General features: G+C 42.5%; 3 protein-coding genes across 6 annotated transcripts in view; all 3 read right to left on the minus strand.

Moving 5' to 3' along the window:
* raver2 (ribonucleoprotein, PTB-binding 2) overlaps nucleotides 1-43,573 on the minus strand; it is a 62,838-nt gene extending 19,265 nt beyond the window's left edge. For all 3 annotated transcript variants that reach the window (XM_056415309.1, XM_056415311.1, XM_056415308.1), the window contains exons 1-5: nucleotides 43,497-43,573; nucleotides 42,802-43,110; nucleotides 30,711-30,777; nucleotides 8,997-9,304; nucleotides 6,171-6,335 (exon numbers count right to left, since the gene is read on the minus strand). In XM_056415309.1, the coding sequence (XP_056271284.1) occupies nucleotides 6,171-6,335; nucleotides 8,997-9,304; nucleotides 30,711-30,777; nucleotides 42,802-43,101 (840 nt within the window). In that variant the 5' untranslated portion in view covers nucleotides 43,102-43,110; nucleotides 43,497-43,573. The remainder of the gene's footprint in view (nucleotides 1-6,170; nucleotides 6,336-8,996; nucleotides 9,305-30,710; nucleotides 30,778-42,801; nucleotides 43,111-43,496) is intronic.
* A 5,361-nt stretch (nucleotides 43,574-48,934) lies between these two features.
* cachd1 (cache domain containing 1) lies at nucleotides 48,935-112,736 on the minus strand. The gene is made up of 27 exons (XM_056414874.1): nucleotides 112,067-112,736; nucleotides 81,200-81,262; nucleotides 79,348-79,496; nucleotides 73,945-74,051; nucleotides 72,463-72,589; nucleotides 71,750-71,894; nucleotides 71,430-71,646; nucleotides 70,458-70,607; nucleotides 68,150-68,440; nucleotides 66,616-66,765; nucleotides 65,555-65,678; nucleotides 64,759-64,876; nucleotides 63,874-64,042; nucleotides 63,036-63,178; nucleotides 62,559-62,740; nucleotides 61,159-61,269; nucleotides 60,379-60,501; nucleotides 59,748-59,847; nucleotides 59,537-59,653; nucleotides 58,610-58,770; nucleotides 58,373-58,459; nucleotides 57,173-57,289; nucleotides 56,337-56,488; nucleotides 55,147-55,311; nucleotides 54,205-54,282; nucleotides 54,005-54,106; nucleotides 48,935-51,640 (listed from the first exon to the last, which is right to left on the minus strand). Exons 1-27 carry the CDS (start codon nucleotides 112,319-112,321, stop codon nucleotides 51,396-51,398), a joined length of 3,948 nt encoding a protein of 1,315 aa, XP_056270849.1. The 5' UTR covers nucleotides 112,322-112,736; the 3' UTR covers nucleotides 48,935-51,395.
* A 21,336-nt stretch (nucleotides 112,737-134,072) lies between these two features.
* ror1 (receptor tyrosine kinase-like orphan receptor 1) overlaps nucleotides 134,073-144,179 on the minus strand; it is a 144,168-nt gene continuing 134,061 nt past the window's right edge. For both annotated transcript variants that reach the window (XM_056415186.1, XM_056415185.1), the window contains 6 exons: nucleotides 143,423-143,668; nucleotides 142,218-142,432; nucleotides 138,821-139,000; nucleotides 137,941-138,168; nucleotides 136,554-136,918; nucleotides 134,073-136,115 (listed from right to left, as the gene is read on the minus strand). In XM_056415186.1, the coding sequence (XP_056271161.1) occupies nucleotides 135,392-136,115; nucleotides 136,554-136,918; nucleotides 137,941-138,168; nucleotides 138,821-139,000; nucleotides 142,218-142,432; nucleotides 143,423-143,668 (1,958 nt within the window). In that variant the 3' untranslated portion in view covers nucleotides 134,073-135,391. The remainder of the gene's footprint in view (nucleotides 136,116-136,553; nucleotides 136,919-137,940; nucleotides 138,169-138,820; nucleotides 139,001-142,217; nucleotides 142,433-143,422; nucleotides 143,669-144,179) is intronic.

The raw sequence follows: 144,179 nt of genomic DNA on the forward strand, positions 1-144,179 counted from the left end.
TTAATTAAACCTCCAGTTTCTCTCAATTTTTGCTTTATTTGGAGTATTATCCACTCATATTATTATTATTATCAACGTCTCCTCGCAGCAAAAACAAGAGGGACGAATGAAATCTCATAAAAGCTTCATGCTTCACTTTCTCAAAGTCAAACTTTGCAGAGATACTGTTCAGATATCGTGTTCCGACGCTGAGAAAGTTTAAACCATTCTGCTGCATCAATCCAGAGATATAAACATAATAAAAAGTGTTTTTTACAAGGCGAAGCTGTAGATGCTTTAAATATGTGCTGTGTGCCGTCTTCATTTAATCTGAACCAATAAACATATAAATTGGAGTATTCTCACAAGTGTTTACTTTTATTACTATAACACTAAAAGTATTCAAATAGCCCTTGTGGGAGAGGAGATACACCTTTTTGTTTGTTAGGTATGTTTTTTTCTTCGAGTAGAGGCATAAAGAAAAGGCTTTAAAAGGTTCATATATTGAGTTTTTCGCCTGTAAACCACTTTAATTTATTCCATCTTTTAAAAAAATCAGGGAACAGAAGAGGTTCCTGCCAACAGCCATTTTTATTTTTATTTCTGCATTGAGTTCATGGCCCCATGTAGGAATACCAGCGCCTTGCATCTGGAAAGTTAATCTTCCATCCGATGGCAAAAAAAACCCACAATCTCCACCATCGATGCGGCCAAAGGTTACCATGGTGACGTGACGTGAGATCAGCTACGGGTCCGAAAGTCGCCCGCTCGCTGCTGCTCGGTCGGTCAGACTGTCGTCGGATGGACGAATGTACCCGTCGAGATTCACGCAAATACACGACGACGAGAACGACGACAGAAATGAACACGCTTCCAGTTTTCGGTGTGAGCGAGTGAGTCACACAGAAAGAGCTCAGCCCAAAACAAAAGCACACGACGGAAGAGACGCACCCTCTCCCGGCTCTTTCTGCGGAGCTCCAGGAGGAACCAGAAGCGGCCCCCATGTGGACCGGGTCAATCCAAGTTCTAATAAATGGGCTCATCCAGTGTATCGTGGGAAGCCGATTGAACCGTGACAATCACATTTTCTTCTTCCGAGGTTAAAAGGTCAAGGAAAGTTGTCAGCTGACCGCTAAGTCCTGAGGATGAGACGTTTCTGTGAAGGATGTTCGGTCATTTCCAGCGTGAGGAGCAGATAAATAATGCAGGCCGGATAATAGCTTCAAGCTAATGGATGATATCAGATGATGACAATGGTTAAAAGCTAATGGCTTATGGGTAAAAAAAAGAAGAAAATAAAGTCCCTTTCCCCACTGTATAAGTATACCAGGAATAAAACTAATTCATATTGTTGTTATATATTAATCTACAAATTATTTTGTTGATTAATTTTCAAAATAGTAGAAAAAGGGGCGAGCTAATCCGCTAAAATTGCATGTTTTGTTCAATCAACCGCCTAAAAATCAGTTTATTATCCTAGAGGAGCACGTAGCAGGGTATAAAATGTATATTTTTTGTTATATTTACAGCGTTTACAAGAAAGCACATTCAAGTACGACCTCTCAGCGTCGAAGTGATTGCACGAAACACGATAAAACTATCATGATAATCACATTTTGAAGTGGTAAAAAAAAAAAAAGAAGATCATTAGACATTTGTGATTGTAGATGAATTGTCGGATTAGCAATCAGGGGGAGATAAATGTCTTTGTGCTTTCTCAGCCTCCGTCTGCTGTTCACCCCCGGTCGGAACAGAGGATGGACGGATGGATGGACGGATGGATGGATGGAACGAGGGATGAAAATGGAGGAGTAGGTCGATTACGGCTATTATCGTCAGCATGCATTAAGCAAATTGTATGGAAATGACCTGAACCACTTTACCACTCCAGAGACGGACGGATGGATGGAGGGAGGGAGAGAGAACGAGAGAGAACGAGAGAGTAGAAGGAGGGAAATAAAGGGAGAGAGAGAACAAGGGAGAGAGAGAGAGGACGAGAGAGATGGAGAGGATGAGAGAGGGAGCGGAGAGAGAGGGAGAACAAGATAGAGGGAGAGAAAGGGAGAGAAAACGAGAGAGAGGGAACGAAAGGGAGAGAAAAAACAAGGGTGAGAGAGAGAGAACGAGAGAGATGGAGAGGATGAGAGAGGGAGAGAGAACGAGGTAGAGAAAGGGAGAGAAAACGAGAGAGAGAGGGAGAGAAAGGGAGGATGAGAGAGAGGGAGAGCGAGAGAGGGAGAGAGAACGAGGTAGAGAAAGGGAGAGAAAACGAGAGAGGGAGAGAAAGGGAGGATGAGAGAGAGGGAGAGAGAACAATAGGTTGAAAGTGTATCTATAATTTAAAAATAGAACATTTAGAAGTGGAAGTTCAAAACTATAAAACAATCCAGAAAACCAAAAACAATTCTACTAAATCAAAGTGAGCAGAGGTCACGTGTCTTCATCATATATATAATATATAATACGTAATAAACACGACGGTGAGAGTTATTCTGTCTTCTTCACGGTTCCCCAAAGACCTTAATGAGCGGCATTCAATTAGCTTTCTTTAATTGGCTTTCTTTAATTGGCTTTCTTTAATTGGCTGTGAGACGGTGAGCAGCATGTTTTGTTCTTGGATTTGAATTAAACTTTTACAACCGCATTGTGAGTCATTTAAAAACAACATTTATATAAATCCATCCCAATTTATAATCTGTTGTTGTCATAATCCTCCTGTAGTATTTAATTTGAATATCTTTGACTCCTCCCACATTCTCGTACACAGGAAGTGGAGGTTACTGCCACGGAGGCCGTTCTGCTTCTTTTTGCACCATCTTAAAAAATAAAAATCCGTCTCTTAGTTTTGTGAAATGACTTCTTCATAATATCAAATGTATAAATATATAAATATATATATATATACGAAGGTCGTCAACTGCAGTGGTTCTCAACCTTTATTCAGTGATGTAACCACTGCAAAGCATTATGGGTTGAAAGAAAGATTTAATATGCAGCATTTTGCATGTTAAATATAATATATACAATTCAGTTTGTGAACTTACTTATTTTTTATTGAATATTTATGAAATAACTATGTTCAAAGGCTTTTTTTTTAATGGATGCTCATCTACTTAAAACAAATCTCACTCCTAGAGCGGCGCCTCTCAACCTTTCCTTGAGTTATGTAACCCCTGTGAAATATTATTTTGAGCCCGAGTCCCCTCTGACCACTGCAAAGCATTCTGGGTTGAAAAAAGATTTAATACGCAGCATTTTGCATTTAATATATAATATATACACAATTCAGTTTATGATCAACTACTTTCAAAGGCTTTTTTAATGGATGCTCATTTAAAATATGTTTAAAACAAACCTCACCTACCCCCTAGAGGGCCTTCACGTACCCCTAGAGGGCCTTTATGTACCCCTAGAGGGCCTTCACGTACCCCTAGAGGGCCTTCACATACCCCTAGAGGGCCTTCACGTACCCCTAGAGGGCCTTCACGTACCCCTAGAGGGCCTTCATGTACCACTAGAGGGCCTTCACGTACCCCTAGAGGGCCTTCACGTACCCCTAGAGGGCCTTCACGTACCCCTAGAGGGCCTTCAAGTACCCCTAGAGGGCCTTCATGTAGCCCTAGAGGGCCTTCAAGTACCCCTAGAGGGCCTTCACGTACCCCTAGAGGGCCTTCATGTACCACTAGAGGGCCTTCACGTACCCCTAGAGGGCCTTCATGTACCACTAGAGGGCCTTCATGTACCCCTAGAGGGCCTTCATGTACCACTAGAGGGCCTTCAAGTACCCGTAGAGGGCCTTCAAGTACCCCTAGAGGGCCTTCATGTACCCCTAGAGGGCCTTCAAGTACCCCTAGAGGGCCTTCATGTACCACTAGAGGGCCTTCACGTACCCCTAGAGGGCCTTCATGTACCCCTAGAGGGCCTTCAAGTACCCCTAGAGGGCCTTCATGTACCCCTAGAGGGCCTTCATGTACCCCTAGAGGGCCTTCATGTACCCCTAGAGGGCCTTCATGTACCCCCTAGAGGGCCTTCACCTACCCCCTAGAGGGCCTTCACGTACCCCTAGAGGGCCTTCACGTACCCCTAGAGGGCCTTCATGTACCCCCTAGAGGGCCTTCACGTACCCCTAGAGGGCCTTCACGTACCCCTAGAGGGCCTTCACGTACCCCTAGAGGGCTTTCACCTACCCCTAGAGGGCCTTCATGTACCCCTAGAGAGCCTTCACGTACCCCTAGAGGGCCTTCACCTACCCACTAGAGGGCCTTCACGTACCCCTAGAGGGCCTTCACCTACCCCTAGAGGGCCTTCATGTACCCCCATTTGAGAGCCACTGGTCTGTGGTGTGAGTGCCATGCTCCGATCACATGACTTGGACAACCCGTACAGCTGGACACCAGTAACGTCTCCATTCATCCTCCGGACCTCTAACAGCCAAGAGACGAGTCTAGCCGTCTCCATCTTTTTAAAGATATCAGTACATCACATTTGTTCCTAGTCAGTCGTCATTATTACATCTACAAAGACGCAAATGACCTCTCCACCTCAGCTCTCCACCTCCCTCCGTCCCCCTTTTAGTCGGCCTTCTCCTCCCTCGCTCCGTCTCCTCTCAGCACTGTCCTCTCTCTCTCTTTCCTTCCCGTCGCTGCGTACCGTCTCCATCCTGTTTGTCCCTCTAATATGGGTGACATTCTCCCCCCACCCTCGCCTCCCCCCATCTCTCTCCTGGATGACTTAAAAGCTTAAAGTGCAACCTTGGAGGAGCCTTTACGTGGGTAGCAGAGTTATAAGCCCTCGGGGCCCGAGGCCTACGGGGTTCAATGCAACATGGCTGAGCTCCGTGTGCACGGAGGAGGAAGAAAAACTGCAGCTGGCGACAGTGAGATGTGATAATAATAGAAGAAACAATTACACGCAGCGAACAAAAGGCGCAAATGTCATTTCATGAAGAAGAAAAAAGTCTCTCTGGGATGCCAAAATATATCAATAAAACAATCTTCATGGTGAAAAATGGTAACGCAGACAGATTTAACCAACAACAGATGGCAAAATATGTTTTACCTGCATCGAAATTCAAAAGTTTCCCTGATGGTGTCAAACCAGACCAACGTGGACATTGAATGCATCACGTGAAAATAGAAAAACAGCAATTATGGTTAAAATGGCGTTGCGTCACTCTATAATACTGCGGCTGCTTTTCATATCATGTATTTGTTGTTTTACCATCTTGCTCATCGGTGTGCCGTTAGAGCCCCTCGACTTTGGAACGACCTACTGGAGGGGAATGCAGAAGTTTGGTTCCCCTAATTTAGTTTGTCTGTTTTTAATTAATTTGTAATTAATTTGTAATTAATGTTGTTTTTAATTAATTTTTCGTTTTTTATTACAATTTTATTTCAATTTAATTATATATTTGTAAAAATTAATTTTTATTTAATTTTAATTTTAATATATATTTTTTATGTAATATTGGTTTCTTGCTATTCCATTTGTTTTGCTATGACTCTCTGTGGAGCACTTTGTAAACATTGTTTTTAAAGGTGCTATATAAATAAAGTTATTATTATATTATTATTATCATTACTATCTTTGTGTTTTTCAGTATTTCTAGTGCGTACACGCTGGAGTGCAGAACATACTGTATTGTACCTTTTTATTTAAAAACACGCTGAACCATGAGGTCAACGCCTGCTGGCTCTGCAACAGTTGAAACAACATCAGCTTAAACACCCACAAAGCGCCATGGGACCGGGATGATGCGGGCGTATTGATTTCTGTGTGGGAGACGGGGGCAAAAGGGGGTGGAGCTAAAACTGGAGAGAAAAAAAATGCAGCGGATGACAGATAACCCGTTGGGACGGATAACTCAGTAAACTGACAGGAAGGGTGGGGCTGGGTGTCACAACTCACCATGGAAACCGTTGCCGTGGCGATACTGCGAGATTGGCCAATGGGTAAACCCCGACCCCTGAATTTGGATATAGGACATACCGACTGATGTGATGTGTGGAAGGAGGGAAGCCTTTTTTTTTTTAAGTGACATGAATAGGATGAAGACTTTTAGTAGAATGTGTGACACATTATAAATAAATATGTTTCTGCAACACTACGAGGCTCGAAAAAAATGGAAAACGGAACATTTATCTTATCCGCCCTACACACACGCTCGTACACACACACGCTCCGACACACACCTGGCAGAAGACGGGCTTGTAGGTTTCCGAGAAGAGCCGCGTGAGTTCCTCGGAGTCACAGAGGTCGAGCGGCAGCCGGCTGATACACAGACACCGGGAGTGCAGCTTCTCCTCGTGGCTCAGCTGGTTGACGTCCATCCACTGAACCATCAGCGAGCGGTCGTCCTGCACCACAAGAAACACGGGATCACTTTTTTATGGGGGGGGGGGCAAAAACACCAGAGACATGGCAAGGCATTAGAAAAAAGGTCAGTGAAGAAGGTGGCTGCTAGTTAGAAAACACGATGGAAGAAAATCTATTAATATTATTTAGTCTCTACTAGTGTGTGAAATACTTTGATAAAGTTCCTGATCTGACCACTAGTAGTGCTGTGGAGTCATTGATTAGTATCTCTCTCTCTCTCTCTCTCTCTCTCTCTCTCTCTCTCAGGAGGCCAGGGCAGTGTGGCTCTGTAACATCAGGGCCAGACTCTGGCTGGAGTTCAGGTTTTATAAGCACATTGGAGACTTGGAAACTTTTAAACAACGGTGGTGTTTTAATGGTATTGTTTGTTCTGTTGTGGAAGAGGAGCTGGTGCTTACACCACTTTTTTACCCTTGTGTTGCCTTCGGGTCAATTTGACCCGATTCAATGTTTCACCCTCCTGTCGCCTTCGGGTCAATATGACCCGATTCAATGTTTAACCCTCCTGTTACCTTTATATTTACTAACATATTTTACCCTTGAGGTCAATATGACCCCAGCTATTAAAATCTCCAGAAAATTATTAGAATTAATATTGTTTTCCAAGTTTAAGTGTGAGGTACTTTATGTTTGTTTGTTGACTCCCGAAAGAACACCGACATTAAACATTGAATCGGGTCAAATTGACCCGAAGGCGACAGGAGGGTTAATATTGAATCGGGTCAAAATGACCCGAAGGCAACACAAGGGTTAATTAGGTAAAGCATGTTTTAATTTTAAATTTTATTGTTTTTTATTTTAAACAACCTGATTTTTAAACACTTCATTTAAAGACATTTGGTTAAAGTCTAAAAAATGCAAATAAAGTGTTTTTCAAAAACAAACAAAAATCTCTCTCTCTCTCTCATTTTTAAAAAACTGTGAACGTTCCTGTTCTGACCACTAGTCGTGCTGTGGAGTCATTGATTAGTCTCGGTTAGTTTGGTTATTTGGCGATATGACACACATCGATCGATTTCATTGATCAACCGTTGGCGGTAAAAACACCAGAGACATGGCAAGGCATTAGAATAAGGTCAGGGAAGAAGGTGGCTGCTAGTTAGAAAACATGATGGACACAAATTCTAATATTTTGCTCACTAGAATAATCTCATCCCCAATTAGGCGGTTTTCAGTTCATCGTTTAGTCTATAAAATAAGTTGCTATGTGATATTAGACAAAGAAAGCATCAAATAATCACGTTTCAGAGACATGGGACCAGATGATGTAACGATGACGTGTGCTCCAGAGACGGCTGAACACATTTAAATGATTATATCAGAAATGCTGCTTATTAGATTTCTGCCAATCCACTAATTGATTCATCAACTGATGTTGGACGAGAGGACATTTCACAGAGATGAACGCTTACAGATGGAGCAGAGAAAGGGCCGACCATAACTTTGCATGTTATTATATATTCAGCCATCTTGGGCTCGAGAGTGTTGATTTTTTTTAAAGCAAATCAGAGCTTCAAGTTGTGTACGCGTTTATTTTTTACAGATTTATTTCACTGATTGAGCCAATCAGAAATGTGAGGTCTCGGGTATATAATTTTAAAGTAAAGTAAACTGCAATAAAAGTAGATGAGAAAGTTGTTACGTGTCCAGCATTTTCCTCCCTTTAAAAACTGCAGTTTCATATTTTGTACTGGGAAGATAAATTTAAACCAAACTCATCTAGAAGAACCCAGATTTAAACTGTTTTTCGGAATATCGAAAAACCACAAACGATGTTTACAAAAGTTTTGTGGAAGCAAACAACCCGATGACTAAAATGTATCGCTCCTCTTTCACTTACTTTGTTTTAATCAGCTGATTGAAGTTGTGTGTGGCTAAATTAAATATATTAAATGTGTAACCTCTGCATTGGCCAGCGGGTTAATGAAGTATAAATCAAATCCTTCGTTCCAATAAATTATCGTAAAAATACGAGAGTAAATAATTTCATTAAATCAAATAACATCACATAAACTGTAATTAAAATCGAGACAAATCATTTCAATTAAGAGTTTAGCTTCGGTTTTGGCAAACTGAAACAAAAATACATTAGTGAGAAAACAAATCTGTCAAAGGGCTCCTGTGGCTTTAAGACTTAAAGCCACAGGAGCCCTTTGACAGAGAGCTCCTGTTGCTTTTGTCCCAGTTCGGCAAACTGTAATAAACTTTTAATCCTTTTGGATGAGTTTAAAAAAGATATGAGAAAACAAATATGTCAAAGGGCTCCTGTTCCTTTAAGTCTTAAAGCAACAGGATCCCTTTGACAGAGGGCTCTTGTTGCTTTAGCCCCAGTTTGACAAACTGTAATACATATTTTTTAAACTCATGCAAAAGGACTACAACTTGAAGTCCTTTTGGATGAGTACAAAATATGCATTACAGTGAGAAAACAAATCTTTCAAATGGCTCCTGTTGCTTTAAGTCTTAAAGCAACATGAGCTCCCTGTCAAAGGGCTCCTGTTGCTTTAAGACTTAAAGCAACAGGAGCCATTTGATGGATTAGTTTTCTCCAAACATCTTTCAGTCTCACGAATTAAAAAGCAACAATCACATGACATAATCGCACATCGACAGGATGAATGTAAACACCCGTCCCAACCCACCAGAAGTCGTCCCAACAGCTCAGAACGGGCCCGCGAAGCCGAGTCCTTCTTCATGTATTCCACAAACCCGTATCCTTTGGAGTGGCCCGTCAGCTCGCTGTACACCAGGAAGGAGCGCTCGATGTTCCCGTAGGCGCGCACCATCTCCTCCAGCTGCTGGGCGGCGAAGGTGTGGGGCAGGTTGGTGAGGCACAGCAGGGAGTCGGTGGGCTGCAGCGCCACGTTGATGGGGCGTCCGCGGACAGTGCTGTGGTGGAGGGAGCGGATGGCATCCTGAGCCTGGTCCCCGTTCAGCAAAGTCACAAAAGCTGGAGGAGGAGGGGGGGGGGGCAGCGTGGAGACGGGCGACGAAGACGAAGGAGGCGAAGAAAGAGACGGACGGACGTGTGTACGAACACACAAATGTACATTCGGAGCAGGCGTTTGGGGGGAGAGGTCGTTTGTGGAGATGCAGGATGGAGATATCAACAACAAAAAAAACGTGCAGGAAAATAAATGGCAGGCCGAATGTGTGTGTGATGAAAAAATAAATATATATATATATAGGGGGTAAAGATGTGGGCAGAAAAACAAGCAAAATCACAGACGGACAGTAATATAAAAGACAGACGGACACACACACAGAGAGAAAGACAACACATTAGCTAGAGAGCCAATAGGGAGCCACTATGTTGGGGGAATCCACTGTGACACACACACACATATACACACACCTGAGCTCATTGTCAAACTGATGTACACTACGGGTAAAAGACCAATGTGAGGCTCGCTTCCTTTCCTGAAACTGAAAACGTCGACTGTGTTTGAAGGAATATTCATTTTAGAAAAAGTCCACAGTTATCGAGAAAACTTTGATATTTATTCATAAAGCTGCGAAGAAGAAGAAGAAGAAGAAGAAGGGGAGAAAGAAGAAGAAGAAGAAGAAGAAGGAGAAGAAGAAAGATGCATGGGCTGTGAAGTGAGGTGGTAATAAATTGATGTGCGGTGTGAAAAGCCTATTGTGTGTGTGTGTGTGTGTGTGTGTGTGACAGGTCTGTTAAGAGAGGTTTGTGTGTTGCACATCTTGCATATTAAAAATAAGACAAACACTAATTGTGTAAATGATATATATAAATAAAAGGCTCATACATACATATGCATACATATATACAGGACTGTCTCAGAAAATTAGAATATTGTGATAAAGTTCTTTATTTTCTGTAATGCAATTAAAAAAACAAAAATGTCATGCATTCTGGATTCATTACAAATCAACTGAAATATTGCAAGCCTTTCATTCTTTTAATATTGCTGATTATGGCTTACAGCTTAAGAAAACTCTAAAATCCTATCTCATAAAATTTTAATATTTCCTCAGACCAAGTAAAAAAAAGATTTATAACAGCTGAGTGTTTGTCAAGGCTCAGGAAACCCTTGCAGGTGTTTCGAGTTAATTAGACAATTCAAGTGATTTGTTTAATACCCTACTAGTATACTTTTTCATGATATTCTAATATTTAGAGATAGGATATTTGAGTTTTCTTAAGCTGTAAGCCATAATCAGCAATAAATCAGAATAAAAGGCTTGCAATATTTCAGTTGATTTGTAATGAATCCAGAATGCATGACATTTTTGTTTTTTTAATTGCATTACAGAAAATAAAGAACTTCATCACAATATTCTAATTTTCTGAGACAGTCCTGTATATATTAATATATTTATATCCACATATATATATATAGTATACATATATATACATATGACAAGATAAATAGATCGATAGAAACATGTTAGCCTCTCTTCCTTACCTGAAACTGAAAACATTGGCTGTGTTTGAAAGAATATTAATTAAATATATATAAATACATAGGTATAATCAAATCCTTTGTTCCAATAACAAAGAGGTTAACACCAAAGTATGGATTACATGTTGTACTACTGTGTCATTAGCACGTGTCTTCTTCATTTCAAGTTTTGATTGTAAAATATATATATATATATGTATCATATATATATATTATATATAATATATAATATAGATAATATATATTATCTATAATATATATAGATAATATAGATATATATTATATATTATATATAATATATTTATATATATATTATATATAAATATATATATATATATATATGAATTCATCAAGGTCCAGATACAGAATGCTGAGCCTCAGTTCTCCCTTCTGACCAAATAATATCGATTTCCATCACAGATGGGAAATAAAAAGGTGAATGAGACTTTCCATCACTGGGTAAAGCTCAACGTTTCCTTTTCCCCACCGGACCTGCTCCACAGTGTGAGATAGTGAGAGAGTGAGAGTGTGAAAGAGTGAGAGTGTGAGAGAGAGAGTGTGAGAGATTGAGAGAGTGAGAGTGTGAGTGTGAGAGTGTGTGAGAGAGAGTGTGAGAGAGAGAGTGTGAGAGAGAGAGTTTGAGAGAGAGAGTGTGTGAGAGAGAGAGTGTGAGAGAGAGAGTTTGAGAGACTGAGAGAGTAGAAGTGTGTTGGAACAAAGCCGACCGGAGCGAGGACACGGAGGCCGGAGGGCAGAGCCCAAAACAAACACGCACGTGAATGAAGAGGCTTTCGGATGCTGAGGAAACGACTTCTGGGATCCGTGGTAACCATGGCGACGAAGTTTTAAAAAGTTTTCTCTAAAAAAAAACCAATGCATCACATCTCAGTAAACAGAGGAGAGTGAATATGTGTTCACAGTCGCACAGACTGTACACGATGCACAGGAGATCGGTGGTTGATCGTAGCGTCTAGATATTATGGGATGGCGCGTCAACATTATATTCACCAATATCAGCAAGGTCGAAGGCAAGGTCGTCTGTTTGAGTCCTTTAAAATACATCAGACGCTATTTATTTAACGCTGATTATGACTTTTTGTTTCTTAGTTTCCTCCATGTCACCAAAATGAGCTTCAATGCACGACCCTTCAAAATAAAAGCTGAGAGATATTCAAATTTAGTATTTTTGAAAGGTGACCTCACTCACAAATGGGACTAATAATGAGGTGGAAATTCAAACTTAAAACTATATCAATAGTGACTGAACATTAAAATACAAGGTAAAATATGCCCACAATTACTATAATTTTGTTCAGGATTTACCTCTTTTGGGCAGTATTTTACCATTTTAAGCGTCATACAGTGTAAAATGAAGTAAAAATAATAATTAAAGGTGACCTCACTCATAAATGGTAACAAATATTTTAAAATTATTATTCTTATTTTGATAATCTTCTGTAATGAGGTGGAAATTAAAACTTTAAACTATATCAATAGTGACCGAAAATCTAAATAAATAAATAATTTTGTTCAGGATTGACCTCTTTTGGGCACTATTTTACCATTTTAAGCATCAAACAATGTAAAATATTGTTTTATAATAAGAAGCGAGGTATGCAAATGTAATTTTACACCCAAATTTGCCAAAATGAATATTTTTAAAAGTAATTCCAGACATAGCTCTAAACAACAAGGTCATTAACAGCCCACACGCTTCAATCTGCATGCAACCGTGTTTAGGCGTCCGTGGCCGTGTCTGCTGTGTTAATGTGTACATGTGGTCAAAAATGGAGAAAAAAAGCCCCTCCCCCCAAAATAAATAAATAATAATAATAGGAGGTGTGAGGAGATGATTTATGCTCTTTGGCTAGAAACACAGAAACCTTCAGAACAATCCAGCAACATCTCATAATGACACGTTTAATGTCTCATTAAAAAATCTATTAAAATGCAGTTAGGGCTGCGACAAACTATTCACACTTTCACTTAATCCTCGGGTTATTAGTCTTTAAAAAAATGAATTGCAAAGTCTATAAAATGTGAGCAAAAAGGTGAAATCTTCTTCAAGATATTCAGTTGTGGGGCTGGAAACAGAGAAAACAGACTTCTAGCATTAATTAAAATTGCCAGTTGAATTTTAATTAATCAAATTATAATTTAAGGATTTAAATGCATGGAAAAAATTATGAAAATAATCTCAACCTCGTCTCAACGATGGCAAAATACGTACGTTTCCTCTCAATCAATTAAACTTTTATTTAGATAGTAAAAAACTTTAAATAGAATAAAAATACAGTAATAAAGAAGTAAAACATTATAAAATATACACACAGGCACCTCTGACTCAGACAATATTAGAATTAAATTGAGTGAAATTGAATTGAGCAACATTTGGGACATCTGCTCCCGAGTCATCCTCGTTTTCACGGCGGCGAGGTCACACAGAACATCCGTCTCCACCTCCGTCAGCTTCCACTCATCTTCCTCCATCTTCCTCCCTCTATCGACCTCTCAATGTTGGGTCTCTCCACCTCCACGTGAACTCTGTCCACGTCCACCCAAATATATTGCCTCACACCCCATCTAATACTCACACACACACACACACACACACACACACTCTGTAATGTATCTCTTACACGAAGCTGAGAGCCTAACCTTGTTTTAACCCACTAAGTACGCCACCTAACATTAGGCATCGCGATGAGATGGAGAGAATATGTCTCTCTCTCTCTCCCCCTCAAATCCATTCTCTCTCTCTCCCTCACCCCCCTTCTTTCTCTCTCCCCCTCAACTCAACTTTCTCTCTCTCTCTTGCCCCCTCCCTCTCTCTCAATCCTTCTCCCTCACCCCCTTCTCTCTCTCCCTGACCCCCTTCTCTCTCTTTCTCTCTCCCTCCCTCTCTCTCCCCCATACCCCCCTTCTCTCTCTCCCCCTCAAATCCATTCTCTCTCTCTCTCTCCCTCCCTCTCCCTCACCCCTCACCCCCTTCTCTCTCTCTCCCCCTCAACTCTACTCTCTCTCTCAATCTTTCTCTCTCTCCCCCCTCAACTCCACTCTCTCTCTCTCTCTCTCTCTCGCCCCCTCCCTCCCTCTCTCTCTTTCTCTCTCTCTCAATCCTTCTCCCTCACCCCCTCTCCCCCCTCTCCCCCATACCCCCTTCTCTCTCTCCCCCTCAAATCCTCTCTCTCTCTCTCTCTCTCTTCTAAATATCTGACTCATAGAAGTCAAACCTCTCAGCCTCAGTTCAAATTGTCAACAAAAGAAAATACGTGAAAAAGATATTCACAAAAGAGTCACACGTCTTAATTATGGGGTCGACGCTTCTGAACATGGAGGGGGGGGGGGCAGAGCGAGAGAGAGAGGGAGAGCGAGGGGGGAGAGAAAGAGAGAGAGAGTGGAATTGAGGGGGAGATAGAGAGAGAAAATACTTTTGTTGAAATCCCCCCGAAGGCTGTGATTCTGCTGCCGTGTCGGAGGAGCTCATTAAAAAACGTGAAGGTGGGGACCCCCGCAGGTCGACGGGCCCCCGAAAGGTGATGAAGACGAAGAGGTCCCACAGGAAATAAATGGCTCGTGGAATGTAGGTCAAGCCATCGGCGATTGCGTTTTTTCTCTCGATGACCTTAAAGATGCTCGTGTGCGCAGGTGTTCTAGTTAAGTATAACACATTAAAATATCATTATTATTATATCATCATTATTATCATTACTCCCCAAACGCATGAACACAATCACAATGTTATTTATTTTGACTCCTTTTCGTGTGATATAAGGATTTAAATGTAGGAGACTGAAGTCTCTCTACTACTATAAGATGGATTCGGTGATGTCATTCTCATGGGTGGAACATGTTCCCCAAATTTTATTTATGCCCCCCCCCACACACACACACACACACACTCATTTCTCTTCTTAACATTGACGTCAGCCACATTTCACACCTCCAATGGAATCAAACCCAAAATATATAATGGGTATCACGTCGGTGTCTACGCTCAGTGTCTTTAAACCGTTACACGTCAACGTTACGATCTTGGAAGCGACCGAGTGAAATATTAATATTTTAATCCGTTTCACAGACGTCGGTGCTAAAAAGGTGAGACGTTGCTTTGAGTTTTGATGTTGAAGATTTAAATTTGCTCCAGAGATGAAAAGGAAGATAAGAGGAAACCACGGAGCCGAGGACCCTGCAGACGTCAAGTCACCCGAGTGTTTGAGGCCGACACGCCGGGAAGGAAGAGGTCTCTGTGGATTATGTCATCAATCACACACACACACACATATATACATTATACACACCGGCAGCAGCACCAAGTCTTCTCTAAATCATCCTCACGATGAAGGCCCCCCAAGGCCGGTCTTGACTGAACTGGCAAAAGTGTAAAACATCCTCTCTAAAGATGAAGAAGGCCACCCAGATGGATGAAAACAAAACCACCGTGGAAGAATGATACGTGGCTCCGACGCCACTAACTATAAAACACCACTAGCGGGCATCTCTACCGATACAAACACGCATACCCAAACAGCCACGACGTGTTGTCCGGGGTCAGACCAGTCACAGAGAGACTCACAAATACGTTCCAATGCACACAGAAATGAATTACGATTTGTTTGTTTGTCGATCGCTACACATTTGTTGTTGTTGTTTTTTTAGACTCCCCTGCCGTGGCTCGACATACATCCACCTGTAGCCAATCAGATGCCATCCAAATGTCACTATGTAAGACAAATGTAATTTCCAAATTGTAATTACCTTCGCATTGAAAATGCGGAAGGTTATGTTTCGATCGCCGTGTATTTATTTATTTATTTGTATGCGTGTTCCTCGCATAACTCAAAAAGTATTAAACCGAATCGCATGACATTTGGTGGGATGATTGGTTATTATCCGGGGACCATTTACTTAGATTTTGGGATCAATCGGGTCAACGGTCAAGGTCATGAAAAGGTCAAAATCTTCTTTTTACCATAGCACGGTCAATTTCTATCCAATTGGTATGCAACTAATGCCAAAATGTTCATAATTCAATGCCCAATCTTGTGATATGCGAAGGTATGCGCTCTACCGAGTGCCCATTCTAGTTATTGTTTTTTTCTGTCTTATGACTTGTAATGACCAAGTTCCACCACCAGTGCAACGGACAGCTTGTGTTACACTGCATGCCACTGGGTTGGGTTCCGACGTTTTCAAAACTGATGTTAAAAAGAACCCGATGTTGTTCGGCGCTGAAAATTATTCAGAGTTTGACTCAAACAGCGTTTGTGAAAAAAGATATATTTATATTTAATAACATTTTACCGGGTCAGGATGTGTTCAACCGAAATCTTCTAAAAGGAATAATTGTGAAGGTAGCAAAGTGTTGGACATCAACTCTGTACACGTGTTGTGCGGCGATCTCTCGTCTGATTTAAAAAATATAAATCTGCATAAAAAAACCAGTGGAACAAAATGCAGGGAGCAAGAACTGCAGAAATATGAATGTAACACATGTACAAACACTTTTAAACTAATAACTTTAGAAAAGAGGAAGTTAATATGAATAATTAGTGGCTAAAAAATCAAATAACGTTCGAAAATATGCCGCAAAATGTGTTTTTTTGTAAGATTTCTGTTATTGCGGTTGATGCTATGATCTGCATCAGTGGTGTTTAAATGTTATGGTGAAGTACATGAGGCAGGTGGGTGTCGATGGAGAGATGGAGGGATGAGAGCGAGTGGATGGACCACTCTCTCTCTCTTCAACCGCCCACTCACCGCCCACAGCTGCATTGTTCACTCCGACCCCTCTTTCAAACATCTCACTCGAAAAATGGAGGCGTCATTTGAACATATTATCATATCCACAAATGCAATGTTGTGAACTGTTACGCGGCGTGATATACATTCAAATATGTGCATATCTAGTGGAAATGAATGGTAGTAATAAAAATAAAAAAAGCTGTGGCCAGCTAATACTTGCAGGTGGTAAAAAGAAGGAAAAAAAGGGGTGAAAGAAACAGTGTTGATGCTTTTTAGTTGTGCATGGAATCCCGCCTCTGAACTCCATGTGTCATCAATTCATCGTGTATTGATCCTTCCAGTAGATCGCCCCTTCAATCTCATTTCCACTTCCTGTTTCCTTTCCACGATGAGTCACACACTCTGTCATTTTCAGTCGATCTATAACCTCCATCACTTCTTTTACTAAACATCTCACGACCCATTGCTTTACATGGGACGGTCAGATAGAGCAAGGCTACAGGTATCTTTCACTTTTAATAGAAAAGGGGAGTAAATAACTGGCAGATTAATCAAATGATCAGATTGTATACATACATATATATATATATATATCATATATATATATATATCATATATTATATATATATTATATACAGATATTATATATATAATATATGTATATTATATATATATAATGTATAATATATATATAATATATATATATAATATAATGAATATATATATAATATGTATATATATAAATATATATATATATTTGCATACAGTCTGTCCTATGGTTGGGATTGTGACTGAAACGTATAAACGTATAAACCATTCCACAACATAGTGTTAAATAACTCTCTTTGTATTTGATTATTGTTTATTTGAGTGTAGAAATATTGTACATCAGAAATGTTCTCTAATGTCATAACATAAATCCATTTAATTTGAAACCTTCAAAATAAAAGCACAGGATATTTTTCTTACATTTCTTTAAGAAAAGGTAATAATGTGTCTTTCAAGTTGTCAGGGGCCACATGAAATGATGCGGCGGGCCGGACTTGGCCCGCGGGCCTTGTGTTTGACACCTGTGTCCTGTGGGCTTGTGGTTGTGAAATACGGGAACAATGAGGTCACCTCTGGAGGAGCCGGAGTGTCGTTTCACTCTCGTCCCAGAAACAAACGCGATGGGGCCCATTATTGAATATTGCCTTGTAACGAGGGAGCAATAACGCCCATGAGAACCAGCTCAGGAATAAAACCACCACCATCATCATCATCATCATCATCATCATCATCTCTCTCCGTTTCAAACATGTAGAGTTTTTTTTATTAAACTAACTATAAAGTGTGCGTGCGTGGGTCTTGCGTGGGGGTTCAGTCTCGCTTCATTAGTTACCCACAATACACTTGGCCTAATAAACCTCTGAAGGAGTTAACATTGTGAACACACACACACACACACACACATGCAAAAGGAAAGCACAGGCCAAAACGTGAAATTATATCACACACTCATATTCTCAGTCAACCCTTGACAGCAGGCGCTAAGAGGTAACAGTGTGTGTGTGTGTGTGTGTGTGTGTGTGTGTGTGTGTGTATGTGTCAGAGATAACAGCCATATCACACTTGCGTGATCCATTCACATTTAGTGATTCACAAGGTGACAGATGGACAAATGACGACAGAGGGGAGGAAGAGGTGAAGAAAAGAGGGGAGGAAGGTATGGAGAAAACAGGGGAGGAAGAGATGGAGAAAAGAGGGGAGGATGAGGTGAAAAAATAGGGGAGGAAGAGGTGAAAAAATAGGGGAGGAAGAGGTGGACAAAAGAGGGGAAGAGATGGAGAAAAGAGGGGAGGAAGAGATGGAGAAAAGAGGGGAGGAAGAAGTGGAGACAAGCTGCTGTCCGAGGAAGCAATCAGACAGACTGAGACAGGAAGATGATGAACAGAGAAAGACACACACACACACACACACACACACACAGAGAGACACACAGACACACACACACACAGACTCAAGCCCTCTCTTCTCTTCCTATTACAAGTTTCGACTCGAGTGATCAATTCCAACACTATTTTTTCGAGGATATTCGTTGTTTTTGTTTATGTGGGAGTTTTCTTTGCCAGGTGTTCATAATAAGTTGCATCCGTAATGTTTGGATCATTATTTTCCAATTAGATTTAAAAGAAAATCAAAATCAATCACCGATATGCTGCATATAATAGACGCGATGACATGAAACCCCAGAGTATGTTCTCAGACAACAGCAAAGCTAAAATAAATTATCCAGCAGCGCCGTTACCGGAGAAAAAACACAAACCGACAAACACAACGACGTTCGTCTTCGTCGGTGAGATGAAAAAAAATGAAGAGCTGAATGAGTGTTAATGTCACGATGGAGAAAGTACACATCATGGATGGTGCTTGTGTGTGTGACTGCAGCACAACTGAGCCTGTAATCATCCCTCAGCTTGAGCATTTCATCCACACACACAAACTTGAACTCGCACACCTGTGAGGACTTGACTAGGAGGTGTCACGTGGGGACACCATTTTCAAAATTGAATAACAGTCCACTTTTGATCACATAAAGCTAAATGAGTGTTTTAATATTAGAAATGGAGAAAGTACACATGATGGAAGGTTCTAGTTGTGTGTGACTGCAGGACAACGGAGCCTGTACTCATCCCTCAGCTCGAGCATTTCATCCACACACACGAAGACAAAGCGACGGGCCGATGAGCTTAATGCGAGCGTGTGTTGTCTTCATTACTGGACGGTGCAGCGACAGACACAAAGGCCTCCATTGAAAGCCTGGGATTCCCATGATAACCCCCCCCCCCCCCCCCCGCGCCATTGTATTCCCCAGATCCCTGGTTCCTGTCACATTAGCACACATATCTCTGGACCCCGCGTGGAAGCGGCCGGGTCGAATATGGTCGGCGAGCTCACCGGGTTGGATGGTTGGATTGATGAATGTGTGTAAATGTGTGTGAATGTGTGTGAATGTGTGTGAATGTGTGTGAATGTGTGTGAATGTGTGCCTGTCAAGCTGACCAGACAGGCAGCTTGACAGGCACCTGAAACCAAAACAAGCCTCAAACTTTCACTATCTGACTATATTTTATATATATACAGTATATATTTTTAAAGAAAACTTATCGTGAAGCTAAAACTTATTTTCCAGCGGTCTGTGATGTCAAACAGTTGTGGCTATGTGAATGACAATAATATGTTGATTAAATATGAAGACACAGACAACCGCCTCAGGTCATTAAAATGATTGGCAGTAGAAATGGATCGTTAATAGAATCTAATAATAAGAAATCAATCATTTCAAACCCCATTAATCTCTGACTTTTGCATATGCTGATGATGAAACTGTATTGATGCCAAAAGTGCCTCCTATGCAACTTAAGGAAGAAAAAGAAGCAAAGGAAACAAGGGATCGAGGCGAAGGAGGAATATCGCAAAAACGACGGTGAGAGGATGAGATACTTTAAATAATTTAATTTTTAAAAGAAAAACACACACACACACACACACACCCGGAGCTCAGTAATACTGATGTGATGGTGCTTGTATGTGCGAGTCTTCAGAGGGTAAAAAAAAATCATCATTAGCCGAGAAGGAGCTGAAGCAAACAGCCAGCAGCAAAGCCGTAAATGGAGTTTTTCACACACACACACACGGACAGACACATAAACACTCCCATCAGCATGGCCTAATAAGTCCAACGTGGAGGCCGGCTTCGTGGGCTGATGGAGTCATGAGGTGCAGATGCATGCCAGAGCTTCTCTGAGCAGGACTCTAGTATTCGAGGTCAGAGACGAGCCAGGAGACGTTCCAACGAACTAACCATCACAGAACGGTGAGAAGGCACCGCAGAACGAGTACGACGGGTTTTCATGGCAAGAGCACAGTCGACATGGGCGCTATGACATAATTATAACCACGGGGTCAATTACTAATGCGTCCCCAGAAAGAATCATCTTTAGTTTAATTAACATCTTTATCTCAGGAGATGTGAATTACGTCCACCTCAAGGGAAACGGAGCCAACACAGACACAAAAGGTCACATGACCCCACCGAGTCTAATGATGTGATGCCAGATATTGAAACTTGAATTGGTTGGTGGGGTCAAATGTTATTTGTATGCCACGTGTTTGTGTGAAAGAAAGAAAGAAAGAAAGACAGAAAAGGGTTGAATAATTGTCTGTGGTAAGAAAAATAGATGAGAAAATCAACAATACAGAAACTACACAGCCAGAATATGATGGATTATATCTGAGTAAACTGTACCGAGAGGAATCACAAACTAAAAAGAAAAACAACATGGTCCATTAACTAGTGTCAGTTACAGGTTCCTGTATCTTAGAGTTCTTATTATCATAAACACTAAAGTGAAAATGGAAAACGGTGTCAAAAAAGCAGTTTTATTACAGAGGAATCACGAAGTACACACAGACTTTACCTTTCAAAACACACACACACACACACAGACTGTGTGTTGGTGTCTGCAGATGTGATACACTCGGCTCAGGGAGTATATTTGCATTTCACACCCATTATAAAAACCTCTTTGCACATAATAAAACCAGATTCTGCCATTTTTGTATCCATCTCTAGTCGACAGGAGAGCCAGACCCATATGGGCTTGTCAAAAACAGCTCTTATATTAGCTCATGACCATATGAGTTTATCATGTGGAATAATTTATTTAAAATGACTGTAATCTAGAATATTATAGCGACTATCTATAGATTACTAAAAAAAATTAAAACAACACTTACATGTTGGGCCACATATCATCAAATAACACATTCATCTTATAAACTCAGAGACATTACAACATAATAACTTATCTGATGACACAGATGGAAGCTTACATTTCTTTCACATGATTAATATTTCATTGTGTTTATTACAAAACTAAACGGTGCTGATAACAGCGGCAGATTGATTTAAATTTGAGCCGATTTGACTGTTATCGGCCTCACAAAGACACAACGTGGCTTCTTGATATCTGTGATATCTGCAATAAAGCTCAATAATAATATTAACAAAAGAATCTGCTGAACACATTTACTTCTTTAGTTCTTCAAGAGTACGCACAGTTTGAATTTTATGACAAAATTATCAACCGCGCAGCATGATCTGCATGAAAATAATTCCAACCCTCATAAAATATTTTACATTTTTTTAATTCAACCTTGCAGAGAAAATGTCACTGAACTCCTGTTGATGGACTCCAAAGCTGCAAAATATTAGCTAACGTAAAGCTAATTTATCGCTAATTCTCTGCAGAATTATGATCCCATCCGTCTCCTGCTAATACAGAATCGTTATAAATGTACTTCTTTTATGAAACGTGATAATATTATTATTATTATTACTTAACGTTTTCTGTCCGTACTCTAAGATGGTCGGTAAATTATAAGTGCTTTGTTTTTTGTTTTACCACAAAAAATAAATGACAACATTTTGTCACCCTGACGTGAAGAAAATACCAAGACAGAGAGATTAGCATTCCACAATCTTTGTTAATTACTAACAGAATAATTATTATTCTCATCTCTGTTTTTGTTGATTTGAGGTATCGAGTCGTCGATCGTTTAATTTATTCCCACGATGGCTGAGTAGACTTTGTATTTCAGAGCGAAGAGTGTTCATCTGTGTGTGAGCTGGAGAAGAAATAAATAACATGTCGAGTGTGGTTTAAATATTCATCAGCAATTTATTCTACAAACAAGAAATTCAGACTATATCCTGATGTCTGAGCGCTGCGGTGTCATGTCCTGCTTCCCCGGGTATCCACAACCGCAACAGCCATCCCATAATAATCAAACCAGGAGCTCAAAAACACAGAGGTGAGAAGCAAATAAGGGAGAAATACAAGAAGCCTTTAAAAAAAAAAATTTAAGTAACGAGAAAAATAAATAAGAAGGAACGCCCTCACACGAAACATCAAAGGACATTTTCTACATTATCTTCTCACAATTTTCCCGTTGCCGTAGCTATGGAGTCGTTTCACAAAATGTAAATGTGCTTTTCCTCACTCGAAAAACAATATGCCTACATCTGTATGAGACTGTGCATCAACGATGCTGCTATCTCCTCCCTTATGTAATAGAGACAACTGTTGGGGCTGGAGGTCTGAGCTTCCAGAGCTTCCATATTCTGAATGTGTCAGCACATTTCAGCTCATTCGCATAACCCGTTTCCCAGAGTGCTTCACTTCTAACCACTGTTGCTTGGGTTGCACGGACAGAAACGATCGTGGTATTTTCTAAAGCTGTGAGACTCCGAGAGGCAGGAAGAGCCAAAACAGACGGAGGGAGAGAGAGAGGGAGGAAAGAGAGGAGAGGAAGGAGTCGGACTGTAAACACTCGGCTGGCTTGACGTTATCCAGCTGCCATGAAAACTGATCCAGTGGCAAGCGAGTTCAATCTGACTGCTGTCACACACACACACACACACACACACACAACACTTCTCACACACAGATACACAGCTTTACATTTGTTAGACAGCCATTAAACACACACACAAATCACAGAGGTTGAGGTGAGATAGAGGTCTGCATGTGTCTGGCGTTAGTGAAGACACACACACACACACACACACACACACACACCTACATACACACAGCTAAAGCAACATCCCACCTTAAATAATCTCAAACTGTGTTAATGAGCAGCGTCAGTAAGTTTATCTGCTATTTGTCTCCATAGAAACAGAAAACATCAGGACACAACCGACAGCTCCAGCTGACTGAATAGTAAAAAAGTAAATACAAAATGTAAAGGTTTCTACCGTTTCATGATTGACCGTGAAGGTCGTTAAATGTGTTTTGCAAGTAAGGGCACTTTAAAAATGAGCTCTACTTAAAAAGCTCTCCAATGTGGATACATCTGATAAAAATAGCCTTGGCTTGTACAATAGGAGATAGGACATAGTGGCTCTTTATGGCACATAGTGGCTCTCCATGGCACATAGTGGCTCTTTATGGCACATAGTGGCTCTTTATGGCACATAGTGGCTCTCCATGGCACATAGTGGCTCTCCATGGCACATAGTGGCTCTTTATGGCACATAGTGGCTCTCCATGGCACATAGTGGCTCTTTATGGCACATAGTGGCTCTCCATGGCACATAGTGGCTCTTTATGGCACATAGTGGCTCTCCATGGCACATAGTGGCTCTTTATGGCACATAGTGGCTCTTTATGGCACATAGTGGCTCTCCATGGCACATAGTGGCTCTCCATGGCACACAGTGGCTCTCCGTGGCACATAGTGGCTCTTTATGGCACATAGTGGCTCTCCATGGCACATAGTGGCTCTTTATGGCACATAGTGGCTCTCCGTGGCACATAGTGGCTCTCCATGGCACATAGTGGCTCTCCATGGCATATAGTGCCTCTGCATGGCATATAGTGGCTCTCCATGGCACATAGTGGCTCTCCATGGCATATAGTGCCTCTGCATGGCACATAGTGGCTCTTTATGGCACATAGTGGCTCTCCATGGCACATAGTGGCTCTCCATGGCACGTAGTGGCTCTCCATGGCACATAGTGGCTCTCCATGGCATGTAGTGGCTCTCCATGGCACATAGTGGCTCTCAATGGCACATAGTGGCTCTCCATGGCATATAGTGGCTCTCCATGGCACATAGTGGCTCTCAATGGCACATAGTGGCTCTCCATGGCATATAGTGCCTCTCCATGGCACATAGTGGCTCTCAATGGCACATAGTGGCTCTCCATGGCATATAGTGGCTCTCCATGGCACATAGTGGCTCTGGCATAGTTGGCTCTCCGGCATATAGTGCCTCTGCATGGCACATAGTGGCTCCAGGGCACATAGTGGCTCTCAATGGCACATAGTGGCTCTCCATGGCATATAGTGGCTCTCCATGGCACATAGTGGCTCTCAATGGCACATAGTGGCTCTCCATGGCATATAGTGCCTCTGCATGGCATATAGTGGCTCTCCATGGCACATAGTGGCTCTCCATGGCATATAGTGCCTCTGCATGGCACATAGTGGCTCTTTATGGCACATAGTGGCTCTCCATGGCACATAGTGGCTCTCCATGGCATGTAGTGGCTCTCCATGGCACATAGTGGCTCTCCATGGCATGTAGTGGCTCTCCATGGCACATAGTGGCTCTCCATGGCACATAGTGGCTCTCCATGGCATATAGTGCCTCTCCATGGCACATAGTGGCTCTCAATGGCACATAGTGGCTCTCCATGGCATATAGTGGCTCTCCATGGCACATAGTGGCTCTCAATGGCACATAGTGGCTCTCCATGGCACATAGTGGCTCTCAATGGCACATAGTGGCTCTCCATGGCATATAGTGGCTCTCCATGGCACATAGTGGCTCTCAATGGCACATAGTGGCTCTCCATGGCATATAGTGCCTCTGCATGGCATATAGTGGCTCTCCATGGCACATAGTGTCTCTCCATGGCATATAGTGCCTCTGCATGGCACATAGTGGCTCTTTATGGCACATAGTGGCTCTCCATGGCACATAGTGGCTCTCCATGGCACATAGTGGCTCTCAATGGCACATAGTGGCTCTCCATGGCATATAGTGCCTCTGCATGGCACATAGTGGCTCTCCATGGCACATAGTGGCTCTCAATGGCACATAGTGGCTCTCCATGGCACATAGTGGCTCTCAATGGCACATAGTGGCTCTCCATGGCATATAGTGGCTCTCCATGGCACATAGTGGCTCTCAATGGCACATAGTGGCTCTCCATGGCATATAGTGCCTCTGCATGGCATATAGTGGCTCTCCATGGCACATAGTGGCTCTCCATGGCATATAGTGCCTCTGCATGGCACATAGTGGCTCTTTATGGCACATAGTGGCTCTCCATGGCACATAGTGGCTCTCCATGGCATGTAGTGGCTCTCCATGGCACATAGTGGCTCTCCATGGCATGTAGTGGCTCTCCATGGCACATAGTGGCTCTCCATGGCACATAGTGGCTCTCCATGGCATATAGTGCCTCTCCATGGCACATAGTGGCTCTCAATGGCACATAGTGGCTCTCCATGGCATATAGTGGCTCTCCATGGCACATAGTGGCTCTCAATGGCACATAGTGGCTCTCCATGGCATATAGTGCCTCTGCATGGCACATAGTGGCTCTCCATGGCACATAGTGGCTCTCCATGACATATAGTGCCTCTGCATGGCACATAGTGGCTCTCCATGGCACATAGTGGCTCTCAATGGCACATAGTGGCTCTCCATGGCACATAGTGGCTCTCAATGGCACATAGTGGCTCTCCATGGCACATAGTGGCTCTCCATGGCATATAGTGCCTCTGCATGGCACATAGTGGCTCTCCATGGCACATAGTTGGCTCTCCATGGCATATAGTGCCTCTGCATGGCACATAGTGGCTCTCCATGGCACATAGTGGCTCTCAATGGCACATAGTGGCTCTCCATGGCATATAGTGGCTCTCCATGGCACATAGTGGCTCTCAATGGCACATAGTGGCTCTCCATGGCATATAGTGCCTCTGCATGGCATATAGTGGCTCTCCATGGCACATAGTGTCTCTCCATGGCATATAGTGCCTCTGCATGGCACATAGTGGCTCTTTATGGCACATAGTGGCTCTCCATGGCACATAGTGGCTCTCCATGGCATGTAGTGGCTCTCCATGGCACATAGTGGCTCTCCATGGCATGTAGTGGCTCTCCATGGCACATAGTGGCTCTCCATGGCACATAGTGGCTCTCCATGGCATATAGTGCCTCTCCATGGCACATAGTGGCTCTCAATGGCACATAGTGGCTCTCCATGGCATATAGTGGCTCTCCATGGCACATAGTGGCTCTCAATGGCACATAGTGGCTCTCCATGGCATATAGTGCCTCTGCATGGCATATAGTGCCTCTGCATGGCACATAGTGGCTCTCCATGGCACATAGTGGCTCTCCATGGCATATAGTGCCTCTGCATGGCACATAGTGGCTCTCCATGGCACATAGTGGCTCTCAATGGCACATAGTGGCTCTCCATGGCACATAGTGGCTCTCAATGGCACATAGTGGCTCTCCATGGCACATAGTGGCTCTCCATGGCATATAGTGCCTCTGCATGGCACATAGTGGCTCTCCATGGCACATAGTTGGCTCTCCATGGCATATAGTGCCTCTGTATGGCACATAGTGGCTCTCCATGGCACATAGTGGCTCTCAATGGCACATAGTGGCTCTCCATGGCACATAGTGGCTCTCCATGGCATATAGTGGCTCTCCATGGCACATAGTGGCTCTCAATGGCACATAGTGGCTCTCCATGGCATATAGTGCCTCTGCATGGCATATAGTGGCTCTCCATGGCACATAGTGGCTCTCCATGGCATATAGTGCCTCTGCATGGCACATAGTGGCTTTCCATGGCACATAGTGGCTCTCCATGGCATATAGTGCCTCTGCATGGCACATAGTGGCTCTCCATGGCACATAGTGGCTCTCCATGGCATATAGTGCCTCTGCATGGCACATAGTGGCTCTCCATGGCACATAGTTGGCTCTCCATGGAGGTGCTATTAGGCAGGTTACATTTGGACCAGGTTAAACTGACTGTTTTCCTGTTTCAGGTCATTACAATAAGCCAAGATAACTTGCTAATGTAATGTATTTCTTATCTCAGCCAACTCTCTGCAAGAAACCAAATAAGAAAACATTCAAAAACAAAAAAATTCTGTCCCCCTCCAACTTCCTTAGGACCAAAACAGGAACCAGAACAGTAAGCTCATGTAATATGATCCGAAAAAAGCAATTCTGTATTTCTGCTCCTCTGAGTGTCTTTCAGTCTCTCCCTGTTGCCCCTCCCACCTCTGAGAGAGAGATAAAGAGCATTGCTAAGTGAGAGATGAAAGTGGTGCCGTCACAATGGGGTTGTCAGGAGGACTTGTACATTTCTGATTTCCATCCCACTCCACCCACCTCAGCACCTCAGAGCCCAACCAACCCAACGTCGACACAGCCGGTTAATTAGTCGAGTATACCGTGGCCGGCAGACCGATGAGCGCTCTCGTTTGTCCCTAAACCCGATTAACCTTTTGGTCGCGCCGGTGTTTTGATGTCTCCGTGGTTTACAGCTCCCTCTGCTTTCTAACTGCGTTATGTGTCAGGTGCTTGGCTGACTGGAAGGACTAAATATAGGTACTGTGGAAGAGGTTTCCCTGGAAATTCAAGATTCAAGATTCAAGATGTTTTATTTGTCACATACACACACAGGGTGTGCAGTGAAATGAAAGTGGCAATGCTCAGCAGGAATGTGCAAGGGCAACAAGTACACACTATTTACAAATAAAAAACAACACAATATTTACAGTAAGTGTGTGTGTGTGTGTGTGTGTGTGTGTGCCTAAGAGGGGCAGTTGTGTGGGTCTATGTGGGGGTCCTGGTGAGGTCGGAGTTCACAATCCTGATGGCCTGAGGAAAGAAACTCCGTCTCAGTCTCTCTGTTCTTGCAGCGTGACTACGGAGGCGCCTGCCTGACCGCAGCAGCTGAAACAGTCTGTTGTTGGGGTGGTGAGGATCCTTCATGATCCTGCCGGCTCTGGTTCTGCACCTCCTGGTGTACAAGTCCTGCAGGGTGGGAGTGTAGTTCCAATAGTGCGTTCAGCCGAACGCACTACTCTCTGCAGAGCCTTCCTGTCCTGAGCGGAGCAGTTGCCAAACCAGGCTGTGATGCTTCCTGTCAGGACGCCTCTACAGCTCCAGAGTAGAAGGACTGAAGGATCCTCTGGGAAACTTTAAATTTCCTCAGCTGCCTGAGGTGGTAGAGGCGCTGCCTTGCCTTTCTCACCAGAGTGTCTGTGTTTGTTGACCATGTCAGATCCTCGGTGATGTGGACTCCCAGGTATTTATACCCGCTCACCCTCTCCACAGTAGTCCCGTTAATCCCCAGTGGTGAGTACGTCCTCTGTTGTTGTGCCCTCCTAAAGTCCACAATCAGCTCCTTAGTTTTGGTGACATTCATGATGAGGCTGTTGTCCTGGCACCAGAGTGACAGATCAGCAACTTCCTCCAGGTAGGCCTTCTCGTCGTTGTCGGAGATCAGGCCCACCACCACTGTGTCATCCGCAAACTTGATGATGGTGTTGAGCTGAACCTGGCCACACAGTCATGTGTGTACAGGGAGTACAGTAGGGGCTGAGGACGCAACCCTGGGGGATCCTGTGTTCAGGGTGAGGGATTTGAGGTGTGTCTGCCCACCCTGACCACCTGTGGCCTGGCGGTCAGGAAGTCCAGGATCCAAGCACACAGGGGGTGTTCAGTCCCAGCTCAGTCAGCTTGCCGCCAGTCTGGAGGGACTATGGTGTTGAAAGCTGAACTATAATCAATGAACAGCAGTCTCACATAGCCCCCTCTGGCTGTCCAGATGAGAGAGTGTGGTGTGCAGTACCTGGGAGACAGCATCATCCGTGGATCTGTTTGGGCGATAAGCAAACTGCAGCGGGTCCATGGAGGAAGGGAGGAAGGCGCAGATGTAGTCCTTTATCAGCATCTCAGCATTTCATGACCACCGAGGTGAGGGCCACCGGTCGGTAGTCATTCATACATGCTGGAGAAGCATTCTTGGGCACAGGGACAATAGTGGATCTCTTGAAGCAGGCGGGGACCACGGACTCAGCCAGGAGAGGTTGAATATTGTGGTGAACACTGGAGCTAGCTGGTTAGCACAGGTCTTCAGTACTCGCCCAGATATGCCATCTGGACCTGCAGCTTTCCTGGTGTTCACCCTCAACAGAGCCCTCCTCACACTGTGCTCGGTCACAGAGAGTGTGTGTTCATCCCCAGCGGTAGAACTCACCTCGGCTACGCTAACGGTGTTGTTGTTAGCCGGCGAGCTAGCGCTGTTTTTGCTAGCCTCAAACCGTGCATAAAATGAGTTCAGGTCGTCCGCTAGGGATGCGTCGACACTCTCTAGGGGCAGGGGGGTCTGCTTTGTGTGAGAGTGTGTGTGCGTGTATGTGTGTGTACATGTCTGACGTATGTGTGCTCAATGTGTGAGTAGGATGTGTGAGTCTGTGCAAAATCATACTTGTTTTACATTGGATATTCCAAGTTATGCACCTGTCATTTGTAAAAAGCATGTAAAAAAAAATGACGTACGACTTTATGAATTTCGTCCATTTTATCTCAAGAAATAATCTGAGTACTCGTCCACTAACGCTCAAATCACCCGTCAACGTTGCCATGACTTCTACTAACGAGCCAGTCTGTTTTTTAGTACCTTGTTCGTGCCTTAACTGTACAATTTCTATAATATACCTCTTCCTTTATCTTTAGACTATCCATGTAAAGTAGATATATGAAACTTTAGAAATTGTGTCAAATGCAATACTGTATCCTGTTTTCTTGTGTTAATAGTTCACATAGCATATACTCAGTTACCTGTTTAATAGGTAGACCTGGTTACAAAAATAATACCGTTTTAATACAACAGTTCAAGCAGTAAATCCTCCCTTGATGAAGATTGTATTGTTCAGCTTTTGATATTTTGGAGGCTTTTAAAATGTATCCTAGAATTTAAATCAAGCATTTATAGCAGGATTGTTGTATCAGACTGTATCAGCGGCCATTAAACTGGCAATGGAGTGTATTTCATCTTCAAAGTGTCGTCATTCAGAGACATATTAGTATTAATAAATAACTGACAGTCCATCATACAAAAAATTAAAACAGTCACTGCAGTATTTCAAATATATATTTAGCAGAAGTGTTCCGACAGATCTTGATCACTGGAGGCTTAAGTGTGACCCCTCCTCTATTTCTACAGTATGTAAAACAAATGTTTCAGTCATGCCGTCACTACTTTCCATATGACTATAAATACAATATTGTGATGAAAGATAGGACATAGCTGTACGCTAAGGGTTTGGTTTACAGGATCATATGTGTGTGTGTGTGTGTGTGTGTTCTTGTACGTCTATCTCTGTGAGGACCAGTTTAAGTCCGAGGACATTTTGGATTGTACATGTTCTATTCTTCAAATGGCTGTTTCAGGGTTAGAATGAGGTTCACTTCATGATTAATTATTTTGTTTTGATGATTAAAATGTTATGAGGGTCCTCACAAATACAGGAGTACAAGCGCACGTGTGTGTGTGTGTATCTGTTGTTAGGGTGTGATTTTTACCTGTGCCTTTATTCCGGTCCACAAAGCAGTATTTCAGTTCATATTCTTTCAGAATCTCATGGACTTCCTGTAAAGAGACATAAAAAGAGAAACACAAGACTTGAGTGGAGAGATCATCAAATCTAAACCACAATGTTAAAGAAAATATTTATAGATTTGTCAAAATAATGACAAATGTCACAAGTTATTAAAATGGATGTCTTCAAATGAGAATTTAAAGTTACAAGAAAAAAGAGTACGCGACGACTTGCTTGTTATCAAAGTTATCAGTAAAATTTCTGTTTTTTCAGCGACACACAAAATGAAATCACTTTTTCTGAAAATGTACAATTCAAAAGTCTGTAGTAACTATCCAGAAGTAAGCCACAGTATCTCATGCAGTTATTTGTTTTACTAACCAGCTGCTTTTAATTAGTACAACTTGAATTCAGGTAAATCTTGTGAAAAATATTTTCTTTGCTTATCATGGCGTCAACACCTTCATTTTTCTACACGGTAAACTCTTTGATCAGAAACTTCTCCAAATGTAGTAATTTGTCACTCTCGGGTAATTATGTTTTTTTTGTTGAAGTGCATTTTCAAAAAGATAAAAAAGCTTTTTGTCTGACGTCAGGCTCATAATCACAGCAGTGCACTTCAATCCGGAGCTGCGAAACTAAAGTAACACATTTGGAAATTCATATTTCTGAGTAGAGATCCTGAGTGACTCCAGTGCGAGCCTCGGTTACTTCCCGATAGGTCATACCGTCCCTCAGAGTCTCTCCTGGTCAGAGCTCGGCGGTAAAGCGTTTTATTTTAATAACCTTGTGGATCCAGTCGGTCAAAAACCAGTCCGACAGTTCCAGATCAAAACAGGAGCAAAGAGGAACTGAACTAAAACAAAAACAAGATTAAATACTACTACGCTGAAACAACCCGCGGGGCCACAATCTACACTCGGCCGCTCTGAAAAGGTCACTTCGGCATAAATCAATTATTGTGAAGGGGCACCGGAGACAAGATGTGACGGGCGGCCTCCAGCAAAACATCGGGGAGGACTTTCATCCGCCAGACACTCCGGATTCACTATGATCACGTCCGTATGATGTAGATATTCTCACCTCCTTCTTTTGTCCTTTTTTCACTTACCATCCAATTCTAATTGAAACTTTTCAAATAAAGTAATTGAATATGAATCAGATCAGTGATTAACAACCTTGTTCCAAACATCGTACAAACCAATTAGGTTCACTTACATTTTAGTTTATTTGAAGCAATTTGCCATCATTACTGTTTTCCATGTCATGTTGATCTCATATGTAAAACAAAAAAAGTAACAGGAATATATTCAGAGTAATAACAGTATTCTTTAGTTCAGTCTTCTTCAGACTGTGCATTTGATGTCCTGATTGCATTTTCAAGAGCTTGTTCAAAGCAATTATACAGGGTTCATAAATGGGCCTGAATGTTAACAAAAGGAAGATGAAAGTAAAACACAATCTTTCAAGGACCGATAATTATTCGGATCTGTTCTGCATTGTCAGTTATTGTTGCACAAACCCTGAGCTGTTATTCAGTTAACGTTGGCCGTGGTTTTCCAGCCGGTCGATTTTCCAATCCCACGTGTTACATGATTTCTATAAAAAGACAACAATACTGCTTTCTAAAGTGTACATGTATTCTCTTTTTCCATTTATCTCCAACATGACCTAGCCCACCGGTGAACACAGCGAGCAGGAATGTCCCATCTGAGTGAAGGCCATGCCTGGCAGCCCACGCGCAGGGTTCACGCTCACGCGACCTTAAAATCAGAGCGACTGCAATTCTGCCATAAAAGGTACCAGATGAAAGGAAAACCCTCTTTTTCTACTTGCAATAAAGGAAGAAGATGAGCAACACAAAAACAACTCATAGTAGAAATCAAGTACAGGACTGTCTCAGAAAATTAGAATATTGTGATAAAGTTCTTTATTTTCTGTAATGCAATTAAAAAAACAAAAATGTCATGCATTCTGGATTCATTACAAATCAACTGAAATATTGCAAGCCTTTTATTCTTTTAATATTGCTGATTATGGCTTACAGCTTAAGAAAACTCAAATATCCTATCTCTAAATATTAGAATATCATGAAAAAGTATACTAGTAGGGTATTAAACAAATCACTTGAATCGTCTAATTAACTCGAAACACCTGGAAACACATTTTCAAATGTTTGATTTTGTTTTGCTGTTATAAATCTTTTTTTACTTGGTCTGAGGAAATATTCAAATTTTATGAGATAGGATTTGAGTTTTCTTAAGCTGTAAGCCATAATCAGCAATATTAAAAGAATAAAAGGCTTGCAATATTTCAGTTGATTTGTAATGAATCCAGAATGCATGACATTTTTTTTTTTTATTGCATTACAGAAAATAAAGAACTTTATCACAATATTCTAATTTTCTGAGACAGTCCTGTATAGTGGTAGGTATTAAAATGGATGTTATTTGCAGAGGTTGAATTATGCCACTCGGTGTTCCCATCCCCCCCTCGTACCTTTACTCTTCTACACTTAAATGGTGCAGGAGAGTTTTTGTTTTTCGCAAAGCGCCGACACATTACGAGACACTTCAAGACTATTTTTAGGAGTCCAAACAGTCCTGGCCTCTCTTCTCACTCAGCCACACCAATTTACCAGTCGAGCACACCATGCCGCATGTTTCTTTTATTCTTATGACATTCTACTTTGTGTTTTCGCCCGTATTTCCTTTTTTTGACATTCCGTGTTTTAATGTTCTTTTTCTCTTTTTTAAACTTTCATTATCTCCTTCACGCTGTTTTACAATGTTACGATTTTCGTTTCATTGAGGTTCCAAATACGTCGTTTCAACAGCTTCCTAATTAACGCCGCCGTTATAGCGTCGCGGCGCTCACTGGTGGTTTAAAAACGGCCGCCGGGCTCAGAGAAGAGACAGCGGGGCCCAAATACTCAACCCACTGAAAATGTGGATCTTATATTTATACTTTGACAAAAGCCTGGTCGACAGCACGTTCCTCGATATCAAGCTGTTCTATAATATATAATGCACGATATTCTGTTCCATATCCCGGACTCTGGCCGTGTTTAAAAGCTTCAAGAAGCTGACATTTACAGTCCACAAGCCCGGGGGGCACTTTCTATATTCATACGCACACTTTGTGCTTTGATACTAAAGCAAACTGCCCGGAGATGATAGAACCGGATGAAGGAATGCGATCGCAGGAGTGGAGCTCAGAGTAGAAGTTCATGAAGGAACATGGAACCAGCTTCACAGGTGTTCACTATAGAAATGCATCCATTGCAATTTTCTCGACCAATTCCAAATGTGTTTAAAGTTTGACTCGCCAATTACACATTAAAAAAAATTATGATTTACTTTCTAAGAACTATAATTGCCAGCGTACCGTCCCCAAAATAATTTGAATTGTCCCCAAAGTCAGTGGAAACAGTCAACAATTCTAAATGTTATTCTTTTTTATTTGTTATCGGCAGCTATAGTGCTTATTAACATGCTTCATTTTCATTTGTTCTCCAGAGTGTTGTCCAACCTGGACTCCTTTCATTCATTAACTAAATATCAACCCGAACTCTGATCTCCATCCCCCAAGCCTCCTTTTTTATTGCTTTAAATTGCAGTGCATTTATAATCACCTTGTGGCACTTGAAGGCTTCCCTTTGTACCTCTTTTGAACTTTACATTGGATAAAACACATCTGCCAAACTAAGAAATGTAATATTACTGTAATCCAGCTTTCTGTTGGGAGAAGAATGAAAGACGTAGTCAGTCAAACATCTGAGCGTACACAACCATTTTTTGCCTAATGTTATTTAGGCAAGACATGTGCCTTGAGCATCAAAATAAATGGCATTTATCAACAGTATTTTGAATAAAGTGCCATTAAGACAAAATATATTCAATTCAATTCAGTTTATTTCATATAGCCCAATATCGCAAATTACGAATTTGCCTCAGGGAGCTTTACAATCTGTACACATATGTCATCCCTGACCTTTAACCTTTCACATCGGATCAGGAAAAACTCCTAAAATTTTTTTAAAAAGTGAAGAAACCTTCAGGAGAACAGAGGAGGATCCCTCTCCAGGATGGACAGATGAATAGATGTCATGTATACAGAATGAAGTGTTACATTTAACATTCATTAGGAACACATATATTAGGTGTATGATCAGCAGCCTCAAAGACACAAATAAAAGTATGTACCTGAACATGAGCATCTGTCCACTTTAAAATGTCAGTTATGTTGTAGATTACTAGCATTTTAATGCTCTTGCACATCTCGTCGTTGCACTTGCAGCAACTGTCCTTGCTGTCACAGCTCGACGGTCAATCCCTATAAATAAAAAACTGACTGCAAATAGCCCTTTGACCCTCAGCTTGTTTTAATTCCTCTGCTGTACTTTGTAAGTCACTCTGAAGAGGAAAGGAAAGTGAACACGATGATATAAATACAAGATGAGAAAACCAACAGGCCCCGAGGAAAGAGGAGAGGAAACATGTTCATCCATTACACACACACACACACACACACTCCTTTGGCCCCAGTGTGTGAGTGTGTGTGGGTGTGTGGGGTGTGAGGGGTGGGGGATTAGCGGACACACCGTGTGGCCTCCTTACCGACAGTCACTGTGTCCTTGACCTACTGATAGAGTGATATGAGCTACAGAGAAAATAAGAGACAACACGACTGTATGGTTTCCAATTATTATTATTAGCATGACAATAGTTCCATTGTTTCACATTTATAAAGAAGTAATATGCGTAGTGGTATTTTAGTAGTGCTGTACTTGTATGAGCTGTGTAGTAAACGCATAGTTAAATAATGTGCTACTCATTCATTGGAAAATACAACAATGCATCTCTAATTGATTAAAGCAAAAATGTTTTCCATATTTGGTCTGGGCCAAGCTTTGAGGGTGTGTGTGTGTGTGTGTGTGTGAAAATGAACCCCCACTTGTTGTGAATGCTAGAAACGGAGCCCCACAAAGTGGCAAAAAAACTAACACAAGAAAAAAAGTTTACATTTTCATAAATCTAAGTGATATTTATGATATATCTTTAAATATGTTGGCTGATTTTTTTTTTTTTACAGAAGCGTAGAACCACTGGAAAGGGTGGGCCCCACAATTGGGTAAAATAAATTCAGGCCCCACAGAGGAGGAAGACGAGTATGTGTGTGTGTGTGTGTGTGTGTCACAGATGGCTCAAACCATGCACAACACAAACCGCTGACCTATCACATGCCTGCCAGGAAAGCTTCTTAGAAAAAGTGCACACGTACATATTGACAGAAGATGAACATGAATACACTTTTCTGTTTCTCCTTTCTCTCTCAACCCGTTGTCAGAGTGTTCACACTTTGTTAAACAACCTCACTCTGCACTTAGATGTATATCTGTTTGGTTTTATTCCTCTCCTCTCCGGTTGCATTGTATCACTTCCTCTTCATCCAGGCTCTTTTCTTCTCTTGCTTTAACAAATTCAATAGACGATGTCTAGTCTCCATGTTACGTCGTCATAGTGACCAACCGACGCACCAGAAGGCGTCAGTAGTGAATATATTTTAGCTTTATTCTTCTTCGGTGTAGAATTTAAATCCAACATCTTTCAGATAAAACAACCTATATAAGGACGCACCGATAGTCCTGTTGAACATTCCTGCAAACTCTTTTCCATTCCCGGTAATGCAGCAGCACTTTAGCGTTGCATTAACGTCAGAGAATTACACTTAACTGCAACCCTCCAACCGCGGAGATGTGAGGAGGAGCTCGGAGACATAAAAGCTAAAAGGTAATGTGTACTCATCGGCGCCAGCAGAAGCACAAAAGGTTGGATGTGGAAAGGTTAATGTCTTCTTCTGCTCTTGGAATTAGACACATTTTGGTTTCATTAGTGACACGTCACGAAACAGGGAGAGAAGTATCGCTCTAAAATTGTAATGCATAAACACAGATTCAATATATATATATATACTGTATATATATAAATATATAAATATATGTATATGAATATATATATATATAAATGTTTAAATATATATATAAATGTATATGTATATAAATATATACATATGTATATGAATGTATGTATAAATGTATGTATATATATATAAATGTATATATATGTATATTTATCTACATACAGTATACAGGACTGTCTCAGAAAATTAGAATATTGTGATGAAGTTCTTTATTTTCTGTAATGCAATTAAAAAAACAAAAATGTCATGCATTCTGGATTCATTACAAATCAACTGAAATATTGCAAGCCTTTTATTCTTTTAATATTGCTGATTATGGCTTACAGCTTAAGAAAACTCAAATATCCTCTCTCTAAATATTAGAATATCATGAAAAAGTATACTAGTAGGGTATTAAACAAATCACTTGAATTGTCTAATTAACTCGAAACACCTGCAAGGGTTTCCTGAGCCTTGACAAACACTCAGCTGTTATAAATCTTTTTTTTTACTTGGTCTGAGGAAATATTAAAATTTTATGAGATAGGATTTTAGAGTTTTCTTAAGCTGTAAGCCATAATCAGCAATATTAAAAGAATAAAAGGCTTGCAATATTTCAGTTGATTTGTAATGAATCCAGAATGCATGACATTTTTGTTTTTTTAATTGCATTACAGAAAATAAAGAACTTTATCACAATATTCTAATTTTCTGAGACAGTCCTGTATAAACATACATCTACATATATATAAATATATATATATATAAATGTATACATAAATATAAATGTATATATAAATATGTGTATAAATAAATACATATATATATAAATAAATAAATACATATATATCTATTTATATAATTATATATATATATATATACTGTATATATATTATTTTGACCTTTTCAATGGATTTATTTAGAATATCTGAAAGGCAATATAAAAATATAATGCTCTGCCCCAAATTATAGAGATGATTGGCCTTGGTTCAAAATGCAACATTATGCTTTAATAACTGCAACCATGCATAAAGTATGCAACAGTTCTTTTTCATTTGACACAATATATCAAAACTCTATTGTCATATCCATCTCACAAACTGGAGAAGTACATTCTGAAGCTGCCTCGCAACCCCAAAAAAGATAACTACGCCGTATATAGTACAATGGTGACATTTGTGTTTCTTTTGTTCTTCCCGACAGAATGACAGCTCATATTGTTCCCCGTGGGGAGACAAACTCTAAAATTGATTTATGAAAATAAACCTTATGTCAGGGGGGGGGCTGGGTTCATGTCGAGTTGATAACTCTGCCACCGCCATCTCACCAGAGAAATGAAAACGCATCAGTCGGAGCAATAAGCGCGTTCTACCCTCACATGCCGCCGCTGCTGTCCGCCGTTATATTCATGGACACGTGGTAATTATGAATCCATCGCCCGGATTCTATGTTGATATCTTTCATCGTCCAAAGCCGCCGTGTAGTCGTGAGGATTCCCTTCACGAGTTGCCGGGGGACCGGCCGGCAGGATTCTGATCCGACGTGGAAGTCCATCATCACAATTAAACTGAACAATCTTGTGTCGGCTAGCAGTCGAAACGCATCCATCTATTTGATTGTTTCTGCTTGTATGATGTATCTCTGGAGTTATGATGACATTTGCCACACTGTGAAACATGTGAAAACAATCTGGATGTTGACTTTATCCAGATCACCTCTCCTCCATCGCCTGAGATTTAAATAATCTGGTTTTTGGAGGTATATCTGATCCTTTCACCTCCGTACAGAACCCCGGAATTATGACTTATGGAAAGTAAATAAACAAGATGTGTCATAATAATATGTGTATCTTGACTGCCTTCAGGATGATTATGGCATCAACATCTGGAAAATGTGATGTAATACACTGTAAGCCACAGTAAAACAGCTAAATCACGACGCATGTTAAAGGTGATGAAGGCCGCCCACTGTGAGGAGGGCGAGCATGAACATCTGCTGCTCACACACACAGACACACACACACACACACACACACACACACACACACACACACACACACACACACACACACACACACACACACACACACACACACACACACACACACACACACACACACACACACACACACACAGTGGGTGGAAAGGGAAGAGCTCAGGCACATGCTGCTTTGTGACATTTACATGTATCTGTGTTTATCTGGACATATGCAAGCAAGCACACACACACACACTAACACACACACACACACACACACACACACACACACACTCTGCCTGGTATCCAAAAAGGTGTTCAAAGTGCATATAAATGTGCACACACACATCCTGCACACCTTGTGTGTGTTTCTGAGATACTCTGAATAATCCAAGGACGTATCAGGAGTCCTTGAAAAGCAAACAACAACAAACACACAACAACAAACACACATTTATTTGACCCTCTAATGCAGCTGCGACTCTGTTTCTTCTTCTTCGATTCTTTTTCTTCGATTCTTCTTCTTCGATTCTTCCTCTTTGATTCTTCTTCTTCTCTTTCGATTCTTCTTCGATTCTTCTTCTTCAAATGTTGAAACCTTCAAAGTGATGATATTCTACCAGTCATTTCAAGAGGATTTGGATTCAATCGTTGACATTTTATTCTGTAAAATGCTCCCGGAAAGCATTTTAACCCCAAATCCTCGTAATCTGACCGAATGCACCGGGATGAACGAGTCGGCAGCGGCTCTTATTTAAACTCCGTTGGTCCTCGCCGGCGTCACGTCAGCCTCCACAGATGGTCGATATAAATGTATGACGAACTAAAACCACAGACTAAAACTGCTCCGAAAAACGTGCACGAAGGCGCGTGCTGCGCGTCGTCTTATTCTACGGAGGGGCGGACCAAAGAAGAGCAAGAAGAAGAAGACGAGCAACACAGGGGTGCTGTCTCTTTAAGAGAGGGGCGCCGTCTCGTCACCTCCTCCATGCAGAGGAGGACGTAACTTCATCAGCTTTTATCAGCGTGTGGAAGCCTCCGCCTCTCACAGGCGGAGGCTTCCTGCTCTGCTCAGGCCGGAACTACGTCGCTCTCATCTTCCCTTTCCTTGACATTCTTCTTTCCTTTCCTCTCTTCTCACTCAACTCTTCTGTCTCTCCCTTCTCACAGTGTGCCATCGACTTCTTACACACACACACACACACACACACACACACACACACAATCCAATCTACGACCCAGTGGTCGCTAATGGGGCAGTGGGTGTGATGGGAATGGGCGAGTCCATCAGACGGGTTATATAAGACCATAAATATATCACCTTATGGAAGACGCTGTCGCAGCAACTTCACAGAGCACCAGGTGACTCTTTCAAATTGTTTTGTTCGTAGCACCCTGAAATATATTATGTCATACATCTTACCGATTTAATAGAACTGTGTCCATTTTTTATGATTTACTTTAAATGTGTGTTTAAATTTAATTCATGTGTTGTTCCTGTATTTGAGAGCGTTGATCACCTGTCGCATAGTAACTGTGAAGGGAGGAAAGTGCTTGTTGTCCCTTTGGAAGAGAGAGCTGTCTCTTTAAGAGAGAGTCGCTGTCTCTTAAAGAGAGGGGCGCTGTCTCTTTAAGAGAGGAGCGCTGTCTCTTTAAGAGAGGGGCTCTGTCTCTTTAAGAGAGCGTTGTCTCTTTAAGAGAGTGCTGTCTCTCTAAAAGGATATGTGCTATCTTTTTAAGAGAGGGACGCTGTCTCTTTAAGAGAGGAGGGCTGTCTCTTTAAGATAGGAGTGCTGTCTCTTTGATAGAGGGGCTCTGTCTCTTTAAGAGAGGGGCGCTATCTCTTTAAGAGAGGTGCGCTGTCTCTTTAAGAGAGGGGTGCTGCCTCTTTAAGAGAGGGGCTCTGTCTCTTTGATAGAGGGGCTCTGTCTCTTTAAGAGAGGGGCGCTATCTCTTTAAGAGAGGTGCGCTGTCTCTTTAAGAGAGGGACAACAAGCATTTTCCAACCAACTGTTGCAAGTTGCACACATACACACACACACATATACACACACACACACTAGGAGCATAACAAACCACTAAAAGACAAAAAAATGCAAAAACACTCGCACTTCGAATTTTAGCCGTCAAAAATATTAATTAATAACTCAGCAGAGCAAATTAAATAATATGAATAAATGGTTTGAATAGATTTGAAGTAGCGCCAACTGAAAGCTTCGTAATCGAGTTTCCTCTCGAGGTCGACGATGTCATAAAGTTTGCCTTCCTGGTTTCGGACTCAGAGCCTCATCCCTGTTGTTGTCGTTGTTGTTTATTGTCTAATGCTTTTCATGAATATGTCTGTAGATCGGTTGATGCCATGCTACGAGAATCCAACGCGTTCCTTAATATCCACGAGCTTTAAACATGAACGTCCTCGTGACACAAAAAACAACGGTTCCAAAGATTAGATTGACACGCCAATTAATCACTCTAAACAAAAGCCCCCCCCCTCCCCCCACGAGACACCTGTCCTCCCATTCTTTCAAAGAAGTAGGCCGTTTCATTGAAGCTTCTGCGTGGGGGGGGGAACGCGGCGGCCATTTATTTAGGCCCGAAGACAGTCGGCATGGATGACGTTAATACACACTACCGGTCAAAAGTTTGGGGTCACGTAGAAATGTCCTAATTTTTCAAAGTAAAAGCACTTTTTTCAAAGAAGACAACATTAAATGAATCATAAATACTCTCTACATAGTTAATGTGTACATGACTATTCTCTGGTGTTTAATGAAGTCTCTACATAGTGTGTAGAGGCCCATCTCCAGTGTTCTAATGGTACATTGTGTTATCGCCTTAGAACACTAGCGGAGGGGTAGAAAACCCTTGAAAACCCTTTTTATGTGAGCGCAGCTGAAAACAGTTATGCTGATGAGAGAAGCTATAAAACTGGCCTTCCTTTGAGCCACAAGAAGAACAACATTAATATTTACAATAAAAATCATTATTTATAACCTCCTCAATGTCTTGACTAAATTTTATATTCATTTTGAAATTTATTTGACAAATAAAAGTGAGAGTTTTCATGGAAAACACAGAATTGTCTGGGTGACCCCACACTTTTAGACCGCTAGTGAACATCTCAGAGCGTCGGTTTAAAGCCGACTCAAGCCCACGGGCCCGGCATGGCGAATATTTATTGAAAGTAACAAGCGGGCCATTTAAGGGAAATCTCCCACGCTGAACGCCGCGATGCCCGATGGGGTGGAGGTGCAGCCTGAGTGCAGCTCGCCTCTTCCTATGAATGCACGCTGCTCCACGCTCCTCAAGGAAAGCACCACCCGCTCCTCCAGGCGGCCGCATGCCGAGACACGGAGGAGCAGGGGACGCCAAAAACATCTTAAAATAAAAAAAAAACAGAAACGTGCAAAGATCTCTCGTGTAAACTGAAGCATAAAAAACATAAAGGAATCAGATGAGAGAAAGTTGTGTCAAAAACACGACGGTCTGAGAGAGCTTTGTGTCAAACAATATTTATATCGGCGCGAGAGAATTTTAACACATTGCATTTCGCCAAATTAAAATGCCAGTTTGTTATTTCTACACGTTGTGTAATAAAATGTGTGTGAGGGACGGATGCGGATGTCACACTGACCGACACACACACACACATCACTGCTTTCAATAAAGCTTTTGACTTTTGAACAGGTGCATGGATTCCTTATGTTAAGAGGTCAAAGGTGAACGGCGGAGACCAGTTTCATCCAGTTTCTCCTCTCAACAGAACCCACGAGCTCCAAGTACACATTTTTAAAAAGTCCATAAAAGGTTTGTTTACGTCATTATTTATGTCGCCATACGAGTGGAAATTCAGCTATAGTGGATGAGAAATGTGTCGAGTTACAATTAGACAACAATTCGGGTTAATTAGCCTTTAAATGCGTCAGATGCTTCATGACAGTAAAGTTACGCTGTTTATTATGAAATTAATATTCAAATTAAGTTGTGGCTTTTATGTCGTTTATTATTAATATCTGAGTCTAAATTAAGACATCCATATAACCTTTAGCCGACATGCGCAAACTAAACCATCGACGCGCAAGAAGTCTCCATGCGCGCGCGACTTTGCGTCACTTTGTCCAAACTAACGCGCATACCTGGTTGGTGGTGTCCGGCGGGAGGTTCTTCATGAGGATCTTCCTCCTGTTGCTCAGCTCCTGCCGGGTTCTGGCGAGCCTCCTCTCGATCTCCTCCGGCTCCAGGTCCGGCAGGTCACGGAGGCTGAGCTCCGGGTCGGGGGGCTGCGCTGACGCCGCCGCAGGCTCCTCATCCCCGGGCTGCTGCTGCTGCGGCGGCGGCGGCTGGCTCTCCGGGCTGTCCATCTCCGGGGAAGGTGCGCTGTCCCCGGCTAGAGAAGAGTGGACGATCGGCGGCTGGATGGATGGAGCTGCCGCCATCTTGAGTGGCTGAGTGAAAAGTGTGAGGAGAGAGAGAGAGGCGGAGAGGCAGAGAGGCAGAGAGAGAAAGAGAGAGAGAGAGAGAGGGCAGGTGGGAGGCGCGTCTGTTAGTGAAAGAGAGAAAAGGGTCAAAACAAATCGTATGAAATGCAAAATAAATTGCTATTTTAACTTAAATCATGTAAACTTTTTGTATTCCTAACTGATTTTATTAAGAATAAAAAAATATGTATGTGCTTCTTATAGTTATTTATTTGTCTCTAAACTTTCTTCTTTGTTCCGTTTCTGCTCATTTGATGTTTTATTGGATAATTTAACATTCTGGATTTTATTGCTTTTCACGTGATTTCTTTGTTTTCGGAGGTTTCCAATGAGGAGAACGCAGCAGAGCTCACGTCGTTTACACTGTACACCGTCTGCAGGTCCAGAATGCACCGCGCGGACTCCTGGCGACCTCAACTGGACGCATGGCTTGTTGAGGGCGCACATGGCTCCTGGTCTTTGAACGCATCACGGATCGTCCACATGCTGTGTGAAATGTGTTTTTAAGACTGAATATGAGGCACCATTGAAACTCAGTCTCACAATGAACCTCATCACTCTCTTTGTTTTAGAGACAGAGACAGAGACAGAGACATAGAGAGAGAGAGAGAGAGAGAGAGAGAGAGGCCTTCAGAGTATCTCAGAACCCGCCCCACGTTGTTCCTGGAACCATGAACGTCTCCTCCCGTATACCGGAGTCCATCCATCTGCTCCTGGCGAGTCCCCACATTGCATGTGTAGCTCCAAGAGTCGCACACACACACACACACACACACACACACACACACACACACACACACACACACACACACACACACACACACACACACACACACACACACACACACACACACACACACACACACACACACACACACACCAGCATCCTGTTCCATCGGTTGCAATCAGCAAAAAAAAAACACAAAACAAAGACATTGTTTCTTTCACTTGAGAGGCGTTCAGGTGAAGGGGGAGAGTACAGTAGCCAGAGAGACGCATGAATTACTCCACTCAGTGCAAAACAACGTTTCCATCAGAGAACAATTAATTTGTTCTCTCATGTCCCACTGGCACACAGTACACGCATGCCACATTAACACTCTGAGACACACACACACACACACACACACACACACACACACACACACCAACTCATGAGCGTGTGTACCTGTGTGCTCGTCGAACCCCGTGACGACGGGCCACGCTTCAACACACCGAGTGGGAAAGAGAGAGAGAGACGGTCGAGTCCTCAATCTCTACAAAATAAACACACACACACACACACACACACACACACACACACACACACACACACACACACACACACACACACACACACACGCTCACACACACGAGCCCTGCTGGTGCTTCAGCGTGTCAGCCAGTGATTCACAGCCTTGTGGAGTGGGTGGGTGTAGAGAGGAGGAGGAAGAGGAGGAGGAAGAGAAGAAAACGGGACCGAGAGAGTGAGAGAGAGCGTGGGCGGGCGAAGCACCTGGGATCAGCTGGTGGGCGTGAGGATGGAGGGGGGGGGGGTCCTCAATGGGATAAGGGGTGCGTTGGATGGCGAGCACGTGGACGTGGGTTTCTGTACATCCTGTTTGTTGTACATTTCATTTATTATATGAACATCTCACAGTGCAAATCTGGACACACACACACACACACACACACACACACACACACACACAGCGAGTTATGTGTGAATATGTAGTGAATAACCCTCGTTCTTTATTTCTAGATCTATATACAAAAAGAAAAAAAATAGTATGACTTGTATTTTTAATGTTTTTCATTACTTCCTTTTAATTGTTTGTATTACTTATTTTTAAAGCTTTGCATTGTGCGTGTTTGTGTTCTTCTTCTTACATTATGCTAATTAGCTGTGTAGCTACAATCTGCAGAGCATCAACATGGTGATATTTACATTTGAACTGTATATTGTCCCTTTTAAATAAAGATAATAAGAACAAAGGGCTCCGGTCAGACTTCTTGATGTACACTCTAAAAAGCCCAACTTCAAATTTGTTGTCCTAACACATTTTTTAAAGTTGAGTCAACAAATGCCTTTGAAAAAAGTTGAACTAACTCAAAATGTCAATTTCATTAATAAAGAGTGGAATCCACATTAAATGTTAAGTTGAGAAAACTTAATATAGTGGTTTATGCATCTGCTGAGGTAACTAAGGCCACTGCGCATGTATGTCAGTAAACACACACACACATATATATATATATATATACAAATACATATATAAATACATATATATGTAAATACATATATATACTACTTTAATCTTATATTTTAAATAATAGAATAATATAAAAATATTTTCTTTAGCCCGTTTAAAATACATTGGTTTTTGATACCATTGTTTGTTTATTATATTTAGATATGGATTAGATTTGGAAGGATATTGTCCATTGTTTAATGGCAGATTTGCTCCAGTTCAGGTTTTTGTCACTTATTGAATTAAAGGGAGCCTGTACCGTGAGAGCAAATGTTTCCCTGTATTTTGCTCAATTTATTTATTTAATTCAACAGACTATGAAGATTGAAATACTATAATACTAATGTGTAGGAGGTGACTCTTGTATGAAAGTGGTATATTTTAGTTTTTAAAATCTGCATAAAAATGTCTTTTGACTTTTAAATTGTATTGTTACAGAATGGGAAGAAAAAAAATGAAAATTTAAAAGAGGCGGTGAATATTTATTATAGTCTCTGTATGCTTGTTTTTGTGTAGAATACAGACCCGGAGGAATCTTACGTGAAAGGAGTTGAACTGGGAATACTGCAGAGTGGGTGGAGCGGGGGTGTGGTTCAGGGAACGGTGTCTGATTGTCATCAGCTGGACTGATTGGTAATCAGATTGGTAATCAGTCCAGCTGATGACGATCTGTGTCGGTTATCTGAGTCTGTCTCCATAAAGGAGCTGGACAGACAGGAGATGAGAGGAGCGTGGAGAGCAGAGACACAGTCTGCTGTCGGAATAAACCTTATTACCGAATATCCCTCTGGCTACTTGTTGCTTATTGGTGCTTTAGGGGGGGGGAACCTACTCGTGACGGCTACACACGTGTCACAACCATGTTCCAAAGCTTGTTTCAAGGCCTTGATTTTGGATTCACAAAACAGAATTTTTTCTTTTGTTTTCTTTATGCAGCCATTTTGATTTTTAAGGATGTTGACCCTCTGCTGTCTATGTTCAAGTGTTGACACCTGCAATTCATATAGTTATGCAAACAAATGTTGAGTTATTGTTAATAAACATTTTGTGTTTGAAGAAGTTTGTTTTCTTTAACTGTTGACTTTTCCAAAGAAAACGGTGTACATTTTTAATTAATTTAAATGAAGGCAACATTGCAAAGAATGTTGAGTGTACTCAAATAATGGGCGGTGAAATTTAGTAACAAAACATTTTAAGTTAAAAGTAAGTTCTCTCAACAAAACATTTTAAGTTAAAAGTAAGTTCTCTCAACAAAACATTTCTCAACAAAAAATGTTAAGTGCTGTTGATGTATGTTTTTAATCTACAAGAACACACAATTTAAAGTTTCTCCAATTTAATATGTTAAGTGTTCTGAACTTAAGTACATGAGTAGATGTAACTATCAAATGCAATATTTTTAAGTAGTGTTAACTTAAATACATAAGTACGTCTGAATAGTAATGTTACGTTTTACAAACTTAAGATATCACTTTGAGTGAACTTCTTATCATAAGTTGATACAACACATTAGCCCTTAGTTGAGTGAACTCAAAAAGGCTTTGCAGCTGGTTGCCTCACTTTTTTAAGTTGACTCAACTTTTTTTTTTTTTAGAGTGTAGCCAAAAGGAAGCAACACTGTAAAAGGTTTATTGGGCAGAACATTGTGAAATCCGTCCTTGGCAGAATTTTGCCGTGAGATTCTGGTCGTGATGCTTTTCCACTTACAGAAGCAAAAAAAAGAAAAAAAGAAAAAGATTGTAAATCTCTTTATAATGACTCTAGATGATCATATTAGCCGAGATGTTTTTTTTTTTTTTAAAGGTGAAACTCTGGACTGCCGGTGGACGTCTGCGGCAGAACGACGGACCGACTGGAATGACCCGAGGGAGCTCCGGAGGCTCCGATTCACAGCCTCTTCCTTGGCAGGGAGAAGCCGACAGCTCGGGAGAAAGGATGGAGAGGAGAGAGAGAGGGAGAGAGAGAGAGAGAGGGAGAGAGAGGGAGGGAGGGAGGGGAGGCGATAGAGTGATAATTAAAAGTAGAGAAACTGGGGGTTTTGTCTGGGCGTTTGATGGAGGCTGAAACCGACGGGGAGGTTCACGGTGACGGGAAGACTGACGGCACCGGGGGGGGGGGGCTCCATCAGCTGTCGGTGCCCAACGACTGCAAGCAGAAATACACCGACTATCAATAGTTTACTTAAATTAAACGTGATCGATGTAAATAAAGACGAGATCAGATGAAAGTATGTAAGAAAAGACGGAACCAAAGTCTCTAGGGGTCCTTCGAATAATAATAAACCTCTGGCCATGTCGGTCACTCTCATGAAAAAATAAAGCAGAAATCTGTAACAGTTTAGCTCCACGCCTTCCTTTTATTATTAGTTGTTTTCATCCTGTCACTAACTATCATGTCAGTCCAGATCCTGCTTCCCATCTCGTCAGTCCAACTCCCCTCACCTGCCTCTGGTCACCTCGTTAGTCCCTCATTCCCTTCACCTGGTCCTCACGCCCTTCTCACCTGCAGCCCATCCCCTCATTAGTCCCTCACTATTTAGCTCCCTCACTTCCACTTGTCCTCTGACAGATTGTCTTGTGTTTTCGTGCCAAGTTCTCCAGCGTTATTAGAGTATATTCCTGACCTGCCTGTTCTGACCCTGCCTGCCTGCCCTGACCTCTGATTCTCTGCCCCGCCCCTTTTTGGACTTGTTTGCTTCTTCGACTGATCTCCCGGTTTTGACCCAGCCTGTTTTCAACCAAAGACCGTCATCTTTGTTACTCCTGAGTCGTGCTAGTGGGTCCACGCTAATAGCACCGTGACAAAATCAAAAGTATTAAACAGAAAAGTTGTTCCTTATCAGTCGTTTGGGGGTGCCTTGCCTTTTTTTCTGCCACTAAGAATATAAAATGTATTTATTGTAGTTTATGTGCAAGAGGTTTTGTGATGACATTAAAACATGTTTTTGTATCACAGCAAATCATCAGAATTCACAAACAACTGTAATACTGGTCACGGATCGTTTTAGCACAAGTACCAACATGGTATTCTGGTTGGTCCATGTTTATTATTAAGTTCTTTAACTGCCCGACAACAGACAGGATTTAAAATAATGCTAGCCCCTCCCCCGGATGGCACATAAGTAAATGGTAACAAACAAAAAAAATATATATATACATATATGTATACATATATATATGTATACATATATACGTATACATATATACATACATATGTATATATACACACATATATGCATACATATATATATAAAGTAGCGTAACTGACGCTAACTAGAATAACTAACACTTACTAGCGAGCTGGCATAAGTAACACTAACTAGCATAACCAACACAGAATAACTAACGCTAGCTAGCATAACTACTGCTAACAAGCATAATAACACTAACCAGCAAGCTAGCATAACTAACGCTAACTAGCATAACTAACGCTAACTAGTATAACTAACTTTAACTATCATAACTAACGCTAACTAGCGAGCTGATGAGTGAAGCAGCAGTTGGAAGAAGCCGGCACCCTGAGGTGCAGCCACAGCCTGCTATAAGAAAAGAAGGCAGATAGTTTGTAAAATGGTTCTTTATCACATTCACTTTGCAATAAATCTCAATTTGATAACTTTATATGATACATGAGGGGTTAATGTACATGTTCCTTCAGTACATTACTGCACGTGTCCTACGCACACAGACACACACACGTTTACGACAGCTGGTAAATACTGTTCCCCACCAAAACAAGAAAAACAAACTCAATTTAGTTCAACAAATTAATTTCCCCCATAATCGACACACTTATCAAAGGCAATACGCCCAGACATGCTCCGAGGCCGCTTCGATGTCGAGGTGATGGAGAACGTGAAGAAGACTGCGAGTAAATAAATGTTTCTGCCTCCAACAGGAAATGGTCTCATGGCATAAACAGGAAGTTCAACCTTTCTGTCAGTTAAGTCAACTTATATCTCTCTTTTTTATGAGTTGAATGAGATCACGTTGGGCGAATGTCTAAATGTTTAAACACACTCACATACGTGAATGAACGTGTCCCGGGACACGGATATTTGGTCATTACGCCGGGAAAAGATGCAGTACCGTTTTATTTTGAAAATCTAAATAAGTTCAATGAGAGATGAGCTTTCTTTAACATTTTCTAGACGCAGGATTAAAAACTTTTTTTTCTTTCATCTCAAACATAAAAAGTGTGTGTATACATGACTTCCATCCAATATGGACCTAAAAGAAAAATGAATCTAAAAAAACATCCAAGGCATCAAATATATATCGTGAGACGCCATGAACAGGTCAATTAAAAATAAAATAAAAACACAAAATATCTGAGCATCATTTGAAGCATAAATCATGAATTAACCAACATTAAAACAAACATGGTGTACAGGACGTTAATATCCATTTGTGATTCTGTATTTACACTTCATAATTAATCTCTGGAGAGAAAAAAAAATACATGTTTTCCACCCACGTTGTCAGAGTGACTTCATCAGAATAAAAAATAAATGGATTTTTTAAAACTATAATTCTCTAATGCTATTTTGAAGAAAAACAAAAAAAAATACAATAATGCATTCCAGGTACACACACACTCGCGCACGCGCACACACACACACAGACACACACAGTGTAGAAAATACATTTTGAGTGGTTAACCACCGAGGCGCCGACAGACGGGCGTGACCTCTGAGCAGCAGCAGCGTTTCTCCCTCGTTCACCCTCATGGACGAAGAGGAGGAGCCTCCATCTTGGACCTGAACAATACATGCGGCATCCGGGGGAAAGTTCTGGTAAAAAAAAAACCAACAACAAAGGGAGGAATGGCGTTCGTTTGACCCGAGAGGCGTTCAAAGACCAGCGACCAATGGGAGCTCCGACTGAGGAAGTCTGACTTTACATTTACACAAAAACCTCCGCGAGTCGGTAAATACAAGAGAGAGAAATATGTGATTTAAGGCTCACGTATTTGGTTTGTTTCGGATAATCAACGAACGTAAAACCTGGAGAGCAGATTGAGATGTTCAGGTCCCGGCTCGTTCCAAGAATGCTTCCAGCTTGAAGAAGACACTTTGTTTGTTTTTTAAACTATATGGTAGATGAGATATTCGGGGGAGGGGATAGCTCGGAATAAACTTCTAGTGACCAGAGAAATGGAGAAAAAAAATAAAAATCAGAACGAGCTTCGGGAAAGCTCAAAATATGTAACATTTGATATATTTAGAATCAAAAAAATTAAACAAAACCAGTTACAGATATTTCTGGGAAATAAAAAATGATGCTCTTTGAATACGATGCATTGTTTACGGATCGGGTTGTTGACGACTTTCTGGTTGTTTGTTCTTTGCAGCTGCTGCGTACGAATAATCTGACATCGGAGACAAAAAATCTTCCTTTTAATAAATAGTAGAAAAATAATCTTTTCCCTCTTAAGAGTTTCTTCCTGTAATTATGACACGCGTGAGAATGTCCACACGTCTCCCGGAGGACGTGTCTGCAGGGCTGAGAATGAAGCTGGAATAGAATCGGCACATTAGATCCTGGTTGGTGGAAAACAAACAAAAAACAATTATTTTTTTACTCCTTATCTGAGAGACATTTGAACCAATGAGGAGGCTCCGTTGCCCTGCTGGAGGGTCCAATCAGCACCCAGATGCTTATGTTAATGTGATTATTAACCTCTGGTATTTTTCTTATTTCCTTCCACTTTTGGAAATGAAGAACTGTTCTTCTGCTTTCCAGGATTTTTAGGTTCCAGATGTTTCCTCAAACCAAATTCCACCAAAAGCCTCCACAAAAAAATCTCCTTTGGATGTTTTTGTACTGGTCCAGGTTCTGGTCATTTTGAGTGTGTGTGTGTGTGTGTGTGATACCCAACGTATTGATCATCGATCGATGGCAGAGAGCCCCGTCCATCCCGACAGGACCTAGCGTGCCTTCTGACGAAGCACGAATGTTTTGCTTAAAAAAAATAGTTTGTAACAACAACAACAACAAGTTCTGTCCCCCCCGCCGAAGATCAGCACTCGGCGTCCACGCTGTGCACGGTGACGGCGGCCTGCAGGTGGTGCGTGTGCAGCGGGTGGTGGTGCGTGTGCGCGTGCCGGTACGGGTGGAACTTGTGGCTGAGCAGCGCCGCCGTCTGAGGGGGCGTGTCCAGGTCCAGGTCGTCGTCGTGGTTGCCGACGTCGACGCCGGCCGACAGCGGGTCGTTGTTGCCGGGCGGATTCTCGCTGTCCTCCTGCGGACTCATGGTGCTGTAGCCTGGAGGCGACACAAATAAATACACATTAATAATAAAAAAATAGCACAGGTTGGTTTTACCAGACATCACTCTTACATCACTTTCCCTCAACAGTAAAACAAGAAAATAAAAAAATTGCATTGTTTGTTTGATGCTCTGTGAAGAGGATAATCTCTTATTGCTATGAGACCTTTCCATGACCTTTCCATGACCTTTCCATGACCTTTCCATGACTTCAAAACTAAATTTCCATGACCAAACATTTTGTGAAATCTCGTATACACATTTGTATACCTTAAATAACACAAATGAATGAGAGACAATAGTTCGATTAAAAAATATATTATTTATAATTAATTAAACTGTGTAAATTAATATAACACATTTCCAGGACTTTTCTAAAACTTTTGGGATCACATTTTTTTAAGGACTTTTCCAGGCCTGGAAATAACATTTTTTAAATTCCATGACTTTTCCAGGTTTTTATATGACCGTACGAACCTGTAATTTTAAATTAATAAAACAAGATGTTAGTATGATATCATTGTTTAATTTAAAGCTCCCTGCATGTCGTTACAAAACAACAACTTGAAACTACGAAGTAAAGCATCCAGTGAAAAGAAAATCTAATATTTTATTATTTTGTTTCGGAAAAAATAAATAATAATTGTTTCTGAATTCTCAGTGACTGAACATGTGTCAGAAAAGCTGAAGAATATCGAGGAAAACCTCATAAAAGAAACTCCTCAACCAAACGTCAACCCTCCAATCGGAAACATCCACGTGAATACACGCAAGCACACAATGCCCCTGAAAGCAGCACGACGCGCTGCTTTCGATGGCGCGTGGACAACTAAGCGTTCCCGCGGGGCGTCTCAGCCTCTTTTTACAATCTGACAAGAAAAGACGCATCCATATTTATGACGGGCGCTTTAACCCCCGAGGGGAGGGAAACACAAGCAGAGCTTCATGGGGAAGTGGAGCAGTGAGTGTGTGTGTGTGTAAATAAAGCTATAATGTGGATTGAATTGGTTGATGGTGTGTATGCCAGGTTTATTATCAAAGGTGCAGTTCCAGCCACTGCCTGCAGGGGGATGAACAGCACTCCTCTGTGTGCGTCACATGCTGAACAGATGTAATGCTCTGATGTTGTGTGTGTGTGTGTGTGTGTGTGTGTTGCAGTTAACGGACTCACCCCCCCCCCCCCTCCTCCTCCTCTTCCCATTATTTAAAACTCTTCCTCCGCCCTCTCACCCTTTCATTTCACTCTCATTTTTCACAATCTGTACATCTCTCCATTTTCCTTTCTCTTTTTTCCCTTTCCCATGTTCAGTTACCCAACATGCAACGAGGTCTTTTCTGTCCCCGGGATTTAAAACATTTATTACAGCGCCTCTTCCTCAAAAAAGAAAAATCGGCATTACAGGTTAAATGAATCTATATAATAGAAACACGTGTGTGTGTGTGTGTGTGTGCGTGTGTGTCTAGAGGCAACACAACGAGAGTCTCTGAAGATGAGATCTTTTTGTTCTCCTCTCGGGTTGAACATCCTGGAACAAGCTCTCACACGTCTGTGTTTCAGCCCACACACACACACACACACACACACACACACACACACACACACACACACACACACACACACACACACACACACACACACACACACACACACACACACACACACACACACACACACACACACACACACACACACACACACTTCATCTTCCTCCTCATCATCATCATCATCGGTTATGCAACAAGTATCCGAGGCGCTCGCTGCCAGGAGGTGTGGAGTGGTGCCATGTGTGTAGGTGGTAAGAGCCCTTTGGGGGGGGGGGGAGAAGAGAGAGAGAAAGGGAGAGAGAGGTTGCGAAAAAGAGAAGAGAGAGGAAGATAGAGGGAGGGAGGCTGAGAGAGAGAAGAGAGAGGTGGAGAGGGGGAGAGAGAGAGAAAGAGAGAGAGGGGCGGGGAATGAGGGAGCGAGGGGGAGGTTGAGAGAGAGATGTGGAGAGATGAAGGAGAGAGGGTCAGAGAGCGGGAGAGAGGGAGGAGAGGGAGAGAGAGAAAAAGAGAGGGGGGGGGAGACTGTCCATCCACGCTCACAAAGGATCAGACTTTTTTTTAACTCAAAATGATATATATATATATATTTAAAAATATATATATTTAAATATATTTAATTTTGTAATTTTTTTGGGTGTGTATCTACCGAGTACAGGAAGTACAGATATGACACACACAACGAAGAACAAAAACTCTATGAAAGCATCATCATTATTAGAGGACATCATGTGTGGCTCCTCCAGTGACGTCAGGGGCCCTTTGACCTTTGACCTTTGCCCCGGTGCGTTTCCCAACATGCGTGTCCCGGGTCTCACCGTGGTCGCTCTCCGTGCCGGACCGGCCCCAGTAGCGCCGCCTCCGCTCCGGCGTGTGCGTGTGCCGCTCGATCACCGCGGCGATGAACCGCGTGTTGCTGACTGGAGGAGAAACACGGAAAACACAGACGTCATATGTTCGTCTCGTGGAGCCGGACGGCGACATTTAAAAGGTTCCTCTTCACACGCGGTGCACTCACTGATGCCGCGGTCCTCGTGGCTGTCCTCGTCCCGCTCGTCTCTCTCGTTGTCGAGGTTGGACATCCGCACGGACATTTCTGGAGGTGACGGGGAGAGAAGAAGAAGTTACGGTGGAAGTTTAGAAAGACGACGTGTGGAGGACCAGAAGACAGATTCCACGAGCTCATCTTAAAAAACAAGACACAGCTAGAATAAACAGGACACGCACCCAACACACACACACTCCCTTTACACTCATTCCCTTACACACACACACACACACACTCATTCCCTTACACACACACACACACACACTGTGACTTCATGAGCCCATTCCTCAGCCTAATACCTCGTGATGATGCAACACCCTCACCACCAATATATCCAAAGCTCAAGTCAGCGGTTTAGTTTCAGGTTTTATTTTGTCCACGGTAATGTAAGAAATATATATATATATATATACAGTTTTAGAAAAAATCAATTTTTTCCAGTTTTTATTGAAATGTAAGCAGTTAAACTAAAAAGTTTTAAAAAGTGAAAAATAATGTATGTATGTATATATATATATATAGTCTGACAGCAGCAACACATTCAGTATATAGTATATATATATATTATATACATATATACATTATATACATATGTATATATAAATATAATATAATATATATATGATATTATATTTATAGGATATATTTATATAAATATTATATATAAATATATATATATTATATTTATATATAAATGTATATAATATATATAAATATGTGTATAATATATATAAATATGTATACAAAATATATAAATATGTATATAATATATAGATTTATATATGTATGTATATATATATTATATTTATAAATCAATATGTATATAATATATATATATATTTATGTAAGTATCTGTGTCTCAGTTTGATGGACCCGTCACTTTAACTGTATGGGTGCATTTGGGTGTCCTACCCTGAGCCGCCAGCGGGGACATGTGCTGGTGCGAGCGCCTGTGGATCTGGTGTCTGTACGCGTACACGGCCAAGACCAACACCATGATGCATCCCATAATGCCCCCGGCGACGGGGCCCACGGGGGCGCTCTTGATCATGTTCAGAGAGGCCACCTCCTCCTCCGCTGAGGAAAAGAGAGAGAACAAGAATAAAGATGAACTAATGTACAAGGACAAGTGAAACCGACGATCACAACTCAAGCCGGCTTCTTCTCACTCGTCACTGTGACACGGACAAATATTCAAGAGCGGACAGACGGACAAATCTCATTTCAAAAAACAAACTGAGAACAGAGAAATAACCGACGGGACATGTCCATCTGAAATATGGAATATGGAGCATGAGGTTATTATTAATATGAAACATGAGGTTTTTATCTGTGACCTCACACAAAGTCACAAGGACCCTGGACATCATGTGACCGCTGCTTTTTGTTTAGTTTTAGTTTCTTTCACTTTACTTTGGTCACAACCGCTGGTGGGACTGCTATATGGTTAGATTAAATAAAAAAGGGTCCAGTTGATCGAGAGAGGGGGGGAGAGAGGGAGAGAGAGAGAGAGAGAGAGAGGGGGGGAGAGCAGAGAGAGGGAGAGGGGGGTGAAGAGAGAGAGAAGAGAGAGGGAGAGAGAGGCAGAGAGAGGGGAGAGAGAGGGGGAGAGAAGGGGGGGGGGGAGAGAGGGAGAAGGAAAGAAGATAGATGGAGAGAGAGGCACAGAGAGGGGGAGAGAGAGATATTTCTATACATTTAGGACCGATATCTCATAACTGGTGAACCTCGTCCTCTTTGACCTGAACTGAACCAGAAGGTTCTAGTGGGTCCATGTGGGTCACCTCTCTCCCTCCCTCCCTCCCTCTCTCCCTCTGAACCAGAAGGTTCTAGTGGGTCCGGGTGCATCCCCTCCCGTCCCTCACCCTCTCCCTCTCTCCCTCTGAACCAGAAGGTTCTAGTGGGTCCGGGTGCATCCCCTCCCCCCGTCACTCACCCAGGAGGCCCAGGCTCTCTCTCTCTCCCTCCCCCCCTGAACCAGAAGGTTCTAGTGGGTCCGGGTGGGTCACCTCCACCTGTCAGTCTCTCTCTCTCTCCCTCTCTCCCCCTCTGAACCAGAAGGTTCTAGTGGGTCCGGGTGCGTCCCCTCCCCCGTCACTCACCCAGGAGGCCCAGGCCGTCGGCGTACGGGCTCTTGGCGCCGACGATGCCCCCGAAGCATTCCTTCTGCAGGGCGCAGTACGGCGTGTCCAGGTGGGTCTTCCCGTCGCTGTCCACCATGCACCACTCGCAGTCCAGCACGCCGAAGCAGTCGCTGCCATGGAGACGGACCGGCGGTTACATTAGGGACCGCGTGGTAAACAACATTAAGATTTGAGTCCATTGGACAAAAAGAGATTCTCGTCACACTTCCCATTCTCTGCCACTAGGGGTGCTGTGCTGTCGAGTTCATGTAAATACAGTGAACTCATGAAGCAGGGGGGGGGGGGGGGGTTACAGATTACTTAGGGGGCAATGTTTCCCCCTCTGACTGAAATTGGGGGCACTTTTTTTAAACTTGTGAAATAATATTTAACCTTTGTTCAAAAATAATAAATATACTTATTTATGTTTACAGGATATGAGCAATTGTCATAAAAATGGCAATAATAAGACGATTAGGCAATAATAAGTCTATTAGGCAGGACTACAGATTCAAAGCGTTCGATTTTTTTACAGAAAACATAAATCAGAGAATAATATTCAATTGTATTTTTATTTCTTTGTCGTTATTTATTGTTATTACATTTATTTCTTTGTTTTTCAACATTACATTTCTTAGAGGCAGTTTTTCCCTTTGCCCAGGTGTGTTGTTTTATTCATGAGGACTCTTCACGTGTGTGTAGTACAGTGTGTGTAGTACGGTGTGTGTAGTATAGTGTGTGTAGTACAGTGTGTGTAGTATAGTGTGTGTAGTACAGTGTGTAGTACAGTGTGTGTAGTGTGTGTAGTGGTGTACCTGCTGGTGTATCTCTGGCTGCAGCGGGTGTTGATGCACTGGGGCAGCGTGTCATGCAGACCGGCATCAATCACATTGAGACTGACCGGCTCCTGATGCACCTCGCAGCTCGGGTTCCTGGGGACACACACACATACACACATAAATACACACACACACACACACTACATATACATAAATACACACATAAATAAACGTTATTAAATTAAAAATCCTAGAATGAAACATAAGGACCGGAAGGCAGAGACTCTGCAGTAAATGTGACGCACAAAGACTTCACAGCTCGAGACGAAGCAGCTTTAAAATAAAAAAAGGACAAACATGAAAAGCTGCTCGACGAAGAACAAAACCTGACGGGAAAATATATATTATAATGTAATTACACGTCTTCCTGGAATAAGGGAGGAATTGGCATTTTGAAACATTGACGCGCTGTCAGAGGCTGATGAAAGGGGATGGGTGGGTGGAGGAGAGAGAGAGAGAGAGAGAGAGAGAGGGAGAGGGAGTGAGGGTTGGAGGGAGGGAAAGAGAGAGAGGGTGGGAGGAGAGAGGGGGAGTGAAAGAGAAAGAGAGAGATAGAGAGAGGTTGGGGGGGTGAGGGTGAGAGAGAGACGGGGGGGAGAGAGAGTGAGTGTTGGAGGGAGGGAAAGAGAGAGAGGGTGGGAGGAGAGAGAGAGGAAAGAGAAAGATAGAGAGAGGTTGGTGGGGGTGAGGGTGAGAGAGACGGGAGAGAGTGAGTGTTGGAGGAGGAAGAGAGAGAGGTGGGAGGAGAGAGGGAGAGAAAGAGGAAAGAGAGAGAGAGAGGTTGGGGGTGAGGTGAGAGAGAGACGGGGAGAGAGAGAGTGAGGGTGGGAGGAGAGAGAGAGGGGGAGGGAAAGAGAAAGATAGAGAGAGGTTGGGGGGGTGAGGGTGAGAGAGACGGAGGTGAGTGATAGATGAGAGAGACAGAAGGTGTGAGGGGCAGAGAGAGTGAGACGGGGGGAGAGGGGAAGAGAGAGAGTGAGTGTGAGAGAGAGACATCGAAGGGGTGAGGGGCAGAGAGTGATAGGGGGGAGGGTAAGAGAGACAGAGAAGGGATGATGGGCGAGAGTGAGAGAGAGAGAGAGAGAGAGAAATGAACAGCAATATAAAAGAATACCAGATAATTTTGATGAAGTTAAAAACACACATGCTGAGGCTCTGAGGCTCTGAGGCTCTGACCTGTTCTCAGCGTTGGTGAGGTTGCCGGTGCACTCGTTGACCTCCAGGGGGCACTCACACGGACACTCACACTCATTCTGCTCCATCCTGAAGAACACACACACACACACATGTTCACTTCACCTGTCAAGTAACAGACAATCCTACACGTCCACATCAAATCTCTTTCTCATGAGTTTAGTATTGCTGTGTGTTGATGATGATGATGATGATGATGATGATGATGATGATGATCACCTGTGGCAGTTGAGGCACAGCCGGTCCACGGTGCTGCAGGCGCAGAACGCCAGCGAGTCGCACGTCTCGTTGACGATGCCGGCGAAGGCGTTGGTGCCGGGGATCCGGGTCAGGCGGTACTTGGAACAATGGCTGCCGTGCACCAGGTTGGTGAGGTCGCCCTGCGAGGAAGACGGGACGGGAATGATAAAGTACGATGTAGTGTAAGATATCTCACTTTAATAACTGTAAAGAGAGAGATTACATATGCTCTCAAACTACACGAAAAAGATAGTATACGGGGAAATTGTCACGGTTGCAATACCGATTATTACCACTGGGTGGCAGCGTTACACCAACACATGCTGATGGGGAAGGCTGTGTTTTAACTGCATTTCTACGAAAATTATAGTATACGGGGGAATTGTCCCAACTGCAATACCTATGATTACCACTGGGTGGCAGTGTTACACAAACACACAATCACATATTGAAGGAGAAGGCTGTGTTTTAACTGCATTTGAAAGAAAATTATAGTATACGGGAAAATGTTCACAGCTGCAATACCCATGATTACCACCGGGTGGCAGTGTTACATCAACACATCATCATATACTGATGGGGAAAGCTGTGTTTGTACTTCATTTATAAGAACATTATCGTATATGGGGAAAATGTCACGACTGCAATACCCATAATTACCACCGGGTGGCAGTGTTACACTAACACACAATCACATACTGATGGGGAAGGCTGTGTTCTAACTGCATTTTTAAGAAAAGTATAGTATACGGGAACATTTTCACAGCTGCAATACCCATGATTACCACCGGGTGGCAGTGTTACACCAACACATCATCACGAGACTGCGTGTGTGTCCTATAACGGTCTTGTGCAGCCCTTCATACGTGGGGTTATCCGGTGCTTTGGGTCTTTGTGCCGCCGTACCGTGATGCTGGTGTTGAACTTGTAGAAGCGCTGCACCGTGCGGTCGCTGAAGCTGTTACACAGGTTCTTCTTCACGAAGTTGGGATGGTTCAGGATGTCGTTGGCCACCAGCGGCTCCTGAACCATCGGGGGAAAAAAGATGGGGGAATTAAATACGAGAGGGAGCTAAGTGCGATTATGAATTGGTATTTTCCGTACATTAGTCCGTTACCTTGTGTGTGATGTGCTGTTGCTCGGCGGGGGCGTGGCCTTTGGGGTCTATGAGGGTGGGGTGAGCGACCAGGTACCCTCTGTCCTCCATGATGAAGCATCTACAATGCACACACATGCACAAATAAATAGGAGGGGGTCAATTAAAACGAATATAAACTCACATTATAAGTACTCTTCATTGGCCACCCCCCCCCCCCAGGGCCCTGCAGATTACTGCTCCATTCTACTCCCCCTCCGCCCACCATTCCTTAAACCTCCTGCCAAATACTGCAACTCTCTGCCCCACACCCCCTTCCAGCTAATCCTGTTTTATATGTTTCCTGAACACCGACAGAGAGAGCATGAAGGGAGTGAAGAAAGAGAGAGAGAGAGGGGGGGGGGGGAATGAAGAGAAAACAAAACAAAAACGGGGGAAACATTAAAGCTGGAGAAAGTATGCAGGACTGAGACGGCAGCGATGCCCACATGTCCAGCAGGAATGCCGTGATAATCAGTTTATCTCTTCCCCCCCCCCACTCCCTTTCTTCTCCTTTTGGGGGGGGGGGGACGGACGTTGCACTTATAGAGGAAATAGAAAAAGAAGAAATGCAAGAAGTGAAACGGTAAAACAAGCCCCGCCCCCTTCCTACCGGATCTTGTGGCCGTTGTCCTGGTTGCAGACGGGCAGCAGGTCCAGCAGCACCTTGTAGAAGTAGCGCAGCGTGAAGTCGATGCCCATCACAGCAAACGCGTAACCGGGAGCCATCAGAGAGCTGACACACACACACACACACACACACACACACACACACACACACACACACACACACACACACACACACACACACACACACACACACACACACACACACACACACACACACACACACACACACACACACACACACGTTACGCAATCTCTCAACTTTTTGGTAAAGTTTCTGTCCAGATCAACCGGCTCTCTCTTTAGGGTTTTTAAAAAATAAAATAAATGAGAACTGGGAGGACGAGTCTTATTTTTATTTTTTTAACTCACGCTGTGATCTAAAATATATATATATTTTTTTATTTATTAATTGTCCGTCACTATTTTATGTTGAATGTCCGAAACTCAGTTTATTGCAGTGGTTCTCAAACGGTGGGTCGCGTCCCTCTAGTGGGGCGCCACGGTATTACAGGTGAGGCGCGAGAGGGAAATGCAGATTATTTTATTTCGAGAACTTTATTGAGAACTTCACATTTTACAAAGTCCACAGACATAAAACTAAGTCATTCATAAATAAAGAGTTAAATGTCTGTAGAAACGGGTAACGCTGCGCGACGGAGATTCTTGGAGATTTGCCAAAAAAATCTCCGTGAGTTCGGTTTTCCTGCTCTTGCCCTTCAAAATAAAAGCTCAACATTGTAGAGGTACAGCGTCCTCTCCTCACCTGGAGGCGTGGATGGTGTGGCTGATGGTGACCACGTAGCCGGCTCCGCCCACATCCAGGTACGGCCCGGTGAAGGTCACGAGGCCCGGGTTGGCCACCGCGTGCTGGTACCTGCATGACAAGGGCGAGGTTATAAAGGTCATAAAGGTCACAAAGGTCACACACGTTTTTATCTTTACAGTCAATACGGACACTTGTGAATGAATTAAAAAAAAGTTTACATGCCAGCAGTTTGCACACACACACATTCCCTATATCACACACACACACTTATTGCCTTTAACACACACACACTCATTCCCTTTAACACACACACACACACATTCCCTTTACCACACACACTCATTCCCTTAAACACACACACATACACACACACTTATTGCCTTTAACACACACACACTCATTCCCTTTAACACACACACACACACATTCCCTTTACCACACACACACACACATTCCCTTTACCACACACACACTTATTGCCTTTAACACACACACACTCATTCCCTTTAACACACACACACACATTTCCTTTACCACACACACACACACTCATTCCCTTAAACACACACACATACACACTCATTCCCTTAAACACACACACACTCATTCCCTTTACCACACACACACACACATTCCCTTTAACACACACACACACACATTCCCTTTAACACACACACACACATTCCCTTTACCACACACACATATTCCCTTAAACACACACACACACACACACACACTCATTCCCTTAAACACACACACACACTCATTCCATTTAACACACACACATACTCATTCCCTTTAACACACACACACACACACACACACACACACACTCATTCCCTTTAACACACACACACACTCATTCCCTTTAACACACACACACATACTCATTCCCTTTAACACACACACACACACACACACACATAGACACTCATTCCCTTAAACACACACACACTCATTCCCTTTAACACACACACACACTCATTCCCTTTAACACACACACACACTCATTCCCTTAAACACACACACACACTCATTCCCTTTAACACACACACACTCATTCCCTTTAACACACACACACTCATTCCCTTAACACACACACACTCATTCCTTAAACACACACACACACTCATTCCCTTTAACACACACACACACATTTCCTTTACCACACACACACACACTCATTCCCTTAAACACACACACACACACATTCCCTTTACCACACACACACACACACACACACACATACACACTCATTCCCTTAAACACACACACACATTCCCTTTAACACACACACACACACACACATTTCCTTTAACACACGCATCCAATCCCTTTACAGACACACACACACACAGACACACACGTGACTAACACGCACGCACACACACACACACCACTGTCTGCGGGTGGGGTCGAAGGCCTTGTCCATGAGGGACCCCGGGTAGATCCGGAGGACCCCGCTGGGCGTCGCTATGTAGCGCCGCACGATGTAGCAGTTGAGGCTGCTCATCTCCATCAGCGTCATCCACTCATCCGTCACGTGGCTGGTCGCCATCACCTCGTTCCTGACAGAGGACTGGGGAGGGGGGGGGAGAGAGAGAGAGGGAGAGAGAGAGAGGGAGAGAGAGGGAGAGAGAGAGAGAGAGATTTCCATACATTTAGGACCGATGTCTCATAACTGGTGAACCTCGTCCTCTTTGACCTGAACTGAGAGAGTCGTGTTTACTTGTGTGTTTGTACATATCCCACTGCAGGACTTGACTGGACATGTCCGGACATGTCCAGACAAGCCCGTCACCTGACTGCTGGCCATGTGGGTGTCAAGGTGAACAGTTGACCCCCACCCCCCTGCTCCTCCCCCGTGTGTTTACCTTGAGGCCGGGGTTGGCGATGAGCCGGGTGTTGTCGCTCAGGTAGGCGGTGTAGTGCTCCACCATGCGCTTGGTCTCCGGCTGGCTGAGGTGCTCGTAGGGGGACGAGAAACTACCGGCGGACAACATCACCGTGGGGGATTCTGGGAAAGACAGGGGGGGAAGGGGGGGGCATGAGTAAAGTTCTCATCTATTACCCCTCAGTGGCTCTCAAACTTTGTGTCTTACCCCGACTTCAGAGAAAGACAAAAGTTCACGCCCCAACAATATAGTCACATTTTCATTGAAATAACAACTTTTTCTACTTTTTAAAATAATATAATCACGTTCCAGTAAACCAGATTCCTCCATCGGACAAAAAATAATAATAAAATGTGCAATAACTTTGTTCAAACAACCCAATTAAAGTTCTATCTGTGCAAAAGATAATGAATATTTGGGGGGAAAAGTGCTTATTGTGGGTGCAATTAACCTGTTATGCACTGGATATCTTTTTAAGACGATAAAAATAAAGTGCAACCTGTGAACAACTCAAACAAGTTCAAATATTTGACAATAAAGGGTTTTACTGACTATCTTTTCAAAACAACAATAACGTGCGACCTATTTACGGCATAACGTAAACGATTTACACGAAAGAACCGGCGACTTGATGTCACCGTGTATTAATTAATGACTCAGTCTGATGCATGTGTACTTTTGCACTTTTGGAATATGTGAAGTTCTTGAAATATATTTTAAAAATCGTAATTTCCCACTTGCAATACCTTCGCGCCCCATTAGAGGGCCGCGCCCCACAGTTTGACCCCAAGTTATTAGATGTTCCCCTCCTCCTCACCGACTGTGGCGAGCTGCTTGAAGTGCAGGCAGGAGCTGGGCTGGCCCAGCAGGTCCAGCCGGTGGTAGAGCAGCTTGGAGCTGGGCACCGTGTTCAGGTTCTTCAGGTGCTTCACGGGGATCTCCGGCTGCACGTACACGATGCACAGGATGAACGACGTGTCCTGCACCTGGACAGAGAAACACGGGAGAGGAGGATGAAGCCGGATGATGTCATGCATGAGAATGTACAGATGTACACACACATATATATATATATATAGTGTGAGCTTATTAATAAAATACTAGTGTGAGCTTATTCAAAATATTTGCAGGTGATGAAATTTACACACTCAACAAGTATTAAAGTATGTAAGTATCTAAGTATGTATGCAAGTAAGTATCCAAGTATGTAAGTACGCAAGTATCTAAGTACGTAAGTATCTAAGTATGTAAGTAAGTAAGTATATAAGTATGTAAGTAAGTAAGTATGCAAGTATGTAAGTAAGTAAGTATCTAAGTATGTAAGTAAGTATCTAAGTATGTAAGTATGTATCTAAGTATGTAAGTAAGTATCTTAGTATGCAAGTAATTAAGTTAGTATGTAAGTATCTATGTATGTAAGTAAGTATGTATCTAAGTATGTAAGTAAGTATCTTAGTATGTAAGTAATTAAGTTAGTATGTAAGTATCTATGTATGTAAGTAAGTAAGTAAGTATCTAAGTATCTAAGTAGTCAATAAGTACGTACGGTTTATTTATTGTACCTATCGCACACAAAGTGTCACAAAGTGCACGACAGTAGTCAAGACACTGTAAAAGACGGAGCAGTAAACCAGTGAGAGAGGACTCGTGTGCGAGGCTTCTTGATGACATCATATCTGAGTGCGGGCGCCGCGCCTCGTACCAGTTTCCAGGCGTAGCTGACGTTGTAGGCGTCTCTGCTGTTGTCCCGCAGCCGGTTGGTGTGCCAGGACAGAGACGAGTTGACCGGCACCGCGATCACCTGGCTGCCCAGAGGGAGGCTGCACAACACACACACACACACAGCATTACACACAACCAGGGAATGTGCATATCTTTTTAGGGGGACATTGTTGTGTATTTAAAAAGATATTGGGGGCACTTTTTGAAACTTGTGGAATAACATTTAAGTTCAAAAATAATATATATACTTATTTAGGCTTACAGTATATGAGCAATTGTCATTAAAATGGCATTAATAAGACTGTTAGGCAGTAGTCGACATATTTAAAGTGTTTTATTAGATTTATTTTTAACAAAATAAACAGAAAACATAAATCAGACAATCATATTCTATTTTATTTTTGTTTTCTTTGTGGTTATTTATTGTTATTACATTTTTTAAACAACTATTAACAATTATAACTTTGTTTTTAATAATTAAAAATGCGATTATTTTGTTTTGTTGTGTACCTATACAGGCAGTACAGATAGGACACACAAAGAACAAAAACAAAACGCTATTAAATTATCATAATTATGAGGCATTTGTTGCCTTTTTCCTCGTGATATCAGGGGCAACATTATATTTCTTAGAGGCAGCTTCGCCCTGGTGTATTCCCGACGCTGCACACAACAATACACTCAACACACGCTATGCATGTGTCAAGAGGTGGAGGAATTCTGGTGTTAAATGTGTGTATTTCTTTAAATAGGTGAAATTCCCGCTCCCCTCTTACCTGAGGATGTTGTGCCGGACAACAGGGAATCCTGGGATGTTCTCGTAGTGGATGATGTCCGTGTGAAGCGGCGGCTCCGTCATCAAGTAGGGCCGCGTCAGTGACGGATGCATCAGGGTGAAACCTGGAATATCAACATCATTCATTCAAGTTTGCATGTACTAAGAAGAAAAACGCAAAGTACAAAAAAAATGAAATACAGAAAGAATTGGCTCTGCAAAAAAGAAAATCAGTAATTATATATAACCAAGAATTATATATACATATATTTATATATACATTTATATGTATACGTATATATATATATATTATATATGTATACATATATATTTAATTATATATATACACATTTAGATATACATATATATACACATTTATTTATATATATATATATATATATACGTATATACACACACATTTATATATATATACATTTATATATGTATATATTTATTAATATATATATTTACCTAATGGTATTAACCAACACTCTAATTGCTAGCAGATGGTTTTGAATGCCAGCTAATAACTTTAATGGGACTCATTCATCAATGTTTAATGAGCGTGGTTACAGTAATAAGCTCTAATTTGATGGAAAATTCATTACAATAACAAACATTTTAGAGGGAAAAGAGAGACTCAACTAAATGTCAGCCAGTCTGTTGTATGTGGTACCTCAGCTCTCTCCTTATTGGTCCCCCTTTCCTCTACACCTCCCTCCACTGCTCATCTCCTAAACTCCACACAAAACTACATGCAACATTTATTTGTATTTTTTAAATATTCCCTTCTTCTTACTTCCTAGTATCTCAACAGCTGCCTCCCACACACACACATATTGTCTGGTTATTGTGGCGTTTAATGCCCTCCCCACTCAACTTTTAAGCCTCGTTAATATTTCCGTTTTTTTATTTAATTCTTAAAAAGGTACGTAACTTTGAAAAAGATTTTACGACATAAGCTGAGAGTCGTAGTTAAATCTTATTAATTCTGACTTTTGTGACTGACTTTGAAGTCTAAGGCCGACTACCAGTCAGGACACGAGAGGCGTCTCCTCTGACCTTTGTTGTCGATGAGGAAGGTGTAGGAGGCCAGCGAGTCCTGGTAGTAGGTGACGTCCTCCAAGATGTACGCCAGGTTCACGTCCACGCCGACCACGCCCAGGAGAAGGTTACCGAAGTAACACGGCCGGCTCACGGTCATGATGAACCCTGGAGGAGGAGGAGGAGGAGGAGGAGGAGGAATCTCAGTCAAGTTCATGCAACGCCTCATGTGTTAGTTTGAGTCTCTTGGAGGTCGTCGCTCCTTTCAAGAAACCAATGCAGAACACACATTTAAGTTTTCCTTCAGGAAATGTGTTTACTTTCTCATCCTGGAAAACACACATCGCCTTTTCTTTTTGAAATAACTCATTTGGAAAATTCATACGAAAGCAACACAATTTTACCAGCGAGCATAAAATTGCTAACGCGTTCAAAATTGCCCACGTAAATGTGTTTTTAAGAAAAGATAAATATATTTTTTCTGTTTTTAATGAAATTAATACTTTGATATCAACTCTTGTTTACATCACAACTTTCTTGTTGAGACTTAAGACGAGAAGATCCACGCAGGTCTCATGCTGAATACGAGCCATCGGGCCGTTAGCTTAGCTTAGCATAAAGACTGGAAGCGGGGGCAAACTGCTAGCCTGCCTCTGCCTCCTCATTATAACCTCCTATCTTATTATAATTAAAAAACAATCCAACTCATGCCTTCTTGTTTTTACATTTCTGTTTTTGTATGCATTAAACAAACAAAAATATCACTTTATTTTTTTTATTTAGGAATTATCGATCTAAACTTCACTACATTAATCATGTGTAATATGTGACATATTATTAATTAATTGATATAAATTTGACCGATTGTGCAATTGCGATATTATTTGACATTATTAGAGGAAAACAATCGAAAAATGTACAAAATAATTATATTGATGAGATTCTTTTGTACAATATGTGCAATATGTGACCTTTCTTGTACATATTACCACCTTCTGTATCGTGTATTCTTTTATATTTTGTATTTTTACCTTCGCATTGAAATTGCGGAAGGTTATGTTTTGATCGCCGTGTATTTATTTATTTGTATGCGTGTTACTCGCATAACACAAAAAGTATTAAACCGAATCGCATGAAATTTGGTGGGATGATTGGTTATTATCCGGGGACCATTTGATTAGATTATGGGATCGATCGGGTCAAAGGTCAAGGTCATGAAAAGGTCAAAATCTTCTTTTTACCATAGCGCGGTAAATTTTTATCCAATTGGCATGCAACTAATGCCACAATGTTCATAATTCTATGCCCAAGCTTGTGATATGCGAAGGTATGCACTCTACTGAGTGCCCGTTCTTGTTTATTATAATGTTATTTCTAATAACTGTTGACTCTGAGATCCCAAGACTAGATGTCCAATGTGTCAGGACTGCTGGTCTCGGGGGGAAAAAACGGCAAATAAAACCTTGAATCTTGAATTCATGATGAAATATTTTTTAGCCATTCGCCCCAAAACTCTCAGAAGGTCACTATACATGTTGGCGGCGCCGCTCACCGTCTCCCATCGGGTCGGAGTAGGGCAGGCTGAAGCGGGCCAGGTCGATCATGCGGTTGGGCAGGTTGATGTAGAAGCGGCCCACCGTCGTCTCCAGGTTGCTCAGCTGGTTGAGGACCATCATGCTCCCCTTCACCACCGGCGTCATGGTCGCCCCCGACGACCCCCACGACGACATCCCGGAGGAGGCCGAGCGGTCGCGGTCGGACTTCCGGTCGATGCCGTACTTCACCGAATTCTGCTCGGCGAGGTCCCTCAAGAAGGCGAGCTCCTTCAGGCCCGTCACGCCCTCTGGAAGAGGAGGAGGAGGAGGAGGAGGAGGAGGGGGGTGAATTTAAATATTCTATGGCATGCTTTTTATCCGTTTATATTTTACTGCACCATCTTTTACAGTGTATCGTACTTTTTCTCTTTTAACTTGCTGTTTTCTTTAATATCTGATCAACAGAAGATGATGCCGTTTGTGGTTCAAGCTTCTCAAATGCAAAAATGTGATTTAAAAAAAAAAAGTATATCTTCTATTATCTGTTTGCCATAAATAAATACTAATAAAAATAGCCATATACAATGAGTGATTTGCAGGTAATGATCAACATGGAGGCTAGAGCTCATATTCAGCAGGTTATTCAGGTCATGCACAGTTTTGGTGGGGGAGGTGGGCAACACACACACACACACCACACACACAAACACACACCTGTGCATATTGCCAAAGGACTGCTTGAACAATCATCACTTCACATTTGGCAGGGGATGCAGGGACAAAGACCCCCCCCCCCCCCACACACACACACACACACACAGTGGGCCTTTCAGCCGTGTGCAACAGCGTCAGCAACGAAACAAATGATTTTTGGAGGGGGATATGCATCGCTAATAAACTCGGGGCAATAGATTTCTGCATCCTTTTCATCACGGGGCTCTTTAGACCGCCGAGGTCCTCCGTCAGACACACACACACACGCGCACACGGCGGGGTGTGTGTGAGCAGCACGCCCTTTGAAGTCTCACTCTCCTCTCTTAGATGTACCTCATTATCAGCCTCAGATGCATTTGGATTAATGGTGGACGAATGCATGCACGCACACAACAGAGGTGTGTGTGTGTGTGTGTGTGTGTGCGTGTGTGTGTGCGTGTGTGTTGCAGAGGGAGGCGGGAATTAGAGGCAGATGGATGGAGAGGATAATAAAGGACACACACACACACACACACACACAGCCTTTGAGGTTTCTGAGCACCTCTCTGACCTTCATTCTTCTCTCGAACACATTCTACCTCAGAACATGGAGTAAAAAGGTCTAACGTACAGAAATAGCAAAATATTTTCATAACAAACTAAAATAAATCTAAAACAATGTGGAGATGTGACTTTAGCGACTCATCCGCGCTTCATTTCCTGAAGATGTGATTGTTCGGCTCAAGGCTGCTGCTCTAAATACCCGAGAAGCAAAGCAAGTGTTCGACTATGTGTGATATGTGAGGAAAAAGCCGAAAAGGCTACTTCCTTTTTTAAATGTATTTAACCCTGCAGACATTTGAAAACCCTTTGGAAGTTTGAGCTTTTAGTTTAAGTACAATTAGAAAAAATATTATTTAAATATAAATTTATTTAAAAAAAATATATTATATTATATATAAATATATATTGTATATTATATCATATTTAAAAAAAAGATATTGACACAAAAATGGGTGAAAATTAGATTAGAAAATAATTTGGTTATAATGATATTTTAGAAGTACATAAAAAATAGAAAAATATTTGTAAAATATTATTTAAATATAAATTTATTAAAAATATATAATAATATATATTATACAGGACTGTCTCAGAAAATTAGAATATTGTGATAAAGTTCTTTATTTTCTGTAATGCAATTAAAAAATATTAAATATTAAAAGAATAAAAGGCTTGCAATATTTCAGTTGATTTGTAATGAATCCAGAATGCATGACATTTTCGTTTTTTTAATTGCATTACAGAAAATAAAGACTTTATCTATATTATATCATATAAAAAAATACAAATAAAGATATCGACAAAAAAATAGGTGAAAAATAGATGAGAAAATAAATTGGTAATAATGATATTTTAGAAGTATATAACAAATATTTAAAAAATATATATATTATTTAAATATAAAAGTATTAAGAATATATTATATATAAATATATATTATATCATATAAAAAATTAAAAAATAAAGATATTGACAAAGAAATGGGTGAAAGTTAGATTAGAAAATAAATTGGTAATAATGATATTTTAGAAGTTCCCTTCTTGTTCGGGGGGGAAGCGTCTGACCCACCGTTCATCAGAGCGTAGGTGAGGATCATCACCGAGTTGTTGAGGTGGCGGTTCTCCTCCCGCACCACGCTGAGCGTCGCCCTCTTCTCCGGCTCCGACGACTCCCGAGACGTGATGCCGGACGACAGGTAGATGATCACCATGTCCGTGGCTGGCGGCGCAAAGAAAACCCCAAAGAATGAACCACGCATCACGGGGAGGAATCCAAACTATGCATATCGCTTGTTTACTTCATTTGTTGTTGTTATTAAGACAATGAGATTAGATTTGTTTAGCTTCGACAGTTGTGCATTTTTTTAGCAGGCAAATAAATAAAAAAAGATTAGGACTTAAAAGATTAAGAGATGCCTCGATTTAGTTTTATTTTATATATAAAACCACGAAAATAGATATTATAAGATGGCGGTGACGTGTAAATCACTCAAACTTCATTGAGACGACTCTACTTTTCGGATATTTCATCCCATCTCACTCTTTTTCACTCTCATTTCCTCCCATTTCCACCGCCTGGCCCTCTGGGCAACAACTGCCTTGCGTCAAGATAACATTAAATGAATCATAAATACTCTCTCTACATAGTTCATGTGTACATGACTATTCTCTGGTGTTTAATGAAGTCTCTACAGAGGTGTGTAGAGCCCATCTCCAGTGTTCTAATGGTACATTGTGTTATCGCCTTAGAAGACTAGCGGAGGGGTAGAAAACCCTTCAAAACCCTTTTTATGTGAGCGCAGCTGAAAACAGTTATGCTGGTGAGAGAAGCTATAAATCTGGCCTTCATTTGATTAATATTTACAATAAAAATCATTATTTATAACCTCGTCAATGTCTTGACTATATTTTATATTCATTTAAAAATTAATTTGATAAATAAAAGTGAGAGCTTTCATGGAAAACACCACATTCTCTGGGTGACCCCAGACTCCTGACCGGTCGAGTATATTTCTAAGTGCCGCTCGTCGAGGCGACTCACTGGTGCCGTGCTTGCAGAGGCCGCTGGTGTTGCGCAGCAGCTGGAAGGCCTTCTGGAAGCCGGCCGCGTGCTGCGTGGCCGCGTCCGACGCCTTGATGTTGGAGACGAAGGTGCTCATCTTCCTCTTGGTCTCGCGGGTGGCTGGAGAGAGCAGGCTCTTGTAGCACTGGTCCAGGGAGCAGGAGCGCACCGCCTCCGCCACCGCCAGGATGGAGATCTGCAGCGAGGACGACGACACGTCGGACCGGATCTTATGCTCTCAAACACGTCATAATGGCGCTCAAAGCGGGGAAAGGGGTTTGATTCCCCGCTCCGCCGACCTTGTCGTGCTCGTCGACGGCGTTGAGGATGACCAGCGCCGAGTCCCTGGCGATCTGCAGCTGGGTGTCGGTGACGGCGGCGCCGTGGTCCACCATCACCACGATGTGTTTGGATTGGGGCGCCACGGCAGACACGTACACGGGCCTGGAGGAGCACGCACGCACGCATCAGAATACCCACAATGCACCAGCATTACCGAGAGGTCTCCTTCCCCTTCGCTGGTGTTTTTTGTATTCTCTTTATTTTAAAAAGGGGGCCGTGTAAAACATGATTGTACGTCACCATGTGATGCTCCGTACCAGATTATAGCGAGCGAGAAAGTGAGGTAGCGACAGAGACAGAGAGAGAAAGAGAGAAAGCAAGTGAGAGAGAGAGAGAGACAGAAAGCGAGTGAGAAAGAAAGTGTGCGAGAAAGCGAGAGAGAGAGAGAAAGCAAGCGAGCGAGAGAGAGAGAGAGAATAGAACGGCCTAGAGGTGTGACATTCCAACAGGCTTTAGTGGTGCAGGGCCACATTCCTGCCATGTGTGTGTGTGTGTGTGCGTGTGTGCGTGTGTGTGTGCGTGAGGGCGGCGTGCCACCCATCCGCCCGCCACACAGTGACACTGTGAGTGTGATAAAAGGGGAGGAGCTAATGTTCCTGTGAGCGTGACAAAAGGGGAGGAGCTAATGTTCCTGTGAGCGTGATAAAAGGGGCGGAGCCAATGCTCAGACCTGCTGCGGTGCTCGTAGACTCCTTTGCACTGGAACTTGTGAGCGGGGAAGACGGTGAAGATGCCCTCCTCCGAGCTGAAGTACTGCCACTTGATGCCCGGGTTGGACTTCAGGTTGTCGGCCAGCACTGGAGAGAAGGAACGGAGAGAATGAGAAAGGAGAGAGAAACGAGGGGGGGGGGGGCTTTATCCATGTTACATAACGCAATAACGCAGCTGGTGAATCCATGAATTTGGGGAAATGGAGCGGAAGATTCTCTAGCGGCGTAAAAAATGATGTAATCCTGTGATTATAGATTATAGATTGACAAAGTGGATGCAACTCTAGATCAAAGGACTATGATTGACAGTTAGACGGTTGGTTTTTTTAAGAATGTTTATATTTAGGCATATTTGTAATTTTCATTTGACAAGTGATATTTTTTTCGCCCCCACCATTACAAAATTACATTGCAAGTTTTTGGAAAAGTTTGAAACCGGTTCTCGTTAGCAGGTGATCAATTAAATGTGATCTCTTTCGCTCTCTTCCTCTCCCTCTCTCCTTCCTTCCCTCCCTATCTGACCCCCCTCTCTCCCTCTCCTCTCTCTCTCCCTCCCTCCCTCTCTATCCATCACTCTCTCTCTCCTCTCCTCTCCTCCTCCTCCTCTCTGACCCCCCTCTCCTCTCTCCCTTTCTCTCCCTTCCCCCCCCCTCTCTCTCTCTCTCTCTCTCCCTCCCTCTCTCTCTCTCCTTCCTTCCCTCCCTCTCTCTCTGACCCCTCTCTCCTCCCCTTGAAAACATAAATGGAAAAAAAGTCAAATTGAAGACGAGAGATGGAAAGACTAGAACGCGGTCTTGATACAATTACTCTAATTTCAATCAGCTCCCCTCTTTTCTTCCCCTTCATTCATCATTCTCTCCCTCTCTCCATTAACCCTCCCTCTCTCACCCACTTCCTCCCCCCTCTCTCTGTAGCCAGCTCGTTTGGACTGAGACGAGACAAACGGGAGAGAATTTATGTGCCGGGGAACCTGGGGGGTCAAGGAGGGCCCGAGTGTGAGGGATGGGGAGAGGAGGAAAGGAGGAGAGGAGGAGAGAAGAGGAAGAGGAGAGGAGAGGAGGAGGGACTTGAACTCTATAACACCCGACCAATGGCAACGTCACGTTATGAACGGACGTCGCTAAAAAAAAAAAAAAATCCAACCAGAGGAAAAACTTTAGAGACGGAAGAGGAAGAAAGTGTGAGCGAGGGAGCGACGGACTCTCCTTTTAATTTTTCAGAAGATAAGGAGAACAGATTATCCAACGGCTTCATTAAAAATCTTGGTTGCCATGGCAATCGCTGTTAAATTATTCAAACATCTGGCAAGAAACAAGACGTCCAGAAATAAATGAAAGTCTGAAGTTCTAATGGTTTCCGGCTTTGTGTTTCCACATCGTTAAAACCTGTTCAAGTGTGTGTGTGAGTGTGTATGTGTGCGTGTGTGTGTGTGTCTAACAAACCCGAGTTGAGGTCCCGTCCGGGGTTGAAGGCTCGGCTGTTGACGTTGGGCGAGAGCCGGTCGCAGCAGATGGTCTTGGAGACGTTGGTGTTGAAGTTTCCATCAAACCTAAAACACAGAAACGGGCGTCGTGTGAACATGTGTGTGAGGAACGTGAGGAACACGCGTGTGAGGAACAAGCGTGTGAGCGCACCGACGACGCGTTTAAGAGGCGTCGGAAGAAACGAGACGGCGTCGCCATCGGCAACGTCTTTAAAACACGACCGCCTTTCATTCCGTTTCCAGAGCTCGTATCTGGAGTCGAGAGTTAAGAGTTGCAGAGGAGCAGCCCGCTCTGCACCAAGCCCGGGCGCTTTGATCCCTCCCTCCCTCCCTGGCTCAGCAACACACACACACACACACACACACACACACACACACACACACACACACACACACACACACACACACACACACACACACACACACACACACACACACACACACACACACACACACACACACACACACACACACACACACACACACACACACACACACACACAGGCTCCCTGGGCTTGCAGACCTGGCCCCGGGTTTTGACTGACAGGTGCTGTGATGCAGAAGCTGCGTTTGAACTTCACTCATTTGGCGTCCCGTAAGGCCGAAGTCATTACTATTCTCCTTCAACTCACTTTGCATAGAGACGCTCGGCATTAAAATGTGTGCCGGATGGAGGGAAAAAAAAGAGAGAATATATTTGCAGCTACATCAAAAACACACATGAGGATGAGGACAAGAGAGAGAGAGAGGGAGAGAGAGTAGGGGGGGGGGGCTTCGACTGTGATCAAACATTTTAATGAGGGCATGAAAAAAAAAGTGTTTGCAGTCGTGCCGGACAGACACGAGCCCCAGCAGCTCCCGCTTGATTTCATTTACACGCCATAAAGAATATAAGCCCATCAGAGTGCACGATGCTTTAAATAATCATGCTGCCATTGAATATGCATATTAATAATTAATTGTTGGAACGCTTGTTTGATTAACATACCACCCGCAAAAAAAGGTTGGTTCTCTGTGCAGCGATTAGAAGAGGAGAACTCAACCGGTCATGTTCCAGTGAGTTGAGATTAAACATTAAGAATGTGGTGAAAATACTGCAGAAATGTGACAAAGATAAGAATCCAGTCAAGGAACGCCGGTTCCTCTGCTGTTGACGTGTCTGCACCGGGAGGTCTGAGCCCATCCCCTCCTCTGGATCCACACCGTCACACTGCGGCATCAGGGAGGATCCACGAGGGCCGGGGGGCACAGAAGGCGGAGTACGGACTGGGCCAATGGGACGAGAGGGACCGGAGCCCAGGGGCCAATGGGACCAGAGCCCAAAGGTACCAGAGGCCAGGGTCCAACGGGACCAGAGCCCAAAGGTACCAGAGCAAAAAGGTACCAGAGCCCAGGGGCCAAAGGTACCAGAGCCCAACGGGACCAGAGGCTAGGGGCCAAAGGGACCAGAGCCCAACGGGGCCAGGGGCCAAAGGGACCAGCGTGTCCCACAGCACTGGCTGTCCCTGAAGGGGACCCTTGAACTACGGAGGTTTTTAGGCATCGTGAATGTTCCACAAACCACAGTCAGGAACGTTGGGAGCGCTTCAGGAGAAGGAGCCTTTTAGTTGGGCAGGTTTTGAAAAACCAACAATACGATGACTGCCGTGGTTTAGGCCCAAGTCTGCATGGAAACAGGCCAGATAGTGGAGAGCCAAAGACCTTGAATATCAGCAGAGGGGAGGAAGGAAAATCAATGAGAAAGGATCGGAAGGAAGATTAAGAGACGGGAGGGTGTCATGAATCGGAGAATAAATAGAAGTTTAAGGATAGGCGGAGAAACAAAAGGAGAGATCGCTATTCAGAGGAACGAGGTACACCTGTTAAAGCCACTGAAACAAACCTGCCTGATGGGTTTGGCATCCCCTTCTCTAATGTGCAAACACTGGTATCATCATCATGCTGACGGAGCACCCAGGAGATCAGATTGATCAGGAGTGGCTCGCCGGTGCGGGATAGACTCTTGATCCGGACCGTAAATCTGCCCAATAGCTCAGATGGTGAGAATTCCTCTTCAGAAACACGAGCCCAGTATGCCGTCCTGAACCTGTGAGTTTAATTTACGAGTGGAAGGTATTGGGACATTCTGCAATATCATCCCTCCATGTGATGTGATATTACGTTATCTGGTGTTCTGCCTAGCAACCCAGACCCACGCTACGTGTAGAAGACTTTGAGGTGAATAGATTGATCGTAGATCTGTCGTGCGATATAAAAGAGACCCGTTTACACGACCGATAAAGCTTTCTTAGAATGTTTAGTGTCAAACAAAAAAACACTAGATGTTTTTCGTTAGAATAGATGGAACCAAAACTACTTTAATGGATTGGTCAAACATATTATTCCCATTAAAAGAAAAAAAATCTTTCCCGAAAAGAAAAAAGTCATATCGATTGTATGTGCCTGTGGTATTGGGGAAAGTCGATCGCATTAATGCATCTCTCAGGATATATTGTAATAACTTTGGTGCCTTCACTTTCTAGTAATGTGGAGAACCTTTGGATTGAGGGTCAACAGGCTGCAGATAGTGCTTTACGGACCGCAGGTCCAAGTTGTGTTGGGTTTCCTCAACCTGAATCTTCTTCTATTGTGTGTGAAGCACTTTGCGTCGCACAACAACTCTTCATGGTTATATAAATATCTTTTTTCCTGGCACAGTCCATTCAGAGCTCATTTCATTACACCTAGTCATGCGTAGAACCTTTGGATTGAGGGTCAACAGGCTGCTGGTCAAGTAGTGTTGGGTTTCCCTCAACCTGTATCTTCTTCTATTGTGTGTGAGGCACTTTGCATCGCACAACAACTCTTCAGGGTTATATAAATATCTTTTTTCCTGGCACAGTCCATTCAGAGCTCATCTCATTACACATAGTCGTGTGTAGAACCTTTGGTTTGAGGGTCAACAGGCTGCAGATAGTCCTTTAAGGACCGCAGGTCCAAGTTGTGTTGGGTTCCCCTCAACCTGTATCTTCTCCCATTGTGTGTGAGGCACTTTGCATCGCACAACAACTCTTCAGGGTTATATGAATATCTTTTTTCCTGGCACAGAGTCCATTCGCAGTTCATCTCCTCAAGAAGCGGCCGGTGAAACGAGACCATAAAATCGCCGTCTGGGCGCGCTCCCAAGCACACTTCTCTCTTTAACAACCGCATCGCAAGTGGAACCGTTGAAATGAGCACCTGGAGATTGCATGTTCAAAATATAAAAACACACACACACACACACACACACACACCAACTCCCACGAGTCACATACGCGTTCTATGTTTAGTCGCGGCCGGTTGTTGAGGCCGAGCCGTGATTAAAGCATGCCGCCGGGCGCTAAGCACTGCCCTCGGTGGCCTCCCCTGTGAAGCGATAGCCCGTGAATCACCTGATCCCCCCCCCCCCAATACCCCCCCACCTCTAAACTGACTGACCTGACTGAGACCCCCAGAAGCAGCTGATGCCTGAAACCAGCGAAGGACACCCTGAAGTGGACCACCTTCCCCGGTTCTGGCACAGATCCCGCTCAACCGGGAACACGATATCAGTTCATTTACTTATTTTATGTCTTTATTAGATAAGACGCTTCGTAAAAGAGATGCAACTAAATCCCTTGAGCGGATGGAAGGGAGGTCGCCGTTGACCTTAACTGCTGAGCCATAATCTGTTGTCCATTTTCTTTTCTTTTAAAGGTTTAATAGTTTGAACAAGGCTGTATCGGGCTTGAACTTCAACTGTTTGCTGATGATGTTTGAATATACTTGGATAATTTGGATCAGGATTTGTTTTAGTCCGATAGCAATATCTATATTTGAGAGTTTCAAAAATGAACAGGCAACAGGCAGATATGAATTTCTTCATTAAACAACATGCGTACACATCTTTGATAATGATAGATTGATGATCAGGAAACGTCAGCTATGGTTTCAGGTCTTTTTCTTATCGGTTGATTCTAAAATTATTGCTCTGGTTTAACTCATTATTTTAATGAGGACAAAGATTTTTTGTTTAGCATTCAAAAACTACAGTTCCCATTAGCCTTGAGACGTACAGGAGGAATATATCCTGACCCAACCTGAGAGGTGCTCGGCTCAGGAAGAGAACGATAAAGTATTCTAAGTATCTCGTGATCAGAAATGAACCGAAAAAATAAAAAGCAGGGGAGCTTTGTGCCCGTTTCCTCCCTGAGGAAGAGGCTTTGAAGTTCAGGGATCTGTCAGAGTCGGCGTCAGTTTGGTCTGTCCGTCCATCCTCCCTCCACTCTCCACCTGTGTGACCCCCCCTCCGCCCTTCCTCGTCCTTCCTAGAGTCTTGTATCATCTTTTTCCATGATTCCTCAATGATTTTAGAGCGCACATGTCTGGCCGTTAATAAAACGTGCGTCCACGTGAACAACTGTTGAATGCATGTGCAGCATGTGCACGGCTACAGGTGGCCACCACTGGCCCGGCGCCAGGCAAAGAAGAGTCAGGTGACCTCGCAGCCTCGCAAAGACTTCAGAGAGAAATAACTGGCGACGTCGGCTGATAAAAGGGGGGGGGGGAGAGAGAGAGAGAGAGAGAGGATGGTGATGGGTCGAGGCAGCTGCTGCTCTGTAGATTACGACTGAGAGCAGCTCTCAGCTTTGAACTGTTTTTCGCCTGCTGGAGTTGCTGATTGGCTGAAAAGATGCATCTACAATGGAGGCCGAAGCCATTTTAAAAACTTCTTCAGCAGAGGACTCAAATATTCAGTCTCACTCAATTTCATACAAATATTGTGTGACCCGTTTATCCAAAAAAAACCAAAGGAAGAGCCGGAGAATGTTGCTGTGGAGAGAGACATCTAGACAACCGTGTGTGTGTGTTTGTGTGTGTGTGCGTACTACTTGGCATGTATGTATGTATGCATATATGTATATATGTCACGTATGTATGCATGTATGTATGTATGTTTGGTATGTATGTCTGGTATGTGTGTAAATATATATATATATGGTCTGTATGTATGCATTTATGGCACGTATGTATGTAGATATGGTATGCATGTTATGTATATGTGTGTATGTATGTATGTGTGTATATATGTTATGTATATATGTATGTGTGTATGCATGTATGCATGCATGTATGCATGTATGTATGCATGTATGCATGCATGTATGCATGTATGTATGCATGTTTGCATGTATGCATGTATGTATGCATGTTTGCATGTATGTTTGCATGTATGCATGTATGTATGCATGTATGCATGTATGTATGCATGTATGTATGCATGTATGTATGCATGTATGCATGTATGTATGCATGTATGCATGCATGTATGCATGTATGCATGTAAAACAAAGTCACTCACTCCATCATGGAGGCCGGGATGGAGCAGCAGTCCTGTATGGCGGTGAGCGGCGAGGTGAGGTGGGCCGTGTACGAGGCCTCCACCACCTGCTTGTTCCGGTTCACTACGTCCAGGTAGCGGTTGAACTTCTCACGGATCTTTTTGGCCAACTGCACAAAGCAAAAACAAGAGGCACGGCAACACGTCAGTGATTAGCGGAGAAAACGTGACCTTATACATTCGTGTAGATCAATTTATTAAATACACAACTCCATATCCAGTCGCTAGTGCTTCGTCACTATGTTTTTTTACATTTTCTTTTCCGTCTGGTTCTCAATTTCATCTCCTCTCCTCCTTGTTGTCGATTCCTTTTTTTACGGTGACCTCGGCTTTCTTTATTTCCGTCTTTTTTTTTAGAATACAAAAAGCTAGCCTCAAAACGCAACGCCCCGTTTTCACCAACAACGAGCTGATGGATGTAAAGTTAACATTGACGTGCACGTCGGTGCACACAGAGCTGCCTCTGTCTTCACGGTGACTCCACAAACCTCACCGCCGGCTGTTTCCCACGGTTACGCGTGTAGCCGTGTTCCTCTGTGTTGTGATGGACTCGTGTGTAGAGCGGTGGGCGTTGCATGAACTATAACCCGTTAATTGAAAGTGACTCGGAGGGAATCAACCTCAAAATAAAAAGGGATGAACCTGAAATAAGACGACATGTGTAAATGAAGATTTCAGTAAATAGATAAAATGGTGAAAACTACAGGATGATGTCATAAAAAATTTAATTTCTGACTTGAATGGCGACACTTCCTGTTTCCTGTTCTCCTACCGTTCCTGAAATGTCACCGTGTGTGACGGCTTCATCTACCCGAGGGGTGACAGCCGTAACCACTAACACACACACACACACACACACACACACACACAGTTATTCTAATTACACAAGAGCCAGGATTGTAGCCGAGGTTCCCGTTGAGGGAAACATCTTTTTCTCTTTGTTGACCTCTTCTACACGAGAGAGACTCGCCCGACAGGTTATGCTGATTATGACGAACTCCCGGCAGCCTGGAAACGCTCGGGGCCGTTTGAACACGAGGTTTTGTGCTAGTTGGCAAAAGAAAAGGACTCTGACTCATCGAGGAGGAGCAGACGATGCTCCTGCTCATCCAGGAGGAAGAGGAAGAGGAGGAGCAGACGATGCTCCTGCTCATCCAGGAGGAAGAGGAAGAGGAGGAGCAGACGATGCTCCTGCTCATCCAGGAGGACTGGTGCTGGTGGCTGTTTACCAGTCTGTTGTTTATTGTCACTCTTCCAAGATCCCCGACGCACGAGTGGAAACACACACACACACACATAGAGAGACACACAAACACACACACACGTGTTTTAACTCGACTTCTTTCTTTATCAAATCCAGGTCCAAACAAATTGACTTATTGTGGATTCATTGTCATCAAAAAGGAGACGCTCTGTCAAGCCTTCACATTCTGTCTGACTGCAGCTGGGCGAGAGAGAGAGAGAGAGAGAGAGAAAGAGGGAGGGAGAGAGAGCTAGAGGGAGGGAGAGAGGGGAGAGAGAGAGGGGTGAGAGGGAGAGAGAGAGCGCTAGAGAGAGAGAGGGGTGAGAGGGAGAGAGAGAGAGAGAGTGCGGAGAGAGAGTAGAGGTGAGATAGGAGAGAGAGAGAGAGACAGAGAAGTGGGAAAAACAACTGGACTTCAAAGCCAATGAGACAGCAGCCGCAGCATTTTAATAAACCACCTCATTCCTCTGATGGAGAGAGAGTGTGTGTGTGTGTCTGACTACTGCTGATGAACTGAACGCTGCACAACACTAGAGACACACACACACACACACACACACAGGTACTCACTTGCTGCACTTCCGTCTCTCCGTTTGATGTTTTCTCGTTGTAGGAAAACGAGTTGAAGATGGTCTGTGGAGAGAGAGACGAGGTTAGATCTCATCCCATCATGAGACATCTCATACAACCATATAAACCATTTAAAACACCATTTATCACCACGTAAAGACGCCGCCACGCAGAGAAAGTCCAGAAATCAACCATGTCGTCCAATCAGAATGCTTGATGCTCCTTTCTAGTATATAATAGCATTTTGATTTGTCACGGTGGAAGTAAATAACATATATATACAATCAAATTATATATATATCTTATATATACATATAAATATATATATATTGTAGTCTTATATATATATATTATATATATAAGATATATATATTATATATGTGTATATATATAATATATATATTATATATATATATATTATTAATATATATATATATATATATATATATCTTATATATATAGTTTATATTGTTATGTGAATATGAAGCAGAGCACTACATTGAGGCGTGGAGAAACCCCATCCTCCTGTCACCTCAGACATGACACACACCAAGAGACCAATTGTAAGAGCTGCCACACACACACACACACACACACACACACAACAGGTTGGTGTTGCACGGTAAGCCGCCCCACTGCACACAAAGCCTTAAATCACCGGGTTCTCGCTGCAGCGATTTCCTGCTGCCCGTCCGCCCCTTTTGTTAACACACATTCCAGAGGACACCGATTACCCAGAATGCACCACAGCCAACTAAACTGGAGCCGATTCACGACGGACCGACAAACGCTCCACTGCCAAGCGGAGCAAACAAAGTGTCATAGGTTTCACACACTTAAAGGGAAGTCGGAGAAGTTTCTTTACGATATTACAGCCTTCAAAACATCGGAGGACTAAAACCAGGATGCTTTAAAAAAAGCTCACACACACACACACACCTTTTCTTGGTAGGAAAATAAGAGAAGGTCCACAGATGTAGAACTGTCAAATAAACAAGAACACACACACACACACACACACACACACACGGAGCTGCCTCGAATCAACGGGAGTCTTCAAAACAAAAGACAATCAACATGGGGAGAGGGATAAAGACGAGAATGGAGAGACTCTTCGGTTTCCATAGTGCCAGGGCGATGCAATACTGAAACATGGAGAACAATTCCCGAAGAGAGAGAGGGAGAGGGGGGACGGAGCGAGAGGGGGAGAGGGTGTGAGGGGAGAGAGAGGGGGGAAGGAGAGAGAGGGTGTGAGGGAGAGAGAGAGAGGGGGGAAGGAGAGAGACAGAGACACATATAGAGAGAGAGGGGGGGGCATAGAGCGAGAGAGAGAGAAAGAGAGAGCGAGCGAGCGAGTCCTGTTGTGGATCAGCCATGGGGGGGGGGGGGGTCGTCTCGGCGCTCTGTGTTTGTTGAGCTGCTTTGTGGTTTCACAGCTATGGAGCCGCCGGGGGAGGAATGCAGCGCGGTGAAACCAGAGAGGCCTGAGGCCGGCCACCGTGAGGAGCCTCCGCTGACCCCTCATCACACACACATGCACACACACACACACACCAGTAGGGAAAGGAAAGACGTGCACGCCGGCTCAGCTCACTGCGTACCTCCTCCGGGTAGAGCCGTGCATTGTGGGAAAAACACACGATGAAGAGGAGGAAGAAAAAAGCAACAGTGAAATGATCCCGTGGAAGTCGAGAGACGTGTTCCGCTCACCGTGTGCGTGGAAATGTTTCTAAAATGTATTTGGAACTAGCATTATAATGATGATAGATAGACTAAATATAACACACACACACACACACACACACACACACACACACACACACACACACACACAGGGTTCATACACATGTTGACTAATGGGTTTCCAGGACTTTAAAACAAATTTCCATCACCAGACAATTTTTTTTAAAAATCTTAGCGTAGACATGAAAAAGTGAGAACATTTCTTATTTAAACTAACAATATTTTGATTAAAGAATAAACATTTATGTCTTTTCAGTTAAGGTGCGTTCACTTGCAGCGCGGAAAATGTGCGTGAATGAAGGATCATATGCCGGCTTATATTTTGAGCGTCATTCTTTTAAAAGTATATTAATTATTTAAAACTCTGCGTAAATGAACATGTGAATACAACAATTTTCCATGACTTTTCCAAAACTTTTAGATTTTTTTTTGTCAAGGACTTTTCCAGACCTGGAAATAACCGTTTTAAAATTCCAGGACTTTTCCAGGTTTTCCATGACCGTACGAACCCCGACACAAAATTCTCCCTCAGTCGACCCAATAAGACGGTTGGAAACTATATTTTCCTAAAGACGCTCCATCTTAAACAACAATATGAACTTTGGATTATTTAAAGGGACAGTGCACATTAACAAAATAATTTCTGTGAATGTGCCAAAAGGCTATTTTTTTCATCTGTAGTCCCAAAGGGGAGATGTCACAAAACAAACCTAAAAACATAAGATTACATATACAAGATTTACACAATATTGACACTTTTCAAATGGCTGCACACACAATGAATAGTGAGAATAGTGAGTATCCTCTTAGACGCCGTTAAGTACCAACAAGACATGATGCAACGAGAAGACTCACAACTTCAACACACACACAGCAAATTAAATAAGGGAGAACTATGTTCAAATTAATAAAAAAATCCATCCCAGAGAACATAAAAGCATGCATAAATGAAAGATATTAAATCAAGACAATTGTGTAGCGACAGTCAAAAGGGAAGCGATGCTCGGAGAGAAGAATGCGAGCTTGGATTTAAAATAAATAAAAATGAGCTTTGTAAATGTTTGATATGCACTGAACATGTTTGCTAGACCTCGAGGATATACACAAACACACACACACACACACACACAGAAGGTTTTTGGGGAGTAACACCATACGTAAATATAACTTTTGTTTGTTTACATGGAAAATCCTGCCGTTAAAACGTGGATCCAATCAGCAGCTTTCTCTAAAACTCCCCACATTGATCGCAGGGCGCCGGGGCCAGATGTCAACCCGCCACCGACCGCGAGCCGAGGGGGTCGCATGACGCACTGGACCTCCGGCCGCAGACCACAGCGCCCAATCACGTGGTGCAGAAACCACACGCTGCCCTTGTGCGTCCTTCATGTCATCACGTCTTTTTGTGTGGTCAAAACAAACAAACTGTAAATATAAGACGAAGGAAAGCAGCAAATGTTGAGACTTTCAAATGTTTTGGCTCATTTTTTGGGCGCTTGGTTCTATTTACACTACCGTTGAAAAGTTTGGGGTCACGTAGAAATGTCCTTAATTTTTAAAGTAAAAGCACTGGTTTTATAACATTAAATGAATCATAAACACTCTCTCTACATAGTTAATGTGTACATGACTATTCTCTGGTGTGTAATGAAGTCTCTCCAGAGGTGTGTAGAGGCCCATCTCCAGTGTTCTAATGGTACATTGTGTTCTCGCCTTAGAAGACTAGCGGAGGGGTAGAAAACCCTAAAAACCCTTTTTATGTGAGCGCAGCTGAAAACAGTTATGCTGGTGAGAGAAGCTATAAAACTGGCCTTCCTTTGAGCCACAAGAAGAACTACATTAATATTTACAATAAAAATCATTATTTATAACCTCCTCAATGTCTTGACTAGATTTTATATTCCTTTTGCAATTTACTTGATAAATAAAAGTGAGAGTTTTCATGGAAAACACCAAAATTGTGAAGTGACACGCTCTTAAAAAAAAAGGTTCGACAAATCGCACTTTTTCTTTTCTTTACTCCTCCCTAGCGTTCAAACCCGTTCCCGTCATTATCCAGACGTATCACTTCACCGGCTCCTCCTTTAAGGCTGCCGCTCTGATTGGTCGAGTCCCACACAAAAACCAAACGCTCCCCTTTTGAATCTTTCCTCTTTGCACCCCCGTTACGGCGGCGTAACCGTGGGAACCCTGCGTGTACACGGCGTGCATTTAATTGGACCCGTCTCGTTAGCGCTGTAGGGGGACGAGACGCACCACGCCAAGAGACCCTCCTGCTCTTAGTGTGTGTGTGTGTGTGTGTGTCTGTGAGGGGGGGGGGTTGTGTTTGTTTTAGGGGGAAACACACGGAGGCACAGGGATGCGACGCAGTGAAAAGGAACTGAGGGGAAAAAAGTGGGGCAGATGAAGTGGGGAGGTGAAGGAAAGAGGAGGGAGGGAAGGGGGGGGGGGAGGAAAGAGGAAGTGGAAACACACATTCAAAAGGCCAGAGTGGAGTCGCAATCTAAGCTCATTGACACACACACACACACACACACACACACACACACACACACACACACACACACACACACACACACACACACACACACACACACACACACACACACACACACACACACGCACACACACACACACACCAGGCTGCAGTAGAGATGTGTTGGAGCTGAGATTGGTTTCCATACAACTGACAGATAAAAGCCTGAAGCCTCAAGGGAGAGCAACTGCTGCTTCCTCCATGCTGCTGGCACACATCTCAGCCCCCCCCCCCTCCCCATAATTCAATGCTTTATCCTACCTTGCCCCCCCCCACCGCCAACTCACCGCTCATTGCACGACAAAGAGCCGGAGATGCGGCATCAGAGACGAAGCGCACGTGTGTGTGTGTGTAATGTTTTTTTTCCTCTTTCCTAGACCCTTTGCAATGTCTCCAACCTTCACCCCCCCCCCCCCTCCCCCATCTCGATTCTCTTCCCCAACACTACAAAGCAGAGTCAGGAAACAGGCACCTGGGAGTGTTAGAATGAGGTAGAGCGAGAGAGAGAGAGAGAGAGAGAACAGTTTCTGCATTTTCACAATACAAACCAAAAGTGTGATATAATTGCAGCTGCAGTTCACAGCTCCGTAACGGAGGAGAACGAGCAGAAGAGAAGTGCGTTCACATTCAGTCGTTTCTTCTCTTATCGATGGTGAAATCAGCGAGAAATGCTTTTTTTTTTTTTTTTAAGGAGTCGCTGTGTTTCCTGTCAATATAAATATGAACAACAAAGAGGCTTCAGACAACCAACAGGCATCGAGTCTCTCAGTCGGCAGGAGGGAGACGAGCTGAGCACTTTCTCTAAATTAGTGGAACATATAGACTAATATAGACGAATATAGAACGGATCGCAGACACTTTTCCGCGCTTTTATATCCCAATAAAAAACGTGATTGTCGCTTAAAGCAGTAATGGATAAACAGTTACAGTTGGCACGTCTGTTTTTAGAATAAGTATTTTGTACGTCAGAAACACACGAGGGCAAAACTGACCCCAACAAATATAATGTTGCCCCCGATATCACGAGGAGGGGCGACACACGCCCCCAGAATTTCCTCTAATAATTATGAACTTACTAATAGTCTTATTATTGCCATTTGATGACAACTGCTCATATACTTTAAGCCTAAATACGTTTATTTATTATTTTTGAACAAAGGTTCAATGTTATTTCACAAGTTTAAAAAAGTGCCCCTCAATTTCTGTCAGTGGGGGAAAAAATTACCCCCTAAAAAATCGGTAAATGTCCTACCCTGTGTCATATTTGACTAAAAGAATCAATAAGTTATCAAATGCGTTAAAAAAAAGCAACAAAATATGGCAAAGAAATCCTGATTTATTGAGTATGGAATGAATCTGAATCCATCAACACTGTGACCATGGCACCAGCCAATGAAAAAGAGGAGGCGGGGCTAAGGAGGAGGAGAGTCTAAATGTCGCGGTAAGGGCCGTCGAGAAACCAAACCCGCGGTAATTAAATGACGGCAATTTAATTAGCTTCAATCTAGCTAACGGAGAACCCGGGGCAATGCTCTCCACACACACACACACACACACACACACTGTGTTAAGAGAGGGGTGTGTGCGTGTGTGTGTGTGTGCAGCCTGCTTTGTCAAAAGGCTTCGAGCACCGTGGTTAGCTTCACCAGGTTCACGTGCACGCTCACGTTCGTGTGCACGTGAAAAAGAAAATAGAACGGATCGCAGCCACGTGCACAAATTTTTCCGAGCTTTTATATCCCCATAAAAAAAACGCGATCGTCGCCTAAAGCAGTAATGGATAAAACAGTGACAAACGTCTGAATCCCAGAATGCACTGCTTCATCCACTTTCATAACTAGTATTCTAATTTCAGTCACCGTGCCACAGAAAGACATTATTATAGGATTTTAAATTCGGATTTCAATGTTATAAATGGCCAAAAGTCAGATTATCGGGTCCTGATCCGAGCACCGAGGGTGTGTGATGCTTTCAGCCGGTTGTCATGGTATCAATCTTTTTTTGCACAAAAAGTTTAAAAACTGGGAACCAAATATCACACTGACCACGTATGATGATGACTTTTCAATCTGGACGGCTTATATAAAAATGACCCCCCCCATCACTCATACTATTTCTCGATCGTCAGAGCTAGAAGAGTAACTTATACACGTACAAGTATTTATTTAACTTTAAAACAATATATGGATCATTATCTTCAGTGCATAGATAATGCATAGGGCTGACAGAACATGTGCGTAAAGGTTTTGGTAAATATTCCTTTATGGTGTAAACTAAATGTAAGTACCCCACCGTTGATATAGATCTAGAGAGAGAGGAGGAGGGGAGAGAGGGAGAGTTGGGGGAGGGAGAGAGAGGGGGGGGGGGAGAGACTGTCCATCCAAACTCACAAAGCATCAGAGATGAGAGGGAGAGAGAGAGAGAGAGAGAGAGTCACCACCAGGCCGATCCTAACTCCCCCCTCCCCCTCTACACCTCCCCCGAGAGGCTCTCCGTCTCAGCCCGGGATGTTTGCTCTCCCTCTCCACCAGACGGGATATAATGCGTTCCACATGTGAGAGAAGAGGAGGGTGGAGGTGGAGGAGAACTGTGGAACTGTGTGACGGGTCATCGAGGAGCAGAGCTGTGGTTTTTGTTTCTGAGCTAGAAGTGAACAAAGAACGGTTGAACTAGAATCTCTCGGAGTGCGTCAGCCTCTAGTCGTGAGTATGAAGAGTAATAAAGAGCATAAAGCTCCTCCACGACGTCATGCATCTCACTTCTTCACGTCGTCGGGGGCAACAGAGCATCGCTCTGCAGCCACGAGCCACGCGTCCGATGCTGAGTAACGGGGAGTATTTTAAGTGTTCCTCCATTTAGCTCCGAGTGTTGAAGGGCTGCCGTCCAGAAGCCAGGCTGAGGGACTCAAAGGAGGGATAATCTAGGACATTAGGTCTCTCTCTCTCAAGGACTCTCTCTCTCTCTCTTTCTCTCAGACCATCTCTTTCTTTCCCTCGGACCATCTCTTTCTTTCCCTAGGACCATCTCTTTCTTTCCCTCGGACCATCTCTGTCTCTCTCTAGGACCATCTCTCTTTCTCGAGGTCTCTCTCTTTCTCTAGGACCATCTCTCTCTCTCTAGGACCATCTCTCTTTCTCGAGGACTCTCTCTCTCTAGGACTCTCTCTCTAGGACTCTCTTTCTTTTCCTCGGACCATCTCTCTCTCTCTAGGACCATCTCTTTTTCTCGAGGTCTCTCTCTTTCTCTAGGACCATCTCTCTCTCTCTAGGACCATCTCTTTTTCTCGAGGTCTCTCTCTTTCTCTAGGACCATCTCTCTCTCTCTAGGACCATCTCTTTTTCTCGAGGTCTCTCTCTCTCTAGGACCATCTCTCTTTCTCTAGGACCATCTCTCTTTCTCTAGGACCATCTCTCTCTCTCTAGGACCATCTCTTTTTCTCGAGGTCTCTCTCTCTCTCTAGGACCATCTCTCTTTCTCTAGGACCATCTCTCTCTCTCTCGGACCATCTCTTTTTCTCGAGGTCTCTCTCTCTCTAGGACCATCTCTCTTTCTCTAGGACCATCTCTCTCTCTCTAGGACCATCTCTCTCTTTCTCTAGGACCATCTCTTTTTCTCGAGGTCTCTCTCTCTCTCTAGGACCATCTCTCTCTCTCTAGGACCATCTCTCTCTTTCTCTAGGACCATCTTTATTTCTCTAGGACCATCTCTCTCTCTCTAGGACCATATCTCTCTTTCTCGAGGTCTCTCTCGAATAAACTCGGCAACAGCGTAGTTTGGTCTGAAGTTGGCGCTCAAGACAGTAAACGGAGTAGAAGAGGAAGAGGAGGAGGAGGAGGTTGCAACAAATGCGAAGGCCCGGGAGCGTAGAGGCCGTTTCACGCCAAAGATGTATCACGTGTCGACGTTGGTTTACATTCGTAGGCAAAAGAAACGCAACTCGTGATTAAGTGGTGATGAGAACACCGCGACGGCTCGGTCTGGTGACCGGCTTCCTCCTCTGGGCTCAAACTGTGTGTGGCTCTGAGCGATGTGAAGTGGTGACAGACTTGGTGAGCAGGTTCCCTACAGAAGTCTGAGATGTAAAGCACTCAGGAAAACAAGCAACCACAGCAACCACCAACTAACCCTACTCGACTAATTACAATACTACAACTTAATGAAACACACTTGATGGTGGCATTCCTAATATATATATATATACACAAAAATATATATATTTATATATATGTGAATTAATATATATACTGTATATTAATAAATACACATATACACATCTATATATATGTTAATTAATATATTAATATATACACATCTATATATATACACAAATATATATATATTTATATATATGTTAATTAATATATATATATTAATATATACCCATATATATATATATACACACACACATCTATATATATATGTTAATTAATATATATATATTAATATATACACATCTATATATATATAAAAACATATATATAAACACACATCTATATATATATATAAACTCGATATATATAAACACACATGTATATATGTATTGTATATATATATATTTACATATATATACACACACACACACATCTATATATACATTTATATATATACATATTCAAATGTATATTTTAGGAATGCCACCATCAAGTGCATATATATATATATATATACAGGACTGTCTCAGAAAATTAGAATATTGTGATAAAGTTCTTTATTTTCTGTAATGCAATTAAAAAAACAAAAATGTCATGCATTCTGGATTCATTACAAATCAACTGAAATATTGCAAGCCTTTTATTCTTTTAATATTGCTGATTATGGCTTACAGCTTAAGAAAACTCAAATATCCTATCTCTAAATATTAGAATATCATGAAAAAGTATACTAGTAGGGTATTAAACAAATCACTTGAATCGTCTAATTAACTCGAAACACCTGGAAACACATTTTCAAATGTTTGATTTTGTTTTGCTGTTATAATTCTTTTTTTTTACTTGGTCTGAGGAAATATTCCAATTTTATGAGATAGGATTTTAGAGTTTTCTTAAGCTGTAAGCCATAATCAGCAATATTAAAAGAATAAAAGGCTTGCAATATTTCAGTTGATTTGTAATGAATCCAGAATGCATGACATTTGTTTTTTTAATTGCATTACAGAAAATAAAGAACTTTATCACAATATTCTAATTTTCTGAGACAGTCCTGTATATATACATATATACAAATCTATATATAAATAAATATAAATAAATATATGTATACATCTATATATATATAGAGTCTGACAGCAGCAACACATGAAGTATGTATCTACGTGGCTCCAGGCCAGCAGTGCATTATGGGAATAGCAACGTGCTGTTAAAGTGGAGCCAATGTGAAAACTTTCCAACGACAGATCAAACGCTGCATACCTGAGCGCCTCCGTTTAGTGGATAAAATCTCCTGAAAGAGGACGAGAGAAGAGCCTCACAACACTGCGGTCCGATAAGCTTGACGCAGGAATGCAAGATAACGACAAAACGCCGCATTTTTACGGGGGTCATTCAAAGTTTCTCCATATTAAAAACAGGACCATACGTGACGGCATATGAACTGCAAGACGATCAGAGAGTTAAACCAGGTGTGCAGACATCAACCAATCGATGAGGGGGATCGTGTGAATAGCCGGACTACGGTCATGTCGTTGAGATCCAAGTACCGAGCGAACGTCGTGACCAACAATGATCGTAAAAAGCCGTTAGGGAGTTTATTATGAGCCTCCGCTGTGAATCATGGGTGGTAAATGTGTTCTATACATACATTTATCACTCGAGACCTTCGGTGGGGTCACGTGCATGTATATGAAAGAAATTCTATATATAAATAAATTCTATATATATATATATTAAATATATACATATTTAAAAAAGAAAATATATATATATATTAAATATATATATTTAAAAAAGAACATATATATATATAATGTATATATTAATATATATATATAATATATATATTTTCACTTGAGACCTTCGGAGGAGTCACGTGCATGTACAGGACTGTCTCAGAAAATTAGAATATTGTGATAAAGTTCTTTATTTTCTGTAATGCAATAAAAAAAACAAAAATGTCATGCATTCTGGATTCATTACAAATCAACTGAAATATTGCAAGCCTTTTATTCTTTTAATATTGCTGATTATGGCTTACAGCTTAAGAAAACTCTAAAATCCTATCTCATAAAATTTTAATATTTCCTCAGACCAAGTAAAAAAAAGATTTATAACAGCTGAGTGTTTGTCAAGGCTCAGAAACCCTTGCAGGTGTTTGAGTTAATTAGACAATTCAAGTGATTTGTTTAATACCCTACTAGTATACTTTTTCATGATATTCTAATATTTAGAGATAGGATATTTGAGTTTTCTTAAGCTGTAAGCCATAATCAGCAATAAATCAGAATAAAAGGCTTGCAATATTTCAGTTGATTTGTAATGAATCCAGAATGCATGACATTTTTGTTCTTTTAATTGCATTACAGAAAATAAAGAACTTCATCACAATATTCTAATTTTCTGAGACAGTCCTGTATATATATATTAAATATATATATAAATTATATATATATTTAAAGTATATATAAATAATATATATATATAAATGTATATATTAATATATATATATATTTTGTTTTTTCACTTGAGACCTCCGGTGGGGTCACGTGCATTTATATAATAAATAAGTATATATAAATATATATAAATGTATATATTTATAGATATATATATAAATGTATATATATATATTTATATAATTTTTTTAAACTTGACGCAGCTAGAGTAGCAACATCAGGTCCCCGATGCCGGCCCCCCGGCAGCCTTCTGGCCCCACAAGTCGGTCACTGTGCTCCCTGTGAGGGCCCAACACTTCAAACTGACCCCCTTAGAGATGTCAAAAGGATCAGAAAAAGGTGTGTGTGAAAGAACCGAGACTGATAAACTGTCAGCCACGGGGTCAAAGAAAAAAGGCAAAAAAAAAGAGAAATGGAAGACATGGTTTAGCTCGTCACCCAGCTCAGATAAATTGAAAAACTTTGATGTATGCCTTCCTGCCAAAAAGAGGCCCCTCTTCTCAGCCAAGTGATGGGATGTTCAGATGGGGGGCGCCTGCACTGTCTGCACACACTATCCTGGATTATCTTCACATTCCTGTGCAGTGGACTCATCCCTTTGGCTTTGATTTCACTCGCAGTGGACGAGCGTCGGTAGATACGTGCACACGGGAGAGACTACATCGCTAAAAACAGGTCATAATAGGGGTGTGTGGGGTGGGTTTGTTATCCGCTTGTATACGTCAACAAAAAGATGAAGAAAAACAATGGAAATATCAATTAAAGTTCATGTTTACTGTGTTATGTCAATATTTCCAAATAAAAAAAATACATTAAAAAATGTCACAATATGGAAAATAAAGACTTTTTTGGTGCTTTACAAACAACTTTTTTTATTTTCTTTAAATCCCTAAAATGAGGTGGTGAGAATCAAACCAATGGAAAGTAAGAAAACTAAAATTGACGTCTGAAGGAGAGGACAAATGGTCTAAACCAGCGTCGGAAACACACGAGAGCAAAGGGCAAAAACTGCCCCTAAGAAATATAATGTTGCCCCTGATGTCACGAAGAGAGGGGCAACAAATGCCCCCATAACTTCCTCTAATAATTATAAGAATTTAATAAGGTTTTGTTCTTTGTTTCGTCTGTGCTGTATTCCCTATGCTAGGTAGGTACACACAAATATATATATATATATATATATATATCATTTTTAATTATAAAACAACAAAGAAAGAGTTATAATTGTTAACAGTACAATAAATAACCACAAAGAAATAAGAATAAAATGTAATATGATTGTCTGATTTATGTTTTCTGTTTGTTTTTTGTTTGAAAATACACTTTTAATCTGTAGACTGCTGCCTAATATTCTTATTATTGACATTTTTATGACAATTGCTTATATACTATAAGCCTAAATAAGTATATTTATTATTTCTGAACAAAAGGTTAAATGTTATTTCACATGTTTTAAAAAAGTGACCCAATTTCTTTTTTAATGCCCTTGGGTTTCAGTCCGTGGGGGAACTTGTAAATGTCCTCCCTTGAGACTAAACTACTCTAAAGTGACGTTAACAGAGGAACAGATCGGTGAGAGGGGTCGAAGAGATGAAGACGGGGAAAGGGGCACATCGGACGGGGGTAGATGTCCCCGGGGTGGTCCCCGTCTCATGTGTCTGAGCTCCGTGTGCGATCGCGTCTGGCCGCCGCCATGCGGGTCGTCTCCACAGACGGGCGCTTTGTTCTCCTCCGTGTCGTCTGATGAACGGAGGCATGCGTCGCTCCTCCGGCTCGGCCTTCGAGCAGACAAAACTAGTCGAGCCCAGAAACGTGAGTTCACCCCAGAAGCCTGGAAGCCAGCCAGGTACAGCGGTCTGGAGCACGAGGGTCAGATTTGGGGCGTGTTGGTCGTCACGGTTGGTGGGTGAAGGCGGTACATTCATTATTAAATACACAAGGTTAAAGGGCAAAACTGCCCCGAAGATTTATAATGTTGCCCCTGATATCACGAGGAAGGGCAACACACGCCCCAGAATTATGATCATTTAATGGTGGTTTGTTTGTGTTCTTTGTTGTGCGTGTCCTATCTGTACTGCCTGCACTAGGTAGGTACACACAAAAAACAATAAATATAATTTTGAATTAAAAAAATATATAAAAGTTCTGAATGTTAATAGATGTTTAAAAAAATTAGAATAAATAACCAAAAAAAGAAATAAGAATAACATTGAATATGATTGTCTGATTTATGTTTTAGGTTAAAAAAAATCTAAGAAAACATTTTGAATCTCTAGGCCTAATAGTCCTATTATTGCCGAATAGACTTATTATTGCATAATAGTATTATTATTGCCTATTAATCTTATTATTGCCTAATAGTATTATTACTGCCTAATAATCCTATTATTTCCTAATAGTCTTATTATTGCCTAATAGTCTTATTATTGCCATTTTTATGACAATTGCTCATATCCTGTAAGCCTAAATAAGTATATTTATGATTTTTTGAACAAAGGTTAAATGTTATTTCACAAGTTTTAAAAAGTTCCCCCAATATTTGTTCTAATGCCCCTGGGTTTCAGTCAGTGGCGGCAAAAACTGCCCCCTAAAAGATATGTAAATGTCCTCCCCCTTCTCCTTTCATGAAGGTCACATGGCTCAGAGGTCGTTTCAGCAGCGTGGACATTTGGCGTTTCGAGTATTGAGTCCACCCCGTGTTGATCTGAATGTGTATAAATAGATCCGGTCAACACTTCAGAGTAACTCAACAACACCAGGCGACTGGAGCGGCCTGTTCACTTTGATAATTGAATCAACAGACGGAACAAACACTGAACAGTAAGAGCGGCGTGAAGGTCGGAGCTATCGCACGACATGTTGACGTTCACCGCGGGAGTTTAAAAAAATGTTTCTACATAATATACTGGCAACTTTTTTAACCGTGAAGCGCTCTCCCCATGAGTTGCATGTCCCTTGAGCAAGGCACTGAACCCCCAGTTGCTCCCCGGGCGCTTCACAGCTGCTCCTTTATAACTAAAGATGGGTTAAATGCAGATAATTCATTTCATATATGTATATAACTATAAGTAATTTGACAATTAAATACAGTTTCATGTTTTTTGTGTTGATGAACGGGCTGAAGTAGCATCCTGAGCGTAACTACTGACTGACATGTCAGTGATTCATCTCATATCTACACTCTTCTCGCCCTCCAACATCATACATTTTAATTTTGTACCTCGAGGGGCCAGAATGTAAAACATACGAGCAGAAAAACACACTTTACTTTCTCGAAGAAGAAAAAAAGACGAGCGGAAAGTTTCTTTTTAGACCGAGCATAATAAGCAGAGACTTTTTATGTTTTTTAAGTGTCGGGTGTCCCTTCGTGTTTCACCACAAGACATTATTATTATTATTATAGTCACATGAGTCACATTTGAGTTTTCCGTTGGGCTAGAGCACGGCGTAGTAAAGTGACGTCTACGGTGACTCATGTTGTTGTGATAGTCGTAGTCGTAGTATATTTTACGTGTACGTTGTGGTCCATTTGGGTCATTCCAGCAGAGCGATGTGGAACGCAGTACAGCGGAGCGTTACTCTTTATGACATGACGATTAACTGGAGGCAGGGTTGGTGTTGGTGAGGGAGGAAAACATCGGCCCGCGTCTGGTAAATAACAAAAATACATACGCGAGCGACATTTATGCGGCGCAAGTAGAGTCCCGGAAGCACTGACACGTTTACACAGGTATGCCAAAGGTATACAACATGACGCGCTGTTCACGTCTAACCAGTCTGCACACACACACACACACACACACACACACACACACAAGGGGAGGACAGTTTATGAGTTGTGACTGATTAGCTGCAGGCAACCACACTGCCAAAGTACACACACATTGATACACAAACCTCGTGCCAATGCAGTCGAGTAACTCACTAACACAAGTTGGATCAGAAGCTGTTAAAGAAGTGTGTGTGTGTGTGCGTGTGTATATGTGTATATATATATACACATATACATACATATCTATATATATTGCAAATTTGTAAACAAAATGTTTTGCTGCTGCTTCAAGAATGATGAATATATATGTATATATATACACACACATAAATAAATATATAAATGCAAAAATAAATAAATATATTTAAATATATATGAAAATGTTTTAAAAAATATAGTATATACATCTAAATATATAAATAAATTAATATATATACAAATATAAAATGAAAGTGTGTTTTTACTATCTGAATTAAAGGCCTGATTTACTCTTCCGTTAAGAAGAAATTATGATAAAAAGCTTCCTACACTTCCAACTACGATTATTTTTTGTATGCATCCACCTTCATTGCAGTTAGAATCACTTTACTTCTTCATACCTCTTCATTCGTACGTGGCTAACAAATTCATATAGGCACATTCCACACTACGAAGAGACTTACGGTTAAATACGTCCCCAGAGGGCGGGTGGAGACATGCGAGTGAACACAACTGGCAGCAAGAGCCACTAGAAACAAGCGCTCCTCTCGTAGTATCCTAGGGGGGGGGGGAATATATATATACCACCTGGACCGGCCGAGTAAAGAAACATACTGGAGCCGATGCAATTCACAACTTAAAAAGATGCATGATTTTACACGGTTAGAGTACTTTTGGGGAAGCATTGCATCATAGAAACTGAATTAAAACCAGTCAGTATGACTGGCTTTTGAATCCCTGTGGTAATAAAGTGTCAATCTCCCTCCATTACTATGTGAAGGGTCTTTCAAATACTCGGCATACTTGAAAATGTTTTTCGTAGAAAGGGGCCTTTATGTATATACAGGACTGTCTCAGAAAATTAGAATATTGTGATGAAGTTCTTTATTTTCTGTAATGCAATTAAAAAAACAAAAATGTCATGCATTCTGGATTCATTACAAATCAACTGAAATATTGCAAGCCTTTTATTCTTTTAATATTGCTGATTATGGCTTACAGCTTAAGAAAACTCAAATATCCTATCTCTAAATATTAGAATATCATGAAAAAGTATACTAGTAGGGTATTAAACAAATCACTTGAATTGTCTAATTAACTCGAAACACCTGCAAGGGTTTCCTGAGCCTTGACAAACACTCAGCTGTTATAAATCTTTTTTTTTACTTGGTCTGAGGAAATATTAAAATTTTATGAGATAGGATTTTAGAGTTTTCTTAAGCTGTAAGCCATAATCAGCAATATTAAAAGAATAAAAGGCTTGCAATATTTCAGTTGATTTGTAATGAATCCAGAATGCATGACATTTGTTTTTTTAATTGCATTACAGAAAATAAAGAACTTTATCACAATATTCTAATTTTCTGAGACAGTCCTGTATATATACAGGACTGTCTCAGAAAATTAGAATATTGTGATGAAGTTCTTTATTTTCTGTAATGCAATTAAAAAAAAAATGTCATGCATTCTTGATTCATTACAAATCAACTGAAATATTGCAAGCCTTTTATTCTGATTTATTGCTGATTATGGCTTACAGCTTAAGAAAACTCAAATATCCTATCTCTAAATATTAGAATATCATGAAAAAGTATACTAGTAGGGTATTAAACAAATCACTTGAATTGTCTAATTAACTCGAAACACCTGCAAGGGTTTCCTGAGCCTTGACAAACACTCAGCTGTTATAAATCTTTTTTACTTGGTCTGAGGAAATATTAAAATTTTATGAGATAGGATTTTAGAGTTTTCTTAAGCTGTAAGCCATAATCAGCAATATTAAAAGAATAAAAGGCTTGCAATATTTCAGTTGATTTGTAATGAATCCAGAATGCATGACATTTGTTTTTTTAATTGCATTACAGAAAATAAAGAACTTTATCACAATATTCTAATTTTCTGAGACAGTCCTGTATATATCCACAAATCTAATTATGCAAAAAGTACACACAGTAAATATCTCATTTGCATTCGTTGACACTCGAGCGAACCCAAAACACGGCGTCCGTGTTTCACAAACATGTCAAACGGAGCTGAATATGCATCAGGTTTCCTCTAAACATCGGAAACCCCTCTCCCATTCAGATTCATGAGCCCATCGCCGCCGTGTGCCGGAGCTCAAGTGTGAGAGCTTTCAAGAAAGGGAGAGAGAGAGAGAGAGAGAGTTCCCCAAGGACACTCACACTGGTATGTAAATGATGAGAGGATTTGGGGAAAAGGAGAGCCGTATCCCTGCTATGCCGGTCAATCAAAAACCCTGATTAAGCCGACAATATTCATGAGTGAAATGACAGCGTTTATATTTATTTATATATATATATACACACACACATATAAAGTATCTTTTGGTTTTATGTGACAAGTTACAGTTTTCTCTTCGGCACTTTTTACACAGATACTTCAAAATAAAGAAGAGGGGGTCAACCCTACGGCTATCACCTTAGGGTTAAAGGGCCAACCCTATGGCTATCACCTTAGGGTTAAAGGGTCAACCCTATGGCTATCACCTTAGGGTTAAAGGGCCAACCCTATGGCTATCACCTAAGGGTTAAAGGGTTAACCCTATGGCTATCACCTTAGGGTTAAAGGGTCAACCCTATGGCTATCACCTTAGGGTTAGAGGGTTAACCCTATGGCTATCACCTTAGGGTTAAAGGGTTAACCCTATGGCTATCACCTTATGGTTAAAGGGTCAACCCTATGGCTATCACCTTAGGGTTAAAGGGTTAACCCTATGGCTATCACCTTAGGGTTAAAGGGTCAACCCTATGGCTATCACCTAAGGGTTAAAGGGTTAACCCTATGGCTATCACCTTAGGGTTAAAGGGTCAACCCTATGGCTATCACCTTAGGGTTAAAGGGTCGACCCTATGGCTATCACCTTAGGGTTAGAGGGTTAACCCTATGGCTATCACCTTCGGGTAAAAGGGTTAACCCTATGGCTATCACCTTAGGGTTAAAGGGTCAACCCTATGGCTATCACCTTAGGGTTAAAGGGCCAACCCTATGGCTATCACCTTAGGGTTAAAGGGTCAACCCTATGGCTATCACCTTAGGGTTAAAGGGTTAACCCTATGGCTATCACCTTAGGGTTAAAGGGCCAACCCTATGGCTATCACCTTAGGGTTAGAGGGTTAACCCTATGGCTATCACCTTAGGGTAAAAGGGTTAACCCTATGGCTATCACCTTAGGGTTAAAGGGTCAACCCTACGGCTATCACCTTAGGGTTAAAGGGTTAACCCTATGGCTATCACCTTAGGGTTAAAGGGTCAACCCTATGGCTATCACCTTAGGGTTAAAGGGTCAACCCTATGGCTATCCCCTTAGGGTTAACCTCCCACCCTACGATTCTTTTACACAGACCAAATAACAGTCAGAATAATGTTTCTGGAAAAGGGAAAGCAGGCTGGCTCAGTCAGATGATCATCAACATCACCAAGCAGAGCAGGTGCACAGGCTGCTGGGTAAGTTCTGAATCCAAATACAGTTGTACCCGATCCACGAATGGACTCTCTCAAGACCAAACTAAATCCACATGCATTTTACTATGCAGTGTATAAGTTGTAAGATATTTCTGGGAAAGTGTTCAAATCTGCCCATATACATTTTATTGAGTACGTTATGTTAAAAAAAGTAGGACAATACCACATCGACATTGACAGTAAACACAGATATCTTAAGAAGACTTTGCGTGTCTGCATGTAAATGTGAAACTTCCCTTCAAAAGATATCATTTTCTGGAATATTTGACAGACATTTATTCACACGGGACAGAATGTGTAGACGGGGCTCGTCTCCTGTTCGGCTGCCAAGAGATGGCTGACGGTGCCAACAACCGGGGCTAGACAGACTAGAAAAGAGCTGGCATGGCACCAGGCAGTGAGCAATGCCTTCTGGGGGGAAACAAAAGAAGAAAAGGATTTGTCTGAGGGACAGAAGTTTGGAAGGATAGGAGAGGACCGGATAAGACAAGCTTCTTGTGGAAAGAGTTAACTGGGCTTCTGCCGGAGAAAAGACACACACTGATGTCTTGATAATAAAAAGGATATGTGGGACGTACAATTGTGTGAACCAACAAGGTAATAAACACAGAGGCCTGATACGGTCCTCTCTGCCTATTGAACTAGCCAATCGTTTTCTGAAACATAGCGGTGAGATCACCATAAAGAGAACCTGCATACCGAGACAGCCGGAGTAAAAATAATGAGAACACTGAGGGCAACGTGTAAAACACGCCGCGTGATTATTTCAAGACGGTCCCTATGCAACAAGAGCAGTATGTTTTTATGAGACTGGGACCCCGGCGTGAGGCATTATGGTTATCATTTGGACCCGGAGCTGGTTTAAAAACCTAAGAAAAAGGACTCATACCACGTTTCTTCTACTGGGCTGACTTTCCAAATGAGGAGAAGTCCATTGTGATGCCGAGAGCTGAATTGCTGCAGTCTTAACACCCGTGAAGTCGGGGATGTGGTATTGTGGCGGGTTGCTGGTCAATATCCAGACTGGACGGACTGGGTGGTGTAAGGTATTCTCAACAAATCTTAGAATTCGGCTCATTACACATGCTAATTAAAGAAATGTATTCAGTGTAATAACTTGTTGGTATTATAACTCTACTCTCTTATCACAGAGTTGGTCTTTCTCTTAATTAAATACGCTTTATTATAACTATCGATCCAAGACGTTTGTATTAAGAATCGGGTCAAAATGACCCGAAGGCAACACAAGGGTTAAAGATCTCTGAACACGACAGTGGCCATAGTTGTTTGCTGCGATATGAATGTTCTGAACAATCCACAATAAAACTACACAATCCAAACTACGGTCTTGGGCAGGTAGCCTATTGTAGTTTAGGACACACGCGTGAAGTCTCTGTGGTTAAGCGGCGGGTTGCTGGTCAATGTCCAGACTGGACTGTTTGGACTGGGTGGTATAAAGGTGGTATGAAGTATTCTCAACAACGCTGTGATAAGAGAGTAGAGTTATAATACCAACAAGGTATTACACTGAATGCATTTCTTTAATAAGCATGTATAATGAGTCGACTTCTAAGATTTGTTGAGAATACTTTATACCACCCAGTCCAAACAGTCCAGTCGGGACATTGACCAGCAACCCGCCAATTTCTTGAACTCTTGCGTTGCAATAACTCTTAAAAGTCATACCGGGCAGCGGGATAAACGTTTGTCATGATAGGCAGGAAACCCGGGGGTGATAATGACCCGCCAGTCAAACACCGAAGCCTCTCTTAATGCTCGTCTTGTATTACTTGAGCCGGTCCTGATCGAATGAGCAACTCGTGTGGCAGAAACATCCCCGAGCTCAGAGACACCGATAGCCAAACACAGCTGCAGCCGCTCCGTACATGCGGAGTCTGTTTATGTGAGAGATATGCGAGTGTATAGATAGAGATGGAGACGGTGTAAGGGTGTGTTTGGAACACTAAAAGTGTCTGAAGACATCTTCCACACTCCTGTCTGCCTCCCAATTAGCAAGCCGTATCACATGTATCCCTCTCGCCATTTCCTCGGCGACGCATCTCTTTTCATCTTCCCGAGCCGGCCTCGTCTTACAGGAGACACAGAATGTCCAAAGTCCAAACTCATGAGATGGGGTCACTTCCCGACTCATCTTCTCAAAGGCTGTTAAACCAGCAGAAGACAAAAAGGAACAGGACAGTTTTACCACCGGCAGACACAATTAAACCGAGAGAGATGGGGACTGAGGAGATGAGAAGATGGTGAAGATAGACACAATGCAAGTCTGCACTACAGTTCCTACTTCCTTCCTATAATATCGTATCATAAAGTTAAAGTTTTAAAAGGATGCGAACCACAGAACTTACACTGGCATGTGGATGTAAATGGTGACGTGATATGCAATTTTAGGGGTGAGATTATTTCTAAAAACGGTGCGAGTAGAAACCTCAAAATGTACAGAGATAATCTTAAAACAAAAAAAAGCATGTGTTGATGTAGTGTACCCATGTTCTTCTATATGACTAATGTGAGCTACACATACGTTGCTTGTCTATCTAACAAATACACCAACTCCACCTCCGTGTTCAAAGCTCCCTTTGCCTTTAAGTTGAGATCTCCGTGGCTAGATAGGTTGTGTTAATCATTGTGCGACACCTTTAGGTTCACAAAGTGCCGTGAGGAGAGAAGTCGGCGACCTTGTGACCCCAGAGTGTGAGAGGTGGCATCCTCACGATCATAAACGAAGATACTGTAACAGTGAGTGTTTTGTGCGTCTGTATAGAACATCACAACACGAGAGACCTGCCAGTTCTTCCCTTACACGTACAGCCTTGTGCCTCGAGGAAGAACAATATATTCAGTCAGATCTTGCACCTATCCAAATGCAAAAATACTGCAAACGGGCATAAAAAACATGGAAGGAAATTTGAGACACTTTTTTGGAAAACAGTGCTTCTCAACAACTGTGACGTTTGGGTTCATCGCCATTAGAAGTAAAATGAAAAGTCTGATCTGCTTCTCCTCAGCATGAGCTCCAACTTTCTCCTCATCGAGAATGCAAAGCCCCTTCTCCAGGAGAGAGAGACTGTGTGTGTGTGTGTGTGTGTGTGTGTGTGTGTGTGTGTGTATACTGTGAGACAGGGCGGGGACCATGTTGTCTGTGGAAGGGAACTGGTCCCTCTACTATGCTCGGCCTTCCAGTCTGGGTTTTTTTTTGCCTTCCCCCACAAGCCGCCGCCCCCTTTCCTTTCCCTTCTTTCAGGGAGAGTTCATTTTGAGTGTTGCCCATTGTGGCGGGTGAAGGGACAGGACTTGCTGGGGGGGAGGGGGGGAGCTAACTAAGTAACACTGGCAGGAATCTGGACAGAACACAAAGCCCGGATCACCAATAAAGATCCTTTTCACTCTTTTCATCGAGTGCATCTGTTTGTGTGTGTGTGTGTGTGTGTGTGTGTGTGTGTGCGCTTGCAAAGACAACGCTGAGAAGGTGATAGTGAATGGGAGAGAGAGCGCGAGAGAAGAGGGGGGGGAATCATTAAAAAAGGGAGAATGAGCAGATTAGATCGCCAGTTAATTAGTTCTCCTCTTTAATAAGCAAAAGGACCGAGTTAAGCTACATTCACTGAGCACCTGGATGGTTGGTGCACATTATCATACATAACATTAGAGCTGAAAGTATTAGTTGATTAATTAGCTAAACTGATCTATAACTGTTATAAGTGATTAATCGTTTTTGGTACTGAAATGCGCAATATTGGTGGTGAGGATTTGATCGCTTTCCTTTTTTTATGTCATCAATGGATTATCTGTAATAATACTATAAACTTCTGATTAAACAATAATAATCATTAGTTGCACGTCTACAGAAGAAATGGAGGGAGCAACTTTTGTCATAAATATATTCGGGGAATCAAAAACTTGCCTTTGTGTAAACTTTTGAAACATGACTGTGGTAAAAACTAACTATTATTTTCTCAATTACCTAATCATTTACTCTGACATGAAAGAAATCATGTAATCTTATGCTAAAATTGGTCTCAAATGATAGTAGCCAACTACAGTTAATGGACTAATCAATTCAGCTCTTGAGTGTGTGTCCCAAGCTAATTAACAAACACTTGTGTCTATATATGATAAAGATACTACAAGTTTACCTGCATGACATCCTGACGTTCATCTTGGGCTAAACTTTTTTTAACGGCAGGATGCTTGCAATCGGTAGAAAAATGTCCCTTTCCTTAATCTGAACACGTTTTAACCACAACTGCACTTTGATAAGCAATCGCGGAAATGTGCCGTCTAGATTCTTAACGGGAGCTCGGCATCGTAGAGGAGGTCAAAACAAAGAAAAAAGGCGAGTCGGGAAAGATTTAAGAGTAAGCGAAGGCAGAAACAACAACACTATAAAAGGCTGAGGGGGCTGAAAATCACTGCAAAACCAATTTCAGTCAAGGCCAAACAGAGAGAGAGAGAGAGAGAGGGAGGCCTTCTTCAATGGAGAAATGTGGGAAACAGATCAAAAAGCGGTCAGATAAAAAACGATCTGGCCACGACGGTCCAGGCGGATTTAAACCACAACAGCTGGTGCAGAAGAGGAAGAACGTCGGTGATATTCTCCGTCTCGACCGCAGTCCAGCGGGAGCCAAGAGATGGTGCACTATGGGATGTACTTACACAAGGGGGGGAAATGAAAGGGACTTTTTTTTATTGAAACGAATGGGGAGCGATCTTGTTTAAAAGATCTGGGAGAAAGAAAACACATAGAAAAAAAATGTTGTCCTCATATCTTCCAGCGGCCTTCTTGCAAGTCACGTTAGATAACGGAAGTGGGCTGCAGGTAGATTCAGACGGAAGATGAAGCCGACTGTTCGTGTCTCCAAGGAGGTCATTTGGCAACTGTTAACATTTTAAATAAACAACTTTTTTTAAATGTATTTTTGACAATATCAGCGAGAGATATTCCAACTGAAATAAGAGAAGATTTCTGGAACATCAGAGAAGTAGTCTAGAAGAAGTAGAGTATGTGCATTTGAGAGCTAAATGACAAGTATAATTTGCTGATGGACTATTGTGAATAAAAGGTCCGTTGGAATAGAAGGAAAAGAGAGAATCTTCAGTTATTAAGCTCCTCTTTTATGGATCCAGCTTCCACCTACAGTCGCCTCATTTAAGACTTAAGGCTTTCCTCTTTAATAGTCTTATAGTGAGGGCTGAATCAGGTTCACCTGGTCCAGCCCCTAGAGATGCTGCTATAGGCTTTAAGCCTTAAGGATACACTGAGCACCGATATCCTCTTCTATCTCTACTTATGGATGAATTCACGTCTCTTTATTGCACATTATGAACTCTGCTTCCTCCTCGGAGTCTTAGTGACTTCATGTCTCATTGGATCCGGCTGTGTCTCATGCCTTGCGATATTGGGCTTTTCAAAATAAACTGAATTGAAAAGCTCAAAAGTCTGAATGCAAGAGGCCGACAATATATTGAGGAACAACAATTCTAGAGCTTTTGTTTGTTTTTAAAAAGGTAAGCTCTCTATAGCTTTCATTATCTCATTTAAAAACAAAAATGTTCCCCCTTTTCCATTAGTTTAAACCATGCCAGGATATTGCTTGCATCATTGTTGGTGATCCATACATCAAATTGCCTTCAGCAATGTGAAAAATACACCGACACAATTTTGAGGATATCTGCTGACATGGGATTGGGCAGTGGCTGTTTTCGAGGGCCATAGCAAAAAAAAACGATTCGATTTTTTTTAGGACTTAACTTGGAAGATAGGCCAGCATGAATAATAGAATACCTGCACCGCATACGGGACTGGCATTGTTATTGAATTAAAAAGACATAGAGGTTATCCCTATACAGCCATGGACTGTGTAGTCCGTTAATAGCCTTAACGTTGGCGTTTTATTTCTGCCGATGACATTTGTGCCTAAAAAAACGTCATTAAAGTAGTGATCGTTTGTAAAAAATATCGTGCTGAACAAAACATGTTAGTATCATAATCTTGTGTTTTGCCACAGAGCTTATTTTCTGTATTATTCCAAAATAAGGAGAACCAGTGTGATGCTCACTTTAGGGGTTGGCCCGATAAAAGTGCGTCATCCCTGCAGCGCGATATAGAATATGCTGTTGAGTTTCTGAAATCCAGATGTGACGTGGTTTTAGCAAGAGCAGCATTTAATTCCCAGCCTTGTCAAACAAGTCTGGGTACCTCACCGTGTCCGATGTGTGTTCGGTTCGGGGGTTATGGATATATATATATACACGAGGGGCGCCCGAGCCTCTCGACGGCTGGACTCGGGCCAAAACACACAGCAGCTCCTCCACATTTAATGAAAACGTGGCTCCTCTGCTCGGTCCTCCTCTGCATTGTGACGGGATGATAAAAAGGTAACGGTCGACAGAACTGGGAAGTCTCCCCGGGTTTTGGAGAGGCCAAGAATTTGTTGAAGACTGATACCAAAAGTTATTCCAAGTTGTTGTTTTTAACATAGCAGATGTAGCTATGGGATTTTGCAGCTGTTCGAGAAGAAAAAAAAAACCCATTTCTCCACGACTCAAGGAACACAATTATTAACTTTTGAATTATGGAAAGAATTTGGTTGGAAAGGAGGCCGTACAATCAGTTAGCATGTATATTTTCCATTCAGCTTGGATAAAAAGAAAAAGTTTGAAGCGTTCATGTATCGGCAGCAGCCAAGAACCCAACAAGTAAAAGCAAGTCAGTGCAACAAAAACAAAAAAAATGTAAATGTTCTCTACAATAATAATTTGAAAAAGGCTCCAGTTAAAATGTGTAAAGGAAAGAGGCGCAGATAGTTTGGCGCAGCCTCAAATGGCTCGTAAACCGCTGAGGCGCTTTGAGATTTATGGTTGGACTAAAAAAAAAAAAAAAGGTTGGCTAATGCAAAGCCGCTGGAGCTCCAGACAACCTGCATATTTCACACAAGAGAAAGGAGGGGAACAAGCAGCAGTGAGCTATACCCCGACAACACAGTGTAGATACTTACATGTAGGAGAGAATACGAGAGGGTGGCGGTTAAAGAAGAAACCGCCACGCTCGCTGTGCTCGTCTTTGACGTGAAGAAATTAACAAGAAGGTTAATAGATCTGTAGGAACCCTCCGGTACATGCTTAAGAAAATGTTTTTCGGCTTTCCACCCACACATTCCACTTTTACTTGAACCACAAGTTTCCCTCGGCTCCACCGTTTTATCTGCTTTTAACTCGCTGTTTTGGTTTTATTGCCCGCAGTGTCACCGTTTTGGTTCATTCTCGACTCTCTACTTCGTTGTTTCAGGCGTTCTTCAGCAAAGGGGCTCTAAAGAGACAAAGTTAGCAACTAGCTAGCACAACATACGGTCATAATATATACATTTGTGTTTATTATTTCCATGACACAAATGTGGCCAGAAAAATAAAATAAAAATGAAATCAATTGACTCCCTTCTGGAAGTTCAACTTGTACCAATGTGAGCAGATTGATAAATGATTCCTAACATCACTCTGTTCATCAGCACCAGTATTAAACCAACAGTGCAGGAGCCTCCTTTGACAATATTGAAACACAGCATCCATGTAGAAGGATAACAAACTTTGGATTGAATGGTTAGTGGTAACAAAATGAACACCGGGGTTGTTCAGTTCAGGAACCAACAACAACAATAACATGTTAGTTGAGAAGAGAACTTCTCCGTCCTTAACTCAAAGTGATTTGCCTCCATCATTTTTTGAATGCGCAGGAGTTGCATAAGAACGCTGTACAATCCCAGTAAGAATGTCCAAATACGTACACTGGTTTATGGTCTATTTGACCATAATTTACACATCATGCGGTGTTGAAGAAGACTTGTAACTAGCGATTTGAGACGATGAAGACATGTTTACTGAGGGAATAAAGTGAGAAGTAGAGTCATTTTCCAATAGACTTCAATACAATCAGACTCCTTTTTTCAACCAAAGGAGTCGCCCCTTGTTGGCCAGTAAAGAGAAAGCAGGTTGAAGAAGACAATGCATTGGCTTTGTTTGTTGGGTACAGGAAGTGACCACCTGTTTGCAATATTGGACTAAGTGATAAGGAGGAGATGGTTACATAACATAACCTCTGTACCTTGAGCCCCATTACATCCTGAGACAAGTGCACGAATGTGCTTAGAGATGCATCTATAGAATAATATTCTACGAAAGAGCACATGTGTAACTTTATATTCAAATGAACATGAAGTCAACATCAACACAGCGTGTCAGGCTGAAAGTAAAGCAGTTCAGACGTGAACTTACAATGTGAAAAGTGAGCGTGAGTGAGTCGTAATATTCGATCATGTAGCAGAGGGCCTGTGAGGCTCGTGGTAACCTTGGATTTTTGAGGATACAGCAATGCAGTAAGAAGCGAGAAGGCTTTGAAGCTGTGCTGCAGAAACCTGATGTCCTGCTCTACATCCTCTCACCCTCCTCCTCCTCCCAGACTCTGCAAGTGATTCATTATGAAGTGAGGCAAAAGGAGAAGAAACGCAACCGACCAAAGGCAAATCAGCGAAATAGGATTAAAATAAAAAAGAAGACCTTTAGACATGTTAAAATATGCCCAATCAAAAATGCTATTAAAAAAAACAGCAGCAATTTGGGTTCTACGATCGCGACTGGTGTTGCCTTTGGATCAAACCCAACCCATAGAAATCAGAGCTGCCCTTGTCTGCACAAACCCCCATTCCCTTTAAATTACTATCAATATTCAATTAGGGGTCCGGGGGATGCTGGACGAGCCCGGCCTCAATAACAAGCCACACGTCTGAGGATTAAGGCACTTAAAAACTAGCACGGTGAAGTTTCCTTTGTAAACAATCAGCCGACGGGCCGTAAATACCCTCTCGGTCAAAAGCAGAGGGAGCGACGTGTGATCTCTCTTTTTGGGCTTCAGCATGAGCGACAATCTATGAACGGCGTATCAGATCAAGCGCGTGTGGCTGGAAACATGTACTGTGGTGCCTGGATCTCGCAGGCGAGCAGCACCAGGCTCGTAGTTTATTAACATACAAAAAGGGATTCAATTGAATATTGAACCCTTTGGCGTTAAGGCCCCACCCCCCCCAAAGAAATGACATGAACTGCTCCAACATACATCAGAGAAGATTGTCTCTGCTCACAATGAACAAGTCGCGTAGCAGAACTCATTCAGATATATGAAAGCAATTACTAATGTGGAAGAATATTCTTAACTATCCGATTTATACAATAAAAAGACAAAGCCAGGCTGCAACAAATCAAATATAGAAAAGAATAAAAAACAACCCGACAAGCCACACAAAAGGATGTTTCAAAGAAATAAAGGGTGTGCACTGATCCAGCTTTTGCAGTCTTGATAGGAAAGAAAATTTAAGTTACGATACCAGTGTTTAATTTATAGGCTCACTGTGTGTAAGAGTTCATTCTTCCATGTGTAAGACAATATCAGGCTTGACTTTTGGTCAATTAAATATTATAATAAATAAATACATTTACTGAATTGTTGTTCATTAAAATAACAGGTATCCAATAGAAGATTGGCTTATTGTCCCCAATCCAATGTCAGGCCAATGTCCAATATCAGTATCCGTGCATCTCTAATAAATAACACATGAAGTACAATGATAATGAAATATGTATATTATGTTTTAATGCAAAACAATAAAAGTGGTACTGAAGGCCACAATATTGAAGAAGAAAATGTCTGAAAAAAGGAAATATCCCTCAAATACTGATACTTGGAAAACTGATGATAAAATAAATCGATAATACTGACAAGAATAGCATTAAGTTGCAGCATTCTTTACAGTTTGTACTCGCAATAAATCCCGCTAGAAATGAACTGAATTCATAACTAATTAAATTAACTACTAGATTGTAGCAGAATGCCATGAAAATATATCATCTTAAAAACATTTAAAAAAGAGTGTCAACATCCTTTTTGTCCCGTGATAATTGAACAACTCAGAGATTGAACGAGGTTGACCCGGTGACTCAGTTACACCGACACGGACCGCCTCAAATTACACATCTGCCAGAGAATGGAGGGGTGGAGCGGACGGAGGTAGAATTACGTTTTAAGCAGAGAGATAACAAAAAGCATCAGATCTTCTCCAAAAAAATACTGCGTGAACTTTTGCACGTTGGAAGAAAATGATGATTTACAGCCATGACTCTATAAAAATCTGAATTTGCATCCAAGTCAATGGTGCCGTTTGGATGCAAACTCGGTGTGTGAGATCACTGCATCGGAAAACAATAAACCGCAAACAAAAGTGCCAAAGTGCCAGAAAGATATATTCAAATAGAGTTCAAATGGACACACACCTGCAGACAAGCGAGTCACATCTGAGCAGGTGTCCACACAGAAAGTACGGCAGGAAGATTCCTGCAGACTATTATTATGGGATGCACGTCTCCTACATTTGAGGAGACTGACAAAATCTGCTTCACTCAAAGTTGCGTTAGCTTCACGCTAAGTCAAATGTGTCGAGCTTGTCAAACAACATGGCCGCCTTAAAGCCATTTCCAAAAACAGAGAGAAAACTATTTTGCATTAATTGCATCTTTGCAGCCAATAGAACTTTTTTACTTTAAACTGAGAAATAAAAGACCAACGGCTGACTAAAATGTGACTTGGAGCCCCAGGCGAGAGCAGAAAAGAAAGTTACGAACATAATCCATACAACAAAATAATGTGATTCACTCAAACTTTCGTTAGCTTCATGCCAAGTCATGTTCCCAGCTTGTAAAACAACATGGCCGCTTCATAGTTATTTCTCACGATACAGGGGGGGGAGATACCAAAACGCATGTGTTCATAAATAGAAAGGGCTATCGGAAAATCTGAGTCTTTAAAAACAGAGAGAAAAATGTTTTGCATTAATTGCATCTTTGCAGCCAATAAGAACTATTTTACTTTGACATGAGAAATAATAAACCAACGGCTGATTAAAATTTGACTGAGCGCCAGGCGAGAGCAGAAAAAGAAGAAATTTATGGAAAGAACGGGAATTAAAAACAAACGGGAGAGCTCAGCGAAGGATGAGCAGGTGACAAAGGCGGATCCAGTGGGGGGGGGCGGATCAGAGGAAGCCCTCAAAGCCGACTCCCAGAGCCCAAGGATGAAGGAAGCTCCGTGTGGAAGCAGAGAAGATGAAACGCCAGGCCCCCCACCCCCACCCGCCGCCGCCTCCTCGGTGTTCAAGGCCCGGTTGAGCTCCTCCGCCTCTGAAGTGCTAAACACCCCCCCCCCCCCCCCTCACACCCTGCAGCGGCGGGCCCTCGGCACCCTGCACCCCCTCCTGCCATTTGGTGACTCAACGCCGGTCTGCACGCACGGACACGATGAAGCAGTGTTTTTGTTGTGATTGCATAGTACGTCTAAAATTAAAATCATGGCTGCAGCAAACGGTTGTTTTCATAAGTGATTCATCTGCTGATAATCCGCTTGGTGGATTGTGAGGTCTATGTGGCGTGCCAGAAAATGGTGAAAAATGTATATTGTTTTATCATCGAGATAGAAGAACTTTTCCAAACGGTTATCAATTGATTTTCTGGACAAATCGCTATTCAAATGGCTCCAAAAATCAAAAGATATTCGATTAAATGTCATTAAATAATACCACAATATATATATATATTCAGATTATTTCAAAAAACTAGTTCAGCTCTGAACAATCAGGGCTTATAAATCCAATACGAGGATACATTAATGAACATTACGCGGTTACTAATAGGTAGTAAAATGGGTGTGATGTCTCCATGAGGAACTTAAAAAAGCACGAACCACCAAACTTCTAAAAAGAACACAAACATTTTCAATTAATCAATGACAAAATTAATCTAAAACTAATTTGATAATTGCCATAGTTACAAGGTTACACATCTTCTCGTTGCTGCTCTATTCGTCGGAGCACTGGGCCCTAATGATTTTTAAATATAATCCCAAAATTAAGGAGACAATGCGTTTCTATTCGGGTAATGTGTTAACAAAGTCTGATTTATTGTTTTCATTTACATATGAGCGGAAAAAAAGAAGCAGATTTTCTGACTGTCTGTGAGCTGCAGCCAAAATGTCAAAAAAGAGAAGATGTATTCCTGTTATTTGATATTCCGGAGACCTACATTCCCAGACACACTTGAAGGCATGTTGAATAATAACCAGTTTATGTCTCTGCACATTTGCATCTTTATATGGGGACAATGTTGTTGGATGAGAGCCAAACGTTGCTTAATGGATGCATAATCCTATGCACACACAAACACACACACACACACACAGCAAATTAAATATATGTAACTATATTTCTTTATGCAAGTTATGGAATAATAACACTGAAAACACTTGCAGCCAGCACATCAAACCTCCAGTTCACGTCCCAGATGAAAAGCGACATCACAGACTTTATTGTAACATTTCAGACAACAAAGTTTCACTCTGCAAAAATATGACGTTTTAGTGATGTTTGGTGCTCGTGCGTTACACGGACACACGCGCGAGGAACACACGACCCGTACCTGCATTGTGAGGACTCCCAGCTCGTGGGACGACAGCGTCTTCATCTGGTCGGCCAGGACTCGCGCTTCCTCCAGGATGGAAAACTCCGTCTCGGCTCCGCAATATCCACAAAAAAGAGCCGAGCAGACGAGCGCGAAGCTCCAGGAAAAAGCCAACAATCCGCCGCCTCCGTGAAACCGGAGGTGTTTATCCCAGAGAGCAGCGCGCGTTTTCGGCGTCGAACCCAGAGGTGAGTCCCCGGTCCGCCTCGCCATGATGGCTGTTCCCGAGTCCCGCAGACTTTTTTTGGGGAGGAGAAAAGCGGAAAGTCTGGAGCTGGTGGCGGAAGAAAAGAAAAAACTTCAAGGGGGGGGGGGGGTACTTTTTTTTTCTTCCTTTTTCTTTACAACTTCGCAGCGTTAGAGAACGTGTGGACTTTCTCTCCGGTGCAAGTCTCCAAAATCTCCAGCGACGGTAACCATTGCAGCTCCTTGAAATCCCTCAAGAGAAGAAAGTAGATCTATGCGTGAAAGAAGACACGGGTTTCCTTTTCTCTTTTACCGTCGTCTGTGTTCCGTCTTCGGGGCAGTCGCTCCAACTCCTGGAAGTCTGGCAAAGTGTGTGTGTGAGTGTGTGTGTGTGAGCCGGAGATTCTCCACAATGGGGGTGAAAGTGGGAGGCGTGGAAACACAAGAGAGTCCTAGCAGCGCCTGGATCCGAGGATCAATGGATCAGGGCTTCGTGGTGCCTTCAGGTGCTGCTGGGAAAAGAAGGGGGAAAAAGCCACTGGTAAAAAAAAAAAAATTGTTTTAAACGTCCGGCGTCGAATGATCTTCCAAATATAAACCTTAAAAGGTGTGCGCAAATAAAAAATATGTTCACATTTCAAATTGAGAGTGTGGCAAAGCCTGTCAGGAATAAAATGCTGGTGTCAACTTCTTGATTATATAATTCATTTCTTGCTTAAAAAGTTAAGTAAATTGACCTTTGTGTCCAATAAGGAAAAAACAACTCTACAAAATATCCTTGAATAGGAAAAAGGGGTCAAACCAATTGGCTGCAATTGGCCAATGAAATGTCTTCCATGCAGGTTGCCCAAAAAAACTAATTCTTTGAATTTGTTTTATATAAGGTTTATTTCGTTTTATTTCTTATCTTGAAGTCAAGTATTTAGCTTTGATGCGGCTACAGGATCATTTTAGATCTTTTCTGCAGGATCATGTCTTAAAACTTAGGAAAAAGACACATTCGAGCACTTGAGGTAAAACTCCAGACACAAAGAGAGATCCCTGTGCTTTTAGTTAATAACCAAATTAACAGGTGACATATGTGATAGCCTATCACATCTCATGTGGATTTTGGGACAAATTAACTCCCACATGTTGCATGCACGTGAGTGAAAAGCAGCTCTAAAACGACGCAGCACAGACTAGTCCACTCCTCTAAAACTCCAGTTCGGGTTTTATTTGCAGCTTCAATTTCTCTTCGTTCTGAGCCTCTTTGAAGAAGAGCGCGAGGCTTGTGTGTATTTGGGCAATTCCCATTTTGATTATTTCTGACTGCAAAATATATATATTTTTTAATCTGTTCAAGAATTTTGTGGTCGAGTCAAATGAAGTTGTACAGCATCCGACAAGCTGACCGCTTTTGGGAGATTTTCTTGTTGCAACAATGCACAAAGTATCAGTTTCAAGGATACTTGTTTACAAAAAAAGACTGTGTCCCATTTCAAAGAAATACACATAAGTTATTGTTTACCATCTCTAGCTCTTTGGAGACAGCCTGGGTCGACACTGGGATGGAAACGTGGCCGTGTGGTGTTGTGTTGGTTGCTTTATGTCATTTACACGAGATTTGACGGTTGAATCTTTAATCCAGAAACGCATAAAATCCACATTATGGATCATGGGAACCTTTTTGAAGAAACCCTTTTGAATGTTTACCACTGATGTAGCTGTGAAGCGTATATAACTATATAATATATATGTTACACAAAGGTTTACAGCGTGTAGTTTAGAATCAGAATCAACTTTATTGCACATACATGTAATTTGAATCCGGTTACACGTATACGCTCTCGTCATAGATACCGTTCAGAAGTTTGGGGTCACTTAGAAATGTCCTTATGTGTCGTCTGTCTGCGTCGCCTGTCTGCGTCGCCTGTCTGCGTCGCCTGTCTGTGTCACCTGTCTGCGTCGTCTGTCAGAAACTGTCACCTGTCTGCGCCGCTCTCTATTTACACAAGTACACAAATAGTGGCTGTCGATGACAGGAATTCATTTCCTGAACCGGTTGCAGTTTATTTGCACAGGAGGAAATGTATAAAGATCCTTGTGCAAACAGAAATTAACATAATTTGAAGGAGACTAAAATAATTTAAAAGGGAAAAGTAGATGCTCCAACTATTTAAAAAATGAGATGGTCAAGTTCAGAGCTGACCTCATCAAAGCTGCTGAACTCTCTCCGCTCCACATCTGTTATTGGTGCATTCGTCTCTATCATAGACTCTCTGTAAGACGGGTGTGTGTATGTGTGTGTGTGTGTGTGTGTGTGTGTGTGTGTGTGTGTTCAGAGGAAGGAGGTCAGAAAAAGACTCAACATGCGACCCTTCTGCATTCTAGATTTCAATCAAGACAAGCGACTGTTTGTTCAAGACTTCAGGAAAGCAAATCTTTCATTTTCAACAACAACAACAACAACTTCTAAAGATAGTACATACATACTTACTTACTTACATACTTACTTACATACTTACTTTATACTTCATACATACTTTATTTACAACATACATACATACAACTGACATACTTACTTACTTACATACATACATACTTACTTACATACTTACTTACTTACATACATACTTACTTACATACTTACTTACTTACGTACTTACGTACTTACTCACTTACGTACTTACATACTTACTCACTTACCTTACATACTTACATACTTACTTACCTACATACATACTTACTTACTTACATACTTACTTACATACTTACTTACATACATGCATACATACTTACTGACATACTTACTGACATACATACATACTTACTTACATACATGCATACTTACATACATACTTACATACATACATACTTACTTACATACATACTTACTTACATACATACTTACTTACATACATACATGCATACTTACTTACATACTTACATACATGCATACTTACTTACATACTTACTTACATACATACTTACATACATGCATACTTACTTACATACATACTTACATACATACATACTTACTTACATACATACTTACTTACATACATACTTACTTACATACATGCATACTTACTTACTTACATACATACTTACTTACATGCTTACTTACAAACATGCATACATACTTACTTACATACGTACTTACATACTTACTTACAAACATGCATACATACTTACTTACTTTCTTACATACATACTTACTTACTTACATACATACTTACATACATGCATACTTACTTACATACTTACTGACATACATACTTACTTACTTACATACATACATGCATACTTACTTACATACATACATACTTACTTACTTACATACATGCATACTTACTTACATACTTACTGACATACATACTTACTTACATACATGCATACTTACTTACATACATACTTACTTACATACTTACTTACAAACATGCATACATACTTACTTACTGACTTACATACTTACTTACTTACATACTTACTTACATACATACTTACTTACATACTTACTTACAAACATGCATACATACTTACTTACTGACTTACATACTTACTTACTTACTTACATTTTCCTCCCGCATATTAAGACAAAGCAAAGCTGTTCTGTTTAATATGAGTTTAATTGATGTTTCTGTTTCTGCCATAAAAGAAAGGATTGAAGTGACGCTACAAAAGAATGCTCGTTGATTTGACTGACCGCTCCTACACAACACGTCCAAATCAAAATCACCAGGTCTTACTGTAAAATGACCAGTCCTGACTGTGGAGCGAGCGCTGCTGGTTAATTCAGAGCTAAATACCTCTTAACACAAGAAAAGCCAGTAGGGGGTCTTCATCAACAGAGACAAGAGGGTTTAGTCATGCAGGATTGGCGTCATTTGCATTATTTTAATTACAGCACAGACCCACAAAGCCACCTGGTCTGGGAAGATAAAGAGGAGAAAGCGAAGCCTGATTATTAGCCCGGGATTCAGGATTTGTAAATATATATTATCTGAGATTTTTTGGGGGTGAGATGCAGGGAGGTCCTGGTTCAAGGCCAGACAGGAAAGACTCGGGGTGTTCCACATCCGGCTTCAAAGGCTATAAGAGACACCAGAACGGGACATTCTTTTGGGGGGCTCAGAATCTAATATATTACGGTGGAAGTCGAGATTACATTTCGAAGCCAGATTCAGTCAAGTTACACAACTTCTAATATGAGAGTATAGGCAACGCTGCAGCCGGAGTTCCTCCTGCTGTGTAAATAAAGCTGCAGCCAAATGCTACTTAAGTGAGCGTGACAATTTCCCCACCGCGGTGATCAGTGCACACCGGGGTAGTGACACATCGAGAGGCTGGTGAGGCTGTAGCAGCAACACTGCGTGTGGGGAAACCAGGCCTTTACATCACAACGTCGGTGTGACACACCAGAGGCACACGGGACTCGATCCCAATGAAGACATGCAGAGAGAGAGACGCGTCGCTTTCTGGTTGCACGGTTTTGCTCATGTATTCTGGTTCTATTCTCATTTATATAGTAATTATATTGCATGTAGACGTCCCTATAGTGTTGAAGGAAGAAGAAGATGAAAAGCTGCATGATTGAAATCAGTCCACATGTGTTACACTAACGGGCAGGCACACCATATCTTCTTTGTTTATTTATTTGTTTTATTTGTTTTATTGTGGTTTTTTACTGCACCAACTTTTTTCTTTTTTCTTCAGTAAGTAAGTATGTAAGTAAGTTACTTACATACTTCCTTACTTACATACATACTTACTTACATACTTACTTCCTTACTACGTTACATACATACTTACTTACTTACATACATACTTACTTACATACATACTTCCTTACTTCCTGACATACATACTTCCTTACTTACTTACATACTTACTTACATACTTACTTACATACTTACTTCCTTCCTTACTTCCTCACTTACATACATACTTACTTACATACATACTTCCTTACTTACTGACTTACATACATACTTACTTACATACTTCCTTACTTCCTCACTTCCATACTTACATACTTACTTACTTACTTACATACTTACTTACTTCCTTACTTCCTCACATACATACTTACTTACATACATACTTCCTTACTTCCTGACATACATACTTCCTTACTTACATACATACTTACTTACTTCCTCACTTACATACATACTTACTTACATACATACTTACATACTTACTTACTTCCTTACATACTTCCGTACTTACATACATACTTACTTCCTTACATACTTCCTTACATACATACTTACTTCCTTACTTACATACATACTTACTTCCTTACATACTTCCTTACTTACATACATACTTACTTACTTCCTTACTTCCTCACTTACATACATACTTCCTTACTTCCTCACTTACATACATACTTACTTACTTCCTCACTTACATACATACTGACTTACTTACTTAAATGGCTTGTGCCATACCCGTATATTACGTTCAATCCCCGCCCTAATTGCTGTGTCCTTGAGCAAGACACTGAACCCTGAACTGCTCCCTGTAGCTGAGTCCACGCTGTATGAATGTAACAGCTCAATATAATCTTTCTCTGTCCAGCTGGTCCTGGGTCAGTTTCAAACCCCTCGAATGGAAACACATTTTGGGTGCATCATGCGCTGAACCCTCCTCATGTTGACGATGATCATCATTTATCCCTTCCAGTCCAATCTGAAGACAAAGAAAGGAAATTAAAAAGTTCAAAAACTGAAATAATTTGAGACGTAAACAACCTCCCAGTTCCAAACTGAGCTTCTTCAGCTTCAGTCTTTTTGGGCGTCCGTCCATCTGCAGACAGGAAACGCTCCGGGGACAAAACGAGAGCGACATAACGATACCCAGTTCTTCTTAATCCAGGACAGAACCCTGAAACCAGGACCGAGGCCGAGGAACGAGAACAATGGATTCAAAAGTCAAAGAGGTCACTTTGTTTTCTTCGGGGGTCGCGGGCGGACACGGAGACACAGCTGTACATTGTTTGGGACCTTTAAAGCATTACAACCATTGGCCTTTATCATAATAGAAAACAAATTCACTAGTTTTTTTATGATGTATGAATTGCGATGTGACATGAACATTGAAGCCCTTTTATAGACTCAGCATTATTGCCACATACAAGGGATTTGACACATAGTTCCAAGAACACGATAGAAACAGACACACAGCTAAAAGCAAGATCAATAAAGCTGAACATAAGATAGGTACAAATAAACATAATTACAATAATACTTTGAATTTATAGCGCTTTTCCCGACACTCAAAGACGCCTTACGTAGACAAACAGAACAAAACTAAATAGAAAGATGAGGAGAAAAAAAACAGAACATGTTGGGTGAATGAGTCCTGTAGTGGAGGGGAAGGGTTCAGGGGGTAGCAGGCGAGTTTCAAGAGGTGGGGTTTGAGGGCTTGAATGATGATAGGGTGGGAGCCTGACGGATGTGGATGGGGAGGAGGCCCTGTCACCCCCAGGTCCGGTGCTTAGTCCTGATGGCGGACCTGAGGCAACGGGTTGGGGCGTGAAGGAGGAGGTCCGAAAGGTAGGGAGGGGGCCCGGTTGTGTAGGGTTTCGTATGTGGGCAGTATCCTGAATTTGCCCAGGAGCCAGTGGAGGTCGCGTAGGACCGGGGTGATGTGTTCAGTGAGCAGTTCTGAACATACTGAAGTCTATTGAGGATTTTGTTGGGAGAGCCGTAGAGGTGCTACTGCAGTAGTCAAGTCTGGAGGTTACGAGGGCGTGGAGAAGAAGTTCAGTGGTGGCAGAGGACAGGGAAGAGCCGGAGGCGTGCAATGTTCCTGAGGTGAAAGAAGGCAGTTCTGGTCATGTGGTTGGCGTGGGGGAGGAAAGAGAGGGTGGGGTCGAGGATGATACCGAGGTTACGGACCTGGGTGGAGGGGGGGGGGGTGACGATGAAGCCATCAATGTTGACAGAGAGAAGGTCTGGGCTGAGCGAGCGAGGGAGGAAGTTAGGGCCGATGATGACTATTTCAGATTTATTGCAGCTGAGTTTGAGAATGTTCTGTTGCATCCATGATGTTATATCAGAGAGACAGGAGGTGAGAGTGGGAGTGGGTGACTGAGGTGATGGTCTGGGAGGAGAAGTAGAGTCGGGTGTCGTCAGCGACCAATGACGACGGATGCTTTGTCCAAGGGAAAGGATGTAAATGATGAAAAGGAGGGGACCCAGCACAGAACCTTGTGGGACACCATGGGCGACCAGGGAGGTGGAGGATTTACAGTTGTTTATGGCAATGAATGCATGTCGGTCTCTTGTGCTTTGTCTCTGACGAGGTGAACATGTTTCGCTTGCGCTTAAAAAAGATAAAAGAGGAGCGACACTGCCTGCACAAACACAGAAAAGACAGACTGGCTGACGGATCTGATTACAGCTGGTATTTATACCCACGGCACAGCTGTGATGTGACGGCGTAATGAGAGGGAGCGAACTTCAAAACATCAACACAGAAAAACATGGAGGAGAAAAAAAGATGCCGGATAAAACCTGAACCGATCGTTTCACACGGGGCATGTGAGGCTAACCCTATTGGGGTTTAATTCGTAGCCGTCGGCACATCGGCGTGATCCCGACTGGATGTGGAGAACAAAGCATAAAAACCACAAAAGTACTATAGTATAATAATTAGTACTAGTAACTAGTAAGTCTGCAACCAGTGTACACACATTACTCCGCTGCCACCGATTCATTTGCTACATGTATAGTGTGTGTTGGAGCAGGGAGGGTCTTCAACAGCAAGCACCAGTTACCATGGCAACATGAGACTTTGAAGTTTATGCCCCCCTCACACCTCCCTCCCCTTTTCTACAGCTGGATCTGCTCTGCTCTCTCCTCAGTTTTCATTCTACGCTCCCCCCCCCCCCCCTCCCTCTGCTCACTCTTTCATTCCCTTTTGCAGCATCAAAAAAAAAATCTCTTTGAAGACTTAAGCCGATTCCAAGTCAAAACCCCAGTTGCTATTTCTGGCTCTATTCAACACGGAGAGGCTGTGGCTTTGTGCAGCGCCGTGTTTGACATCTCTGTGTGTGTGTGCGTGTGATTGAGACGGAAAGAAAATATGAATCAATGTGTAGAAAGATGTTTGTGGAAAAAACAAAAGGAGATAGGTATACACATGTGAGTGTGTGTGTGTGTGTGTTTGTGTGTGTTGGTGTGTGTGTGATTACAAAGCTGCATGCTGGTCCGGATCAATAGTAAGTAATGTTGTTTGATGTGTTTGAATATGTGTGCATTTTTGTGTGTGTGTGTGTGAGTGTGTGAGTGTGTAAGTGAGTGAGATGGAAAGAAAATATATGAATCAGTGTGAATGTGTAGAAAGATGTGTGTGGAAAAACCAAAAAGAGATAGGTATACGTATCTGAGTGTGTGTGTGTGTGTGTGTGTGTGTGTGTGCAAAGATGCTGGTCCGGATCAATAATGAGTAACGTTGTTTGATGTGTTTGATTATGTGTGCATTTGTGTGTGTGTGTGCATTCATGTGTGTGTGTATGTGTGTGTGAATGTGTGTGTTTGTTGCCTGCATGTACAGACAGAGACCTTTAAAAAAGGTGAGAGATATCAAAAGAGAAGGAGGGGGGCGAGGAGATGAAAGGAGCAGAGGGGGCAGGAAGAGGGGGATGGGGGTGGGGGGGTGAAGAAAAGAAGTGAGGAGACTGAACATGGCGTGTTGTGTCATCGCGGTTTCACACGGGGAGAAGATAAAATATTAATCTGCTCCCGGTTGTTATGCGGGATGTACAAACAAAATGCGATGAGAATATCGACACACGCACAACCAGCTCACACATCTACACACACATATCTACACACACATTTACACACACATCTACACACACACCTACACACACACCTACACCCACATCTACACACACATCTACACACACATATCTACACACATACCTACACCCACACCTACACGCACACCTACACGCACACCTAAATCCACATCAACACACACATCTACACACACACTTACACACACATCTACACCCACATCGACACACACATCTACACACACCTACACACACATCTACACACACATCTACACGCACACCTAAATCCACATCAACACACACATCTACACACACACACTTACACACACATCTACACACACACCTACACCCACACCTACACGCACACCTAAATCCACATCTCCACACACATCTACACACACAGATCTGTGGTTCAGAAACACTTTTATTGTATTAATATGAATAATATATGATAATAAATGGATTTCTGGCGGCCACGTTGGATTTCATTTTGCATGATTTTTTGCATCCGATCCAGTCGAAACATATTCTTAACTAGAACGGGCACTCGGTAGAGCGCATACCTTCGCATATCACAACATTGGGCATTGAATTATGAACATGTTGGCATTAGTTGCATGACAATTGGATACAAATTGACCGCGCTATGGTAAAAAGAAGATTTTGACCTTTTCATGACCTTGACCTTTGACCCGATTGATCCCAAAATCTAATCAAAAGGTCCCCGGATAATAACCAATCATCCCACCAAATTTCATGCGATTCGGTTTAATACATTTTGTGTAATGCGAGGAACACGCATACAAATAAATAAATACACGGCGATCAAAACACATAAGTAATAATCATTACCTTCCGCATTTTCAATGCGAAGGTAATGATTCATTATGTGCAACAACTATGTAACAGTATTTTAAATCATTCAAATATCTCTTCTTGTGATCGTGGAGATATGAGACGTTATAGATTTACGGCGGCCATCTTGGATTTGTTCATATTTAACCTATTTCTGCAACAGTAACTTTCTTTTCCATTTGCAATGGTTGACTTGGCTATATTTCTTGGACTCTATTGCATCACAGATGATAAGAAAAGCTTTTCTTATGGACGTCTCACTGCCGGACACACAAAGCCAAAACCTCGCTAAAAAAGCATTCTTTTTTTTAAATGGATGCAGAATTCCACCCGAAACAAGACTTTTTATTTTTCATTGCGTAATCAAAACAAAAGGCTGCTGTTGTTGGACTCCCTCGTCTCAGAAGTTCATGAACTCTTCATCAGAAGAGGATCACGAGGCGGCGTTCGGCTTTTCGGGAGGATATTTGTCCTCCGGCGGCGCCGGTCGGTTCCTCCGCCGCGACGAGATGAATTCACTGTAAACACGTCCTGCAGAGACAGACGGTCCACGAGACAATGAAGGCTTTCTGTTCGTCGCTGTCAGAGTCCGGATGCCACGCGCAGCCGGACTGGGGGGTCTTATTATCCCACTTGCATCATTTATTATTACAAGATAAGCACTTTTTTTTTTAAAGGTCTTAATTTAAACAAAAGAGGTGGAACAAAACAATAATTTGGTTTTCTGACCCATCTCAAAGTAAAAAAAGAAAAAAAGAAAACAGCATGTTGTACATCACAAAATACCTTTAAAGTGCTTTATTGTAATTACCTTCGCATTGAAAATGCGGAAGGTTATGTTTTGATCGCCGTGTATTTATTTATTTATTTGTATGCGTGTTATTCGCAAAACTCAAAAAGTATTGAACTGAATCGCATGAAATTTGGTGGGATGATTGGTTATTATCCGGGGACCAGTTGAGTAGATTTTGGGATCAAACGGGTCAAAGGTCAAGGTCAAGGTCATGGAAAGGTCAACATCTTTTTTTTACCACACTCAAAGAAATGTCTCATTGGATGAACTCAATTAAATTGTTGGCAGGTTTTCCATCCAAAAATTATATGCAACTCCAACTCAAATTTAGCACATCAGTGCAATACAATGTAATTAAGTTAGTCCAACTCATTTGTATCAAATACATCTAAAATAAAATAACGATATTCATTAAATTAAATTAATTTGTGTTTGTCCAACTCAAAATATAAACTAACTAGAATGGGCACTCGGTAGAGCGCATACCTTCGCATATCACAAGATTGGGCATTGAATTATGAACATTTTGGCATTAGTTACATGCCAATTGGACAAAAATGTATCGTGCTATGGTAAAAAAAGAGTTTGACCTTTCCATGACCTTGAACTTTGACCCGATTGATCCCAAAATCTAATCAAATGGTCCCCGGATAATAACCAATCATCCCACCAAATTTCATGCGATTCAAGAACATTTTGACCTGTTCATGACCTTTGACCTTGACCTTTGACCCGATCGATCCCAAAATCTAGTCAACTGGTCCCCGGATAATAAACAATCATCCCACCAAATTTCATGCGATTCGGTTCAATACTTTTTGAGTTCTGCGAAAGATTTTGACCTGTTCATGACCTTTGACCTTTGACCCGATCGATCCCAAAATCTAATCAACTGGTCCCCGGATAATAAACAATCATCCCACCAAATTTCATGCGATTCGGTTCAATACTTTTTGAGTTCTGCGAAAGATTTTGACCTGTTCATGACCTTTGACCTTTGACCCGATTGATCCCAAAATCGAATCAACTGGTCCCCGGATAATAAACAATCATCCCACCAAATTTCATGCGATTCGGTTCAATACTTTTTTAGTTCTGCGAAAGATTTTGACCTGTTCATGACCTTTGACCTTTGACCCGATCGATCCCAAAATCTAATCAACTGGTCCCCGGATAATAAACAAAACATAACCTTGCGGCATTTTCAATGCGAAGGTAACTAACTAACTAAGAAAATATGCAAACTCCACACAGAAGGAAAGCCCCGACTGGGATTTGAACCCACAGACCTTTGGCTTTGAGGCAACAGTGCTAGCCACTACACCACCGTACCATCCTGAAAGTGTCTTCACCTTGTAAACAACTGATTTTCAGCTGGCGCATGCGCAAAGGGTAGTCCTCAATGAAACACATTTATTTTGAGTTGATATGTACACCATCTAACCTAAATAAATCTAATAAATGAAAGAATTAATACATTTTGTGTTCCACCCATTAAATATAAATATCTATTTTTGTAATTGATTTATTTAAATGTATCAAACAATATTTAAATGTGTCACCTCGAAGAAGGGCTTGAATCGTTTTTGTGAGTGTAACCTAAATAAATCTAATAAATGAAAGTATTCATACATTTTGTGTTACACCCATTCAAAATAAATATCTTCGTTTTGTAATTGATTTATTTAAATGTATCAAACAATATTTAAATGTGTCACCTCTAAGAAGGGCTTGAATCGTTTTTTTGAGTGCATAGCACGATACATTTTTGTCCAATTGGCATGAAACTAATGCCAAAATGTTCATAATTCAATGCCCAATCTTGTGATATGCGAAGGTATGCGCTCTACCGAGTGCCCATTCTAGTTACTAAATGCATTATGCAGATTAGGGCAGCACACAATAATTTATTTTCTGTTTATTGTTTTTTTATTGATTATATCTGTGAAATGACCAAAAAAAGTGATTTAATTTGGGTTAAGATGAAACTGAGAATAGCAGTTGACATTCTTACTTCATAAATGACTTCATAATAAACACATTTAATTTTTTTGAATGCAATTTTCGAGCAAAAAGCACTTTGCAAAGCAAAAATAATAATAGATAGATAGATAGATAGATAGATATATACTTTATTAATCCCCAAGGGGAAATTTGTCGAGCCAGTAGCAGCAACACACAAGAATAAAAATAAAAAACACAAAATATAAGAAGGGTTAGGGTGATCTGGCAAGAGGTGAACTGTTGTAGAGCCTCATAGCCGTCGGCAGGAATGTTCTCCTGTATCTGTCCTTGTGGCAGCGGAGCGTGAGGAGACGTCTGGAGAAAGTACTCCTCTGTCCCTGTAGGAGGTGGTGGAGAGGGTGGTCCGGGTTGTCCAATATGGACACCAGTTTCTTCAACGTCCTCCTCTCCACCACCTGTTCCAGGAGCTCCAGCTGGCAGCCGATGATGGAGCCAGCCTTCCCAACCAGTTTGTTGAGACGGCTGGTGTCACCGGCTCCGATGCTGCTCCCCCAGCAGACAATGGCGAAGTGCAGCACACTGGCCACAACCGACTGGTAGAATAACTTCAGCATCTTGCTGCACACGTTGAAGGATCGAAGCTTTCTCAGGAAAAAGAGACGACTCATCCCCTTCTTGTACACAGCGTTGATGTTGGCCTTCCAGTTCAGTCGGCTGTCGATGGAGACGCCCAGGTACTTGTACTCCTCCACCATGTCCACGTCCACTCCCAGGACACTCAGAGGTGTAGGAGCAGTCGCCTTCCTCCTGAAGTCCACCACCATCTCTCTGGTCTTGGCCACGTTCAGCCGCAGGTGGTTCTCATCGGCCCACTTTACAAAGTCACTCACCACTGCCCTGTACTCCTCCTCCCGTCCATCCCTAATACACCCGACCACTGCAGAATCATCAGAGTACTTCTGCAGATGGCATGACTCCGTGTTGTACTGGAAGTCACTGGTGTACAGGGTGAAGAGGAAGGAGACAGAACAGTTCCTGTGGGGCTCCAACATCACTGACCACCGCTCCAGACAGCACACGCCCATTCTGACAAACTGTGGTCTGCCTGTGAGGTAGTCAGTGATCCAGGAGATGGTGGACGCGTCCACACCGCCACCGCAGCTTCTCACTCAGCAGCAGTGGCTGGATGGTGTTAAATGCACTGGAGAAGTCAAAGAAAGTGACTCTCACAGAGACACCGGTTCCATCCAGGTGCGACTGAGCTCGTTGCAGCAGGTAGATGATGGCGTCGTCCACTCCCACATGAGGCTGGTAAGCAAATTGCAGAGGGTCCAGCGACGATTTCACCTGCGGCCGGAGGTGGGCCAAGACCAGCCTCTCCAGCACCTTCATCACATGGGAGGTGAGGCGACCGGTCGGTAGTCGTTGAGGCCAGATGGTGTTGACTTCTTTGGGACAGGGACCAGGCACGGCGTCTTCCACAGCACGGGACTTCCCCAGCCTCAGGCTGAGGTTGAAGAGGCGCTGCAGGACACCAGACAGCTGGGTGGCGCAGGTCTTTAGGACCCTGGGGCTGATGCCATCAGGACCTTCAGCTCTGCGCTGGAGTAGTTTCTCCAGCTGTCTTCTCACCTGGTCAGTCGTCACAGAGAGAGGGAGGGTGGAGGAGCCCATTGTTATCGAGGGCTCGGTGGATGTGCAGCTCAGCAGTGGGGACAGAGGGGGAGGTGTTTGGGAGGTGTGATGTGTGGAGGAGACGGGAGGGCTGTGAACTGAACCTATTGAAAAAACAGTTCAGCTGGTTGGCCCTCTCCAGGGAGCCCCCTGGCTGTCTCCCTCCCACCTTGAAGCCAGTTATCTGCTTCATGCCAGACCACACCTCCTTTGTGTTGTTCAGCTGGAGTTTGGCCTCCAGCTTCCTCCTGTAGGAGTCCTTGCCCTCCCTGAGCTTCACCTTTAGGTTGCGCTGGGCTTTCCTCAGCTCATCCCTGTCTCCAGACCTGAAAGCAGCTTTCTTCATGTTAAGAAGTGCCTTCAGGTCCCTGGTGATCCAGGGCTTGTTGTTGGGGAAGCAGCGCACAGTCCATGATGGGATGGTGGTGTGTTCACAGAACTTGATGTATTCCGTGATGCAGTCGGTCATACTGTTGATGTCCTCCCCGTGCGGTCCACACAACACATCCCAGTCCGTTGACTCGAAGCAGTCCTGTAGAGCGTCGTTAGCCTCCAGAGACCACCTCCTCACAGTCCTGGTGGTCACCGCAGCCTCTTCACCAGAGGAACATACCTGGGTGTCAGCCGGACCAGGTCATGATCAGACCTGCCGAGGAGGGGAAGGGCAGTGGCGCTGTATGCGTCCTTAGTATTAGCATACAGCAAGTCCAGAGTTTTATTGTTCCTTGTTGGGCAGTCTATGTATTGATGGAAGGTTGGCAGAGCTTTATCCAATGTGGTATGGTTAAAGTCACCAGTGATAGCCATGAATGCTCCAGGCTGATGATTCAGCAGAGCAGACACAGTGGAGTGGATGGTGTCCACAGCTTCCTCAGCGTCAGCTGATGGCGGCACGCACGACAACCACAATGGCGGACGTGAACTCTCTCGGCAAATAGTACGGGCGCATCCCCACGGCCAACAGTACAATGTTCGCTACAGAAGCGCTCCTTCACGCACACATGGTCCGGATGGCACCACCGTTCATTCACATAAACAGCGATCCGCCTCTTCTTACCGCTCTGTGTAGCGTCTCTGTCAGCCCGAACAGTCCTGAAGCCGGGCAAAGACGCTGTGATCCGGATAGTCCGTGTGTAGCCACGTCTCAGTGAAGCACAAGAGACTGCTCTCACGGAAGATCCTCTCAGACATTACCAGCGCCGAGCTCATCCGTCTTATTCGCCAAAGACCTCACGTTCCCCGTTATGATCGACGGTACCGAGGGTTTGTATCTCCTCGTTTTAGCCCTCCGCTTGACACCCGATCTGCAACCGCGAGCCCTTCTCCGTAGCTCCAGCGGGATCACAGGTCTTTCTCCAGGCAGAAGCTTCGGCCTGCACAGCGCGATCAACTGAGCACGCGAGTAGACGACGGTCCCCGTCATTGTTTTGCTGTGGCTCTCCGATACTCACGACAAAGTGAACAAAAGCCACAGTAGAATTATCGAAAAAAGTAGTTATGGTCCAGTGTCCGACCGTAACTAAGACAAACGTGAAAGAAAAGAAAAAGAAAAAGAGAGGAAAAGTGCAAAAAAAGACAATAAAATAAAAGCAAAACGCCACTACTGAAACAAGCAGCCGTTGGCACAGCGCCATTTTACTACTAATGACGGGAGATCAGCAGCATTTTGAACACAGCTGCATGAGATCAAATAAAAAGTCTCATTAAAACAAACCCAGAACACGATGTCACCCGAGAAACTCGTCCACACGTGAACTTATAAAGTAACGCAGCTTTAATATTTCATCTGCATAATTAGTTTTGTCTCCATGAAAAAGAATATGCTTTGTTTTGAGTGAAGTGCACCGGGAACCTTCATACATGGGATTAATTGACATTTCGGATTCTGCCTCAGGCGAGGAGGGGCCTCTACACGGAGAGAGAGATCTTAGACTCTCAGACTGAGTGGAACCAGACCGGGATGGGGGCGGGGGGGGGGAGAGAGAGTTGAAGTGGAGAGGGGGGAAGTGGATAAAGAGTAGCAGGCCTTGCCCCCCCCCACACACACACACACACACACCACCACCGACACACTGGGATGGAAAGCATTAGACGTCCATTCCAAAGCACGACGATGGATGATTATATATATATATTATATTATGGATGGAGATGGAGAGGAGAGGAGAGAGGGAACAGGGGGAGGAAGAAAAAGAGAGGATTCACTTCAAACCACTAAACAATGTTGCACACACACACACAAAGATATGTCAGAGCTAATTGAACTAAGTTACGATACAGAACACACACTCTGCATGATGTTGTACATTTTCTTTTTTTTACCGTCTGTGTTCAGCTTCTTTTTAAATAACGACCTAACGCCTCCTTACTAATTCATAAAACTGCAACCACTCAATAAGAACAAAAACATAACAAAAATACCATAACAAAAACATGAGAATCAATATGAAAAGGAAGGACGGCGGTATAGATCCACGAGCGGGTTGTGATGCTGTGGTGCTGAGGCTGCTGCTCCCAGGCCCGGTCCGTGGGGGTCCCGGGCTGAACCTTAACTGCACCTCGTGCTCGGCTGGAGGCCATCTGCCATGAAAAGATGAAAGTTATGAACAGAGTTTAAAAAAAACAATTAAAAAAGTTGTGTGTAGTTCAATAAAATCAGATTTTATCACTTTTCAGTACATTTTGGTCTCGTTTAATGAATCAATTGATGTATTTTCTCTCGTATGGACCGTGTAGCATCTGCAATGCATTCGGCCGGATGCTTCTCACAACTCAGGTGACTTTTTATTTTCAGCTGACACTCCTAATAAAACTCTCATGTCCAAAATGTATCCAGCGCCGACCCCCATGTTGCGTCTCACGGGGAGTTCTTGTTTCAAATTAGCTGTGATGTCGTGGGCGCGTGTTTTCGGGGGCGGTCGCAGTCGGTTGAGTTATGAGTTCATAACTTTTGCCCTCTTTCGGAGTTCAAGTCCCGTTCTTATCGTTGTTATAGAAAACCCAACCGACAGCACGTGGGATAAAGTCCTCGGAGAGTTCTGGTATCATTTTAGAGTTAACGGTCTAATTCTGATGAACTTTAGAAGACAGACTGTCAAAACTTTTCGAGAAATCTAATCTTCTGGAACTATTTATAATAATTACATTTCATTTAGATTTTGCTTTCATCCAGACACAGCTACAGGGAGAAAACCAGGGTTAAGCGTCTTGCTCAAGGACACATCGACTAGGGCGACAACCTCCTGATCGGAAGACGGACTTGCTAATGAGCTAATACAAGGCAGTTCAAAATAGATGATCACAACCCAGAGCGATATTAAGTAAACCTTCTTAAAAAACACTTTGTGGTTGGTTGTAAATTGCATTATTTAATTTTTTTGGGAAACTTAAGATTTTTTTTGTTTTTAAGTTTCACTATTCAAAAAAGAATGCGACGAAACATTGAAAATGAAAAAACGAAAGAATTCAAGAAAAGAAAAAAGAATAGAAAAAGAGAAAAGAAAAGACAGACATACATAGAAAATATATAGCAAATAAATAGGTGGCAAATTAATTGCATTTTAAATTTGCCTCGGCTCATTGTTTAGCTGTCCGGAGTGGCATATATATTTTTTTAGGACGGGTGGTCATGTGACCCGAGTCCCGTGACGCACGAATGGAGAGAAGGAATGTGGATCCATCTTTCAACTGTATTGTTTTCTCTCAGCTCCGCTGCGTTCAAGTACCAATTCAATTCAATTCAGTTTATTTGTATAGCCCAATTTCACAAATTACAAATTTGTCTCAGAGTGCTTTACAATCTGTACACATAGACATCCCTGCCCCAAAACCTCACATCGGACCAGGAAAAACTCCCAAATAACCCTTCAGGGGGAAAAAAAGGGTAGAACCCTTCAGGAGAGCAACAGAGGAGGATCCCTCTCCAGGATGGACAGAGCAATAGATGTCATGTGACCAGAAGGACAGATTTAGAGTTAAAATACATTCAATGAATATGACAGAGTGTATGAATAGTTCATAGTAGGCATATTCCACGATGGAGACCTCCACGATCCATCAGGCAGATGGCGGTGGGGAGGAGGAGTGGGCGGAGTCTCAACAGTGGGTGGAGTCTCAACAGGACAGTGGCGTGGTCGGTAGCAGGAATTCCACGACCCAGACCTCGATGATCCATCAGGCAGATAGGATCTATGCCGTCTCATAGGGTCCGATGACCCCATGAGACGTGAAGTCACAAGGACTCCGGGGAGACCGACGATGAAGAACTGTTGCTGTTTAAAAACAGCTGAATCTGTTCAGCCCCCCAGTGGCCCCTCTGCTTCATGCCGTACTCTTAAACCCTCCCACAGGCCGTTCGATGCCCTCCACCTGTAGCCCTCTCCCTCCTCCCTCCCTCCCTCTCTCTCTTAAAGCTCAGGCATGCTCACGCGTTCTCTTCTTGGGCCTCTGCTCTACTTCCAGAGGCCATTACAGCTCATTACAGGAGGCGTAATGAGGGGCCTTTAAGAAGAGAGGGCCCTCGGGGGTCCGCTGACCTGGGCCGGACCCCCTATTTTAACATCACCTAATAATCAGACTGCTCTGTTTGTGTCCATTTAGAAGTAGTGATACAGTATATTTACTCCACTTGTACCATTGTGGGGTACTTGGGAGTATTTTGTATACTTGTACCTTCTACATTGTTACTTTTTTTACTCGATAGCCTTTCATGCGACGGCTCGGCCTACAATTATTAATTACTTTGCATATTACTTTCATCTACGTAATATTTCAAAAATCAGGCACATCTTGTCTCAAAAAGATGCAGAAAAATTGGTTCACGCGTTCGTTACTTCGAGACTGGATTACTGCAACTCCTTATTAGCAGGCTGCTCTAATAAATCTCTTAGGTCCCTCCAGTTGATCCAGAATGCTGCAGCTCGTGTTCTCACTAAAACTAAGAAAAGAGATCACATCACTCCTGCACTAGCTGCTCTGCACTGGCTCCCAGTAAAATCAAGAATCACTTTTAAAATTCTTCTCTTAACCTACAAAGCCTTGATTGGTGATGCTCCATCATATCTTAAGGAGCTTGTCGTACCATATTGCCCCACTAGAGAGCTAAATGCGGGACTACTTGTAGTTCCTAGAGTCTTAAAAAGTAGAATGGGAGCCAGAGCCTTTAGTTATCAAGCTCCTCTTTTATGGAACCAGCTTCCAATTTCAGTCCGGGAGGCAGACACAGTCACCTCGTTTAAGAGTAGACTTAAGACCTTCCTCTTTGACAGAGCTTATAGTTAGGGCTGAATCAGGTTTGCCCTGGTCCAGCCCCTTGATATGCTGCTATAGGCTTATAGCTGCGGGTAGACGTTTAAGGATGCACTGAGTACCTATCTCCTCTTTTTCTCTCCTTAAGGATGAATTTTCATCTCTCAATCACACGTTACTAACTCTGCTTTCTCCCGGAAGTCCTTTTGACTTTACGTCTCATGGGGTCATCGGACCCTATGAGACGGCATAGATCTATCTGCCTGATGGATCGTCTGGGTCGTGGAATTCCTGCTCATGACTACGCCACTGTCCTGTTGAGACTCCGCCCTCCTCCCCACCGCCATCTGCCTGATGGATCGTGGAGGTCTCCATCGTGGAATATGCCTACTATGAACTATTCATACACTCTGTCATATTCATTGAATGTATTTTAACTCTAAATCTGTCCTTCTGTACACATTACATCTATTGCATCTGTCCATCCTAGGAGAGGGATCCTCCTCTGTTGCTCTCCTCCAGGTTTCTTCCCTTTTTTTCCCCCTGAAGGGTTATTTGGGAGTTTTTCCTGGTCCGATGTGAGGTTTTGGGGCAGGGATGTCTATGTGTACAGATTGTAAAGCACTCCGAGACAAATTTGTAATTTGTGAAATTGGGCTATACAAATAAACTGAATTGAATTGAATTGAATATTAGAGTCTCAAATCAGATGCATTAATACATATTAGACCACTTTTTCCCCTCCTTTCTTACCTCATTTATCCCCCTGTGACCCCTCAGATTTATGTGATGACCCCCCAACATCTAAGCTGGCATTTAGTATATGTTGATAATATGTCTGTAATTTCACATGAATACAAATAGATTACTTAATTAGGTTAAATGAAGCTTTTCTTTCATATTTTCCGTGGTAAGTAACAAGAAGTTTCCACATAAAAAATTAGCCAAATGAGAGAAATTGGAAACACATGGTGCTTTTGAGGTCTACACAAAAATGGGAAAATTGGATTCTGGACTGATTTTCTTGGCACAGTTTTTGGCTTTGATGTTCCAATTTTCCACAAAGTAATTAATTGGGAACCCTAATAAAGCGTAGTCACTCTAAAGCTGCTCAACAGCTGTTTGTGCATAAGCTAGAACTCTAAAATCTAATTAACTTGGTTCTAACCCAACATCACAAAAAATAAACAAATTTAGACACTTCCCTAATTATTGATCATAAGAATAATATATATATATATATTAGGTAGTGATGAGTTAATTAATTTAATAATAATTATGGAATTAAATTATTTAAATTAGTAAACAAAATTTAGGCAAGCAAAGACTATATTACTTTAATTATAATTATAATAAAGGAATGTTTCATATGTTTTTGCTGTTTTTAATTGTAATTTTAGTTATTTTTATTGTATAGATTTTAGGATGTTTTAATTCTGTGATGTAAAGTGTCTTTGAGTACCTTGAAAAGCGCTATTAAATTAAATGCATTAATATTATTATGTGGTGATTTATACATGCAGTGTTTCATTACAAGAGGGCCGTGTGCACACGTATGTCTGTACACTCTCACAGCTGACGGATTCTCTTTTTGGCTCCTTCAATGTGGAACATGAGTTTCACTCATCTCGTTTCCAGCTGTTTTAGGCTCCAACCTGCACGAATCAAAGAGTGAACCGGCACCACCACGTGGTCAACAGTGGTTACTGCAGCTAGAAAGGCACACGCATTCAACAGAGCACACAACTGGTGCTTCAGCGCCTCCTGGTGGATTCATACCGCCATTAATATTCTGTTTACTTTGACGACCTGATTGTCTCCAAGGTACACATAGCATCATTTGGTTACCCTGGTTACTGTTAACGGATCATCCACCGATGTGACGCAGTCCGACCAGCTCATGAATATAATAATACTTATTAAAGGTCAGACGTTCCTCTGCTCAGGCACAAAGGGGCGTGGCGGAAGCACCACTTGTTTTTGTTCATGTAATATTTAATGTGTGTAAGCTTTGAGGACGGTCACTGCTGCGTCAAACTATTTCATTTTTTAAACACAGATGTTGAACAACAGGAAAAGGACAAAGAAATAAAGACAAAGACAATAAAGACGAAAAAACAATAAAGACAAAGACAATAAAGACGAAAAAACGATGAAAAAATAAAGACACAAAGAAATAAAGACAAAGAAAATAAAGAAATAAAGACAAAGACATAAAGACAATAAAAACATAAAGACACAAACACAAGACAAAGACAATAAAGACATTAGGACAATAAAGAAATACATAAAGACAATAAAGACACAAAGGCAGAAAGACAGGAATACAATAAAGACAATAAAGATAAAGACAATAAAGACATAAAGACAATAAGGCACAAAGACAATAATGACACAAATACAATAAAGACATAAAAGCGAGCCCTGTGAATAAAAACTACTTCCAATAATTCAAATCCTGGGAACATCTTCCCCCATCATTTATTTGTTTTACTCCAAACTCAATTTACAATAAAAGCTGTTCTTTTGTGAGGGTGACATGTGATCGACACCAGGGAGTCCATGTAGCCCCGCCCCCTCACGAGGCGGGTCCAGGTCGTCTGTGGAGGACGTGGTGTTCACCTGTAGGGGGCGCCACCCCGTTTCCTTGTTTCTTGTTGTGTATCGACTTCTTAAAGGCCGAGAGGCCGGCGTCCATGTTGAATAGCGTCAGGAAAGTCTTCTTGAGGAGCCGCGAAAAAACATTCAGGTGTCATTTCCCAAAATGATTGTGTGTGAAATGCCTCTGAGCCGACGTCGTCACCTGTACCTGTTGGTCAGAGGTCCAGCCCTCACACAGTCGTCTCCTGTCTGTATTCCGGTGGAGGAAAACCACCTAAAAGGTAACATGAAGGACACCTGAAGGTCACCTGAAAGGTCACATGAAGGTCTCCTAAACGGTCATCTAAAAGGTAACATGAAGGACACCTGAAGGTCCCATTTTTATTTTTGTCGCTCGGTTTATCGCTCAAAGCAAACGCACATTTCTGTTTCTCATAGAAACAAGCGAGTCACACCTGAAGGTCACCTGAAGGTCACTGAAAATGTCACCTGAAAAGTCACATGAAGTCACCTAAAAGGTCACATGAAGGTCACCTGAAGATCACATGAAAGGTCACATGAAGGTCACCTAAAAGGTCACCTAAAATGTCACATGAAGTCACCTGAAAAGTCACATGAAGTCACCTAAAAGGTCACATGAAGGTCACCTAAAAGGTCACATGAAGGGTCACCTGAAGGCCACCTAAAAGTTTACCTAAAAGGTCACATGAAGGTTATCTGAAGGTTGCCTAAAAGGTCACATGAAGGTCACCTAAAAGTTTACATGAAAGTGACCGCAAAAGGTCACGAAAAAGGTAACATGAAGGACGCCTGAAGGTCACGGTACCATTTTCTCAGGAAGTCGGATGGATTTGATACTTTTTTCACTTAAAAAAAAAAAGTTCTTCTTGAATATAAATCTTTGTGTTCGTTCTTCCAGGACGTATATGTACCGTATTTACACGAGAGGTGATTACAACAAGAACACGACATGCTTTTAAAACAATAAAAGGCATTACAAAAAAGTCAGACAGCTGTGGGTATAGTTGTGCGTCTCCTGCACACTCATCGCGTTCTGGTTCTGGTTCTGTCGGTTCTCCTGGAGCAGAACCGCGAGACCGGGCCCCGGGTTCAGAGGCTAGGCTCCTCCTACGTGGCCGAAAAGAGAGCGAGCGTCCCCTCCGCCCGCCTACAGGTCCACGGTGATCACCGAGTCGTTGTACATGAGCGCGGCGGAGTCGGCGGCGAGCAGCGCCTTGTGCGACGCGTGGTCCAGTTGCCCCGCCCCCTTCTGGCACACCTGTCCGTACACCTGGATCAGCCCGCCGCTGTTGCCGGGCACGACGCAGTGGGAGAGCAGCGGCGTGTTGGCGTCGTGGTTGGAGCCCGCGGTGGACGGCACGCCGCTGACGTGGCCCGTGCTGGTGGAGCCGCTGGCGCTGCTCGGCGAGCGGCTCTTGGGGGGCGGCAGGTGGTGGTGGTGCTGGACGACTCGGGTCGGCGCCGGCACCGGGCCGCCGGGGTAGTGGGCCGGGAAGGCGGCGTAACCCGGCGGGATCGGGTACCCGTTGACGGGGATGAAGCGCTGGTGGGTTTGCGTCACCGCCATGGGGGCCCAGGCCTGCATGGGCGCCATCTGGCCCTGGGAGGGGAGGGCCTGCGCCGGGTAGAGGTACCCCGCGGCGGCGGCGGCCGCGGCGGCGTAGCGGGGGTCGCTGAGGTTGCTCACGGGGCTGGCGCTCAGCGAGGTGGTCTGGGTGGTGGCGTTGCCGCCTCCCCCTCCGCCGGAGGGCGTGCTGGAGCTGGCGTGGGATGACAGGCCCTCCCAGGCCCGCAGCCGGAGGTGGATGTCCTTGAAGCGCGTGCGGCGCGTCGGCCCCTCCTGCCAGCACTCGGTCATCAGGCCGTAAAACCTGAGGGGCGACACGGCCGGCGGTCAGAGAGCAATCGGGCGGACGCGTCGCGGTCACGTTACTTAGTGACTCGGCAACAAAGAGCCCAAAGGGGGGGGGGGGTATTTTTGTAATTTGAAGGGAGAGAAAACATACAAAATAGAACGCACGCACATATGGAGCATGATAGAGTTATGATAACGTGTCCATGTGGGAAACAATATTAAGAAAATAAATAAAAAAAATTAATAAAAAATGTAATATGAATACAAAAAATACATAAAATATATATTTTTTTTAATTAAGAAAAAATATATATTTTTTTAATAAAAATTTAAATGAATTAAATATGAATTTAAAAAAAATACATAAACATTTTTTCCCCCACAAAACTTTTAAAGCCAATAATGCCAAGTTCGAATAGGCCTACCGCCGCTCGGCTCAGCGGTATCAACATACCTGGGCGGACAGTCCTCGGGGCAGGGCAGCAGCTGCCTCTTCCTCACCATCTCCATCACCTCCTGGTTGGAGAAGCCGTAGTAGGGCTGCAGCCCGTAGCTGAAGATCTCCCACAGCACCACGCCGAACGACCAGATGTCCGAGTCCGTGCTGAACTTGCCGTACGCGATGGCCTCCGGCGGCATCCAGCGGATGGGCAGCAGCGTTTTGGGATGCAGGCAGTAGTAGTCCGAGGAGTAGATGGCTCTGGAGAGACCGAGGTCCGAGATCTTGACGTGGAGCTGCTCGCCCACTAAAATGTTCCGGGCCGCGAGGTCTTTGTGGGAGTAGAAGTGGCTGCCCAGGTACTCCATCCCAGCCGCCACCTGGGTTTTAAATAGTCAGAGAGAAAAACATTTAAGGAGGTTTTAGAACACACTGATTGTTCCTGTTTTACTGAGATGTAAGCAGTTCAAGTGAAGAAGCTGGAATGGTTCAAAGGTCAGCAGCAAACTGCCAGAGGGGAAAAAAGTTTACCAAAAACTGAAAAATAATGTACATTTCAGATTTATAACTCGCAGCTGGAAGAACTTTCTGAACAATATTTAATTTATAATGTAGAAATAATGCCATATATCTGCATACAAAAAAAAAGTAGATTACATTTTGTTAAACAAAACGATTCTATCGTTTATTTTTTATCTCCAATTGTTTGCTCTATGCTTTAATTTTTAGAGTAATTTGAGAAATTAAACTTGTAGATTTCATCAAAAACTAATAAATAACTTAGAAATAAGATTAAATAAAAATAATCCTTTATTAGTCCCTTGGTGAGGAAATAGCAGGATTACAGCAGCAGGTGCACAGTAGTGAGAAGTAATAAAAAGAATAAAGTTTTAAAAAAGTTTTAAAAAATGTAAAATGTAGGTGTTCAAAAACATTTGTAAAAGTAAAATATTTCCCAGATTTACATAAAATATAAAAAGTTTTTAAAAAACAGTCAAATGTAGGTGTTCAAAAACATTTGTAAAAGTAAAATATTTCCCAGATTTACATAAAATATAAAAAGTTTTAGAAAAACAGTCAAAAGTAGGTGTTTAAAAACATTTGTAAAAGTAAAATATTTCCCAGATTTACATAAAATATAAAAAGTTTTTAAAAAACAGTCAAATGTTGGTGTTCAAAAACATTTGTAAAAGTAAAATATTTCTCAGATTTACATAAAATACAAATAAAAAATAAATATCAGCTCTGTTATTAGTTTGTCTGGTACGAAGCAAGGTGGGTCAAGAACCGGCGTAGCAGAGAGAGAGAGAGAGAGAGAGAACACTCCTTTAGCATCAGTCCAGTATTCTCTGCTTCCGTGTAAAAGAGAATAAAGACTTTCTAATCGGCGTTCCGATCCCACCTGGATGGACATGTGCAGGAAGTCTCCGTGGTCCAGGCTGGACTTCACCGTGCTGTCCTCGTCGCTGCTGCAGCCGACGTCGGAGTGCGGCGAGCGCATGATGAGGAACTCGTGGAGGTCGCCGAGGGGCAGGAACTCAAACAGCATGCAGACGGGCTGCTCCTGGACCACCACGCCCAGCAGGCACACCACGTTGGGGTGCTGCAGCTCGGTGAGCACCGCCGTCTCCTGGGGTCAGAACGGGGAGGGAGAGGTCGTGACCTCCGAGCGGAGAGAGAAAGGAAAGGAACGACTATTCGATAGCAGGAAGTGACGCTCCAGCTGAACTACGGCTACTTATTGTCTCAATCTCTCGACATTGAAAGAGAAGATTATATAATATATAATATATATTCTATATAGAATATATATACTATTTATATATAAAATATATATATATAATATTATATATATATATATATAATATTATATATAATACATATATATATTATATATATATATATAATAAATATTACATATACAGTATATAATATACATATATAATATATAATTATATATACATTATAAATATAATTTATAATATATATATTCTATATAATATATATTATAAATGATATATAATATATAATGTATATATTATTATATATAAATCATATATATAATGTATAATATAGATATAATATATATATTAAATAATAGATATAATATATATATTAAATAATATATATTATGTATGTATTATATCTATATATATAATATATATATACATTAAATAATATATATTATGTATGTATTATATCTATATATATAATATATATATATATTTCCCGAAACATTTGAGCTTGTCTTGAACCTTGGGAGTGAGTGATTTTTTCCGTACCTGCTGGAATTCGGCCCACAGTTGGACATTGGAGATGTCCTTCAGGGTCTTGATGGCCACCAGCTGGGCCTGGTCCATCCCCGGCAGATACAGGTGGCCCTTGAAGATCTTCCCCAGCATGCACTCGCCGAGCTCCTCCATGAAGCGCACGGCGGACAGGGGAAGCTCTTTGGCTTTACTCTGCAGAGAGAGAGAGAAGGAAGGAGGAGGAGGAGGAGGAGGAGGACAGACGTGAGAACAGAAATGACATTTCTTTGTACTCTTGAGAGGAAAAAGTAAACGTTGACATGAGGATAAGATCGATGCAGGCAAACTGCCTCATATAACATCAAATACAAGAGTTTAGCCCGGAGAGTTGCTCCTCGTCATCATCACACTGAATCCATGACATCATCTCAGAATGACTCAGCCTTCTGGAGAGCAACGGGGGGAAATGGGAAAGTTGGCCTTTCAGTGACAGGTTAGCAGCTTTCAGACGGAATAATTCACCAATGAAGCGGCCAGGGAAAGTGTAGAATAAGAGAAAAGGAGTGTGTGTCTTCGTGGGACATTTTCAGTCTTTTATTCTCACAAGAGGACAAACACGAGCTCGACTTGTGTGATGTTCTCATGAGTGTGTAAATCACCTCAAACTAAGACATGTGTGTGTGTGTGGAAATAAGTGTGTGGAAGTTATTTGCCTCATTTTGCGTGGTTGTTTTGAGAGAGAGAGAGTGAGAGCGATAGAGAGAGGGAGAGAGAAAGCAAGAAAGAGCGAGAGTGTGTGTAAAGGTGTGTGTGTGTGTGTGTAAGTTATTTTGCGTGGTTGTTTTTGAGAGAGAGAGCACAATAGAGAAAGAGAGAGAGAGAGAGGGGGGGGGGGAAAGAGCAAAAAAGAGAGAGCAATAGAGAGCAAGAGAGTGTGTGTGTGTGGAGCTGTGTGTGTGTGTGTGTGTGTGTGTGTGTGTGTGTGTGTGGAGCTGTACTAAAAGGTAAGGTTGGCTCAGATTTTCAGATTCCAGGAACTAAGAGATGAATAATTAAATTCCTCAGTGAGCTCACACACGGTCCTGTGTGAGCTCTGAGGGGGGTGGTGTGTGTGTGTGTGTGTGTGTGTGTGTGTGCTGATGTTATGAGAAGCACACATGTTTTTAGTTACAGGCTTGTTTCCCCCGTTCTTTCCTCCCCACACCAAGAACCCTCAGATCCTTGTCACACCACCGCAGTGTGTGTGTGTATGTGTGTGTGTGTGTGTGTGTGTGTGTGTGTGTGTGTGTGTGTGTGTGTGTGCTTGTGTTCATGCGTGTCGAAAGGCATCGTCAGGGCGATGGCTCCTGGGTGACCTGGCGCCTCAGCCTGAATCACTCGAGGGTCGAACGCTCATCAAAAAGGTTTTTAAAGGGAAACATCCATGAACTATAAATAAAGTCTTTATGATGTCGTGGTGAGACAGCGAGAGAAACAGAAAGAGAGAGAGAGAGAGAAGAGAGTGAAGAGAAACAGAAAGAGAGAGAGAGAGAGCGAAGAGAAACAGAAAGAGAGAGAGAGAGAGCGAAGAGAAACAGAAAGAGAGAGAGAGCGAGAGTGTAGGTGTGTGTCACCCCCCCCCCCCCTCCTCCCTCCCTCCCCCCCAATGCGGTGGAGAGAAAGATGAACAGACTGGATATGAATGAACGTCGCTGAGAGAAAGACGACATGGAGCATAACGTGTTGTCAGCAGGACGGTCTGTGATGGAGGGATGAGGGAGAGGAGGGTGAAGGAGAGGTAGAGGGACGGAGGGAGAGAGAGGCGGGTGAAGGAGAGGTAGAGGGACGGAGGGAGAGAGAGGAGGGTGAAGGAGAGGTAGAGGGACGGAGGGAGAGAGAGGAGGGTGAAGGAGAGGTAGAGGGACGGAGGGAGAGGAGGGTGAAGGAGAGGTAGAGGGACGGAGGGAGAGGAGGGTGAAGGAGAGGTAGAGGGACGGAGGGAGAGAGGAGGGTGAAGGAGAGGAAGAGGGACGGAGGGAGAGGAGGGTGAAGGAGAGGTAGAGGGACGGAGGGAGAGAGAGGAGGGTGAAGGAGAGGTAGAGGGACGGAGGGAGAGGAGGGTGAAGGAGAGGTAGAGGGACGGAGGGAGAGAGAGGAGGGTGAAGGAGAGGTAGAGGGACGGAGGGAGAGAGAGGAGGGTGAAGGAGAGGAAGAGGGACGGAGGGAGAAGGAGAGGTAGAGGGACGGAGGGAGAGAGAGGAGGGTGAAGGAGAGGAAGAGGGACGGAGGGAGGGAGAGGAGGGTGAAGGAGAGGAAGAGGGACGGAGGGAGAGGAGGGTGAAGGAGAGGTAGAGGGACGGAGGGAGAGAGGAGGGTGAAGGAGAGGAAGAGGGACGGAGGGAGAGAGGAGGGTGAAGGAGAGGTAGAGGGACGGAGGGAGAGAGAGGAGGGTGAAGGAGAGGAAGAGGGACGGAGGGAGAGAGAGGAGGGTGAAGGAGAGGAAGAGGGACGGAGGGAGAGGAGGGTGAAGGAGAGGTAGAGGGACGGAGGGAGAGAGAGGAGGGTGAAGGAGAGGTAGAGGGACGGAGGGAGAGAGAGGAGGGTGAAGGAGAGGAAGAGGGACGGAGGGAGAGGAGGGTGAAGGAGAGGTAGAGGGACGGAGGGAGAGAGAGGAGGGTGAAGGAGAGGTAGAGGGACGGAGGGAGAGGAGGGTGAAGGAGAGGTAGAGGGACGGAGGGAGAGAGAGGAGGGTGAAGGAGAGGAAGAGGGACGGAGGGAGAGGAGGGTGAAGGAGAGGAAGAGGGACGGAGGGAGAGAGAGGAGGGTGAAGGAGAGGTAGAGGGACGGAGGGAGAGGAGGGTGAAGGAGAGGAAGAGGGACGGAGGGAGAGGAGGGTGAAGGAGAGGTAGAGGGACGGAGGGAGAGAGAGGAGGGTGAAGGAGAGGTAGAGGGACGGAGGGAGAGAGAGGAGGGTGAAGGAGAGGAAGAGGGACGGAGGGAGAGAGGAGGGTGAAGGAGAGGAAGAGGGACGGAGGGAGAGGAGGGTGAAGGAGAGGTAGAGGGACGGAGGGAGAGGAGGGTGAAGGAGAGGAAGAGGGATGGAGGGAGAGGAGGGTGAAGGAGAGGTAGAGGGACGGAGGGAGAGGAGGGTGAAGGAGAGGTAGAGGAGGGTGAAGGAGAGGTAGAGGGACGGAGGGAGGGAGAGGAGGGTGAAGGAGAGGTAGAGGGACAGAGGGAGGGACAAAGAGAGACGGATTAAGTGAGAGGGAGAGATGTGGAAAAAGAAAAGAGACGGTGAGAAATAAACAGAAGAGGAGGAGGAGGTGAAGAGCAGCAGTGGAACATTCCTGGAGGTCCAGAGCTCTGTCACACACACACACACACACGGCCACGGCCGTGGAGGTGGGAGCACAGCGCCGCCCCCTGGTGTCCGGTGCCGGTACTGCTCTACCTTTGGCTTGTAGGCCGTGGTCAGCATGGACATCTCCACGTTCTGACCCCGGACCGGTTTGGGCTGCCGCGGCGCCGGAGGCGTCGGCGACTTCTGGTTGTTGCGGCACACACAGATGAAGAAGAAGAGCAGGGCGATGGCCAATGGGATCGCCACGCTGGGGACCAGGATGTAGAGGATCTCCATGTTGCCGCCGCCCGACTTGTCCTTGTGGTCTTCAGGAGAGAGAGGACATCAGGCCGAGGGAGGGAAGAACACCAAGGTGCAGCACTTTCCATATCGTAGTCATAGTTTAAATTATTACACATATGGGTTTTGGGTTTTATTTTTATGATTTGGTAGAAAGCATTACGCAAAATAATTGCAAAAATGACTTGAAACCAATTTTAAAAAGGCGAAAAAAACAATTGTGGTGACAGAAAGAAGAAATATATATATATTTTTGCGATATACAATAAATAAATGAATATTTCCTTAAATTACCACCCCCATAATGTCAATATACACTTTGGAAATTCATGAAAATAGCAAAATATTCTTGCTTTATGGGACAATAAAAAAAATGCAAATAATAGAAAAATAATAGACAGAATTTATTCTTTTTACTATCGACAATAAATAAATGAATATTTCTTTAAATTATGGCCCCCATGCTTTCAATATACACTTTGGAAATTCATGAAAATATCAAAAAATATTTTTGCTTTATGGGAGACTTGGATATGAAATAAAAATAAATAAAAATGTAAATAATAGAAAAATAATAAACAGAAGTTTTTTTTCCAACTATATACAATATATAAATTAACATTTCCATAACTGCCAACTACGCTGTCAATATATACTTTGGAAATATATATATATATCAAATATAACAAATATTTTAGCTTTACGGGACACTTTTGATCAAGATAAAAAATAAAAAATAAAGCAAATATAAAAATAATAGACAGAAGAAAGATTTTTTTTTTTACTATATACAATAAATAAATTAACATTTTCATGACTGCCACCAACGCTGTCAATATACACTTTGGAAATTCATGAAAATATCAAAAATATTTTTGCTTTATGGGACACTTGGATACAAAATCAAGATAAAAAAAATAAAATAAGTTTGGTGAACAATAAGAGCAAAACTAAATATCTGCAAATTACCCACAATATTCTAACGCCAGACCTCCTAACACACTGTGAGCTCTTACCACACACGGGTATGTCACAGAGCTCCATGCGGACCCCCTCGTCCAGCGTGAAGCACCAGGGGGCCTCCAGCTTGTTGCCCGGGTTGCGGCAGTACGAGTGGCCCCCGTTGAGCTCGACGTAGCGGATGGCGAGGTAGGTGTGGCTGTGAGGGTACTGGGAGTTCCACGGCTGACACTGGCGGCCCGACTTGGTCACGCTGACCGTCCCTCTGAAGTCCGACCCGCTGTTGTTGTAGCACCTGTGATCTAAACGAGAGGGGAGAGGAGCGGTGGGGCGTTAGCGGTCCTGAAGGGTTCTTCTTCTTTTTTTTAGGACTTTTTCCTGAACCGATGTGAGGTCAAAGGTCAGGGATGTCGTATATGCGTACAGCTTGTAAAGCCCTCTGAGGCACATGTGTAATTTGTGGTATTGGGCTATATAAAATAAACTGAATTGAACTTTCATTTTAGAGACCACATCCTCGACATGATATATACTGTACATATATATATGTATATATATATATATATTTATTTATATATAAATTACTTTTTATATACATATATATATATATATAAAATAGTCATTTTGTGACTGACTTAATTTTATATATATATATCAATATATATTACAAAAGTTAGAATATGTATATAAATAAATATATATAAAAATAAATATATAAATAAATATATATATGTATATATGAAGAAAATGTAAAAATATGTTTGAAAAAAATAAAAAATATATATACATATACACTTTTTTATTATTATTATA

Source organism: Pseudoliparis swirei, chromosome 5 (assembly GCF_029220125.1).
Source record: "Pseudoliparis swirei isolate HS2019 ecotype Mariana Trench chromosome 5, NWPU_hadal_v1, whole genome shotgun sequence".
NCBI lineage: Eukaryota > Metazoa > Chordata > Actinopteri > Perciformes > Liparidae > Pseudoliparis > Pseudoliparis swirei.

What these genes read in the sequence shown, in the direction of transcription:
- cachd1 (XM_056414874.1), bottom strand. Translation starts at nt 112,321, where the DNA reads ATGGCGAGGCGGACCGGGGACTCACCTCTGGGTTCGACGCCGAAAACG. An exon ending in CCGTCGACGAGCACGACAAG is followed by an intron (nt 71,647 to 71,749) that starts GTCGGCGGAGCG and finishes TCCTCGCTGCAG; the next exon opens with ATCTCCATCCTGGCGGTGGC. An exon ending in GTCCGGCACAACATCCTCAG is followed by an intron (nt 64,877 to 65,554) that starts GTAAGAGGGGAG and finishes TGTGTTGTGCAG; the next exon opens with CCTCCCTCTGGGCAGCCAGG.